This window comes from Saccostrea echinata, unplaced genomic scaffold (assembly GCF_033153115.1).
Source record: "Saccostrea echinata isolate AGI-Se365-2 ecotype Australia unplaced genomic scaffold, CSIRO_AGI_Sech_v1 ptg000054l, whole genome shotgun sequence".
NCBI lineage: Eukaryota > Metazoa > Mollusca > Bivalvia > Ostreida > Ostreidae > Saccostrea > Saccostrea echinata.
In genome coordinates this window covers 19,499,822-19,644,000 of record NW_026889803.1, presented here as the reverse complement: position 1 = coordinate 19,644,000, position 144,179 = coordinate 19,499,822, and the positions used below count along the sequence as shown (strand labels likewise).

Sequence of the window (144,179 nt, the reverse complement as noted above, 5' to 3'; positions counted from 1 at the left end):
TGTTTCAGAACAGTTCATGGGAAAATTACTCTTCAGCACACTTGAGAACTGGTCTGCAGTCATCTTGGTGCAGAAATCAGGTGTGACAGATACTTTGGTCCAGTTGGAACACATGAACTTAAGTACATTGGATTTCAGTTTTCTAATACACAACAAATTTGTTAACCTGAGCATGTCAATACAATTCTCAATGCTGAGGTGTTGTTTGAGGAAGTCTGAGCAGGCTTGAAGGACTGGCAACATCTGGACATGATTGGCTGACAAAAGAATGTCCTCTACATTGTCTACAAAACATTAAACAGAATAGTACATTTATTGCAACAACCTTTTAAAATGTTGGGAAAAAAATTTCATTTTCAAAATATAAATTTTCATAAATATTCATTTGATAAAAGAGCAAAACCTTATCTGTAAGAAAAAAAAAAAATACACGTAATGCACATAATATGCGTAATGTACCTACCAAAGTCCAATAATAATTTGGATGAATATGCAAAATCAATGAGATTTTTCATTCCATTTGCTGTGACTCCATTCAATGGTATGGTCTCTCTTTGACACTCAACTAGCCCATCAGTAAACATTGCCCTGTGAATGAATTAAAATATATGCAAAGGGAAATAACTCTCAGAAGATTGCCTGAGACCCAGTCTCTAAATGGCTCTCATTTTGTGCTTGTCAAATAATTTTATGGACAGAAAAAAATTCCTTATAAATGTAAATCAATTATTATTTATGACAACCTTCATTTGCAATTCAAATCCATCTACTTTTTTTGCAACTGAGGAAACATTATACAAATTGGGGCAAGAAATATTTGTGAGTAAAAGGTCATAAAGCTGGTTGCAGGAGAGAAAAATTGTTTTACTAACAGTACACTGATCTTTTCCTTTCCACATGTATAACCATATCCTACCTGAAGTAGTCACTACAAGAAGCCAGCACCACTCTGTGTGCCTGGAATGTCTGACCCTCCACAAGAAAAGTGACATCAAACAATTGTTGTTTTTCTCTGAGATGCTTCAGACCGGCCAGGACGCTGTCTCCATGGTCAGCGGCCTCGAAGCTGACCTGCTGGTCATCAGAGGAAGCTTGATTCGCTCGTCCCATGGTTGCTGCACTTGTACGTAGCACCACAGCCCTGAAAGTGTTAAAACAAAAAGATTAATAAAAAAATTATTTTGATAATGAGGTAAAAATATAAAATGATATCTTCTATTTCATTAAATCAAATGTCCTGTTCAGATGTCAAATTGCTCCAAAGAAATTTATTAAAAACAGCAACTCTAAGCCCTGCAGAAACAAATCCCAAACATGTTTCATGTCACCATGCAGTATGCAGTCATTCAATGACAAAAAAATCAGATAATAATCACAAAAAGGGAAGGGGGGCAGTGTTTTCCCTAAGAAATAGCTACCGGCCGAATTGAACCCTTTAGTTCATAAAAAATGCTGCTTTGAAATTTAAAAAAAAGAATCAAAATTTATTTGTAGTAAGGTTCACAGAGATTTGTCATAAACTTCAACCCAAAGTCTGTTACAATTAATCTTCAACCCTTAAAGGCTTTATGCCTTTACTTTGAAATAAAGGAAAAACATGGGGGGGGGGATGAATCTTGAAACTATTTCACTAAATCTTTAACCCAGTGAAAGTTGTCTCTCTTATCATAGTATCAATGATACAGTGTATGTATTGATCTCTCCCTTTTTAAAAAGAAAAACTAAGCAAAATTATAATCATGAAAATGGTCTTCTTTCAATTTTATTAATTTTAAAGAATCCAAGAAAAATACCTGAGATATCAGTGACAATAATATATAGTAAGTTATGGAATGGGTATGAAGAAAATAGCAAATTTATGGTCTCCCAAGGGAGAAAACTATTTCTAAACACACACGCACACATGATCCTTATATATAACTTAATCTGAATACTATCTAGAAAAAAAAAAATTGTCCAATTTATCAAAAGTTAAAATTGAAAATTTAAAAAGATTTGAAATACAGATTTAAAAAAAAAATTCTACATACATTCTCAGTTCTTTTGCAGACACAATACTAATCCTTCCTGCATAACATTACAGAACAGTTAAAGCATCAAGCATTAGACCTAACCAAAATGTTTCCTGGCCATGTTTTAATACAGATAAACAAAAAAGTGTGAAAAACCTTCCCTGCTGTATACCATGTATACATGTACCTGTATTTACTACAACACTTTTATTGCCCCTGGACAAAGAACTGTATGAGAATAGGAAAGGAAGGATTATACTGGTAAACCTGATAACATCAATACTTGGATATATGTACTTAACCAGATGGATTCATAATGATTACTTTATGTGTCTACTAAATAGCCTCAGGTTATATAACCTGACAGATAACAATAGCCAGACTGTTTTCACACTTCTATTTCCTTATCAGCCAGTGACTAATGGTTTAACAAAAACTTGTGGTATACCTGAACTATACCTGTACCCTTATCATTTTCTCTTTAGCCTTTTCTGTTTTGTTTTGAAATTAGCAGTGTTTTAGCATTTTGACCAAGAGTGTTTATCAAATACACATATATTATATATAGCAGACCCATAGGAAGGATTTTTCAATTTCAGTTTGGAGGGGGGAGGGAGGGGCACAACCTAATATCTCCAGTTTACCAATTAAAACCAAAAAAAAAAAAATTCAACAGACGTAATTATTGAAGGGGGTACATCTAAAAAGTAGCTTTATTTTCTATAGTATACCATGGCCATAATATTGGCAAAATTATTGAGGGGGCACCCCCCCCTCCCCTGTGCCTCCCTGGTTCCTATGGCCATGCACAGTAATTAAATCAGAAGAATTGGGGGATATATACATTTGAGCTGAGCACATAGTATCGTATAAATCAGAGATGTATAATAGTGTCTCTTATACGTCTCTGTATAAATTTAGTATGAAATGATGCGCAGCACTTTTTTTATGCATGCAGTATAATATTTATTACCATGGTGTCATATCATACCTTATACATATAACATATAATATCTCTAATGGGATATAGATTTACAGGATAAAAATATGAAATGTATTTAGCTTGAAATAATTGTAAATCCTCGTAAAAAAGCAATTTAACATTTGGTAAACAAGTATTTCTGTTTCCCTCCTGTTTGGGGCAATAATCCAAAAGAAGAACCAAAACGTTTGAGGATTAATCTCACATATGTAAAATCCTTGGGTAAAAAAAACACTTTCTATTAGCGTATAAAGGGCCCTTAAGTCATAAAATAATTTTATACAGTATACATTATCATGAATATGTCCATTGGGTCCAAAAAATATTTTTTTTTCAGCCATCAAATTCAAAAATCTACTTACCTGGTTTACCTTTCAAGTTTATTTCAATAACAGGACAATGGTCCCTTTGTGGCTCATTTCTCCTGTTGTTATTTACATCAAGCAAGTGCAAGGCTTACTCATTCTCCAAAAATAATCCATAGTTTGCACGACATAACAAAGACATTGTTTACTTCCGGTTTTTCATCTGAAAGGAGAGTCTAAAATACGAAAAGTATGCTGGATAAGTCTGATAAATATGGAAAGTCAATAAAATCAATTAGTACCCGCCTTTTCATAGTAAAATTTGAAATAACATCACAATTTTACAAATTATAATGTTGAAAAAAGTTACAAACATGACAAAAGTTGGTTAACTATTTTATTTTTCTGTTGTTGTTGTAAAATGGTAATATGGGGATTTTTTTTTGTCTGTAGGTATTTAATAAATCCGCATAAAGTTAACCAAAAGCTAACTTAATTATTGAATATTTTGATACGGATTAATAGTTTTCATAGTTTTATAGCTAAGTGAAAAATCTTAATTTTTTGCACTGTAAAAAAGATGGGCGAACAAGGCGAGCAAAATGCCTTTTAAGTGTGACAAAATTAAATTTCAGTTATGTCAGACAAAATTTTTCTTTGATATTTTATTTAACATTAACGTATGCTTTATGTAAAATCTCCATAATTTGCAGGAATCTCACAAAAATTGATGAAATCCTTCGTCTATGAATTAGTATATACACACCAAAGAGTGCAAAAATGATCAATTTTTCATACTGTATATCTCAATTTTCCCATAATAGTGGGTGTTCGCTACATTTTTTTTTTTGACAAGATAATATTCAAAGTATGCTTAAAACCATTTAGATTACGGTTACCCAAAACATGGAGCAAAGACCCACTATACCTAAAAATATAAAGTTTTATGACACAACATTCATAATTTTCCGAGAAATATTTGAAGTCATTTAGTCAAGGCTCATTTCATGCTCAAATGCGATTTAAATGCCGGTTATTGTCACGAGCTGTGTAGCGGAGTGGTTAGTGTCTTAGTCTCAACAAAAAAGTGATACTCAGGATTCTTATTGCTCAGGTTCGAACCCCAAGAATACACATAATTTTCACATCATGTGATGATTTTTGCTGAAAGAATTTTCCGCAGTTTTTGTTTGCCAAAATCTCATATCTTTGATAATAAAAACTTTACTCTAAATGCTAAATTCACAAATTGAATATGACTTTTATACATATGAAGCTATTGACATTTGCACACCTTGTTCGCCCATCTCCTAAAAATCCCATTTGGGATATCATATCCAAAACGGGCTATCATATCCCATGTGGATGATTGGTCCTAAGTGCAACTTGTTAGGGGACGACCATTTGAATTTAGGAGGGGAGAGGGGTTGGGAACATTTTTCGAGATAGTTTATTAGTCCCCTACCGGTGAATGAAACCGGAGGGGACTATAGGTTTCCTCTGAGTCTGTCCGTCCGTCCGTCTGTCTGTCTGTCTAGCTGTCCCTCTGTCTGTCTGTCAGTCAGTCTGTCCCACTTGTTTTTCCACACTTTTTTCCTAAACGCTTGCAGATATTGAGCTGATTTTTGGTATGTGAGTGTATCTTGAAGAGTTACAGATCAAGTTTGCATTTCGTTCCGCTTCATTGATTTTTGACGGAATTACGGCCTTTTCAATTTTTAAGGGTTTTCCGCAATTTTCTTCTGAATGCTTTCAGATATTGAGCTGATTTTTGGTATGTGACTTAGCCTTGAATAGTTATAGATCAGGTTTGCATTTCGTCCCGCTTCATTGATTTTGACGGAATTATGGCAGGTATTTAATGCACTCTGAATCAAACTGAACCCAAACCACCCCACAGGCAATTTCCTATACGCATATTTACAATCGCGGAAATACCTCCTTACCATTTAAAGACGGGTCATTATTTCGGGGGGGGGGGGGGGGGAGTCAATTTTTCGTTATTTTTAAACAGAATTTAATAACTCTGAAAATTCCAAAAGGGGAAGGGGATGGTGTCTGAAACCCCCACCCCACCCCCTGTAGATCCGCCCTTGAATATGCTTATTGTGTCTTGATGGAAGTAATTTTCTCCTGACCTTCAATAAGAATAGAACAGCTAAAAAATTCAATCACAGAAATTCAACAGCAATTAGCCAACCACAACATATTTCTATGGAACGAAATCATAAACGATTATTACTATCCGTTTTCTCTTTAAAACTGCTTTAATGAACCTGTATTGATTTAAACCCGTATACAGCTATTTCAATAATGTTCAAAAGAGTTAGTGACCATTCAAGCTAAATGGGAATCATTTCAAAAGATTTCAATTAAGTTTTCACTAGGATGGCAAATGGAAGGCAAATCTCACTCGAGTTTTCCATTTAGATATGTAGATCGGTACTCAGTATTTGATAGTGTATATGCAATCAATTCTATATAAATCTGGACAGAATTCCGTATACATGGACAGATTTTTACTGAAAGGCATCTTATTATCACAAAAAGTCTATGTTAAAAGGATAAATATTCCTTTAACATTTATTTCAATAGCTTTTCTGATTTGAAAAATAAAATGAAATCGGGACCAATACGTAGTTATGAATGCCTATGCATTGTGTACCAATCAAAGTTTAAAAACCAGTCGTATATATCATAGTTGAATTTCGTTCTGGTCCTCAAAGTGCAAGTGGTCGGTATAAAAACATGGATCATGAATTCTTTTGAAATAATATATTAACGAGCATGTGACAATGTTAGCTGGTGTACAATCGTTCAGTTTGCTACGCTGCTAAGAGACTTTCATTTTACTATCATGCTTCGTCACGCTTTCCTTTAGTTAAGAAAAAAAAATGTAATCAGTCTTTGTTTGGATAGTGATCACAATATATATTGATTACAGTTTTTACAAAAAATTAAAACTTTATCAGAATGGATTTAAGACTTTTCAGCTGGGATATATTTTTCATCTCTTTTGGGAATTTATTTTTGTTATCGGGTAAGTACGATTTAAGCTTATGTTTGTATAAAGCAGTTTTTTTTTTATTAGGCTCAATTCACTTGATTAAATAAAAAAAATTAAGATTATTTAAAATAAACGAATTTCTCAGACGGTATTAAAAAGGGATTTTTTTTTTTAAATCCAGAGGTCTTCTTGTAACGAAAATAAAAAGTGTTGTGATTTCTTTATTTTTTTTTAAATTCTTAAATTGTGGTTAATCAAGATTTTAAAATTTTGTATTAAATTCATTGAAAGTATGTCTTGGGGATAGACTCGGGGCATATGTGTCCATATAAAGCCCCTGTCACACTGTCACGATTTAGAGCTACGATTCATTACGGATTCAAAATCGCAGCAAATCGGGGATCATCGTGGGTGTAGTCGTAGGATATCTTCCTTATTCGTGTTTAATCGCAGCAAATCGCAAAACTCGTCGTTTGTTTTGAGCATGTTCAAAACAATCGTTGACACAGCGCAATTTTCAATCGCACAACATTCGCACTGCACTTATACACAAATTCGTAGCAAATCTTCGACATTCGTGTGACTTTCGCGGAACTTCGTATAGTACTCGCGACACTGCGAGTGTCCTGCGAGTTAATGCGTGTGTCCTTCGAGTTACTGCGAGTATCCTACGAATCACTCAGAATCGATAGGAATATATTACGACTTTCCCGCGAATATGATACGAAAAAGGGCGATTGAAGGCAAGTGAAGTACGAGTTCTGTGTTTGTTTGTGTGTTGTTTAACGTCCCTCTCGAGAATTTTTCACTCATATGGAGGCATCACCACTTGCCGGTGGAGAGCTGCAAATTTTGACCTTTGCTTGGCACTTAGGGCGATGGAGCAGTGAGGGATCTTTTTCGTGCCAGCACGTACTGCGACAAGGGACCTCGGTTTATACGGTCTTATCAGAAGAACCGGTCTCCACGTCCCACAGTGGGATTCGAACCCGCGACGAGTACTGTGTGATTGAACTACGAGTTAATACGATGTAGGCAGATGTTGCCTGATATTAACCCTGTCGAAATTAAAATAACACCAAAAAAATAAAAGGAAAGAAGAAAAGTGAAATAAACTGAAAATCCATGTGTCACAGAACCTGTATAGACCGTGTTCAATAAATTCATGAAGAGATTGAACATTATAAATCAAAAGCTCCACATCGTGCCCTGATCGAGCAACATTAATATGATGTTTGATAATTTCAAACAACTCCCTCTATAGTCTTTATGCATTTCATAACACATATATTCGTATGAAATCGTCATTCGTCGTAGGAATATCGTGTATGTATCGTGCCATATCGCAGTTATTCGTTCGAGTATCGTATGTAACGCGTTTAATCATTCATAATCGTAGAAATATCGTAACCAGTCCATAATGCAGTCGCCTCAGTTCGTACTTAAATCATACAAACGTCGTACTTCGTCGAACAGACATCAAGACATACTGTTCCAGCAGCAAAAAATACCACTCGCTATGAAAAAATTGCAAGACTGAGCTAGCGAATGACAGCGATTTTTTAATACTAATTTATTAATTTTAATTGATAATTAATCTAAACTTTTAATAATTCGTGGGTAGTCATAGCATAAATCCTGACAGTGTGACAGGGCCTAAGTTACGACGTTCAAGTTTAATAAATGGTGCAATATATTGACTTCAAATTAAAAAAATTCAACGGAATTTATTTTAAAAAAAAACAAATCCATTGAATAAAATACTTTATGCATATTGATTGAAGTCGTGGATCCTGATAATTTATTTACATAGCCATAATGTGCTACATTGCAAATTATCAGATATTCGTCAATGAATCATTTCTTCGCTGTTTGAAAATGAAAATCGATATTGGTTGGGTGACACCAATTAAACAGATTGAATAGAGCTTGCAGTATTCATTTCTTTTATTAATTTTTTCCCTTATAATCTTTTAATCGAATGCATTGTATTTCTGAAGTGATTAATTACACTAGTTAACACTTGGCTTTCACTATCAGTTTAGCTTAATCATAGATATATGGGTACGTACCAGTTAATCATACCGTTTTTTAGTCTTTGTAAAAAAGCATTGGGCGTGCGTCATCATTTCTAAAGAGTTGTCGATTTCCACATTCATATCTTCTTTTTTTTTTTATATAAAGCACATATTAGATGTTACGCAAAATAACGACCTTTGAACCTTTACCATAAAAGCAGTCTTTATATTCATGACTAGGGACAAGGTTCTACGAAAATTCGTGACCTTTGAAACTTGGTCCCTTTTCAAGAAAATAACTGAACTGAATTTAATTAGAGTTGACGTGCGAACGTCATAAAGTCAGACACAAATACTTTCATGATGTAAAAAATATAATAAAAGAGCTACAAAATGCACTAAACATGTAATTATAAATAACAGAAAAATGAATAAAAACAGGCGCCATCACAGCAGATATGACCTTGTCAGTCATTACTTTACTTAAAAGAAAAAGGTCATGTTGAGGTCACAATAATGATCTATAATGAATGAAAACCATGTTGAAGGAAAAGTAAGAAAACCTTTTTGAAATGCATGTAATGAAACACTAAAATGTTTAAATAAAACTAAGAATATCGTATATGTGTAACAGAATGCACCAAAATGGTACCCATTTATAAAAAGAAATCCGACATATGGTAATGGTGCCCTCACAGACTTTCCTCTGCACTCCCTTTCAGAAACCGCTGAGGATAGTAAGGGGGGGGGGGGGGGACGTGAGCTAATCATTTGTCCACTATATATATTTCTATGTAGAAAAAAGTAGAGAAAAACGTGATATGAATGTTGATTGATATTCACATTTTTTTTAAAAATCATATATTTTTCTTTTATCATGATAAAAATAATACTAGTTGAAGGATTACGGGACTGACAATAGTTCCAAGTATTTCTAGACCTTTTGGACTGTGCTTATAGATGTCTTAGCACTATACAGTCTTTAACAAAGAATCATTAATCATATCGGTGTGTATATATATCTTTCAATTAAATTTGGCTTGTAAACAGACAACCACATAGAGTCACATCCATTTTAAATCTATCATATACCCTGTTTTGTTTGTTTTTGCTATATAGCAATTTTATTATGATGACGGGGGTTGGCTGTTTAATATAATCATTTTCCCCACTTTTTCTTGAATTACACAATTGTTGTCCATGGGTTTCGCAACAATATAGAAATTACGTAGAAACAGGTGGCAAAATTCGTTCCCTTTAGTTTAGAGAAAGCCTTTTCATGATTCTTTTTCATTAAATACACAAATAGACGAATACAATAAAGTGCATGTGATTTATTATTTCATTTCTAAAGCAGACTAATAATGTGCATATTATTTGCTTAATCTAAAGTTCTTTTTATTTGATTAAGTAGTAAGACAAAATGCAAACAGATTCCGGAGAAAATTACAGCATTTGTTCTTTAAACTAAGCAATAATCTCAGATCAAACTAGGGGAATATTGCTTTTCTTTTATCTAAATAATGAAACCATTGTATCCATGCAAAAGAATGACAAGTCCGTTTAAATCATGAAGAATGAAATACAAACAGTTTAACATGCATAGACGATTTCTAATACATTTGAACTTCGGTATCTCGAAAATCTATATCTCGAGTGCCATGGCTACTAGAATATCAAAGTGAGATGGAATGCCCAACTAATTTTTATGCCCCCGTAATCGAAGATTCAGGGGCATCTGTTTTTGCCCTGTCTGTCCGTCCGTCCGTCTGTCTGTCTGCAAAAACTTTAACCTTGCCCATAACTTTTGATTGTTTGGAGCTATGGCTTTCATATTTCACATGTGTATTCCTTGTGACAAGACCATTGTTTGGGTACCATCATCTTTGACCTTTTAATCTTGACCTTGGAGTTTGACCCAGTCTTGCAACATTTTACCCAACTTTAACCTTGGCCATAACTTTTGAACGTTGTTGCTAGGGCTTTCATACTTCACATGTGTAATTCTTGTGACAAGACCTTCCTTTTGATACCAACAACTTTGACCCTTTGACCTTGACCTAGGAAGTTGACTATTTTTGAACAACTTTAACCTTGGCCATAACTTTTGAACGGTTGGTGCTAATACCAACATTTTTTACCCTTTAACCTTGACCTTGGAGTTTGGCCTACTTTTTGAAAACTTTAACCTTGGCCATTACTTTTGAACAGTTGGTGCTAGGGCTTTCATACTTCACATGTGTATTTCTTGTAACAGGACCTTTCTTTGGCCCATTGACCTTGACCTTGGAGTTTGACCTACTTTTGGAAAATTTTAACCTTTGCCATTACTTTTGAACAGTTGTTGCTAGGGCTTTCATACTTCACATACGTAATCCTTGTTACAAGACCTTACTTTGGATACCAACAACTTTGACCCTTTGACTTTGGAGTTTGACCTACATTTGAAAAACTTTAACCTTGGCCATTACTTTTGAACGGTTGGTGCTAGGGCTTTCATATTTCCCATGGGTATTCTTGAGAGAAGGCCTTTCCTTGGGATATTAATTTTGACCTTGACCTTGATGTTTGACTTAATTTTGAAAAACTTTAACCTTTTCCATATCTTTTCAATGGTTGCTGCTAGAGCTTTCATATTTCTCAGGTATATTCCTCGAGACAAAATCTTACTTTGGGTACCAACATATTTGATTTGCATTTGAGAAAGTTTAACCTTTTACTATAAGTTGCCATACGGGGGCATCAGTGTTTTACAAACACATCTTGTTCTTCATGTATTTTATCCTTTATATCTCGAATCCTTTGATATCTAGTTTTTTCTCGACCCCATAAAGCTTGAGATAGCAAGATTTGACTGTATTTCAATGTATTTTCTACGAGACAATGCTTAATGAAAACAATTAAATCAAACACGATGACAACTAAGACTTGACCTGTATGCCAAGATATTTTTGCAAACTCTGATACTTTAAAGAAATAATAGTTAACACATTAAACGTGATGAATATTATACTATAATGCACATCTTATCCACTTATATTGCGGCAAACATTATCAAATACAGGAATGCTTTTAGGTATTTTAGAATTTAATGATTTATTTTTTACTATCAGTAAATCTTTAGGTAGCTCCAATTCTATACAAATTGATATACTTTGTACTTTTAAGGACCCTCTATACACTAAAGCTAAAATTTAATGTTTTTTGGACTTTGATGAAATTATATTCTATAAAAATGTAATTTTTGAGCTTATTTATTTCGTTTTCAAAATAGGGTACCTAGCATTTATCTCCAGGAAAAATGTTCAAAGACAACGAAGTATGGATAAACAGCAATTACTGCTGTTTACTTAAGTGGGAAAAATACAATGTACTTGCAAACAAAGTGTTCAGACCATTTATCTTGGTTAATTTAAATGCTTGGATTGATTACAAATTGAGTAATATATTGTAGATTTTTGATTTATTTGATATTAGATCTAAGTGCAGATTACACTAATTGCAACATATTACCATCAATTCAGAACTCTTTTGTGTGAAGTGTAGAGATTTTGAAAGTTTGATTTTTTTAGTCATATTTAAAATAAATCAATCTGTACAAATAAAGCCTCGTTGTTGATGATTCTTTAAGCATTTGAACATGAGGTGATCATAGGAGTCTTTCTGTACAATTTATTGAATATCTGATTTTGAAGTATAAATTTCGACTGCACTTTACATTTTTAAGGACGAGGAAGTTTAGTTCTGTCTTTAGATTTCAGTCATGAATGCATGATGTAACTTTACAGATTTCTGGTTATGAAGAATTAATTTTAATAAGCCCCACCCAGAGTTCTCCATGACTCTTTTTACGTTGTACAATACACCACCGTAATTATTTTCCGCTCTTCAGTAAAATAGCGGGACTGTAAAATTTAAAATTTTGGAAACAGTTAAGTACATGTATCTTGTCAATATCAGTGAAATAGTCCTGAAGATGTGTTATAAGTTGATACGAGTACATGCATTACCCAGGCTCTAATATTCTTAAACATTAAATTGTAAAAAGGAATTAACCTCAGTTAACAATATTTTTTTTGCTACGCCAAAGTTTTTACATGATGAATTATTTTTCCATTAGAATATAATGCTTTATACGACTTTTTGTATGTCCCCAACCCCTGCCTTTCACAGAGGTTCAAATGTTTAATTTCTTTCTGTTTCTTATGAACAAGGAGCCATCTACTGTCAATGATTGGCTTTAGTTCATGCTATAAAATATTAAATCAATATTGTAGGAATGTAGAAGTAATTTGTATATATTGTAAGTTTTAAATAAACGTATTCAAAATTTCAAATAGTCACATAAACATATACAAATCAATTAGGGGTCCCAGTGTGGCGTATACCCCGGAAGGTAAATAAATGATAAACGACTCTTTTCATTGCCAAAAGTGGTGACATTTGTTGGAACTCTGGTCTGTTTGGAAGACAGGGGTAATTATTCATGAAAAAATATAAAGGACTTGTGAATTGTATACAATTCGAACTTAGTTTTAAATTTTGCAGTAATTAACATTCAGTTTTTGACCTGATAAATTGACCAAAACCGTTCACATAATTACACTTCTACATGTAAAAACTAAAAACGCTGCATGCTGCTGACAGTCATTTAAGAAATAAACAACGTTAAAAAGTTCACTGGGAAATGAACTTGGTTGGTCACGTGATCAAATCCTGTGAAGCCCGAAGGTCATATACAATATTATCGGAACTAAACGGAAAAGCTATATAAACTTAAGTTAAGAATTGTAAATAAAAAAAGGTTCCGTTACCATCAGTTGCATCAAAATACAAAAAAAAAAATATTATTGTTATTATTTTTGTTTAGAAAATCTCAAAGCATGTATTTCATTTTTAAACTCCAGGGCATATTTTCTTGATATTAAGTGATTTCTACATAATAGCAATGATTAAGATACAATCCACATTTGGAGAAAACAAAAGCAGCAATTTGGCTAAATAGCCAAGCAACCATTTCCATTGTCATGTTCCCAGCCAAGGGGAGATAATAAAAATATGATGGAGTCAATCGCAAGGGACACTGAGACAGAAAAGTTGAAACTTAGGAACAAAAGATTTCCGACATAGTTAATTCAAATTTATTTGTTTTAAGCATATTGTCCTAGGAATAGGATGAGGCAAAAATAGGGAACATCTTTGAAAGAAATCTTTAAAAATCTTTTTCTCAAGAACACAAGGGTCATGATTGTTCAGATTCTCACGTTACGTCGTAGTGCTTCAAAAACATAAGTAAATGGTTATTATTTTATAAAATATAACAAGGATGCATATAAAAGCATGGCAACAAAAAATGTTTAAGTAATTTACACAAGTTATATTGCTTAACATTGCTTTTATTTTGGGCTTTAAACAATCAATGCTTAACAAACAAAATGCTTTTATTTCTCACAAGGTGGTAGAATAATTAAGCATATGATTATCAATTTTCGATTTTTCAGATTGTACATGTAACTACCCCACGGACCTCCAGAACGGAGTCTGGTATGACAGCAATAAAGGTCAGCTGACTTATACAACTAATCAAATGACAGGTTACACTTACTCATCTTACAATTCCGGAAGTTCAATATGGACCTGCTTTCTGATAGACGGCGACTACGTCGTGTCAAAGTATGCAAATTATAATCTGTCTAACTCGTTTATCCATGATTTTGAAATATTTTCATTTTCATTGCCATCTGATTTTAATGACAAATGATTATGTCCTAGATTGTTTGAAGTAAATTTTCCGGGATGTAAAAATATATAATAATAAATAGATGAATATGGCGTTTACGAATCGAGAATGTTTTATGAAACCAAGGTCTTTCCTTATTTTTGTAGCAATGTACCATTATCACCTTCTAATTGGATTTATGCCTCTCACTATTCTATGGAAGAACAATTTCTAAAACTATTCAGGGATACTGACAATAAATTGATGATACAAAGATAAAACATCGTCCCGGGGATAGATTGAGGCCTGAATTCATATTCCAATATGGTTTATATACCTAATACATAAGATTTGTGTCATAAAAACCTATGCGTGGCCATTTTTGGTGACCTTATATTTTGAAGTCGTTGCGCATATGATGTCAGCGTAAGAAATGAAGATTAAATTAATTAACTTTAAACATGTCGATTGCTAGCTAAATTTAAGCATAAAACTTTTTTACCTTTACTCTGCTAACGAGGCAAGTTATTGATAAACAAGTTAATGAAACAAGGATATCAACATTCTCGTTTGAAGTCATCATTTGGCAAATTTTATGGTCGATACAATGACCTTGTCAGCACATACAACCTACCATTGAGTCAAATTCTGACTGACGTTTTTCATACTAATTGTTAGGTTATCATTTAAACACTGAACTGTCTACGGATTTTTCCGTTTTTCTTCCCGACCATGACAAGGAGCACACGGCGGGTGTGACCGGTAGACAGGGGATGCTCACTCCTCCATGGCACCTGATCCCAACTCTAAATTTTGAGGTCCGTGTTTGCTCTGCTCCAAATTTGTATCGTTTCTTTCGAGTTCGTTATCTTCATATATACGTACAATGTGAAGACAAATAATTGGTGTTTACGAATTTTTTAGTAAGTTCTTATGTGTTAATGTGTCATTTTTGTCATGAACTAATTATAGTATTTCTGTTTTTAATATTTGTAATTTCAGAGCCAGCAGTCCAATAGATGTATTTGGTGCTAACTTTGATGCTTACATATGTCAGTTAATGACAAAAATAACAAGTTATTCCTATTCCTATTACATAGAGGGAGGTAATATTCTTTTCTTTCTCCTAGTCAAGAATACAAGATTATAAATAAATGATAATGTATTTTGAAATTATGATTTCGATTGCTTTTACAAGAATATATTGCTTTTGTGCTTAATGTTCCTAGATAACCAAGCGAATGCAAATGGTGAAAGAATGAACATTTTCATCACTGGAGCAGCTGTGACATTAGCTGAAGCATGTACGAAGTCGGCTTCTATTCCAACAGAAGAGTTTCATGTTCTTGTTAAGTCAAGTATGTATTGATCGAGCATGACAACATTGTTTTGAGAGGTACACTGAGATTAATCTGTTGTAAATGTGTTTTTACTAATTTTTAATTGTCACTTAGTGCATATGATTTATGCGCTCTTTCAATTTCTTTCTCAATCATTAGTTACCAAAAATAGCAATTGATCTTTATTGCATGGACCCTGAAGGTCCACGCAGAAAATATATAAGCGAGGTTAAACCGGATGCTATGGGGGAAGTGAGATTGCGCATGCCTCAGAATAATAAACAGTTCGCCCCTAGGACAGTTTTGCCCTCGTGGAATAAGAACTCGCCCATAATTGAAAACTCGCTTGTTTTGTGTACATTGTATTTATTTATTTTCAGCGTATTCAAAATCAGAATACTCTTATATACATATATCCTAATTTGTAAATAAGAAATATTCTTCTACTGATAATTATGGTAAAAATAATATTTACCAGCTAAGATCGGGGTTTCTACGGTACAAGCATTTCAAAAATTTAGAGATGTCCTCTTTCTTCAACAGAAATGTCTTCCCTATCAAAGTTGTATTTTGTGTGGATTTGTCTTGATGCTGTAGACATTATGTTATAATTCAGCTTTCTGTTGCCAGTCATTGTATTGTTTTCTTGACTATATGCCAACATGATGATCAATAAATTGAATTGAATTGAAAAATGATAAAGATTTCATATGGCTTAACGGCTTGAATTAAAAACTTAATTCGACAATTTAACTGGAAAAGATAGGACATACCTCCAGTTTGTGAATCCAGGCCGCCCGTATTAAGCAATTTCAGTGGGGAGGGGGGGGGGGGCAAAATAACAGAAATTCTTAACAAGCGAAAAACATAAGGTCATCAGACATTTCTTGAGGGGACACGACCGTAAGTTTCTATTGTATAGTTTTTACTGGCAAAATTATTAAGAGGGCACAACTGTTAATAAGAGTTCTTGTCTATAGTAAAATATATACTGGCAAAATGATGACCCTCTCCTGGTCCATATTGCAGTCCTTTTTGAAGGACAGTAACTTGTACATATTTATAATTCACAGATTAAAGGTTGAGGCCAAACCAATAAGAACTTTACTTGAACTAATATTCCCTTTATGATTAGGCCTGACGTCCTTCTTGAATCTACTATTCTCTCACTCACTGAATTCATGTCGGAAAAAGATTCTTATTTACATTTTATTCAAATTTATATAAGGTATTTGTATCCCTCTGCCTTTAAGATACACTGTTGTGCAACTGTTTTTATTTTCTTCCAGCAAATATGGCAGACGTCAAACAATGGCTGCCAACACCGTTGCTAGGCACATTTGAGTACACAAAAGTAACTTCTGCTGGTGTCTCCTCCTGTGGTACAGGATCTGTCTGGGACGTCTGCAATAACCGTACCACTATGACTTTCAACATGACACAGTGCAATTCAGTGGTTGCCTATTCTCGTGAGTTTTCCATATACATATATACATATTCATGTATATATTAACGTTGGGCTCGTATTTTGATGTATTTCAAAATCAAAGAAATCCCTCAGTAATGAATTATTTTCCCAGATCTAGAGTCCGTATGGACAGGGCAGTTTGGGCTCATGACAATAATGCTGTAGACTCAACACTTATCTATCTGTGTAAAACTGTACTCTTTTGGAAATCTCTTTTGAAAAAAATCATGCTATTTCTCTAGAGTATTTGAAATATGCGAAAATCTTAGGCATGTATATGTCTTTAAGTCTTGGAACAAAGACCTTGACTTTAGGTGAATGTAAGCTAAAGAAAGAGTCAAAATTTAAGCCAGAATTCGAACAAAATGTTAAAAAGAAATAAAGAAAGCCAAATCTATTTCACAACATTTGATCTGAAAGCTAATATGCACAGCTAAGTAATGGCAGTTCCAATTCAACTGCAACAATTTAATTATATTCTCAGAGGGAGAAGTTTATGGAGTGACATCTGTGACAAAAGGATCTACGTACTACGCCCTAGTAGTGAATCCAGGCACTGCCGATGACTCTACATATTTCCGTTTCACGTGTATGGTAACTATCAGTTTCCCAAGCTTATGTAAAAGGTGACAAAGGTCAGTTTTGATTATCATGTTTATGTAAAATATTAAACAATATTGCATTTTCTACTTAACTAAGATAAACGAATATGTTGAGCGATGGAGGGAAGTGCGAAACTTATAGTTTGATATGAGAGGCATCAATAAACAAGAAAAAGGTCTTATATTTTTTAAAAAAAAAATATCTTTAAAATCCGTCACAATTAATTCAAGGCTGTTACACAATCTGGAACCACTGTGACAGTGGTAGAAAAGAGCGGAAGTTGTGGGCCTGGACAAAATACCACATTGGCTGGAACCGGGGGCTCTAAATACACGATGACGCCATATGGTAAGGATAAATACTAATTTTGCTAATATTTATATAATGTAAATAATTTTTAACGGTGAAAACTGTAATTTATTTATTGAACAAAAATGATATTTTGCCAGTGTGAAAGAATATCAGAAATGCTGCAAAAAAGCTCGATTTTCCTTCCCTTCAATAAAATACTCCCTGGCCTGTTATAAGATAGGGAGGGTAAATAAACCATCCTGACAAAGACTTAAAACTGACCAAATTTCTCCAAATATGTTGTTGAAATCAATGTTTACAATATTTTCAATTTCACAATCGCTAAGCTGTGACGTCTCAACCGCTCAACTATGACCTCACAGTCTATGAAACGGGAAAATCAAAGAAAGGTGATAAACAGAAAATTCAATATTTTGTAATTGAATATGGAATCCATTTCACTTGTGAGTCAGGATTTTTTATATTTTCATTCATGCTTAGCACTTAATTGTGGAAATATCAAAAAATCCTGGCCCACTCGTGAAATATATTCCATACCGAACTACAGTGTACCAAACATTAGATATTCTCTACATGTGTAATATTTCCATCAAATATTAAGTTTCAGAAAGAATGTGGAGTTGTTTTAGAAGAAAAAATTGGAGAATGCAAAATTAATAAATGGTTACATGAAGAATAGATAACGTGTTTTGTTGGAGTTAAATTCAGTCTTTTAAGGTCAATTTAAACTTACTAGTAATTTGGTATATTTGTGTTATCGATTCATTAAAAAAAAGATTCCTGCAAGTAACGTATAATGGCGTATTTATAATTTAAAATGATTTATAAAATTAAATAATTATTCGTTTATCTGGCTAATACCATCACCAACATATGTGAAAAAAATCTAAAGGTATAGCGCATTTTAACTGCGTGCTGCATTAAATTTTATGATAATAGACACAAGAGGCTATAATTAACCTGAGAACACGAGAATGAGGTCACTCAGAATTTATTTCCCACGATTTCAAATAAAAGACAAAATTTGATTTAATTTGAAGCCCTGATTACCCAAAATTACTTGCATTGCTTAATGTAAGAATGCATTATTACTCATGTTAATCTAAGGATTCTGTATAATTATATGTGTCTCGGGAAATTCTTAATTATGTTTTTTTTTTCGTTGTAGTAACCTGTCGTAAGTATGATTACGATATTTGAAATTCTTAAATGTGAACACAGACATACTCGTATATCTGTTCTTTAATTATCGAAAATATATTTTATAGAGAGTATTACGTACTAAAATCCATATCATATGTCATATGAGCCAAAGTGGGCCCTTATCAGCACGAGGGCCGAAGAAAATTATCTCAATCAAATAAAAAAAAATAATAAATATCAAATTTTCTGACAAACATACCAATGAAAATTAAATAATGCAAATAAAGATAATTTAAAACATGGTCAAGTAAATAGTGCAAGCTTTAAGAGGGCTTGGGGAGTTGTGTCCATTTTCAGACTATATTGATTTCCTTTAGAAGAAGAGCTCCATATAAGGATATTCAAAAATGATCATATTTTAAAACTAAAATGTATGAAATTTTTCTTTACCAAATGATAGTTGACAGCTTAAGATATCATATCTAAAAAAAATTAAGTTATATTTGATGGTTAATTTGTTGACCCTCCAGCCTCCTTAAGTTGTATTCACAATAAAAATTTATCTTTCATAGCATTTACCACTGACAGCCCAGCAGAGTCCAGCAGCAACATTGGTATAATCGTTGGAATCGTAATAGTTTTACTTATTGTCATAGCGGCTGCTGTAGCAGGATTTATAATTTATAAGAAGAAGAAAAAGCAGATCCATACATATGACAAACAGATGGAGGAGAACGCTAATGACCGTAAGATCTGACTTCGGTTTTTTCCCCAAATGATCTTCAGCCGCTATTTTTTGTTTGTTTTGAAATATTTTTTTTAGGGATGTCAACGAATAGTCGACTATTCGACCATCAGTCGAATGGACCGACGATCGAATAACGAAACGACATTCGAATAAATAAATTCAATAAAAGAGTGATAAAGAGTTGGAATTCTCATCCTAAAATTGAGAAACCGTCTTCCCTCAGACACAGTCAATAAAATTATTTTCCTCATTAAAAACTGCTGACTTTACATGTAGAAAGTACAGTGATTAGAAACGCTTCACTTCCGCGTGAATTATTGTCAATTAATGTTTTGTTTTCATAATAAAATTATCTCGCCATACTGCGCTTTCTTTGTAAAACTATTAATTGGACTTGATCTCATACCATGTACCCATAAAAGCCGTGACATGTTTGGACACTACGATAATTATTATAAAATTAATATTCTTTTACATATTTTAAAGACATTTTGATAATTGGTACAAAAAGTATATTCAAATATTTAACATTATCAAGGTCACCGTATGTGCCCCCCCCCCCCATCATTTTAATAAGCTTTAAAAAAATATATCACACAGTCATTATTTATGCTTCCTAAAAAACCGACTTTACAGACCAATTTATGAACATGATTGACGGTGAAATCCTACATTTTGGAGAAATTAACGGTCTATATTAAGTAAATATAAACACGCTATCCACATTTTAAGTCCATGTGAACATCTGTGTGTAACATTTTATGTAACTTTTTAATCAATTTAAAAAAAAGGGGGGATTTGGGATTTGATATGTGATGTACCATTGAAGTTTGAAATAAAATTTTAGTTTCCGAAAAAGTTTCGAATATATTCGACTGTCGTTCGAAAAATGCAATCGAATATTCGACTAAAGAAAATAAATATTTTGACATCCCTAATTTTTTTTTTTATTTCTTGGATAATTGATTGTATTTAAAAACGAAAAGCGATTAGTGCATATTGTGTTAACATCAATGGAAGTTTGAAAACTTATCGTCACGCGTGTTCTATGTTGTTATATCGTGCTGCATTGCTAGTTTGAAAGTTCTGTAAAGGAACTTTTCTATCTCATAACTATTTTTTTTTTTTGTGTGTCTGAATTCCAAGTGTCATACATTTCTTTTCTTAATAGAGCAATCTTTCCTTGAAATATACTCTGTCATTTTGATTACTTATTTTTTTGTTGTCCAAAATATGATTATTGTGTTCCTTTCTCAGTCAAGGACAAAAGTTGATGCAGGTGCGTTGTAAATGGTATGGTGTTTGAACTTCTTTTTTTAATAACTGAGAGTAGAAAACGTAACCCCGCTATTTTCTATACACCAATATTTAACAACATTACAATTTTGTTTCGATCTAAAGGGTAAAGGGATTAATTTACAATACACTATTGATTATTTGACTTCCATGCATTTTTTTCAGCCATTACAAAGAGACGTCAAAACTGTTAACATACGGGGGCTGTCTGTTAAAATTGAGGACAACGCGTTTCAATGAAAATATAAAGCTTCCAATAAGCTGGCATTTCCAGTAATTTAATCCTTTATTTTATTATTTTCTTTTTAAAATAAAAATTCAATGAAAGGACTGTATAGCCAGAATGGGTTAAACTTTCTCTTTTCAGTTTTTCTTAATTTTTTCTAATAAGGTTTACAAATTAATTTTGAACGTTTAGAATCAAATTTTATGCATAATAACAAGCAGAGAATTTTCCGTAAGTAACTTATCAAATATTGATTTCACAGACGTATCCTAGTTTTCAATCCTACATGTAATTACATGTCCGAGTTTCTAAAAGAAACTGACCAGCATGAAAATTTACATGTATGTAATTTGTGTAAGATATGCAGAAGCTTTTTTCCATTATGTTACGTTACTTTGCTATAATTTATAGTTTCAGTATCCAAGCCACCATTGTATAGGTTTGAATCAAAACTAGTTTCACTTGTGTCCGTCTCTGAACTTTCAAGTGCATGCTTTATTGACTGAGATCAAAATATTTATAAAGTACAGCATATATGCATTGTATAAATGCTGTATATCAAGGCATTTGATGACATAATTTTGTTCTTTTTATCAAACAGTCAATTAGTATCTTACAGTAAGTAGCACATTTTACAAGGTCTTTCAAAGAATTTTGAAATGAGATGAAATTTCTCAATGCTTACAGCCTCTTGCATATGAGATTAAAAATGTGTCCTCGTCTTTTTTCTAGTATTATATATTCAGAAATAAAGCTTGTAGACGTCATTTGAGTAGGATTAGAGTAAATGTGAAGTGAAATTGGATTGAAAACCTCCCATATTTTCAAAAAAGTTTTTTTCTCAACGTAACCTAATCAACACTTTAACGGTTTCAACTCTTTATTGTGTTTTTGTTACGTTCTTGTATGAAAATGTTTTTTGAAATCAGTAGATATTTTGATCTCTTCCTTTTTAACAGCACCTGCAAAATGATTGCCACAATTCAAAAGCTTAGAGGCGATAAGCTTATTTCTGGCCTTGTGACACAACTAAAAGTGTAGAGTAAAGAATGTGTCATGTTGAGTTAGCTTAATAGCCCTTTAATCATTTAATTCAATGCATGCATAAACCTTATTCATTCTGTATTCAAGAAATACGTGTGAAGTAGTTTTCTTTCCATGTATAAGATTGTGGGTGTTTTCTGGATCCGAAACTTTAAGTAGTATAATTGTTCTCCACTTCAAATGCAATTGAAAATTTGAATATATCCTTCTTTAAATTGCAATTATTGAAATACTTAAAGCTGCAAAACTGATTTATTAGACTTTACAAAGCAAACATAAGCTTTCGACATATCAATATCTGGCTATATATGTGTATTTGTTCCTATTGTTATGTTTGTTGGAATGTCCGATTTCTTTTCTTTTTAATATTTGTTTAACCATTATTCGATTTAAAGATACCAGATCTTTAACAAAATACCTTATTTATCGTTTCCACAAAAGACAAAATATTGACCTTCTTTTCTTAAGTAGTATTTTTATGAGATATGTCAAGCAGAAATTCTTTTTTCTTTTTCTTTTGTTCTTCACGTTTCGTTTAATGATGTAATAACTAAATATGAGAATGAAACATGATTCTTTAATTCATTTAAACGCTTCAAAGGGTGCATTTACAGATTTATTTAGATATCATTCGACGATTTAATTTGAGAGGAGATAAATCAGTTGATAATAACAGTTGAATGAGTACAATCTTATTAATGGAACATTAGAAAAAAAAAAAACAAAACAAAAAAAAAACAACAAACAAACAAACAAAAAACAACAACAACAACAAACTTTGGTATAACAGTTTTACAAAAGTATTATAAAATTGTATGTTGATATTTCAGCGGGATACCTGCATAGAGGTTATACAAACCTACCAGACAGTACAACAGGTTTAACAACTAATTCAGGTGTAAATCAACCAGACTCCAATGGAAAACCAGCGATTTCCAATTGATAGGATGGAAAACGACGTTCTCCACAGTCATTGGATGATGACTCTTGTCGGAAAGATTCTCTTCCATAAAAAAAATCATCTCTTGCGAACAGTTGAATTTTTAGGATTTGTTCAATGTCATGATTTAAAATAAATAAAATAAGTACCCTGTTATATCTTAGATGAGAATAAACAATGTATGGTGTGTGTTCAGTATTTGCATTTTAGCTTCTAAAAGTGACTAGATTTATTCGCAGAAACCAAATATTTGTAAAGCCCTCTGGCCTCAGAGGGGTTTTTTTTTGGGGGGGGGGGGGCACACGTGTTTTCTTCAATGAAATCTTACGTTGATCCTGTGTTGAATTCTGCTCTTTAAAAAGGTACAGAAATATATATATATTCCCATTATGCAGTATTACATTTAACTTATTATGTCTTTCACGATTAAAATGAACATTCTGGTTATTTCCAGAATTTATAAAGAGTTCTTTATTATTTCATTTTTTTTAAATTGTGTGTATTTTATACATTTTTAAATTTTAATTTATCAATGATTGTTTGTATTGATATACTTGAGTGAACGTTTTTTTTTTTATTTATTTACAGTGTTGCAATGTTTTTATTCATGTGTGCCAATCACTTGTACTTATCCCTATATTCGGAAATACACGTGTTAGAATATTCATGAAAGAATCCTTAAATGCATATACCATTACATGTGATAAATCTTCAAACGATCATAACGCGAAGGAACGAAGTATAGAGGGCTAGTAGTTTTACCAATCCATCGAAATTGGTACGTTTCATTACCGTATACGTTCGAAAAACTAGTAAAAAAAGACGGTGATTGGTTTTACAGTGATGAGACTATTAAGTATGACTGTTGATTTGCTCATTTTTTTTTTATCATTTTAATACTTGTAGGACTTCTTCTGCGCACTTGAACTGATATGTGATGTGTTTCAATTGACACTTATATTAAGACAGTGATAAAACCTTTAGGTGGCAGAGGATCATTTCGGATAAAGTACCGCTCAAAAATTAGGAAAAAATAGAGAAACCTAAGCTTTGAATGCATATTTTAGGCGATGTTATTGCTAGAATATATTATGTGTACATTTGGATGGATGTTGTGGCATTATGTATTTTATTGATATATGACACTTTAGTGTTGCATCGGGATTTCCTCAGAAAAGCGGGGTGGGTTCATAGGATGAAGAGGTTCAGTGGTATGTGCAGGCGTTGGTCTGCATTTTGTGGGGTAGCACAGGCCTGGAAGCTGTTGCGGATCTGGCGAAATAGTGAAAATAGGCTAAATTTTCATGAGATTTTGAGACTGTCCCTGTGCCATTATTTGGGCTCAATGTGCATGTTGTACATGTTTTTTTTTATTCCTAAAAGCTTCAAATTCCTCAAGGGACAAGAACATGCTATTGTTACATGTAGACAGAATTTACAATTTTCCAATACACATTTTACAAGCAGCTCAAGATTAAGGAAAATGTCAGCCAAACGTTTTGATTGCCAAAAAAACCCTGTCCTCTGCCACCTTAGAACTGAAAATGTAAGCCCAGTAAGCTATTTGATGTCGATTATTAGAGCTTGTTTAAGTCGAAATTTACAGGAAAAATATTTCTGATAGTTTAAAATGATGGACTGTTATTTCTAAAAATGATGGCGAGATCAAGTGTGAATTCTTCCTTTGTTTGCAGATATTTCCCATATCTCTTTATTGCCAAGAGTAACTTTGGGCAAGAAATATTTTTAATTCCGTTGAGAGCTGGGGAATCTTGTATTACCAACACTTATTCAGCTGTTGTATGTTATTAATAATAAACAAAGATAAAGTTTTACTGTCTGTAAAGGAGACTTACTTTTACAACAGCTTTTCTTTAATTAATGAACATATAACACTAGTACATGTGTGAAGATATTTCATTTTGCAAAAGCTGGTAATCTTTAGTATGCACAGATTATGTATCAACTACAGGTTTGAATTTTTACATGTAGTTTTAAAGATGTAGATACAATCAAATTGCAACATACGGGTTAAGCAGAATTTACCATTTGATGTAATGTAAATCTGAGCATGCTTTGATATGTTTCATCTAAAACAAATGAAAGTGTAGTCTATTGGGACTGAAAAAACTTGAAATTATTTCTTCTGATTTTTAAGACTTTTCCCCTCAGTTTAATCTGTTTGTAGAATTCACTTCATATATTGAACGCACAACTGCAATCACTCCAGAAATTATTCTGTTAAAATATACCTTTTGTTAACAACCCCAGTAGTGTTTAACTGAGATGAAATAGTCTAATACAATGTATATACTGTGTTGTGTTACTGTGTGATGTGGACTGCATTTGCCTTTGTTGTTTAACAAAGAAATTGTGTTACTCTGGTCCATAATAAAGCAACTCATGGTCGACATGGCATTATTATTAGAAAGTAAAATATACTGCATTAAATTTGTTTGATATATTTCTTTGTTTTCTTTGGAAACAATTGGACAAAAATAGATGTATGAAATATGAATAGTGAAATATTTTATTACTGTAAAATCACTTATTTTTGTCGGTCAAATTTTCGTGGATTGAGAAAAAATATTGGTTCGAGAGGATATATACAATTTTACCATTCATAGGGGACCTGAATTTGTGGGTCCCTTCATACCACGAAAAAAAACTTAAAAATTAGTGATTTCACCATATCTTGGGGGTAACGGTATTCAGAAATGCAAAATTACTAAATAATTTACAAATCTGACATTATATTTAATGTGTTTTTTGCCTTTTCCTAAAGTGATTTTGAAATAGTTTCGTATAACGTAAACATATATCCAGAACTTTATAATCTGAATCTCAGTTTTCGAAATGCATCATTAATTAATGTTTGTTAAATAATAATCAAAATGCTGAATATTCAAGAGAATACTATTGTGACTTTAAACCATCTAATATTTATGTATCGGAAGCATAATTTCAATAGTATTCAAATATACTTTGTTACAAAATCCAAGGGTAAATCAAAGAAAGTGACAAGGAATACTGATAAAATGAGTTCTGAATTTGATAAATGAAATGTATGCATGTAAAGGAGGAACCGTCCTGCTCATTTCATTAGATAAATGATTTTTCACATTGTTTTGAAAGTGGCATTGCTTACTTGGAAATATCTCTAATATAAAAATAAAGCAACAAGGTGGTACAATGAATTCGTTGTGATAAATGCTGACCTTTCTTGCTGTTGATATTTGTATACTTGTTATTTTAAAAATAATAATTCTTGAATAATGTTTTAATAAGGGTACTAAGAATTTTTTTCTACAATTACACCTGCAGTCTTCAGGTAATGGCCTGTCGTTCATTGAGGCCCTCTTTTTGAGAGGCGCAATATTCTAAGACACTGTCATGATGATAGAACGCCTGGACATCTAGGAGTTCACAAAACGTTGGCTCGAGTTCGACAAAGATATTATTGGCCAGGCTTACAACAGGATGTAAGGCAATGTGTTACAGGATGTGATACTTGCACTATGCGCAAAAATCCTAATAAGGAGAAGGTGTCACCCATGGAAATCGTACTCTCGCCAATGGACCGCATAGCAATTTATATCTTTGGTGAGTTGCCCATAACAGAGGATGGGAACAGATACATTTTGGTAATCTCTGACTATTTCACAAAATGAACAGAGGCATTCCCAGTGCCAAACATGGAGACTAAAACTATAGCAAAATTGATATAGTAGAAGATGTACATAGTTGCAAGGTTCGGGACACCCAGAATAATCCATTCAGACCAGGATAGACAATATGAAAGTGAGCTCTTTACAGAGATGTGTAGGCTTCTGAATATACAAAAGACAGGAACCACACCTTACAACTCACAGTCTGATGTGATGGTAGAGAGGTTCAACAGAACCTTAAAAGCAATGCTAAGTGCCTACGTGCAAGAAAATCAAAGAGATTGGGATAGACATATTCCGTATATCATGATGGCATACAGATCGGTGGAACATAATTCCACGGGGTTCACACCCAACATGCTTATGGTTGGCAGGGAAACATCGCTTCCCGTAGACCTGGTGTATGAGTTGCCTAAGACTATGAAAGAGGAAAGTCCTTACCTTTTGGCTTGGACGCTTCGTGAGAAATTAGAAAGAGCACACAGTTTCGTGCGACTGTAATGAACAAACAGAAGAGGTACCATGATAGAAATTGTCATGGGAAAGGTTTAAGCCTGGAGATAAAGTTTTTATCTACTTTCCACAGAAAAAGATCGGCTGTTCTCCAAATCTTACCTCGTTTTGGCGCGGACCATATGAAGTGCTGGAACAATGGTCTGATGTGCTATGTGCAGTTTCGTATGGCAGAAAAGGGGAAAAACAAATTATCCACTGCATGCGACAGAATGTGTAAAAAGAGCTGTGACTTTTTTTTTTTTATTATATTATCCATAGGTTTTGAAAATATTCACAAATAATGTGTTTTATTTTCGTAAATAATTTTTTAGTAAAAAAAAATTAAAATGCCCAGCTTGCTCTTGTTTTCATATTTTATTAGATATTTATTTTATGCATGTATCAATAGGAAATTTTTAACTCTAAAACGTCTTATTTATGGAATTCCATATACGACAGCCAACTGCTTACTGCCAACTGCTCACTGCTTACTGCCAACTGCGCACTGCTTACTGCCAACTGCTCACTGCCAATTGCCACTGTATATACATGATATTGCCTATTTTTTATCTTAATATCTTGGGGGGGGGGCATATGTTTACAGACTAAAAATAGAAAATAGTCATTTTATTACCAATTTCAATTGAGGAAACAAATTTAAAAAATGCAATTTATCAATCTGATATGTTGAATTTTACATAAGTTAAACATACGGAGATACAAAGTATTTATAAGAGTCACAAATCCATTTCCATGTGTATTTGAAAATCTGGTGATGTTTTAATGCCCGATTTCAATTGATAAAATTTTCTACCCCCTTATGAAAGGAGTTGTAAATAAGAACAATTAATTTTTTGACATTGGTTTTTAAAATCATTAATCAATTACTTATGAATATTTCTTTGCAATGAAACAAGTTTTAATGGCCAAATTGCCATTTATATTGAATTAAATGGATGTCAAATGTAATCGAGAATCGAGAGTTAGCGTGCGTAAATATTACAATAACAACAATTGGCGGATTTTGGAATTTTTAAACTGTGAAGGCGAGGAAGGATTAAATCTGAGAAAGGGGTATTTCCTCTGAAAAACAATACATTTAATTTCCACATTTCCTTGCAGGCAAAGAATTAGATAGATGATAACTTAACATTTGCCTAGGGTTAATCTTTTAGTGTTTCTTTTCACCCTATGAATGGTACCCGTAATTGCAAATTTTTATATGTGTCTTATTTAAATAGTTTAAATGTCTAATGTTTGAGTCAAAACACTGGTAATGGTGGTTGTGGTGGGGGGGGGGGGAGGCAAAAAAATTGCCAACATATTTACTATACAGTTGTTCTCCCTCAATAATGACGCCTAGTGATCTTTTTTAGTTACTTGCCAAGCGATTTCTGTTAGGTCCCCCCCCCCCCCCCCGAAAGCACGGAAACTGCTTCCTTGTCTAAGATCAACTGTTTTACATAAAGTAAAATTAATCCTTGTATTAGGATTTTTCATAAGTATTTCTGGTATAAATGCATATACTAACAAATGTTACCTAGGATCATACTAAAAGTTTGCCCTCCCCTTATCTGACGTTATATAAGCCTTTAATCTTTCCCCAGTCAAAAAAAAAATAAACATTGAATCATTTGTCTGCAGGGAAATGTGGGAGTTAGATGTTTTGATTTAAGAAGAAATGCTTCATTTTTACCCTATTTATTTCTTCCTCGCCCTCGCCGTTTAAGAATTCCTGAATCCGCCAATTTTTGTTATTATTTTAATATTCTTGCATAGGGGTTTATTCAAGCATGCGTATTAAGAACCCTCTGTACACTGCACACTAAAGAGTTCTGATTCTGTGGTATTTTTCTGCAGATAGAGTGATCTGTCCTTAGATCTGAATTCAAATAAATTGAAATCTTTAGTGTATTACTCAATCTGTGATCAATTCAAGCATTCTGAACATTTTAAAAGGCTAAGATAAAGTAACTGAACACTTCATTTGCATATATTTTATCCACTGAAGTAAACAACAGTGATTTCTGTTCATTGAAACTTTGCTGTCTTTGAACATTTTTCCTGGGGGTAAATGCCACGTACCACATATTGAAAATTCAATAGATAAGCTTAAATTAATTTTTACACATGTAAACAGTATATTTTTCTCAGTGTTCAAAAAACATTTTGCACTGGTGTAGAGAAGGTCCTTAAAGATAGTAAAGGTAACAATACAGGCAATATCGTCTTTGAGCAGTGGCAGTTGGCAGTAAGCAGTTGGCAGTAAGCAGTTGGCAGTAAGCAGTTGGCTGTCGTATATGGAATTCCATACTTATTTGCAATTTTTTTTTCATTTTCTATGAAAAATTGGAAAAAAATTCTTATAAAATAATTTAGAGCTTATATCGGCCTTTTAATGCTGAAACCATAGTTTAAAGGGGATGTGTTAAAAACAAGTATGAAATAAAATTTTGATGTGTCATTCCTTCTTAAATTCTTCCCTCAGACTTAGAATTGAATGCTTAATTCAAGTGTTTAACGATTCATAAACTTTATCTCTATAATGTTATGTACATGTAGATTGAGGAGGGTTCCTATGCGCAACAGAGGAAACTTTGTAACATTTTTTTAAGCCCACAATTTGCTTGACTCTTTTTTTGTTGAATAGCTCTATTACTAAAGTGAATGATTTTAATTTTCCCAGAATCATTGCTAGGACCTGTAATAAGGTGAACATTTACTCAGATTACGTTGATAGCCCAAAGGTTAATCATTTAACAATGTCCATTCAAAACAGTTAAGTGGAAATCTATGGTTAGCAGAGTAGAACCATGTAACAAGTAAATATTAACTGGGTAATGCGTAGAACGACGAGTGAGTCATGATGCATGTATATTTTGGTTAACATTGAACGCAAAGACATGATATCTGAACGAGACAAAAATTATGAAAATATAGTAAACTGAAAGCATACAAGTGAAAAGGATAGTGAATGTCAAACCCTTATTACATACTAGATAAAATAAAGGATATTTATAGACCTCCTCTCTGAAAGTGGATAATTTAGGGCATTAGCCGCAGATCTATTTTTCATAACGGTACAACAAATAATATCCAGTTTAGATTTCAAGCTGACATATGTTCCTTGCATGTAAGTAAGTATATAAATATTGTTTTCCAAGCATATCAAATCAAATGCGCAAACATATAAAGCAATGATCAAATTGTGAATTGGGAAGCAGTATTTTCTGTTATTTGAAATTATCGCCCTTATAATTTTAAATTACATTCATTTTTTTGCAAATCTAAACAATGCTGCCAAATCCATTTTAAAGTAAAAAGATCAAGAATAAACATTTTATAATTTCTTTTATAATAACGGTCAGAATTTTGTCTTTATTCTCGAATAAGTATTTTTTCCATTATTTTTATTGTAAATAACTTTGAAACATCTATGTATTATGCATATATATTAGTTTTTTTCACAAGGCTAGAGAATAATTGAGTCAGACGGTCAAAAAGTAATAAAAAAAAGAGAGAGAGAGAGAGATATTGTGGAGAGAGAGAGGGGGGAAAGGTGATGGGGAGGGACAGAGAGGGGAGTGGGGAGAGAACGAAAGAGGGAGAGTGGGGAGGGATAGGGGGAGTAGAGAGAGACAGAAAAAGTGGGGAGGATAAGAGAGGGGTGTGGGGAGAGAAAGGTGGGGAGGGAGAGAGTGGAAAGAAAGAGGGGGAGAAAGAGTGAGGAGGGAGAGTGAGTTGGGAAACGGATTGGGAGAGAGAGTTGAGAGGAAGTGGGGAGAGAGAGAGTTTGGAGGGGGAGGTGGGAGTGGGGAGAGCAAGCGAGTGGGGAGAGGGTAGGATTGGGGAGAGAAAGAAGACGATACTACCGTGTATAGACTTTTGTTAAATACCTCTGTTTATCAATTTTATTTTATGTAAAAAGTCTCATTTTGTGAAGACTTTGTTGACACTAGCAAACAAGACACTGGTAAAGATTTTGAGCTAATTACGTTTTGTTCCCTGATATCGAAGGTCAGAGACATATTGATTCAGCCCTGTGTGATATTTTTTTCACATATTTAATCTTCCCTATATTTTTATGAGAAGTTCGAGACTTCATATTCATAGAAATTCAAAGATAATTATGAGATCAAATTTTCTGAAACAATCGCCTTTTTCAAAGCAAATTGGGAAGAGTTTAAAACCGTTAACCTTACTTATTCCTTATGAAGAAGAAAGAAGAATTTATTTTGATTTTTTGCACATTTAGATAATTAAAAACTGTGGAAACTGACAATTTATATTATTAAGGTATTCCATCTCTAATAGCAACAGATTCAATGAAAGTGAATACATATCAGATGTGTAGGTGTTGATAACTCAGTAAATTTAGACATAATTCCCATTTACTACTATAAGTATAGAAGGGTGGGATGTGTCCCAATTTATGATCTTGTATTTGGTAAGAGTTATCTCCTTCTTTTTTTAATTAATAAAAAAATCAATCTTAAAAAAACTTATCTGGTAAAAAATAAAACGTTTTCAATTGTCATTCTATTTCTAATGTTTAATGCATCTTTCCACCACAATATTTATTGATATTATTATTTGAATTTTTGTTTTTAAAAAAATTGCTTGTCCCCATAGACTTCATAGCAATCTTTGTTAATTAATTACTGCTCAGCAAATTACATTTTTGAAACTTTCTCTTGGTAAATTCTTTTGTACTATAAATTACTTTAAATTAATATCAGAGTATTATGTACATGATGGACATTTAAGGATAGAGAATTTGGTTCTATTAGGGATGGAAAACCTTAAGTATGATAAAACAAATTAAAGAAAGGGAGTATTCTTGTTCTAATAGTCAAAGAACATTATATCCTTGTAATATTTTCCTTAAATGGGATAAACCACCTTGTATTATTTATGTAAAGTATAGTAATACATTTTAATTTTGTTATTTAAAATTTAAAGCTTTCAGAAATGAACACTTCATACCATAAGACTGTGTAATTTTAATGTATTTGCCTAACAAAAATTTCCTAAGAAAACCACGTTTTATAAAAAAAAATGACACAGGGTCATTATTCTACGGTGACACTTTTCTGCAATCCACACGGAGAAAAATGACCCAAAGGCCATAATTTCTACGAAAACGTGGGTCATTTTTCTACGTAGAATATTAACAAGGGCGTCAAATTTCTACGTAGAAAATTATCCCTGGTTAATATTCTACGGGGGTCACTTTGACGTTACACCGGCATATATTGTCGTCGATATATTGTTTTGACGAATATTTACTTGAGAAAGAAAGAGAGATAGACAAATACACACACACACACACACACACGGAGGGGGACAGACAGTATTCTTCGCAATACTATAGGGAGAAAACTTTGTTGGCCAGACAATTGTGTCAAGGATTGATGTACATCACTATATGTCAAGATACCAAAATTCTTGAGATATCTAATAGATCAGCCTCTTCTTTTTTCTTGTAATATATATGGAGATTGAATACATGTACTAGTTGTTGTTGTTTTTTTTGTTCAGTAGTAATGATTACTTGGAAAATACATTTTTGCGCTATTCTTATACAATCAATGCCGGTATAATTGGTGTTGGGAATGACATTTTAGATCACCTGAACTGGAAGTTCAAGTGAGCTTTTCTGATCACATTTTGTCTGACCGTCAAACCACAATTTCGGCTTCTCAAGAACTACTGGGTCAATTTCAAGCAAACTTGCCACAAAGCATCGGTGGATAAAGGGGATTCCAGTTTGTTCCAATGAAAGGCCATGAGTAGTATAAGGAGCCTAGCTGGCCGGGTCAACTGAGTGCACTTTTGGGCCCCTGGGGGGATGGCCGGGTCAACTGAGTGCACTTTTGGGCCCCTGGGGGATGGCTGGGTCAACTGAGTGCACTTTTGGGGCCCCTGGGGGGATGGCTGGGTCAACGGAGTGCACTTTTAGGCCCTTAAAGTGCCTGAAAAACAAAAAAAAAATCCATGTGAGATCCTACCTAGCCCTAAACTTGGCAGCGATTCAAATCTTGATTATGACGTCATTTTAGTCCTTCATCGCCTCTCTGGCTGCTTAATTTTGACACTTTAAAAACACAGCTGATCTCCAGCTGTTATTCTAAAAAAAAAAAAAAAAAAAAAAAAAAAAAAAAAAAAGTCAATGTTAAAGTTTAAAAACTCTTTTTATTCAAGTATGATACAAAGTCAATTCTTCTTTTGAAGTTTCAGGGACTTCTTGACCTCTTCCTTGTGTTTTCTTTTCTTAGGCTGGTCCAGTGGAATCAGATTTTCTTTGTTCTCCTGATGTACAATAGCTTCTACAGGAATGTTTAATAAATTACCCTGTTTGTCCCCGAGACTCATGTTTTCCTGCGTCTTTTTTTTTTCCTTGGGCTTGGGTGGTCTCTTCTTCTCAGACAGTTTGTTTTGGTCACACTTATCGGCCCAATGTCCAAATTTTCCACATTTGTAGCATAGGTCTTTCTTGGGACATTCAGGGGCCCAGTGTCCTAACTGTTTGCAGATGAAACAGGGGTTGGTCTCTCTGGTTTTCTTTGGAGCTTCTGTGTCTGTGGGTTCTCTACCTTTTTCTTCTATTTTCCACACTTTATCCTCCAGTTGGGCCATTTTGTCTCTCAGGTCAACGAATTCACTCATGACTTTCTCTTCAAACTTATTTGCATTCACTTGCATCTGGTTTAGCATGTTGACGATCCCCTCTAACGTGTTGGTTAAAATACCAAAGTCCTCTTTGGTCATGGGCTCTGGGAAATTATACAATCCCAAGTCCAGCCCTATAGGATCCTGAGTCTCTGGCATGGGGGCTATGACATAGCCTTCAGGTGTCGCATAATTAGGGTTGTCTTTGGTATTCATCATTGCTTGTGCCATGGTATACACCTCTGACTTCTGAAAAAAGTTCTGACTGAAAATGATGACCCATACACTCTCTGCGCTGGTTTTTATACCTTTTTAAAGGAAGGGGTCCTGGAAAAACCCGCACGCGCTCAGCACGTTCTGAGATCTGGAAATTCCTGAGATGTGAGATGTGAGATCTGGGAAAAACCCACACGTGCTTCACACGTTCTTACTCTATTTAAGTCTATTGGTTTATCCAAAGTCTAAAAATAGATTTTAAAAAAAATTTAAGTCTATTGGTTTTTCCAAAGTCTAAAAATAATTTAAAAAAAAAAAAAAAAAAAAAAATTAAGTCTATTGGTTTTTCCAAAGTCTAAAAATAAATTTAAAAAACAGGGGTATAAATAAGATAAAATATCTTGTCTTCTGTTCATAATCAATTGTCATGTCGAAGAAATACCACTCTTTGATTTTAGAAGGCTATGATTTGTTAATGCAATGGATAAAACAACACGAACAACCTCTTCCTCCCGAGGCAGAACAAGTCTTTCAGAGAGCCACTACCATCATAGAAACCATTCAGGACTTATGGTTACAATGCCTGGCCCTGTTACATCATCCAAACCTGGGGAGACTAGCTACACTGCATTTTCTATGTCAACGCATGAAAGAAACTCTGCCCCAGAAATGGTATGGGTTAAGCCTGACCCACTATCTCGGAAAGCCTTACACTTTTTTATGCCATCCCCAAGCAAGGAAAGTGATTTTACTCTACCAGGAAATAGAATCGATGGAGAAAATATGCATTCAATACGGGATGAAATATCTGGAAATTTCAGAGAGACTAAGAAATGTGTGACTTTTAATACAGACTTGAATGAAATTCATTATTTACCACCCGAAGATCGGAAAAGTGAATGGATGGCTCTAGTAGCCGATCGAATGAGGTTTCAACGCAGAATTCAACATTTGGAACAATTGTTAAACCAAAAAAAATAAAAGGATGAAAAGACACTAAGCTTTTTGTTATTGTTGTTGTTTAGTAATGACGTCATCATGTATCCGTTAGACTCTGAGTCTATAAAATCCTGGTTTATTTAAAAATCTAAACTTTCCCACTGCAAATAAAGTGTATACAATTTGTTTTTAAACCAATCTGATTCTCTTCATCTCAAAATTTTTATCTGAAAAGGTCAGGATCGAAAAGATTCTTATATTCCCTATACAAGTCTATACATTTAGACGCTGGGATGTTTTGTTCTTATTTAAAAATCTAAACTTTCCCATTGCAAATAAAGTGTATACAATTTGTTTTTTAACCAATCTGATTCTCTTCATCTCAAAATTTTTATCTGAAAAGGTCAGGATCGAAAAGATTCTTATATTCCCTATACAAGTCTTATACATTGATTTTCTGAAAATGGCTGACCTTTGACCTCCCTTGTGTTTATCCCGAAACCGACGCTAAGTTTATTTTTACACTTGTAACGATTCTTTTGATCTGAAAACTATACCGACACTCTTCCCTAAGTTCAATCTTATTGTGTGCAATAAGTTTTCTTTGTGTTACACTCTAAAAAGTCTAAAACGACTTATTTTATGTATTCAGGTCAGTCAAGGTTGACCCTTCGCTTCGGGATGAATGAGCCTGTTCTAAACAAGGGAACAATGTCATGTATGAAAAATACTGTGAAATCATTCTCAAAACTTACCTTCATTCTTTTACTAGAAGGTTTGAATGTATATATAATTCCATAATATGTTATTTACTCCAATAGAGGTATTCACAAACACAAATAACACAATTTTGATTTTTCCATGATTTTCTGAGCTCTTCTTCATCCGGGCTTTTAGGGTGCTCTCTTTTCGGCTCGCGCTGTGTGTATAAATACCGACGCTGATCAGCTGTTAACTGTCATTCGTTACCTAGCTGATTTCGGCCAAACAACGAAAGCATCATGTCTCTCTTTACAGAGAACATTGCGATACAACCTGGAGTGGAGGTGATTTTGCAGATGATTGTCAGGAGCCAGTACACCGGGGAGGAGTATGCCATCTTTAATATGGGGCGCATTCGCGTGGGAGATCTGAACACCTTCATCTCCACCAACAACACCCGGAGAGCCAGACCCACTCCTTATGCCAGGTCTTCGCCAGCAGCAGCAGCAGCAGGGCGCAGAGGGGAGCCACGGCCCATCTATCATCCGAGGCCAGAGGAGGAGGGCAGGAATTTCGACCTGCCAGACAGTCCGGAGTCCTCCCCTTCATCGCCGGCCAGAGCACTCCACCGTCTACTCAACGGGGCTTCATCACCATCACCGCCCCAAGACCGAGCGGTCTTCCAGGGATGTATCCCCTTGTGGGGGATCGAGGCTGCTGTGGCGGAGGGACACTGTGTTCTCTGTCTGTGCGACGAGGAGCTCTCGAACTTTGTATGTGGTCGATGCCGCCAGAGGCCAGCCTGTTTCCTCTGTGCGGCCCGCCTCATCGACCGAGGAGAGGGCTGCCCCCTCTGTCGATATGGGTGCCCGGAGCCCGTTGTTCCTGGCCCCCCTCCCCCTCCAACACCCAGGAGAGAGCTTGGAGTCAGAGGTGAAAGAAGAAGAACAGACAATGGGATTGCGACAGGCCGTGGCCGAGGGCGACGTCCCAGGGAGTAAACCCTGAAGAAAAAAAAAACAACAACGGTCCTTTTAAGGACCAAGTCCCAGGGAGTAAACCCTGAAGAAAAAAAACAACAACAACGGTCCTTTTAAGGACCAACCCAAATTTTACGAAAAGATACCTTTTTGATACACGGTTATAAAAGAAACGTATAATAACACCAGAGGTCACTGTTTGTTTGTTTTTTTTTTTTTTTTTTGCTAAACTCATAAACACTTAAAATAAAATTATTATTATTTTTTTCTTGTCAACTCATATCATTTATTTATTATTCGATTGTAACAACAAACAAACAAAAAAAAATCTATAGACTTTCCCATGTCCAATAAAAAAAAAGTAAAAATACACATGAAAGACAGTGATTTTCTCAAATCATTAGGGAATGTGTTTAAGTACGACTTAATTTTCTGTGTTTATGCCGCCATGATACTCTCGCGGCAAGGTTTTTTTTTATTCCTCCTGTTCAAGGCGTGAAATCCACGCTGTAAGTCGTTCAAAGTTTTTTACACATTGTTTATTGTTGTGATTATGTTATCCCTCACCTATATGTTTTAATGTCAGCTATGCTAATGAACCCAGTTCTGCATGATTTTGAGATAATGGTTTGTCATGTGCTTAAAGTATGGCCTGCTATTCATGTCATCATTTATGGTCCATAGTAAATAAAGTCTGTATTTATCTTTTTAAAAAAATATATTTTTATGAATGAAATTTCATTGATTCCAGTATAAGTTAGGTCGTGATATATATATTACTCTTTTTTATTCCATTACATTTAAACATGCATTGTTTCATGTAGTATTTTGTCATCATAACAAAAATGGATTTATTTCTACAGTCCTCAACATGGAATATATGCTTTTTTTTTTTTAGGTTCCTAACCATCTATAATCAAGTCTCTATGAAGTGAAGCCTGGGCTGTACTCTTCCTTTTGGAAAAACACACACAGTCAATCATCCAACATATAGAAACAAACAAAACTTTGAAGTTTTCAATGAGATACAAATTTTAATTCTGTTTTTACTATACATGTTTATATATATATATATATATATTTTTTTTTAAAAAATGGATAAAAAAATGGATAAGTCAAAGATAATTGATAATGTAAATTATAATACCATAGTTGGTAAAGATAGCAAGGTTTTTTATATCTCCAAGTGCTGAATTTTTCCATTTTTAATATTGACAATATATTACAGGGGGAAAAGAAAAAAAACTGTACTGTGAGCCAAACTGGATGATTGCATGGAATTATAAAAAATTCCTAGTGTTTCTACTGGGCCCCCCCCCCCAACCACAAGGATCTGCTTATGAGTGCATCAGACTGCTGTGGACCTTCTCACCTGTTTTTAAAATATATCTACTTTTGTGGAGGCTGGAGCATGGCACTTCATTCCTAAAAAGGTACTTTCAATAGCATCACGCCTACCCATATATTTCAAAAAGATTTATTTTATATCACATAAAAAACACACACACACAGTTAATGTTTATGAAGAATGTACACATGTTTGTCATAAGTGTGTACAAATTGTTCAATATAATGTCTATAATGAGTCCAATTTCCTCCAGCGAAGCCACATCCAATCTTGTAAGGAAAAGCAAAAGTTTTATAAGGTAAATTTCCCAATTCTTGTAAACAGGCTTGAAACCATTGCTCTCTATTTTGTGGGGTGTCCTGATAAGTGGAGATTCTTTTAGGTCTGTGACTTGCTCTGCCATAATCCCATTGAGCTAATAAACAAATGACCACAGGTGTTTGTGAGGAAAACACCCTAATGGTTCCTGGCTTATCCCTGTCCTCTTCTAAGGCTAAATTTCTAGACCCTAAAGGTCTGCGGGTGGCATACAAATTCGCTTGAGGATATTTATCTGCTATACTTTGACTCAATCCATGAGCTCTGACTGTTAAACAGTTACATTGATGTACGATAGCTTCTACAGGAATGTTTAATAAATCACCCTGTATCTCCTGGAGACTCATGATCAAATGAGGCTATTTTTTTCTTTTTCTTTTTTTTATATACCTTTTTTTTCTATCTATATTTAGTATCATGGGGAAAACCCCCCCTTTTTTTAAAAAAAAAAAAACAACAACAAGAACACATTTTTTTTTTTCAATTCTTTTTATTGATAACAACAATTAATTACATGACATTTTGATAGAAACATTGACAAGTTTGTCCATGACCCGTAGGTCTTTTATGATAAGTGTCTTTAAACCATTGAGCTACATAATGATCTCTTTGTAAAGCTGTAATATGGTCAAAGGGGAATAACCACTCGTCTGCTTTCTTTCTCAACTTGTGTCTTTGATGTAAATAATACACACAATATTGTCCACACACATCGGTCTTCCAATCTTGATATCGATACGGATTATAAATCCATTGGTGAGCATGACGCTGGATAAAGTCTTGAATTTCTTTCTGTAAGGGAGGAAATCCATAAGAGTCAAAATATTCCACCACTGGACTGCTCACGTACAGACACACCCAGTGTTCTCCAGGTTGATCTTGAGGATCCGTATTCACCACGATGGCTTTTTCTCCAAGTCTTAATTGATCCGGTAATATATCCAAAGGGTACACTCCACCAAAAGAGCTCTTTAATTCTCTGGATAAGACTTCTCTCAACTGTCCCGTATCCATTAGTAATCAATACTGACTTCTCTCTGTTTGTTTATTTCTAACAGGTTATCGAATTCTGCATACACCACACAATTTAAGGTGTTCACCGTATTGTTCGTAAATTGGACTTCTATTCTCAGATTTCCGGTTTCTATGATGTGGAATTTGTCCGATTGCGCTTCTTGATCTTTCGTGAAATCCCAGCCCCACAGAGTGTATCCGTTTTTATACTCTTCTAGGGTGATGTCCGGAGCCCAATCTTCTCCTAATTTTCCCAAGGCTTGATATAGACTCAGATAAGATCTCAGATATAAATCTTCATTGAAATTGGGCTCAAAACAACGAGTACTCATGGTCTCTCCGTTGATACTGACATCTAATTTCTTAATTCCAAAGCTTTGAAAATGAAACGGATTTTTAGTTTTATCTCCGTTAAAAGCCGCATTTTCCACAAAGCCTAAAATGAGACGTTTAGGCATCTGGCCTTGAAACAGATGATCCGTAATCTTAGATTGAGTTCCTGTCAGTATGGTAAAGGTTTTCACTTCGACTCTTCTCAAAGGATATTTGGCTCTATGAGTGTTCAAACTTTGATTAATGCCATTCATCATGACGGCCGTGGGTTTGACTTTTCTCACCCACAAGACCATGTTCAATATTTTCACTTTTCCCGTACTTAGTGCTTTGATCATCATATAGAACTGAGGTCTAGCTCGATTAAATCTCAAACGGACGTCTACTCCATTGGGTAGAAATCGGTCTTGTTGAAATAGATCCAGATGTAAACGATCAAACAAGGCTATTTTCTTACTATCTTTGATGGCCTGGTGACGTTTTCTAAATCCTTCGTTTCTAGAATTGGCCGGTAACTCTGGGACGATGGGTTCGTCAATGGTCACAGTATCGGCACCACCCCCTGAACCTGGGGTTACATCAAATGTCTTATTTTGAGCCACTCCAAGGTCTGCTACCCCCACTTCGTCCATGTGTCCTGCCGTATCTTTTTCCCACAGACTACAGGCTCTCATCTAGGTCATTAAAGTTCTGGGTTTGTAAGAAAGTAATTTCTCCAGATAAGCTTTGTAAGGATAAGTATCGGTTCCTGGAGACACTATTTTTCCATTGACACTGAGATCGATTTCCGTAAACAAGGAATGAAGGATATTATTCACCGGGGCGCAAGTGGTGTTAGCTCCAGTCAGATCACCACCATCCTCTTTGGTGAATTTACACACCATTTGAACATACGTTTGAGATAAATCCAGATATTGATCTCCTTGTCCTTTAATTTCAAATTCAATGGGAGCCGTATCCGAATTTAAAGTACTAGAAATGGGGTAATATTCTTCCCATTTGGAGTCTTCTAAAGCAATATTAGTCGGGCGGACTTGGAACAATTGGAAATTGTTCATCCCACACGCACAGGAATCTGGTTGCAACATGATGTCTGTCTACTAAGATGGATTTTTCACAAATGAAGGTCAATCTCACTCGACTCCCCTATTTATAGTGTCTCTCAATCAAAGATATCTAAACCCCTTTTTCTCTTCTTAGGACCTCCTCGGGCTAACACAGGTGCTTTTTTTCTTCTTCTTCTTTTCTTACCGAGATTCAATCTTTGTTTCAGGGCTTGTACTCCGTGAGTTTTGACAGCGTCTTTTAAAGATCTCTTATTTTCTAACACATCTAACCCCGTTCTAGCGGCAGCAGTCAAGGCATGTTTGGCTCCCGTTTTCAGTAAATTTCTCACAACTCCTCTCCCTCTCTGCCCTCTTCTTGTTTTTCTTCTCCCTTTACCTTTTTGACCTTTCTTATTCATCTTTTTAAAAGCTAAACTTCCTCCTCTATTGAGAGCAAATAAGCCCGTATTTTTAACGGCATTGAGTCCATGAGTTAAAAGAGCATTTTTGATATTTTTCCTTTTTTTAATCACATCCGCTCCTATTTTAGCTCCGGCAATCAAGGCTTGATTACGACCCATTTTGACTAGATCTTTAAGAAATCCTCGACCTCTTTGTCGCCGCCGGCCTGAGCCTAATTGGACAGCTTCTTTTAAAGTCATCCCTATAGGTAGGTTCGGTACCATTCCCGACAAGAAGTCTATAAAATTTCCTCCTCTTTGAGATTTCAAATACTGGCGAATTCCCTTTAAATGGGGTGGAAGAAATATGGATGGTATTGGTAATCCAGTAGGATTAGGGGTAAGGACTCCAGCCAATCCAGAGATAATTCCACCTACAACACCGTGTCCTTTTTGACGTAATAAACCTCTATGATAGACAAACTGTCCGTGTCCTCTTTGTCTCAATAATCCTGGATGATACTGCATGTTTTCATGACTCGTGTCAGACTGACCTAAATGCACTCCAGGGACTCCTTTTTATACCCCTCCTGTCTTAAGGTTGAATACAATACAGACAGCATATCAGACAAGTCATCACTCCCAATAGGATGTAACAAAAAAGATGTACACTCATCTCAGTACACTTTTCTGAAATGAAGTTTCACGACCGATTTTCCATTTAAAAAAGGCATGGGAGTCCCTAAAGGAGTCATGATATGAATCTCAATGCTATCGAAATGTTTTTTACTCAGTTTCAAATATTCCGCTCGAACAGGTTCCCATTTAGCTTGTTTTTTATCTTCCAGATTGAGTGTACAAGGAACCACTCTTAATAATTTCAAGGCATTGGATCCTACCGTCTGGGGTTCAATCAAGTCACAATACACGTACATGGAATTCAGATTTCCATATAAATCGACGTTATGGTTGCCCATGTAACTCACGTTGATCCATTTGGTTTCTGTATGGTTCTGAAGCATCACCTTCTTACTTTCTATTCCTAACTTATAAGCTAAGGCTGTGGGAAAACGAATGCATAAGGGATTTTTTCTAAGTTCTCTCCCCGTAAACTGATACATCACTTTATCATATTTGTCATGATAGACTAATTTCATGACATTCTCTTGTCTAGGATCACCCAAAAACTTCCATAATTTATTCAAAGTTCTTTCCAGTCCAAGACTGATTTCATTTGTTAAAGCCATGGGATGAATGAAGGGCCCCGGTCTAAAGTGAATTCGTTTAATTTCCATCTTCTGGTCTTCCGTTATGAGATTAGCAAATTCAGTATGGTCCCAATCTAACAGTACAGGACATTGCCTTAATGGCAGCGCCTCTATGCTTTTCATTTTAAATCTGCCCCATTTAAAGGCACTAGGTTCTTGGAGTTTTGGAACATAAAGCTGAGGAAGCAGGATGTCAAAATAAGCTTCCTCTTCTGTGATGTTTTTCAATGAAATGGGATACATCAATTCTGTTAAAGCCACTTCCCATTGTCTATCTGTTAAATCTACTGTTTGTGGTAATAAGGTTTTAAATTGAGCAGTCGTATTACGGCCATGTTCAGTGAGATACTGAGACAAAATAACTTAGGACCCTTCTATTTATAACAACACTTTTTTTTTTGTTTTTTAAAAAATTTATTGAGTTTTTTTTTTTTTTTTTTTACACTTTTTCTTCTTCTTCTTCTTCTTCTGATCTGTAATCAATCACTCTGTCTAAAACACCAAGTCCTTCCTTCTCCATATTGTCTTTGATCTGGGAAAGGGGGATGCGACAATACACATACTGTTTAACGTCGTGATAATCTGAAAATTTCAGTTCTCTTTTCTTCATCTTGAAAAAATGTCTCACACACTCTGCTATGTCGGAGTACCAGAGACTTTCGTTCAGAACCAGAGTCATCGGTGTCGAACGATTCATAGGATGAGTACAGCTGACCCATTTATATTGCTCGTAATGCTGGTTGAATTTCACCCTCACTCTAGTTCCTTTAGGATGCGGGATTTTGACTCTTTTTTCCAGCCACACGTTTTCCAGGGAATGTCCTGGATGATTTTCAAAGAAATCCAGGATCGCTCCTTCCATGTAAATAAACCGAGTGACGGGGCTCTCACAATACCAACGATACTGCATCTTTTTAAAACACGTCTGACTTGGACAATGAACTTTTTCAGAATGAATGATTTTTTTTGGGTCATACCTCTTTATATAACCTTATCCAATCTATTTTTAGCATCTCAGGAAAAACCAAACAACAGTTTTTTTTTGATTTTATGATTTATTTCCTTCATATCTACATAATGGACAAAGTCTGTAGCAAATCTTGACGAAGTTCTCGACACATTTCACACAGCATGGATACTGTCGGCATTGTTGGCACTTCCATCTCCCCTCCGTATTTTCCTCCCAGCAGGTCAGGCATTTCTTTAAGGCTCTCTTCCTGGTGACTTTGACCCATAGGGGCACCATATTCTCTGCCCTGTACTTCCATGTGAAATATTTCACGCACCAACTACATCCACAGGTCTCCATGGAAGGGGGATCATCCACAAACCAGTGAGGAAAAGCCATTTCACAATGCTCGCAAAATTGATAAGTTCTGTGATGCCATCCGGGATGGTCATACACCGTAAATGTACGCTCATGGATCATCTCCCTATCACAGTAATGACAGTAATACTTTTCTACCTCAAAGAAATACTTCAGTCTCCACATAAAAATCATGATGAAATGTGGTGGTAGTGGTGAATTTTTTTTTTTTCCAAAAAAGCTCAGCTTTAAATACCTTTGGATCTGACTATTTATAGTCGCTTTGAAAAAACCCACACGTGCTTCACACGTTCTTACTCTATTTAAGTCTATTGGTTTTTCCAAAGTCAAAAAATAAATTTTTTAAGTCTATTGGTTTTTCCAAAGTCTAAAAATAAATTTAAAAAAACAAAAAAACAAAAAAAAAAAACAGGTTTTTACCTAGGGCATAAACTTGGCACCGATTCAAGTCATCAAGCTGCCTATTGTGACGTCATCACATGTATTCAGCTGAGAAAAATAAGACCTGGTTTGTTTATAGTTTTTTTTATTATTATTATTATTGTTCAAATCGACACAAGGGACGATTTCTGTAAGAAAGCCGTATAATGGACTTGTAACACTTTTCACAGCAGGGATATTTCATACACTGTTGACATTTCCATTTTCCTTGGGTGTTTTCTTCCCAGCAGGAGGGGCATCTCTCGATCTTGGTATTTCTTCTCATGCGCTTAGCCCAACGTGGCATCATAAAATCAACCCCATATTTCCACAGGTAATATTTCAGGCACCAATCACAGCGACAATACCACAAACTAGGGGGATCGTCTACTTCCCAGTGAGGTATACGTTCTCCACATTCATTACATCCCCAATACCAACCAATAAGGTCGTCGTCGTCACTGTCATACTCAGGTAATCTGCTGATCTCTCTCAACTGCCTATGGCAATGAGGACAGGCACTATTTTCTTGGTGAAGAAAATACGACATTCTCCACACAGAAGGCATGATTGAAAAAAATGAGCACAGTGAACTCAAAGCTAAGATTTATATATACCTTGGGATATCTATTTTTAGTCGAAGCGGAAAAACCAACAACACCAGAATTTTTTTTTTCTTAGGTTTAATTCACAACAACAACAACAACATTAAATTAACAAACATGGAATACTTTTGCATAGTTCTTTTTGAATAGGAAAAGTTCTCCTCATGTACAAATATTCTGTTTCACAAGCACAGTCCATGATGTCGTATCCTTCTCTGAGCACTTTATTTACATAATCTTTGATACAATCTCGGACTTCTTCCATCCATTTCCCTTGAATCCAGGTCCTTGCTGGTGCCTCTGTTTTGTGAGCCAAGACGTATTTGACTTTCCATTTGAATTCCTGATACTGGGGTCGCCATGACCCTAATAATACTATTATGAGTGGTGCACATTCATGGTCCGGTAATTTGAATCTCTTATACAGGTACACATCATTGAGTCCTGTTTCTCCCGGATTCTTATCCATGAAATCTTGGATGCATTCCTCTTTGTTTTTCATCCATTCTCCTTTTTTAGTGGAACCTGTATGCTCTTGCATTTTCCAACGATACTCGGAGCTTAAAAATTCCATGTTGTGCTCTGTCCTCAGTCAGATCAGAAATGAAAAAAATCTTTGTTGTTTCCCCATTTTATATATACTCTGTGGTGTATCTATTTTTTTTAAAAGACATTAACTCTGTGCATTCGTGGTCTTCTTAGGGGTAGGTGTATGATGCATCATCGTAGGACTAGGCATGATATAACCCACTGAAGAACTCACACATACCATCCAATATTCTCGATTAGGATCGTGTAAAGCTAACATGACCACACTGGTGACGATGAGAGATACACAGATCAATAATTGTGCGAAATAAACGATTTCTTCTCGGGGAACATTCTCTCCACAAAATTTCCAGTGAGGAGTTATTGGATGAGATCCGTTTGGGGAATCCATGAATCGAAACTAGGGGGATATCCTTTCCACCGAACTTTGACTTCTTGAATGATTTTTTTTCCTAGGCGTCGCTTTTTATACCCCAAGATTTCCTCCACTTCGTACAGGTCGTCTTTTTTAATGATCTTTTGTAATTCTTTCTCGTAAAAAGTCCCTTCTAATTCCTCTCCGTTATAATCTTGCACTCTATACATGTAAGGATACCTTCCAGGAACTCTTTTTGAAATGGTAAACAGTTCTGTGGTCCAGTTAGGTAAATATCCTTTTTCAAATGTGCGCTTGGCTTTACTGATGCGTACCCGATCTCCTTCTTTAAACTGAGGTTTAGGAAACTGTTTCCGATTGGATTTCCCATATAAAGTTTTCCAGACTTTTAACACATTAGAAGCATTCACTTGAGCTGGTGTTCTTTGGATACTGCGATGATAAGTGTGATTGTAAGCATACACTAAATCCGGTAAGATCTCTAAATACCGTCTGGTTTTATGACGGGTGAAATAACGCCACATGCGTGCTTTGAGAGTACGCTGAAATCGTTCCACGATACTGGCTTTGGTGTCCGTATTACGAGTGGTAAAAAAATGAATGGATTTAAAAGCTTGTAAGAATTCTCGATTGGTAAATTCTTTTCCTTGATCCGATTGAATGCGGACGGGACGTCGACCGTCTTGTTGAAAAATCTCTCGTAATCCTCGAATCATTTCCTTTCCCGTTTTCTGTTTTAAAGGCACCACCCAGGCATATTTAGATAAGACGTCAATGGCACACAATAAAAACGTATATCCGTCATTGTGTTTCTTTAAACTGGACACATCTGCTAAATCTAATTGCCATTGTTCGTCTATATCCGTCACTCTAGTCTGTTGTCTCCGGAATTTTCTTTGAATGGGTTTATGTAAGGTATACGTATCTTGCTCTTTTAACCATTCTCGAATCTTTTTCAAGGAAATCTTATGTCCCAGACTTCTGACCTGACGATACAAAGCTTGTAGTCCTCCGTACCCTCTTTTAGGATCATAATAAATCTCTTTTAAAATGTCTTCCACTGGTTTCTTTTTCATATCTTAGGTAATGAAAGCCAATTTTCGTCGATCTGTTCTAATCTCTTTTTCGGTAAACTTGGACTGAATTTAGATTTTTTGATGGCCTTCGCTAAATTTAACAGAGGTCTAGGAGTGGATTTTTTTATTCCTCTATCTCCAACAGGTCTACTAATAGGGGTCAAAAATGAAGAAGAAGCATCTTTAAATCCACTATCGCCCTCGTCCTCACTATCACTGAGGATACTTTTAGGAGTACTGATTTTTCCAGGTCTCTGCATGGCTTTTATAAGGTTTCCATTGCTCACGTATTCCAGAGGAGTACGCGTCTCTTTTAAAGCTTGAGCAAATTCATCTAATCCTTTAGGAAGGGGATGGTTTTTACGAGAACGAGATCTCATACTATCAGCCATTAAATCCACAATGTTAGAATCGGGAACTTTTTGACCTCGATAACTAATTTCACCTTCCTTATTCCAACTCAACACCTTGGTTTTCTTTAAATGATTTAATAATAATCCAGCTTTTCTTTTCATGTTTTTATTCACTGTTTCAAGGATTTCATCTTCAATCTCAGCTGGGGCTGCTGGTGATGCTGCTGCTGCTGCTGGGGCTGGAGCTGCTCCTGCTGCTGGAGCTGCTGAAATTTTAGGTTTAGAAATAGGTTCCTGTCTAGCTTGTTGTAAATAATTCCTATATCGATGAAGTTCCTGGCCATATAAAGCGACTTTTTCTTCTGGGGTTAAATCTTCACGTCTTGTAATCTCGTCCAATTCCTGACCTAAACTGATGGTAGATTGAAATTCCGGAGGTTTGGGTAATTTTGCCTTGAGATCATTCAATAAGACTTCGGGAACTAACACCATTTTACGACTCATTTTTTTTCTTCTTCTTCTTCTTGATGACTTTATAGACGGACTGACCGGCACCCAACAGTAAAGGTGCTGCTGAGATTAAAAGGGGTAAAATGTTTCCTCCTTTTTGTTGAAGTAATAAAGCTCGTCGTTTATGGACAGATTGAGGTTTGACCAGTCTCCTGAAGATGTGTTTCTTAGGAGCTAGTTTTCGTTTATGAGCCGAACTGAGAGGTAACACTCCTTTTAATAGGTTGTACACGATCTCGCAGATTTTGAGAATACAATCTCCAGAACAATGTTTTAAAATACCCGTCTTTAATGGAGAGGAATAGTGAGGGTCAGATAACACTCTTAAAAGAGGCCAGTGAGGTTTTAATCGTGTAGAACAGCAAGTCCTTCTTTTCTTCTTCTTAGCCATCCTGGGGTTAAAATGAGGACATGTCCCAGGTTTCTCTCCTTTTTATACTCTCAAGGAGGAGGAGCATACATGTCGTGTTTGTCCTTCTCGTGTTTGTGTCTATTTTTCTGGGTGACGTAGATTTTGGAACAATATCGACATTTATATCTCATTCCTTTAGGAAGTGTAGGTGTAGAGGCGGTCAGAGGTTGAAAGCGTGCTATTTTAGGAGTGTGAATGGGTACTTTAATTCTAGGAATGGGAATTCCCACATTGACTCGAGGAAACACTTCTAAATCGGTAGCTCTTTGACTGCCTATGGGCCCCATAGGACGATCCATTCTCATTTCAGCTTGTTTCTTTAATAACTCCCCAATAGTTTTTTGTCTTTGTTCCTTATAATACTGATTGATTTCGTTTTTCAGACTTTGGGGCATGGCTTTTCGTTGAGCTGGAGTCTTGGGAGTCGTTTTTTCTTTTTTCTTTCTACCACCAGGGGCTTTTCTTTGAGTAGGTTTTCTCTTTTGAGGTTTTCTCTTAGGAGGTTTTCTCTTCTTTCTGGTCTTTTGAGCTGCTCCTCCTACTCGCACCATCCAATCGGGAAACACTCTTTGTTTCTTATTATCGACTCTGACTACCACACTTTTCAAACGACGGACACGTCGTTTCTTAGGTGCATTCCATATAAATAAATGACGAATGATGACTCCGCCTAAAAATCCGGCTCCTCCGCGTTTTAAAATGGCATTTTTTCTGTCTTGATCACTCGCCGACTTATCGGCTATGATGCTTAAATCTTGACGATGATTATTAATAAACTTTTGAGTCTGTTTATTGATGGGTAAGACCCCACGTATCAAATTTCGAGCTCCCATAGCAAACCAATTCAATAAGTCTTTACGCCCTAATTCGATTAAATGAGCTCGCTTGGCAGGATCTCGTTCCCGCTGTAAACGTCGTAACGTTTTCACTAATTTACTCTTGGCCGAGAGAGGTCGACCCATGACGACTGTATAATGATGAATGACAAGTGTAATGTTGGTACATTTTTATTTATACTCTTGTGGCATGTGTACAGTCAACCATTCAAACAATCGACTTCTCAATCTGTATTCGTCTGGGGTCTGTGGATTCAAGTCCACCAGGAGATACCCGTGGGGAACACTGGTGGCTTCTTGATAGGCCGACATCAAATGTGGTAAGGCTAACTGTCGACTCAAGACACTGATTTGAGATTTGTCTCTGGGATTTTTAAACAACACTAAATAATGAGCATTCAAACTAATGGTGCGATGCTGTGGTGCCCGATCAAATAAGTTCTGAGTGATGTAAATCACACTGGTATTCCGATGATGCGCTTTACGGGTAAACCAATCCACGATCGATTCGATGGCTTTTCCTCCCATCATGTCGTCAAAAATGAGTAAGTGAGGAATAGTTAAATTGGCCACTAATTTCTCATCGTCTTCTGGAATATTTCGAATGAAGGAGACCCGATCTGTTAAAGAAGTGTAAGCAGGTTGCCATTCCCGATAACACCAGACAATTTTTTGTGGCATGGGGGTAATCCAATGTAAATTTTCCACCAATTTCTTGACAAATTCCGTTTTTCCCGATTTAGAAGGTCCTGCTACCACCATGGTAAATTCGTGTTTCAATTGAAAAGACGGGAGTGTCTCCTCAGGTTGCATGATGACAAATGAAGAGAAAAATAGGGTTTCAATCCTTTTTATTCATAGTCAACACAGAAATATACGCTGGGTTCTCTTCACATCGGCTCGACAGATGGGGCAATACCGGAAGGTGGGAGCACATAATGAACAGCAACATACGTGTCCGCAAGGGAGTAAAGCTATTTGTAATTCTCTCTCTAAACAAATGTGACATTTTCCTGTGGCCTGGATCTCTGTAGAGGTTTGGTCTAGTAGAGGTTTGATTTCAGGTGAAGGTTTGTATCCCGCCCGGAGTAAATGGTTAATGAATACATTCATCACCCACTCACGTCCTTCATAGGTATTGATGTAGGGACAATTAGGGTTCCAATAAGCATGTTCTGCATAAGGATCGTCTGTAGGTTCCCAGAGGTTTAAAGTCATACCACAATGAAAACAGATGGTCTTATCACTCACTCCTCTGTAATAAAATCCGGCTTTGGCTAGGTCGGGTATTAATCCTTTTAAAGAATCGGGCCATCGATCATCAAAGGTAGCTTCTCTCTTTAAGAGCAGAGCATATTTAGGGTAAACAGGAAGGTAGTCTGGCTCCTTATCAACACCAGCCATGACTGAAGTGTTATATTATTTCCCCCCCCTTTTTATAACCCCTCATTTTTGGGGGTTTTCCCCATAAAATAACAACACATTTAAAATACAGTTTGTTTTTTTTTTTAATAACCATAAGGTAAAGTGTTATAATCTTCCATAAATTGTCTCTTATCATAGACAATTCTATATTGTTTTTCTAAAGGTATTGTCTTGACTTCATGTTGACGAGTCCTCTGTATTTTGTAGGGATACGAGACTTGGATTTCATCAATTTCTTTCTGGAGCATTTTTTCTAAAGTCTCTGGTGACACGATCTGAGAGGCCCGATAATTGAGAGTCAATCCTTTGACTTTACACATGGATTTTCCCTTGGCGGTGAGGTAAGCATAATTTTTGGGGCCTCCTGACATGAATTTGATAATGTGGTCCCCGTCTAATTCGTCTGTCCATTCTCCTAAACTGTTGCCAAGGGTAGGATTAAATTGTCCCTCCTCATGTTGGTATATGATACTGTCCGTGTCGAAATAAAGGACCCGATCTCCCAAAGGTTGTAAAGTCTCGTAGAGGTGTAATCGGGCATGGGCGGTAGTGAAACAGGCCAGTACCACGTTTCCGAAGGGACACTCTTCCACGAATTCCTGTTTCTCTTGATAATTGACCAGCATCATGTCCGATTCGGCCTGCTCTTTATTTTCTAAGAGTTCTATCCCTTTGATGTCAATGGTCGAATCTTGTAAGAGTTGTTGTAATTCCTCTTCTTCGGTCAAGTATCGAGTTTTAGGTAATAACAGGCGTTGAGCGAATTTTCCCCACAAGCAATTTAAAAAGAGTTTGGCTATCGTTCTTAGCACCGGATTTTTTTCTATACTTAACAGGTCCATCCTGATCCCTTCTCTGTCTAAGACTTTACGAATGTAATCTAGTTTCTGTTCCTCCGTCTGACAATCAGGTGGGAATCCAGAAGCTTCCTGTTTGATCTTTAAGAAGGTATCGATGTAAGATCTGAATAAATCTCGACTGCTTTCTGAAAAATGCCAAACTTCGTAAATCCGCTCTAAGGTATATCCCATGTCCAGGGCTTTATGTAATTCTGTAGTCACCCAGGTACCCGTAAGACTGCGTTCCTGGTCTGCGTGTTGACATCGATGTTTAGAGGTAGAGTCCTGTCGTTCCGCACACGTTCGACATAAGGGAAACAATAACTTGCCTCCCGTGCGATAAGGTAAAACGGGGTGATAGAGGCCTCGGGGTGGTAGGACCCGACAGTGAATGAGGCCGAAATAAGTTCTCACGTCCTGGAATTGGTCTGTTATGATCTGAGGATGGCCTAGGGGGAAAGGTCTGTGTTTTAATACGTAAGGGTATAAGGAACAGACGTCCACGTATCTCATGTCCCCCTCCTCACAATATAATTTAGTGGCATTAGTCCGACCTCCGTACAGGGCGTCTCGGGGGTTCAAAGGATCTGGAATGTCCAGGTCTCGTACATAATTCTGTAGAGTTACCTCTCTTTGTACCTGTTGATCGAATTCGTGCTCCCAGATGCTACGGAGGGAGTACCCCATTTCCTCTAAAACAGAACTCCGTCTTAAAGTTTCCTCGTGTAATTGTTCATAGGTAAATTGGGTCCGGTGAGGATGACTTTCGGTCTGTAAATTCGGATAGCAGGTGGGGCATCCGTGCCAATAGCATCCGTAAAATTCGTAGACGGTGCGAGTGGCTTCCTGGTATCCGTCGACGGTATAACTTCCGATCTTGACTTCTCCCCCGTTTCTAGCATGTTGGATGTGAGATCCGGTCTGGTGACTCATCCAGCTTAACCACCGACAGGCTTTGGCGGAATATCGACGCGCAGGCTGATACTCCAGGTTGGGAATGATGGCAATGGTCTCTTTGGGCATGAATCCTCGACGGTAAGCTAAATTGGCCGCACTGGCAAAAGTGATGGATTCCTGGAAGGGGTCTACATGGACCAAGCTCTTGAGGGTGGCTCTAAACTGAGCACAGCATCGTCGTAAAATATCGACGTCTGAAATACAATAGTCTAAAAATTCCTTCTGGAAGTCAAACACTTTTCCGGCTTGTTGTTCGTACCATTGATAAAAAGCCTGTCGTCCACTAATAGACATGTCGTCCGGATTGTAGTAAGCTGCCGGTGGATAAGGCCCCACGTAATTCTGGTTGTGTTCCGTATTAAAAAAGTGTGGAAAATATCCTTTCTTCAGTTCGGTGAATCCGAAAGCAGAGGGCATCTTGGACAGGGCAAAAGGTAAAAAATTATAGGAATCGATGAATTTCAGTCCGCAGATTTGCATGGATAAGATTTTACTGCCGTTCATGATGACGGTAGGTTTCAGGCAGGCGGTATGAACCAGGTAATTTAAAATGAACTGTCCGTCGTATCCTTTGAAATTGTGGGCGATGATGATGGCCTCGTCGTGTAATAAAGCGGAATTCTTATTTCCTGTAGTGGGTTGTAATAACCAGTCCATGAACTGCCTTAAGGTCTCTGGCCCTCGGAACACGTGTTGACGGGGTCCCATGTGTCGACAGTGAGGACAGGGATCTTCTATGGGTAAGTGACCGCAATGTTGACATACGCGGTGTGCCACACACAGGTTAGGGACGTGGATGCCGGTTTCCTGCGTGCATTCGAAATCGAAATAGATGTAGAACTGTAAGGTCTCTTTGCCTTTCTTTTTCTTTTTCTCGGGCTTGAGTTGAACGTAGCACTGATGATCCGTGTCTACGGTTTTCTTACAGATCTTACACTGTTTCTGTCCTCCGCAATGATGATGAGGGAGTAAATTTTTAGACATCCATTTGTGACAGTGCTCACATCGTCCCATTAAACTGCATACCGTGGTGGCTGTATTCTTACTGTGAGGTTGTAAATGGTTTTCGTAGCAAGTTCTGCTCTGAAAAATCTCTGGCACTGGCTACATTGAATGTGGCTCCCGTCTGGAGGGCAGGGCGTGTCTGTTAAACAAAAGGAACATCGGTGAGGACACTGGGTACGATGGTCTGTGATTTTCCTGTAGCCCACGTCGCAATGATCACAATAGTATTGATTGCCCGTCACACCAGGCATAGATATGATGGCATCGTAATGCTGGTCGTCTAACAGAACATTCAAATAAGTTCCCTCTCCGTAGCCTTTGTAAATGGGTTCTAAGGTGAGTTTAGAGGAGGTGGACTTGAACTGGAATATTTTCAGTCGATAGCATGGGGCTAACACTTGTTGTAATTTCCCCCATTCTTCGGGTCCACAAGGCCGATGGATATCACACCCGGCTTGTTCCATGAGAGCTAGGGCTTCGTTTTTCTGGTCATTAGCTCTTACATCTCCTAACCTCATGCGTTTCCATCGTTTTTCCCATTCGGGGTCTGGATGTTCAGGTTTTTGACTGTGTAAACGGGTGACTACGATGGCTCGAGCTAAACAAAACTTATCCCAGGGATTGTCGATCTGAACGATGGATTGTTTCCTCTTCTTAAAACTCCCCTTATTCACCATCAGATGTTTGGTTTTGTCTCCACCACTCCCTTCCGGATACTTGACCCGAAACATGTCGAATTCCATGGCCCCGTCTCCCAGTTTAAAATCCTTCTTGGATTGTTGCACGGCTTCTATTTTGTCTAAAATGACGTCCTCGTTTAAATGTTTACATTGCGTAAACTCGTACCAAATGTCGGAATCCAGAGAAGGATGGCGTATGTTCAGGCGTAGGTAATCGTTAGGATTACACTGCATTTGATATTTGACATTTTGCAGCATGTCTCTAAATAATCGCCGAACAAAGCCTCTGTTTTCCTCCTCTGGAAATTCCTTAAAATTCACACTGTAGACATCTTCATGCGCTTTAAATTTTCTGGAATGCTTGGCTTGTTTCGATCTCACTTGATAATATTGGGAAATGGCCTTTGGCTTCTGGGGTGGTGAATGGGCTGATGAGTGTGGTTCTTCATCCGACACAGTCCTTTGTTGTTCTTGTTGGACTTGGGCTCTCTGCATTCTCTCTAATATTCTGGCATTTCTTTTTCTGAGCGCTAATTCTCTGTGTTTATTGTTGTAAATAATTCTTTCTAACTCTTTCGCCCGTCTTCTCCATCTCATCAGTTGCTGGGCATATAACAGTTTTTTCATAGCAGAATCCATGTCGACAGCTGATGGAACTGACAAGAGAATGAGCTTCAAGTCAGACACATGCAATACTTATACAGTGTATGACGTCATAATGGGTAGGTTTTTTTAGGTGAGTGCTGAGCGCGTGCAGGTTTTTCCAGGTGAGTGCTGAGCGCGTGCAGGTTTTTCCAGATCTCTGACCTTGACCCCGGGGTTGCACTCAGTTGACCCGGCCATCCCCCCAGGGGCCCAAAAGTGCACTCAGTTGACCCGGCCAGCTAGGCTCCTTATACTACTGCCATGTCTTCTTTTAAGGGAAGTAAAAAAATCTTCTCAAGAACCACTGTGTCAGAAAAGCTGAAACTTATGTGAATGCTTCTTTATAAAGTGTAGATTCAGTTTTATCCAGATCATGTCCCTCGGGGGAAGGGTCTGGCTACAATAGGTGATCAAAGTTTTTCATAGAATATTTAGAAAAAAATCTTTCATTTTTTTCAGGAAGTACTGGGTCAGAAGAGATGATACTTATGTGAAAGCTTCTTTACATAGCGTAAGTTCAATTTTGAGGTGCTGGCGGGAAAAAGATTCCTCTCTGCTCAATGACCCTGAGTGACAAGTATAGGTTTAAATTTGCATCCCTCCACCGGCATGTGGTGACGTCTACATGCGAATGAAAAATTCAAAAACAAAAACAAAATCAATTTTGTTCAAATCATGGCTCCAGAGGTAGGGTTGGGCCACAATGGGTGATCAAAGTTTTATATACAGGAATACATAGAGAAAATCTTTAAAAATCTTTTAAAAAAACAGACATATGTAGCACCAGCGCACCCCCCCCCCCCCCCGCCCTCTGGTTTGGTTTTTTTCTGCTTTGGTAAATTCTATGGGTTTAATTTGTATATATTCTCAATTTTGTCAAGAGGTAAAATTCCATAATGAAATCATTTACTTAACATATACAGTAACACACCTTTACATACAAATGACTGTTTAAATTTTTTTTTTTTGCTTGAATAAAAAATTCTGAGCCGCCCAACCCCCCCCCCCTCTCCGTTCTGAAATTTCTTGATCCACCACTGAGAACAGCAGTAGGTCCGTGATTAATGTTGTTTATATGGAAGCATCATCAGGTAGTGCAGATTCAAGTATCTTCAAATCAAACCGGACCTTGGGTGGAGCCACAATGGGCGATCAAAGTTTCACAGGGGAATATATGGGAAAATTCTTTAAAAATTATCTTCTCAAAAACAACAAAGCAATGATAAGTCATATATATATATGGATTGATTGATTGATTATTATTGTTTAACGCCGAGTCGGCAATATTTTAGCCATATTTCGGCGATCAAATTAGGTGTATATGACCATTTTTAAAGTTTTTGGTTTCTCTGGCCATATTTATATGGAGCATTGCCGTGCAGCGCCATGCGACATGTTCTGATGAACGACATTAGCGCAGTGAGGGTAGGTACACATTGTCGCCGGCGACAATATGAACAGAACGACGAAATGTATCGTCACAATTACGCTGCATAAAATAGCATACGAGATACGTCAGTGTGATTCACACACCAATTACATTCACAAAACAATCAAAAAACAACAAAAGAAATCTTTAAGCAACATTATCTGTGGGGCGACAATATGTACAGTTACGGTGAGGCACATAATGTCGCCAGAGACAATTTGTACATGTGTTACTTTTCTAACGGCGACAATATGCACTGATGGACGACATGTGCAGTGAGGGTAGGTACATATTGTCGCCGACGACAATATGTACAAAACGACAATATGTACCGTCACAAGCAGCCTCTCTGAAATTTCTTAATTACAGTTACTAGTACATGCATACAATTTCTCTGGAATAAATCTGAAATTAAGATAATATTAATTGAGACAGGCAGATACGCATCGATAAGTCATAGCTCATGGAACTGACTTAAATTTTGCTTGATGCAAGATGAAGTTAGTTTTTAGATTTTAGTGAGAACTTAGATGGAGGAAAGTCTGTTAAAAGAAACAGAGTCAATACCTATTTTTTTTATATATATAATATTTAATATGAATGACGGTGTTCCAAATCTGCTTTTCACAGTCAACTTTGCACAATTCTAAATGATCAACGATATAAAAATGATGATTATTTCAGAAGGAGAAGTTTATGGTGTGTTCTATTTGACAAAAGGGTCTACATCTTACGTGATAGTAGTGAATCCAGATACTGTTGATGACATTACGTATTTCCGCTTTACCTGTATGGTAAGTATTTTTCTTCCTAACCAGAAAGATACATTCTGAAATATTATTTTTATTTGAAAATATTTTTAGTTTTACACGTTTAACCAAAAAAATTACCATAGACATAAGAGCTCAACCATTCAAACAGACAAATTTATGCAAGAAAAATATTTTTTTTTCTATTTGTGTCAACGTCGGAAAAAATTCAGTAATTGGTCATTGAAATCAGTCATCTATTAAATTAAAGGCGGTTACACAATCTGGGACCACTGTAACGGTGGTAGAGAAGAGCGGAAGTTGTCTATCTGGACAAAACCCTACGGTGCTTTCACCTGGGAGCTCTATATACACTTTGACACCATATGGTACGGGATACTATTATTTTTCTGAAGATTTATAATAACTTACCAATTATTTAAAATACTTTCATTAAACACAGTGTAGTTAACTCAGAAAAAGTATTATTGCGAGGAAATATTGGCGACTGGGATTTGAAAAAAAATCATCGACGGGAGAAAGATAATATATCAAATATTGTGAAAAAGAAAAAGGAATTCGCAGATCACATGCTTACATAGTTAAAAAAGCTTGAATATTGTATACAATAGTCATATTATTTCTTATTTATAGATATTATCAATTATATACATGACACAGGAAGTTATTAATTTAATACTCACTAATAAAATTTGTTTTCTACGATATCAGATATGTATGACTGCAATGAAATTTCTAGCTTACATCAGCTGAAATCTCAAGTGATCTTTTCGGTCACAAGTTGTCTGGCGTCCGTCCATCCGTCTGTAATCTTTTCTCATTTTCAACTTCTCAAGAACCATCAGGCCAATTTTAACCAAAGTTGGTACAAAGCATTCCTGGGTGAAAGGGACTCCAAATGGTTAAAATGATAGCCCATACGCCCTCCCATGGGGAAATAATCAAGAAAAGACAAAAAATAGGGAGGGATCAGTAAAAAGAACCACTGGGCCAAAAAGGTGAAATATATGGGAAGCTTCCTAAGGTAGCGTAGGTTCTAAATTGTTCAAAGCATGTCCCCTGCGGATAGGGTGGGTACACAATGGTTTATCAAAGTTTTACATTGAAATATAAAGAAAAAAACCTTTTAAAAATTCTTCTCAAGAACCAGAAATGGAAGCTTTTTAAAGTAATATAGATTATTAATGTTCAGCTTATGGTCCCCGGCGTGCATTTAGGTTGGAGCCACAACAGGGATTATATTTGGAGAAATCTTTAAAAATCTTCATCTCAAGAACAACAAAGTCATTATTAATCAGTTTAATCTGGAAGCATTCTCTTGTAAGGTAGATGATTCATTTTTGTTCAACTTACTGCCTCTGTGTAAAGAAAGGAGCCACAAAAGACAATCAAAATTTTTACACAGGAATACATGTACATGTAGATTGGGAAAACAATCTTATGCATAACAATAGGACCAAAATGACGCAGGTGAGCCTTGTGGCCCATGGACCTCTGGCTTAAATTGATGCTTTGTTGTTCTGAGCTGCGTATAATTTATGAATGCGTTTTTTGTACATCACTGTTTAATAATCTGTGCCTATTTGAAAATAGTTTCGGAAATTTTTCACATCATTTCTTTTATTGTTGTAGTAACTTGTCGTAAGTATTAGATGCGAACTAAGGTAGCGGTTAGTTCCTTTCTGGGTGATCATGTGCATTAAAGCATTAACATTTCATATTGTAGCGGACTCTATGTAAATTTCACTGCTTTGCTAATGAGATAGCTTTTCTATTAATGCGGTAAGGTTTCCTTTGATTACAGGCAGGTTAAGCTCCTGCAAGCCTGAAGAGTGTTTGGTCGGGTGACTGTTATGAACACCATTCTTCCTTGATTCCTATGGCATGTCAAATGTTGCAATATTCGATCTTTTCCATTTGTATTGTATAATTTTCTATTTGTATTGTATAATTTTCCATTTGTATTGTAAAAGTTTCCATTTGTATTCTATAATTTTTCATTTGTATTCTATAATTTTTCATTTGCATTGTAAAATTTTTATTTGTATTCTATATTTTTCATTTGTATTCAATAATTCTTCATTTGTATTGTATAATTTTTTATTTGTATTGTATATTTTTTATTTGTATTGTATAATTTTTATTTGTATTGTATAATTTTCAATTTGTATTCTTTAATTTTTCATTTGTATTGTATAATTTTTATTTGTATTGTATAATTCTCCATTTGTATTGTATAATTCTCCATTTGTATTGTATAATTTCTCATTTGTATTGTAAAATTATAGAATACAAATGGAAATTTATACAATACAAATGGAAAATTATACAATACAAATGGAAAATTATAGAATACAAATAAAAATTATACAATACAAATGAAAAATTATACAACATAAATGAAAAATTATTGAATACAAATGGAAAGTTATACAATGCAAATAAAAATTATACAATACAAATGAAAAAATATACAATACAAATGAAATATTATAGAATACAAATAAAAATTTTACAATACAAATGAAAAATTATAGAATACAAATGGAAAATTATAGAATACAAATAAACATTATACAATACAAATGGAAAATTATAGAATATAAATGGAGAATTATAGAATATAAATGGAAAATTATACAATACAAATGGAAAAGATCGAATATTGCAACGTTTGACATGCCGTAGATTCCAGTCATTTTCTGAATAATAATTGTAGGGCTTTATATCAAATTCTATTCGTTATTTTAAACTTCATGATTTTAATTAATGTGAAGAAGTTTTATGATATATTTTCTACAGGATAATACATTTTAAGAGGCATCTATTGGGATTTGCTCTTTTGTTTAAGATATATGGCAAATATGATCACAGATCTGATTTTTTTTTTACAAACTTTATTTTATGTAAAATCTTTCTTCAATAAATGATATTAGATAATTTTGGATGTTAGGAATGAATGACTACAATGTCAGTAGTCTGAAATATGAAATATTATCTAAGAATAAAGTCTTGCTGCTTATAAATACAATTAGGAATAATAATTTGTAAATTCAGACTTCATATTTCATATATACCAAAGACTACAGATAAAACAGCCAATTTGCAGTGTTACAAAAGTGAAACAAAAAGTGAAAGTTCACATGCAGTTTTATATTATTGTTTTTATTTTTTTCTGACATTTATGTATGATAGTGCCTTCATGTGATAGGAAAACCGTGCTTTTTAATAAAAGTCATTTAATGAATGTTAAAACTATGGAAGCCGGTACGTGCCAAGTAGAAAAAAATGCTTAATCTGGCGGTTGCCATATAATTATCTGGAGGCCGCCAGAATTTTATGTGGCGGTCGTTAGAAAATTATATTGCGGTTGCCAAATAGTTATCTGGCGGTCGCCACAAAAATATATTTGCGGCCGGCAGAAAATTATTTGGCGTAAGCCAGACAGTTATATGGCGGCCGGCAGAAAATTATTTGGCAGCCGCCAGATGAAATATTTTTCTTACCTAGCACTCGCCACTATGCGGCGCCAAGTCAAAAGTACCGGTATATCGTGAAATATGAAGATAACGAACAGTATTCAATCTCGAAAGTCCAGTGAAACGATACAAATTTGGAGCAGAACAGACACGGACCTCAAAATATAATTAGAGGTGGAATCAGGTGCCATCGTCGTGCACCTCTAGCATGCTAGAGTATCCCAAGTGTTACGGGTATACGGAGGAACACCCCAAATACAATACACCTTAAAGCGGAGGGTATAGTAAAACCATTAAAAGTTTATATTTCGTCTTATTATTGGCTAGCATCTAGAAACGAATCGTGATTCATTTGTTATAATTTAATAACTTATTCCTACTTTTTAATGCAACAATAATCCTGTCATCAAGGATCTTTGATGTGTTTTTTTTATTACTGTGTACCCTTTTATACAAAGGATTGAGGCCAAAAATAATAAAATCAGAGTTATTGTTTATTTCAATATTTTCTTCAATACTTGTATACAACCATTGTAAAGATCTAAATCTCTCTGATGTCCTTTTTAACTCACCTTAGCTTAAACCTCAAGTGAGCTTTTCTGATCACAGTTGGTCTGTAGTCTGTCTGTAATTTTTTACAGAACCACCGGGCCAATATCAACCAAACTTGCAAAAAAGCATCCTTGGGTGAAGGGAATTCCAGTTTGTTCAAATGAATGGCCAAACCCTCTTTCATGGGAAGATAAATCAGAAATAGTGAAAATTTTTTGGCATATTTTAAAAATCTTCTTCTCAAGAACCACTGGGCCAACAAAGTTGAAACTTACAGGAAACCTTCTTTACATAGCGTAGATTCATAGATTCAAGTTTGTTCAATTGATGACCTATGGGGATAGGGGGGACCACAATGGGGGAGCAAAGTTTTACACAGGAATATACATGTACATGTGTATAGGAAAAAAATCTTTTAGAAATATTCTGAAGAACAGCAAATCCATGATTATAGTCATATTGATACGGAAGCACCCTCAGATAGTGTAGATTCAGATTTTTTCAAATCATAATCCCATAACACATATTGGGATCAAATTTTAACATAGGAATATTTAGGAAAAAAATCTTCTTCTCAAGAGCAGCAGAAAAGCCATGTTTAGTCGTATTGATATGGAAGCATCTTTAGGTAGTGTAGATTCAAGTTTGTTCAAATCATGACCCCCCGGGGGTAGGGAAGGGGCAGAATGGGGTATCTTTTTTTTTCAAAGGAATATAGAGGAAAAAAAATCTTTTAAAATTTTCTTCCCAAGGACAGCGAAGCCAATTGTTATATTGATATAGACGCATCCTCAGGTAGTGTAATATTCAAGCCCCCCCCCCCCAACAACAACGTAAACTTTTCAATGCTGAACTGATTTATGAATTTTCCTAGCCTAGCCAATGTGCTCAGGTGAGCTCATGATCCTCTTGTTTCATTTGTATTGTCTTAAAATGAGATATTGTAATTTTGAATTAAATTAATGAAATTTTCATAGATTCAATAATACATTAAGTGATAATGTTTCAATGTATATTGCTAATTCTTTTTACGCGTCATGCATGCATATTTATACTTGTCTTCTTGATATATGCTTGGTGAAGAGTTCGTATAGAAATTCAAAATGATAGAAAAGCAAACATACTCACTCAAAAATAAGAGAGAAAGAAAGATCTTCACTGATTTTTCAATGAAACCTGCTCTTACTGAAGCCAACAAATTGTAGTTTGATTCGAAAATAAGACTTCAAATATTTATTTCATTTGTTTTTTATTCCTATTTATGAATTACATTTAGTTTTTTTTTTTTAATGCTACAAGACTTTTTTTTAATCATTTCTGTGCCAAGATGTTTACTTTAAAGGAGAAAAGAAAATATAATCTTTAAGTTGCCTAACATTTTGATATTTAGAAAAGTTATGCAAACAAATATTTAAATTGGTCAGAAATCTAGGGACAAGATTCCATCCCCACTTTAAAGGACGTCATTCCTTCTTATATGGTCATTTACATTTTTTGTCCTTGTACTAAGCCATTCTGCAGAATTATAAATAACTTTTTTTTTTTTTTTACAACTTTTGACAACGTTAAAGCCTGTTGCCATGGCAGAAGAAATCCAAATTTACAAAACAGATATTTGATGAAAACGTACCTAGGTATGAGGTTTCAAGTTCTTTGATTAAGGCGTGCCAAAAAAAAATCTGCTTAAAAAGAATGGTTAAAAATGATAAAGAAAACTAAATTACTCAAATTCAAAAAGCAAGAAGACATGTTAAAAAAAAAGAAATACAGAGAATAGTAAAAAGCATAGTGACGTCAACATATGCTATCTCTATCTAAATTTTCTAACTTTCACATTTTTACTTTTTGCAACATTTACCACTGACAGCAGCCCTGCAAAGTCCAACAGCAACATTGGTATTATCATTGGAATCGTAATAGCTTTACTTATTCTTATAGCGGCTGTGGTAGCAGGTGATATAATTTGTAAGAAGATGAAAAGGAAGATCCATGCGTAAAAAAAGAGGAGAAAGCTAATGAACGTAAAATTGAATATTAGTTTGATTTACATTGTCAAATCTAATAGATCTTCAGCTGCTCAATACTTTAACAGGGTTTAATTAGCTAAGATTGTCAAGCTGCATATATTATGTTGTACTAATAATTTGAAAGTTATTGCCCTGAATTTCAACTTATTTTTCAACTTTATTTTCTATCTACAGAGATCGTATTGTGGTGATAGGATTCTTATTATTATTAAATTCATTTTATGTTAGACCTATTCGTTTTCTTCATATGTATAATTTGTCATTATTATTTTTGATGTTCAAATTATAAAAATATTGTGTTTTCTATAATCAAGATGTTTTTGTTGTTGTTCTTTTTTCAAATTCAATAATAAGTAGAAGATAAGGTGAATGTTCTCTCTATTTACTTAAGTACATGTATTTAGCAATGTTTGATTAAGTTATATTATTTTATGTTTAAATGGGGCAATAACTCAATTATATTCCTGTTTTAGGTACATTTTTAAATATTCTCCATTTAAAAAATTACTTCAGTTAAAGGAATTGATCTTACATGATGAAAATTCTTAATATTTTATGAAAATGGCATTCATCAACAATTTCAACAAATACATGTATTTGTAAACATGGGTATGAGACTGTTATTGCTTACATTTGGGTTTTACTGGGTGTGTTTGATTTGCAAACAATCCACACAGCACTGACCATAAGTCCAGTATTAAAAAAGAAGCACTAACTTTTGTCATATCTTTTATAGTTTAGACCATATTTGATTCATTGTTTCTCCAAGGCATTCCACAAATGGAATTCAGCTTATTTTGTATTGAAAAGCATTTGGTTTGTTAGGGACGTATTCAAGACAAGAGTTCTTAAATTGTATGATAAAATGCCCAAATATATGCTTTTTTAGATAGAAATAAATCATCTGTGAAAGTAATGGATTTATTTTCTTTCCAATGCAATAAACAAATTATTTATTATCTTTATTTCAAATTTTCTACATGTATAATTCATCCACATTATTGAAATCATTCTGGAGCATCCACCATCCGATACCTTCTGCTCGTATATGACGAGTGGTAACCATAGCAATGTCCAGTGGTGTAACCATAGTTACACATAACATCCGGTGTAATATTTCCTCTTTCAGTTGGCTGATTAAACGTTCCTCGTCCGTTTTGATCATTTTTGAAGAAACGTTGGAATGAAAACTCGTCGTTACTGAAATTTAAATTGCAGTGCATTATGAAAGTTAAGACTGAATTTTCTATGATACGATGATATTTCAACACGTTGTTTAACATGTATTTATTTAAAAATTGCATTTTTAAAAAATAACTTCAAGAAATGCATTTAGATCTTTATATTTTCTTGAAAATTAAATGTCAATTTAGAACTTTGGTGACATTTTAAATTTGTTAATTGCATGAAATAATGGATTTTAAAAGTCTTCTAAAAGGACTATAAAAAATACAAACTGTGTTGTGTAACCATTGTGTTCGGAGATACTGTTGCCTGGTAATTCCATGAAAAAAGAATTGTGATTGTTCATTTCATAAGTCTGGTCTTGATTGAAGCAATTCACTTCGGTAGACATAGCGTTGTTGTTAGAATGTGTACCAGATATCTATTGAACAGAATAAAAACTTACACATCTCAGTCGCAATGTACGTATTTGAACAATTGAATACCTTAAGGAAATAAGATACTCAAAATATATGTTATAGAAATTTGTAAAATATAGTTTGTACGAGCTTATTTAATGCTAAAATGCATATTTATCATAAAATTTTCCCATCAAACCAGCCTTATTTCTTTTCATTCTCCCTTATTATATACGTTTATATCTACACTGAAATTTAATGAAAAAAACTAAACAAAAATGAAATTCCACAAATATAACATAAATTTAGAGTAATTTTCCATGCTTTACCATATAAAATATTATTTGAATCTAAAATTAAAGAAATACAGATGCTTTGCTAAACACACCACTTTTTCCCTGATTTTGGGTATCCTATGATTTTAAAGAGAAATACTTTTTCATTCTAAAATTGCTTATATGATAATTTTTTTTCAGAAAGTCAAAAATGAATTTCCATGATCTTTGACCAAATTAGAAGTATGACTTTCCTAAATAATATTACCAGTGTGAATTTACTCCCAAGCAAGGGATATAAGATATATAATGTTTTAATTGGATGGTGATTTTTTACAGATAGTTTCTTACCTGTTGATCATTGGAGTGGTTACACGGTTTTCCATAATATATACCAGACTCCATAAAATTCCGCGAATGGTAAACTTGTTTTCTAAAAAATATGCCAAAAAAATGTTAATGTAATATAATATACGTAATCTACGATTAAAAGATTTTCAACTCAACTACTTTTTTTTTAGAATGTATCATTTAAATGATAGGTTTTTGTGGATATCCCTTACCGTCATAAATAGATTTAAAAAAAAGACGTGGATTTTTTTTCAACCACATAATATGTTTCGAAACATAATCGTTCCTCAAATTTGTTTCTTCAACCCCCAACCCCCACACAAATACGATCAAAATAAAAAGAAATCATGATTTATGTAGAATTATGTAGAATGAATCGCATCACAATGATGTCGGTATGTAGATTTAAAATATTCTCAAACATTGTTTAAATATCTGGGGAAAAAAACTTACGAAAGCGATATTCTCTGATTTTCAGAAGTGGAGTGAGTGCATTCATAAGTCGAAGTTTGAAACTGAGTTCTTGGAGAAATTGTTGCTCTTTCATTTCCTTTTAAATATACTTGACAACTGAGTTATTAATTCTAAAATTATCATTAAAAAAATCTGATGACAAGACAAATACCAATACAATTTTAAATTGAACTTCTTGATGAGATTATTTGTTACCAATATTTTTCTTGTAGACACTCCTTTCCATAACTTCCATATTTGTTTCTGTTGGAGATTCTCTCGGTTCAGATGCCATGAAAGCTTCTTTAATTATACTGTAGTCGGGTAATGGCTCATCGTCCGTCAGATCTGCAAGTTTAATTTATTCTTTTAAACCACCTATCGCTACCTGAAGTCCTATGTACAATGCATATACCAACAATATTGCAACGCTGCACAATGTAAAGGAGAAATAACGACCAAAATGACTAAATTCATTTTTGTGTAAAATACTGTTCTTGAAATATTTTTTTTAACAAGTTAGACAAGGTCTGTATAAAAAACAAAACCTGTAATTTCCCCTTTGATGTGTCTCAGAAAATCTTTAGACCTCTCTTCGCTGTACAGATTTTCCACTAGATACAACACGTAGTCATCAAACATTAGATGGAGCAAGTGAAACGAACCTAGTTTCAAAGAAAACTTATTTTAATATAAAAAAAGGATAAGTGAACAAAAATGTGAAATAGATATTATGCGTAGAAATGATAATGCATGATGCAAAAATAGCATACATGTGTAGTAAAGGTTAAAACAGGAATTAAATTAAATAACTCGTGCTTTTATTTTGTTTTTTTGAATGTTGTTTAACGTTCCTCTAGAATTTTTCACTTATATGGAGACTCCACCACTTGCCGGTGGAGGGCTGCAAATTTATACCTATGCTCGGCACTTAGGACCATTGAACAGTGAAGAATCTTTTTTGTGCCAAGACCTACTGCGACACGGAACCTCGGTTTATACGGTCTCATCCGAAGGACCGGTCTCCACGTCCTGCAGTGGATTCGAACCGCGACGTAAGGATCAGCTCCAGCTCCTTACTTCGCGACTCTACAGCAAACTCTCTAAACCACTGCGCCACGCGGGCGACACTCGTTCTTTTAAAAGATATAAGTTGATGATCCTAATACTATGGTGAATGATGTGGAGATAACGAACAGTATTCGAGCTCAAGAGTCCAGTAAACATTACAAAATAGGTGCAGAGCAAACACGGACCTCCAAAACATTAGAGGTGGTATCAGGTGCCATGGAGGAGTGAGCATCCCCTGCCGACCGGTCACACCCGCCGTGTGCTCCTTGTCATGATCGGGAAATAACGGAAAAATCCGTCGGCAATTCAGTGTGTAAATAATGGCCTAACATTTAGTATGAAAAACGTCAGTCAGCATTTGACGCAATGATAAATTGTATTTGCTGACAAGGTCATTGTATCGACCATAGAACTTACAAAATGATGACTTTAAACGAGACTGTTGATATTCTTGTTTCATCAATTTGTTTATCAATAATTTACCTCGTTTTAGAAATTGTTCATACGTAGAGCATGCTCTTGCGTATCGAATCAACTGACAGATATAAACCCCGTATGCAGGTGATAAGGGTATATTGATGCATAAATAAGGGAAGTTGACGATTGAAAAGTTAAAGTCATCACGTTTATCATAAAGCTTTGTTGTTAGATTACCATTAACATCTTTTTCTAATAAAATATCCAAATATGAAACAGATGTGTGCTAATATTTATCAAAAATATGGTGAAAATTGGTAATTGATTCATTTTAGTCATTAAAATTAAGTTTAAGAATTAAACTTACCGAAGCTTGGAGCGCTGTGCAACGTCATGTCTCGAATGATTCTGGTTCCAAAACAAGACCACATCAGCAAGAACTGTCGAGCCGTTCTTCGCAGAGAACCGGGTCTTTTCTTGGCATACTAAAATGACATACAGTGAAAAATGTAAATAATGGTCTAAGGAAATCAACAGAATACGAGTATGTGATCAGTGAAGTATATACTAACCTGGACCACACATTTATCGACCATGTTATCCAGCCATTCTACATAGGACTGCAAAGGTGCTTGGTCTTCCAAGAGTTGTTCAAATTCACAGCAAACTTTTTTAAAAATAAAATTTAAGTAATTATATAAATAAACAACATTACGTCACTGTTGGATGTATACAGGGATAATTTTTTTAAAGAAAATACTAGTATCATGCTAAGACGTTAAGAAAGCACGCATCCCCAATTAATCATCACGAACGAAATTAAGGATTGTTGATGAAATAAAACATCGGCGTTCCAAAAATCATCATTAAACCTTTACTACACTTCATATATGTATATAAACAACTTTTTTTCTTAAAAAAAAATAAAGGTTGAAAGGAAGTAAGAATTTCACAGACTGATTACCCGACCTCAATTATGTAATGATAAACAAAGTCTTACGATTGGCAATAGTTTCTGTAACCTTCTCGTTATAACTCTCCATGGTGTACATAGTCTGTTTGATGATACTGTTGAGGTCAACGCTGATCCAATCCTCCAACATCTGGGAGGAGATGTCGGGGCTGTGGACCACGGTCCGCGCCGCCTGGCAGAGGTGATTCAGGGAGGTTTGACGTCGAAGAACTTGAGCAAATCGACGGGCTACTGGATAAGAAAACATGGTCATTGTTTGAATAACTATATGACTGTTTCTTTCCATCGTGTCCATAATTTGTGTTTTATCATTTTTCTGTGTCTTTTTAATGCACCCAAATGAGGATTGTCTCGCGATGATTTAAAGAAATTATTAATTTAATTTTAATAAGATATCAAAGTTATGAAAAATAAAGAATATAAGGTTTATACGGGTATTAATTAAAGTAAATATTCATTGAATTTGTTCGATTCTTATAATCCTTTTTAACAATATATATATATATATCGAAAAAATAAAAATGTACGAAGTTTTCGAATACTAACGGTCAAATTTCATTTTCCTGACTCCATTTGGTAAGGACTCTAGCGCAATCTTTAACCATTCGTCCAGTTGTTTTGAAAATTTCTTGATAACTTGTATCAGACTGAAATATAAAGCTGGGTTTTTTTGAGTCCACATGAAAACCTTCAGAGACAATATATCAATGAAAGATCAGACGAGAAATGACAAGTTAAAAATTCCCACAAACGATAAAGATAAATGTTGTGGAATATGAAGGTTTGTAAATCCTGGAAGGTGAGCAGTGAAAGAAATGATGACATTCCAATATATAAAGTTTAGTGATATTTCTAAATCAAATATAACAAATAATAGAAATAGCGAAGAACAGTTCTAAGAAAAACAGCTTTAAACAGACAAAGAAATGAAAATGCAAAAGAACAGAAGAGTTTGGCGTCCCTGAGGAACTAAAAGATGGAAATAAAATAAAAACCTTCACATTTACCTCTCTGGTAGGGCTTGGAGGACAGTCGGCATGAGGACATTAGCGATGGCTTTGTACAACATGGTGTCACAGACTCCCACCAACAGAACTATCGTCTGCGAATCCAGGACTGCCATCATATGTCCCGGCATGCCTTGCCAAAAGTGAAGGAGGAAACTCTGAACCTGAATAAAAAATAATTATGCATTCTTATATACTTAGTATAGTATTATTTGATAGATAGTAAGCAAAAAGATTTTTCTCTCTTGCAACTTGAGGTGTAGTGTTGCCATGAAAATCACATTGCATTATACATATTGCAATATTCCCTATTTTTCTATAATATAATACACATTGTATTGTATTGATTTATGAAGCACTTTACCCATTATAAGATGAACAAAGATTGAATAAATTCCTATCATTGTTTTCTTGAACCAAGATACATTTGCTTAATAAACTTGGCTTCAAGCAGACTGATACTTAAGTCAAATTTTCAATTACCTGTAAAATGTACATGTTTAACAATTGTTGAAAAAAAATCTAAATTTGCAGATAACAATCACTTTTTATAAGCAATATTGAAAAATATTTTAATTTTGGTCTGTTTGTCTTCTTAAACATTTTAGTAAAACCTAAAGATTTTGACTTAACTTTAAGAGGTTTCAAGGTCCTGGGCGTATTGTTTTTATATACCGGTATTGGATTATGTTTTTTTTAAAAAAAAAGAAAATTATATTCTACTCCTGGAACCGTTTCATTGAATGGGTTAACCGTGATAAAAATTAAAATTTCGGGTCGTTTAATTCATAACAACTTGCAAATGTTTAAAATTAAATATAATCGTGACGTTTAATTGATACTCATCATGGATCTTTTGTCATAAACTTTCAGAAAATATCTAATTGCACTACGATAAAAAATACATGTATTGCAATATAGTTGTAAAATTGCATTGTAGTGTCCTCTTTTGCAGTATCTAGATATCATTACACCCCTCATCTAGCAGCTCTTACTGTGTTGGTTTTATCATTACTTCTACAAAAGAAGATTTGAGGAGTGTGTGAGGTGATATACTGAGGTGAGCAAGTCGGTTTACCTCGTCAAAATTAGCTCTAATGACAGTATCGAGTATTCTCTGGCAATGTGTTCTATACATCATCATAAAGGTCACAACCTAAAATACATGAATTATTAAAAATAAAGTGATTTTCTATTTCACCATGATGTACAAATGTCTTATTTCAAGTAACAGCATATGAAAATATAATGTTTTATAATAAACCTTAAATCTTTAAAATGGACCCATATCTTTATTTTGTTCCAAACCTTGTCTTCGGCTACAGTGTCTGGTAGTTTGATGTCTTTGATATCTGGAAAATCTGGTAGCAAGGTACCGAGTTTGGACCGAGGTGAGTAGGCAACAATCTGATTTAAATATATAAATTGATTCATGCAAAAAAAAAATCGGAAAGGAATATTTTGTTTACTTTGAAATTGAGACAAATAACTGTACGATGATATACATTATGTTTATTTTCAAAATAAAAAACAAATGAGCACCATGACCACAAAAGTGTGGTTACTGTGCATCTGACTGAAGGATATTGGTACTTTTTCTGGACCATGAATATTCAATAGAAAAAACAGAATTAAGGAGCTTTTGTATGGGGAGTTTGTGCAATGCTGGCCTCTTCTCTCATTTGGGTGCGTATCATTACCGCTACATTTTCAAAATTGTCATTACCGCTACAAAAAGGATATATTACCGCTACATTGTCTCTTTCGTTAGCCAGCGTCTTATGCGTGTATAGTACAACATATATATACATGCATAAGACCTTTGCCCTTGCTCACCACGGGGAGGTGAAAGTAGGACTGAGCAGGATGGGTTTTATTTTAATTTTTTATTTGTCCCAAATTTCTCAATAGTAGCCATGACATTCATCTGACGCTAACTCGACTACAGACTTAAATATACTCATTTTGATAAGAATTCAGATCCAAATTGTACTTCACTACATGGTGAGTGAATTCTATTGAATGGAACTCATACCCGTCCCATTGTTGGCCGATTCGGTATGTAGCGGTAAGGAGTTGTTGTCGGCATTAATCCCTTTGATAAAATGTAGCGGTAATGATCGCCCGAAAATTTGAGAAAATGTAGCGGTAATGAGTTGAAATTTTTCGCAATGTAGCGGTAATGTTGATATCCCAAAATTTCAACTCATTATCGCTACATTTCTTCGAAATGTCGGGTGATCATTACGGATGCGTATCATTAAAGCTACATTTTCAAAATTGTCAATTGAAAATTGTGTGAATCGACGTGATTTCTAACTTAACATGTATGTCAATTTCAAATATTTTTTTAAGCAGCTTCAAACCGTGTTATGTAGCTATCTAATAAGGGTCTGTCATCTTTATCATAATAATAAGGAAACGGATTAGTATAAGTTTTCAAACTAGTTTCCGAATCCTTTTAGATTTTTTTCGTACTACGTATCTGTATCTTCTGCTTGTCATTTTCAAATAAAATATGGCTTAAACTAAAATTGTCATTACTGCTACATACTCATTACCGCTACAAAAAAGGTTACATTACCGCTACATTTAAAAGTATACATTACCGCTACATCGCCTCGATCTACTTGCCAGCGGCTTGTGGATGTACAGGTTGATTAAAAGTATGGAACAATACATGCATAAGACATGTTTCCCCTGCTCAACACGGGGAGTAAAAGTATGACTTTGAGCAGGATGGTTTTTTTTCTTCATTTTTTAAATTTAAAATCTATTTTATTTAATAAAACATTTTAGAAAGTTTTCAAACCGAGCATTGTTCATGGATAAAACATACAGTTTTTACATAATTGGTAGAGCTTTGTAGGTCATTTGCTTGACGTACTGCTATCTGGAAATCTCTAATGAATCATAATAAATATAACTTATATTCCGCGGCATTGCTGGCTAATTCGATATGTAGCGGTAATGACTTGCAATCGGCAATAGTCTTATTGATAAAATGTAGCGATAATGATCACCCGAAATTTCGGAGAAATGTAGCGGTAATGAGTTGAAATTTTTCGCAATGTAGCGGTAATGTTGACCTCCCACCATTACCGCTACATTTTATCAATAAGACTATTGTCGATTAGTAGTCATTACCGCTACATATCGAATCAGCCAGCAATGCCATTGAATATAAAGTTTATTCATTATGATCCATTACAAGAGATTTCCAGAAAGCAGTATACGTCAAGCAAATGGCCATAAAAACTCTACCAATTATGAAAAGACTGTGTGTTTTATCCATGAACAAAGCTCGGTCATAAAACTTTCTAAAATGTTTTATTAAATAAAATAGATTTTAAATAAAAAATTGAGGGAAAAAAACATCCTGCTCAAAGTCTTACTTTCACTTCCCCGTGGTGAACAGGGGAAACAGGCCTAGAATGCATGTATTATTTTGTTCTTTTTTTGTTAACCTGTACATGCATAAGCCGCTGGCTAACGAAAGAGGCAATGTAGCGGAAATGTATACTTTTAAATGTAGCGGTGATGTTTCCTTTCTTGTAGCGGTAACGTGCATGTAGCGGTAATGAAAATTTTGAAAATGTAGCGGTAATGATACGCACCCGAAATTTTTCGCAATGTAGCGGTAATGTTGACCTCTTATTTTTATGATTTATATCTAATAAAATAAAATAGAATTAAAATCACTGACCTGTTTTACGTTTTCCTTTTTTCCCTCGCCTGAACTGAAAAAAATTCATTCAATATACCTTTTCCCACTTGTTTTTCTGGAAAGACTTAAAAATCAGAAATTAAACAAGATAATTTACTTGTATTCTTCTGTACCTCTGTGCTCCTTTAGAGGAAAATATAACCTCAAAATACTTTGACGTTTCCCGCACACCAATGCCATAGTAGTGATACCTGAAATGCAAAACGGTTCTGAATCAGGCCTACCTTGTTCATAGAGCTTAATCTACACTGCGGGGAATCAAAAAATTAGCATACTTTGATTGTCCTCTTGTTCCAAGCCGCCGCGTTGTGATTTGAGGAAACTGTTGCCGAATTATCTACAAATATATAATATGAATCTCAAAAAATTGGAAACAGTGGGAAAAGAAAAAGACAACGCAGTTGGTTATTGCAGGAAATTTAATGCAAAAGCTGGACAAACCTTTCCAAAGCTGGCAGCATTGACTGGTTGTGTGTCGTTAGTCTCGCAGTAATCCAGGTAGTGGCAGTACAGGGTGCATCTGGGGATGCAGACTGCCTCTGCTATCTCGTAATTTTCATCCAGCCTGAATCAGAAATAGGAATTGTTTTCTCTGTGAGCTCTTTGGATTTAAATAATTAGGGAAAGCAAATTAATTGCAATTGAAATTCTATAGATGCGTACCACTTCAGCGCAGCAGGAGTGGAATGGGATTTTGAACAGTTGCGAAGCCGGTGGAAGTTCCCTAAAAGATAAAAAAAATTTAAGGAGAAAACTCCAGGAAAAAAGTTACAGCTATTTAATTCAAACATTCATTATCTTTCAATAATTTTGTGTACAAACCCAAATTCGTTTCTTCATCATGTCCGCGTTTTGAGGATAGTCCGCTATTGAACTCTCCGATGTTGGGGTCTTTTAAGGATGGTCTTTCATTTTCCAGAAAGTCGCCATGAAATCTTCCCGGAGGTGGCGTAATATGGGATCCTGGGTTTGTAAAGACGTACAGATTAAGAAATACACAATTGTTAAATTTGATTAGACTTTCTTGTCGTTTGAAATAGACTTTCATGAACACATCCTTAGGGAACTGCACTGAATGGTTTACAGATGACTAATATGGAATAACATCATATTGACAATTCTTTACATTCAAGAAGTCATTTTTGAAACATTTATAAAATAAAAAAATATTGATTTTTTATGTCAAATAATACTTTTTTTTCGAAATAATTTCCATGTATTAAGAAATCCTCATCGTATGTACATGTATTTGCTGAGGTGAAGATAAGGTATAATTTTCTCAAAATGGCAAAGTACTTGTACTGCAAAATTCATATATTTGTTTAGATATATACATCTCCCATTTTCTAAGCCATCAGTTAGTGAATATCAATACATGTACTAGATATTGTGAAAATTCCTGATATATTGAAAGAGCGGAGGAATAGCTTACATTTATTTAATTTAATTAAGAAGTGAGGTCTTTTTTTTTAAGATTCACCTTTTCTTATATTAGGTAAACAACATTTACTGTTTGAGGTATAGATTTAAACTTTAAAACCAAGATAAAAGAATAATCAGAAAAATTAAAAGGAGAAAAAGATTAATTTTGTTAAAAACTTTAGCAGCGTTGAAAAAAAAAATATTCACATTCTTGCTTTTAGCTCGCAGAATAAACTCGTAGAATAAAAACTCTGAGAACCCCACTCATTTATTCATGAGTAAACATAAAAAATTCACCAAACCCAGGTATTAAAACTGATTTGCGTTTTAGGGTATTGTTCACGTGGCATTCCTCTCAACCCCCTTTTGGTAACTTAGTGACGATCCCCTTTTCATGAGCCATTCCGTGCAGTATTTCATTTTTAATGTAGAGGAAAGCCGTTGAAAAGTTTTTATTATCTCTTTAGTTCTAGAATATACAAATTAGTTTTACAGTAAAAGGAGAATTTTTCATTTTATTTAACACTTTTTTATTGATATAAACTCTGACATTAATATTTGTCCCATAAATGATTTTTCTTACGTTTTTTCCCCAATGTTTTATTAAAAAAAAGTATAACGATCTTACAACTTACTGTCGGTAGTTTCGGTAGTTTTACGAAAATCTACAGAATTCTAAAATATTTTTAGAACATTTTCTTATGAAAAGTTGTTTCTATTTTCTTCTCTACTTCATTAGGAATTTGAAAATGTTACAAGTACGGACTATATCATTCCAAATAATGAATTTAAAAACAAACTTCGATCTTTTCAGTTCATTGTACAGTTAAGACATTTCCTCAGATCTTTTCTCATAAAAAGTAAATGGATATAACTAATAAAATTAATCAACAATGATTATTTACGAATTACAGTATTTGTAAGGTACTGGTAGTCATTAATTATAGATGGTAACCATTATAGATACGAGTCCTTGTTCGGTGACAAATATGAAAAGCCTTATGATTAAATAAATCAAATGTTATTTTCTCTGAATGTGATAATCAATACCAATTTCCTATTATGAAAAATGCTATCCAAAATACAAAAGTCCCAAATTTTAAAAGCAACATATCCGAAATAATAATACGGTTTCCATGTACTTCCTTAAATACGCTGAAAAAAAATCTGATTATTTGGTATCTAGGAAACAATCAACAATGGTGCATAGCAAACAACATCCAAAAGTATGCAAAGAGTACTCCTAGGTAACGGAGAAAATGCGAAATTAACACATGAAATTGATTTGCCCACACTTACCAGAAGCAGGGGTGCTCATCTCGGCAAATTGATCCATGTCCCCGCACGGTAGGAATTTTTTGTAAAATTAATTCTTCAAATTTAATTGAATTTGTGCAGGTGTCGAAACAGAAAATTTGTCATCTATTCACTTCTAAGGCATGGGTCGCCTCTTCTTCAAAGGATGCTCGCGAGTGCTAGAGCTCCGCTGAAGAAATTGAAGGCCGTTCGAGAGAGGGAAATAAATATTGGGGGATTAACTTTTTATTGCCAATAGGGGATGCGATGATTTATTCTTAAATAATTATTTATTTTCGCTTCATTGTATTAATTGCAAATTTGGAGATTTCATTGGTAGATTTATAAAATCAAATTATTTGACAGACTCGTAAAGAAAGTTAAGAGTAAGTTAAGAAAAGATGCGTAATATGGCTTTTCGACCCCTTTTCTTCCTGTTCTTGTTAAAATTTTAATTCCCGTTTAATCCTTTCAATTGTATAGTTTACGCTTGTCAGAAAGATAGCTGTAGAAAAATTAAAAGTGATAATTAATTTGTCATATTTAAGAGTATTGGATCTTTATTCGCATAAAACGCGTGATGTTTGGAAACAACTGTTGCGGTACATTGTTATAGTCTCGTTTGTACAAATTGGTGCAAACCACCTCTTGTCAAAACTAATTTATACAATATATAAAGCCTGTTCATCAATAATTTTAGTGTAAATTGAACTAAGGAAAGGCAACGTGACGTGTAACATCATATACACAGAGAGAGAGAGAGAGAGGTCATTGCGACCCTTATCCACTTCAGAGACAACCGATTAAGATTTCCACTTCTGCGCATTTTAAATAAATCCTGCCATTTATCAAGGTTCTTTCACCCACCATGAAATGCGATTGCGACCAGCATAGCCTAAAACTGCATTCAATTTTCCTCTTGATTTCATTGCCTTTCTCCATATTGTGGATGACAATTTATAAAACTGCCTAGCTCATTATAGTATCCTGGCTTTCTTTCAGTTCTAGTGAATTCCTCTTACTTTTCGACATTTCATTGAATATTAAATTTATTTGCGAGTCTGCATAACTTTATTGAAAACCAACAGTGATGAAACTGAAACTGCTGGTTTGTACTTATAATTGAGAAAGAGAAAAAGTAGCACCTGACGAGACTTAAGTTTAAAAATAAATCACGTACGGAATCGTACATATTCTGGTGTTTTCTAAAACGTTGTACCGAGAATTGTCGAAATCAAATCAAAACTGTGGTGTAGGTCGATTAAGATGTTGAAAGATTTCCGCATTTTGTTGTTTTTAATAGTTATGGCAACACTGATAAGTATAGAGTCTTAGTTCAGTACACTTGTCTACCATGTTTATTGAAATTAGACCAATGCTGAAGGTAGCTTTACGAAATGACGTCACGTCTTATTTTTGTTTAAAATAAGGATTCCATACTTTATTCTATTTTTATTAACCATTAAACCACCGGAATTTTAAAAATCCATTAAAGGACATCGTGCACGTAGGTTTTATATACATATGTTACAAGTTTTTCAGAACAAATTGGTAGAAAACAAGGAGCGTTTTGAAAGAATATTTCGCTAAAATTCCTATATTATGACGAACATACATGTAATCTTTGTTAAGTTTACTTGTCATGTGTGGATCTAAAGGGGGGGGGGGTGTTCGGACCCCCCACCCCTGGAATCTGCAGACTTACTAAATGTATATTCTGAAACAATTAAATAATGACTTTGGACCCCCCCCCTGAGAAAACGTGAACCCCACCAACATCAGCACGTTTTTCTTTTTTTGCTTGTCAAGAATTTTTTCACCCCCCCCCCCCTTTGCAAAAATCTGGATCCGCGCCTGCTTGTGTACCAATTTTTATTGAAATCAGACCAAAATGTAGGATGATTTTTTGAGGAAATATTTTTTTTAGTACATGTAACCGATCCAAGATCATTTGTCGAAATTCAAAATTAGGAATTCTTGTGCAGTCAACTTGTAGGAGGAATTTCACATAATTTTCTATTACTAGTGACCATGGTGACTTCCTTTGTCAAAATCCAAAACCGTTATATAAAATTATGAATCTCAGTACAGTCTACTTGTGTACCATTTTTGAAAAATTGTTTACAGACAGACAGACAGACACCAGAGGCCTGTTCAACAGAGCGAACGTTCGAGCGCTCGCAAACGTTCGCTGTGTTGAACAGGCCTCAGTATAGCTAATGACTCAGAAGAAACTTCTATTTTTAACAAAATAACAGATTTCAATCTCCCGTATTTTCGTATATGAAAAATTATATACAACATTCACCGAAATTCGTGAAAATTTTCTCTAGCTGATAAATATCAAATCACTGAGTATCAGCGAGTCGGTGACGTTAAGGTTTAAACCATACATCCAAAACAGATTTTCATTCACATTAAGTAGAAATAAGATAAAGTGCACATGCAGTATAATATAGCATCTTGTCTAACAGGACTTCTGGACCGTCAATTTGATTGCAAGAGTACGCAGATAAAGTGAAAGGAAGATAATTTTGTATGATTTTTTAATCATAAAACAGTTTATTCTTATTTAAACAAGCTTAAAACTGCATTCAATAAATTAAATACATTAAAGGTATACATGAAAACCCCTTATATAATTTCCATAAAATAAACCCAACATGCAGGTATTTATACAGAAATTTTCAAGTGTGTCTTGGTCATATCAAATGCTAGAATACTAGAAATACTTACAACCATTTTCTTGAAAAAAATGAAATTCATTTTAGAAGTCTGATTAAAGCAGAAATAACAATGCATAACAGAAAAAAAAAACTAAACAAACAAACGAAAAAATTCTGCTTATATGGATTGTTTTCATTCAATGACATAAAATTCCAGGTTGTCTATGGAAAAAGAGGTATAGTCCATGAGGCTTCATCATGGTGAGGGAAAATTACAAGTTTTTCGGTATCATTTAATAAACATTGTTAAATGTGGATTCTTACTTATGGGTAAATACTCACATAACTTAAAATTTTTCTTCAGCCGCAACAAGGAATGTTATTACAGTGTAAACAGTATGATGACTTTCGTTCATAAACAAGGTTTTTATCATAACCTTCCATGGCTAGTAAAATTTGAATATTACCAGTAATAATACATTGAAAGTTTATAATTATTTTCTTTCTAATGTCTGTTTTAATTTATAAAAGTAAACTAAGAGAAGACTTGGTTTATAGCACAATAAAATAACAAATGCATATACAGGCCATAAATGATATAAATATTTTTCAGCATAATTTTTTTCATTATAAGTTTATATGTTGATATGTAAGAATTAAAAAATATGTTCCCAAAACATTGTAACAAGTAATAAATGTTACATATTTTTAAATGCATACATTCTAGTGATCATTAAACTTGAGATTTCTCAACACAATGCTTTCATACCTCCATACAATGCTGATATGAAAAACCCTGCTTAAAATCTGTGTTGAATTTACTAAATCTGATTGTACAATTCAATTAAGACAACAATAATCAATAATTTACACTCCTTGCATTCACACAAGTTATTAACAAAATCGCTGCATTCCTACATTCAAAAACAGGTACACAGACTCACACAAACACACACACACTCAGACTATTTTGTTTTTCCCTCTGAATATACTACATGGAATTCATCACATTTCAGAAGTTGAACACAGACTTTGTATCACAGCTGTCAAGGTTTATAATTTGAGTTTCTTGATTTCTTCAGATCTGAAATCCACCCTAGGAGATAAAAGATCTTCATTATTCAAAATTTATTTATAAATGCAAATATCTAAGCCACAGTCCAATGGACAGATTGAACTTGAACAGCATATCATGAACATATTTTTCTTTGCATCATCCATTTAAAAATTTAATATAAGTACAATTTACCCTTTTTCTTGATGATATTTAAGCAAATTTTATTTTCTTTACATATAAAATTTCAACTGCATTTCAAATCATTTTTCTTTTTTTCTTCAAAAATTGTCCAGTTTTTGCTAGTTGCATTACTAACAAATCTTAAAAATCAGCAGAACTTACCTCAATGAGAGAATATTTCGGACCTCAGTTGGAGTCAACCTCCAGGTCAAAGGTCCAGAATTTGGCCCCCAGTAATCTAAAATCTCATTCACCTTTAAAAAAGATAAAGTACATAAATTATAAATATAAATTAATATAATACTGGTAGTGTTGATACATGTACATGTGTATGCCGAAATTCACATCACCATCGCATGAAACAATCCAAAAAGTACAAAGTCTAAAATGGTACTACATGTATTTCAAGAAATATTGTCTTAAAAACATGCAATTTTTCTTGGTAGATAACACAGTGTGATATCTGTGTGCATCAGCTTACTCTCTCTAAGTTGAGTATGGTTGCCATTTGTGTCAGTCTTGCAAATTTATCCCTGATTGTCCATGTGGTTACCGAAGACAGGTACCCGACAAGGGCACGTAACTCTTTGTCAAACTGTAAACCACCCAGCTGAAATAAGAAAATGTAAATTCAGGTTTTGTCTACTTTTTTAAACTATACTTTTCAGTCTTTTCAGACTCTATATGCCAATCTGAGGTCCCTAAATGACGGTAACATATAATTTGCTTTATCCAAGTTCAAATTCTAAAGGAGAGGCTTTCATATACAATTGAAAATTTACTTGAAACATAAGCTTAATACAGAAATCAAAATTTTCTATTTTAAACAGCCAGTCTCTAAATTTAACTTTTGGTTGCTGCACAATATTCTATGTGCATGTATACATTAACAATAAGTGAAGTAAAGAAGGCAAAAATAATAATCCTTGCTTTAAAAAGTTAATGAATCTTTTCTTACTCTGTTAAAACTTGTTTTAAGGACAGCCTTCTCTAGCTGTGATGTCACTTCTGCTGTCACATGACCAACAAATGTGTCATAGTTCTCCGCGGAAAGAGCACTCTGTTAAAAGAAAGCAGAATATTTGACCAAAAATTCACCAAATAAAAGCACTTGTTATTTATTAATCAATATTGTGTGCAGAATTCTTGACACTCACTTTAAAGGTGGCTAACATGCCATCTATTTGCAGGATATAGTTTTGGACCCATGGATCATTTGCTTCATAATTGGAGAAATCATCCTACAGTGCAAAGAAAAATCTAAGAAAATTATTTCTTACATTTTATTGCATTAATAGAGTATATATACATAGCAGGGATGGGGTAATTGAAAAAGTAATTGTATTTGACCGTAATTAATTACATTTTTTGAAGAAATTGGAAGTAATTTGTAATAGAACATTTTTTCAATTACTTGTAATTGTAATTTAATTAATTACACTGAAAATACACCACGTAATTTCAATTACTTTTTCAATTACATTCAATTACTTTATAATTTATATAATACACATTCATGATACATTGTCACCACTACCTCCCCATTTTACTGTCTTTTATTTCATTGTAAAACATATCCTCAATCCTTCAATTATACAAAATCTTAAGTTAATGTTTACAAGCTAATAAATGATTGGCTTGATAATAATAATCTAGTTTCTTTCTAATCATTATGTAAAATTTGATTTTTTTTATTTTATGTCTATCAAAATTTTGTACCCCCCTTCTTAGGTCAGCTATTCAACTATGAAACACACATTTATTATATTTCAATCTTTGTTGTGGGTCAATAATAAAGAAAAAGAATGTGTGTCATTAATTAAGTTCTCTCTTGTTGGAAAGAGATAATTGCCCTCCAAATAACAGCTGTTAATTGCAATCAAAACAAATCAACTCCTCTAAAGGGATATTCGTCCCATGCTTTAGAAGACAAAGCCAATGAGATAATTATTTCAATTAAAAATGCTCTGCTAGCTTTAGAAAAGAAAATCTTTCAATCTGATAATTATTTTAACATCTAAACAGATTTTTAGTGAATAAATTTTGTATCTGAAAAAGTTATGTTCTGTACAAGTATTATTTATGAAGTAAAAATGTTCACCATAAATAGCAATTTAGGATGTTCAGGTTACTTTCAAAGGAAATATTTAATTAGAGGGGTTACAGTTGTGACTCATTTTACATTATTAAAATACCCACTTTTAATCAAATATCATAAGCTTTGCAATTTATGTACATGTAGGTTTTGTGTGGAGGAAACTGCATCAAACTGATCTCGGATAGTTCTTTAATGTTTTGTAAATAAATATTATAAATTAAACCACAAAGATACACAATGCCTAAATAGCATATTATTTCTTGTATTGTTTGTGCTTAGGCTGAGCTTATATACAAATGAATGATGTTCTGTATATTCATTGACAAGGATTATAAAAATTTTCAAAAAAATTAAAAACGTAATTTGTAATTTAATTTATTACTTTTGCAAAGTAATTGTAATTTAATTAATTACACATCTTAGAAAACCTGTAATTTAATGGTAATTTAATTGAAAAAAAAATCAAAGCAATTGTAATTTAATTAATTACTTTTTAAAGTAATTGACCCCATCCCTGGTACATAGAAAGGATGATGTTCAATCACATTTATTTTAAAACCTCTAAAATTTGATTTCATTATAGAATAAGCTTCTTGCATAACAACTGTGTTATTTTCCCCACAATTTCAGAATATCAGTTATTTTCCTCATGATTAAGATAAACTCTATTTAAGTGAAGTTATAGTCCATCAAATCATACTTCCGAGATATTGTGACTAGTAGACAGGAAGGCATCTGTGAGGGGTTTTAACCGAGGTTTAATGGCACTACTGCTGAGTTGAGAAAACCCGAAGTTGACCACTTCTTTTAACCGGACTGCCACATTACCAAGATCTGATACACAAGTCTACAGTGAAAGAAATGGAACCAATATTTATAATCACTATTCTAACGGTGAACACAAATATCACATGCATAAATTTTATGTGTTTGTTCAAATATTATGATATTAACATATTTGGGTACTTTTTATTTATCAAAACTCAACAATTGAAAGAGATAACAATTCATTTTGCTCATTGCTTAAAATCTGCCTCAACCAAAACAGCCTTTGGTCTTATGACTCAAATTCATCCACTCCTAATTCAAATGATTTTCTCTTAATCATATAGCTGAATCTGACTTAATATGCATGGGTTTATATTGAATATTAAAAAAAGTATAATTTTTGACAAAATTACCTGTAGTTTTGCTTTACTCTGCTCAGAACTTTTACTAAACAGCCTGTGAACTTCTTCCTGGAATCAGATAACACATACTCTAGAGAGGTTTTAAAAATCTCAAAATACATTCTCATTACATTTCCCATCTCTGTAAATCCATCATTAAGTTTTTTTTATCCACATTCAAGCATGTCTTCCAAAAATTGAAGAGGTACAGTGTATATGTATTCTCACCTCAATATTGGATTTCAATGATTTACAATATTCACAACTGACTTCTGCATTATTCATTGCAACCTACAAATGGAAGAAAAAAATAGAAATCAAACTTCCTCCTCAAGAAAATAGCTTCTTTAAATGCATAAGAAAAAGACATTTAAGAATATTTATTGAGGGAAAAAAATGATACACTGTACCAGAAATTGTGTCTTGGCCTTTTCCTGATCAGAACTCTGCAGCTTCCCTTGTTGTATACTGGACTGCACCATATTGTACGCCTGAGTGAGATCAAAGCCCGAAGGAAATCCTGCCCGGACTCGGCTGAATAAAACCTCTCGGAAATCCTGCTCTAACACTGTACTAGCGTGGTTTAACATTGCACAAATCCCATCCACACTGGAACTGGACACAGCTCTCCTGTAAAAGGAGGGGGGAAAAAATTTACAAACTTTTGATTGGGGAACTCTTAATAAAATGTACAGGTTATATGAATTCTCTAATGCATAAATTTTGAAGACACTATACATACAAGATGAGGAAAGGGTTTTGCAAGTTTTTTTTTTTTTTGTAAACTGCAGTGGTATAAAAAGCGGAGTTTCAATGACAACATACCTAACACACTTTTTAACAATAAAAAAGGAATCATCTACCATACTAGATGTATGTGTTGACTCATCTTCTGTATCCATAGAAACAGCCTAAAACAAGTAAATATTTACCCATCAATCTATATTGTATATATAACACAAATCTCTCTATTTCATAAATGCTTCTGGATTTATTTAATATTCTTCACATATATATTTAGGTAAAATAAATCAATAGATAATTGACATTTTTACCATAAAATTTTTCTGCTCAAATACCTTGATCATCTTTACTTGAAAAATCAAATTGCTTAAAAATAAGTAAGTTGTAACTCACATATATATATGTTTTAAATCTTTGAAATGCTACACACCTTTAAGACCATTTCTCTCATAAAATATTCTTCCATCATGATATAATTTCCTATTAACTCCTGCATAAGACGATTTAAATCACAGTTGGATATAAAACTATCTATCTCTTTAACTTTTTCTGAAATGCAAATTAAAGAGTTTAAGTACCAAAAAAAACCATAACAGATATTTTATTGAAAAAATATTTTGTGTTTCCATAAACTGAACATAGAACATATAATTAATGAAATAATGCTGCATTGATTAGTTGGAACAAAATGTTTTGAGGTTTAGAATTAATTTATGCAATGTTACATGTACTTACCCTTAAGAGTTTCATCACTATATGCTAATTCCATATCTCCCTGAAAAAAAAAAATTAACCTCATTCACTCAATTTCAGAAAATTCATCTTTTAATCATTTAAGGTATGTCACTCGTGAAATTTGTTATATCAAGGATTTTTTGAGAAGTATATTTTGGATAAGTACTCATATAGTATGACTCAAAATCGCAGAGAAAACAGGGGGTCAGTGTGCATCTGACTGAGCTACGGTACAATTAAGTTGACCTTTTTGCACTTAAATTTTAACTCTTTGGTTAATCACTTTAACCCTTATCATATTTTATCAGATGTAACCATGGCAATAAATATAATCTTATTTTACGTAAAATAGTTTGAATAATATTTATCATTGAACAAATCTTGCAAATTAATGCGCGTAAATTATTGTGTGACCTTTTTGCACTAAAAAAGTAACATATTTGGGGTATTAAAAATCTAAATGGGCAATAAAATATTTTCTTGTATCAAACTTTTTACGACTTGAGTGCTGATCAGTCACAAGTATCGAGTAGTTTTAAATAATGAAAGAAAAAGCTGGGGTCAGTGATGTAAATTTTGAAATATTGGTCAAAATACGCGATTTTCAGGTCAAAAACTGTGTAAATTTTATCTTGACTTCTTTAATATATCTTCATTTCTCGGCAAAGTTTGTTGAGGGAAGGTGTAAAATTTGCTATAAAAATATAAATTAAGACCTATATTTAATATTCCTAGCATATCATAACGGAAAATATTCTCTGAGTAAAAGTATGTGAGGCTAAAAATCCAAGATATTAAATTTAATAAATGTGCTGGTTTGCAGAATTTTCTGCTAAATATCCTTCCACCACAAGAAATAGTCCCTCATAAATTTTGCTTCTTCATGAATTTTTTAGCAGTTTTTTTATTGAATGTTGAACAATTTACATTGTTTCATTTAAATATGTTATGAAAATGGAATTTTAATAAATAGTTTTGAAGTAAGAGGTTCTGCCTGAACTTTTCTAAAAAGCTGACGAGTGACATACCTTAATTCACTATTCCAGTATTTTACAGTAAATATACAATTTTGATAGCTTCAGAGTTGAAAAATAAATAAGAGAGCATGGTTTGTGAATCGTGTTGCCTTGCATGGAAATACTGATCAACAAATTACCATAAAGAAACTACAGTAGCAATATACACATGTCAAGTTCCATGCATGTACTTTTCTAAAATTGTCTTCTGGTATGATGAAACCAGTAAAAATATTTATTTTAAAAAAAAATACTTACCACAGCTCTCCTCCTGAAAAATCGTAGGTAGAGTTCTGTTCTGGTATTTAGTAGCACCATTTCGGATAATAATACATCTAATACTTTAGGATCAAATCTGAAAATGATAAAGTGCAATTATATTTAACAGGGTAACAGATGCACTTAATAATTACAGAATCATTGCTAATAAAAACATCTGTACATGTAAGTGTATATTGGAAGAATTCTTGAGTATAACGTAACTTGTTGCAATAACAGACAATTACTTTATCATAGGTAAATTTTACTGTGTATATTTCTTGCAATGTTTATCAACCTTTACATGTGTAAAATTGCCAACACTAATCAAATGTTTTATTTTTCTGTTTGGATCCTGGTATTTTTATCTCCAAAATAGCTCATATTCTATCAAGATTTCCCCCTTTAACAACAATCAAAGTGACTTACTTTTCTGTTGCATTAGGTCGATGAAAAACAGCATTCTGTTGCACATGTTGAACCTATAAAAAATGCACTTAGTCACAGTATTTCTCACTAAACTACTGCATATAAAACTGAAAAAAAAATTATTTTCATACTTACTACTGAATCAAAATCTCTTTTCAATTTGAATTTTTCTAATATCTGTCTAGCTTGTCTGTCACATTCTTTCTGGAGAATTTTCATAAGGTAAAATAGTTTTCCAGAGCCTGTAAAAGAAAAAAGCAAATGCACTCTGCGAGGTATTAACTAATAATTTACTGTACATCTTCCTGCACAACATAAAGGTGGCCTATAAAAACTGTTTTACACAAAATTCTAAGAGCTTTATTTAAGCTGTAGTTTATAAAATTCAAAATGTAGTCAAAACTCTTTATCTTGAACTAGATTTGGCAATCCAAATATCTGAGGATTGAAAATAAAGAAGTAAAAATACAAAGAAAGAGTGGTTGGGATTTCAAACTCACTTCAAAATGTCAATGGTGTTCAAGATATTGTTGATGTTGAGATACCTAAATTCAACTGTATCACTCAGTCTTTACATTACCAAGTTCTTATGTGAGTCTACTAAACTTTTATGTCTATACTTCTAAAGTGAATCTGTCAATCCATAATTATCAATAACCAAGTCAGCATAAGAATGTTTATATTTAATTAATCAAGCACTGCTCTCTGATGTTATTAGTCCTCATGAAAAAGTTCCTCTCCCTAAACCAGTTGTTGCCAATCATAATTATATGCATAGGAATACCGTATAAGTGGAAATTTTAGTGAGACACAAATTTAGCAATTTCTCCTTAAAAATCAGTATTTCATTTCAGTGAGAAGTAATTTTAGTGCTTTTAAGGTGTATAGAAAGATAACGGTAACCTCTGATGAGGAATAAATTTTTAGCAATATTTAAATTTAGTGATCTCAACACCCTCGCTAAAAATGCCAAAATTGAATCCTCGCTAAAATTTCTACTTATACAGTATGTTCAGTCTGATAGTAAAGTAGACAGACATGTCTTTCTATCTTTCTCTCTACACTACAAGAACTTACCAAAATAAGTTTCCACCAGTGGTTGTCTAACTTCTATAATACTGGCGATTCCCTCAAAAAGCTGTGTGGCAGTCTCCGCATAAACCACATTGGCATTCTTATCTCGACTGGTCATCGATTCAGCAATTTTCAAATTACCACGGCTTTTCTCAGATATCTGAAAATTAAAAACACAGTATAAAAATTTAAAGCTTAAAAAAAAAATATTAGTCTCAAATTGAAATTCTGAAAGATTATTTAACGTATGACATTTTATGCACCAGAGATGTGAAGTTAGTAAATTTTTAACCCACAAGATGAATCGGTGAGAAAAAAAAATTACTGTCTTCATGAATGCTCATCTTCTGATAAGAGTACTTTTAATAGGAATAAAAATAAAATAGCAGCAATTAAATATTTCAGTTTTACCTGTGCAGATAAGAACTTCCCAAATTTTGTCAATCCCTCCTCATGAAGACCAATCAGAGGAAAGATCTTGAAGAATCTTTCTATGGAGGCAAAATCCCCCGTATGGACGGCTGCATCAAACTTGGTGTTCACGATGGATTTCAGCTTCTCCTCCGCTTCCTGTAGAAGTTTGAAGGACATGTCCAGGGTGTTCCCTGTTGACCAATTTAATACATCAATATTGCCAGAGAACTACATGGTTCATTCATATGCAGCTTTGATTTTACTGATGGTCATATTCTTGCATTTATAAGCATTATCTATTGTTAATCTGTCAACTTATCTACATTCTGTACAAGAGTTATTCAGCTGGAAAAATGACACTATAGCAAAGTATGAATGCATAAAATATTTGCTGTATTTTCCCTCTTGAAAGCTGTTTGAAATCCTCTACACCATGGAAAGTCTTTTGTAAAATTGATAATAAATATATAATCATAGTTCATAAATAATTTTATCTGCCTGCATATGAATAGCATCAGGTGTGTGCAGTTTTAATTCGGCACATATTTCTTGTTAAAAGTGATGCAAAGAAAATATGAGATCAAACAACATCTCCATTCCATAACACAATATTTTTTCGCTCAGTGGAAACCTACCTTCGCCAGATTCTTCAGACATTCTTAGAATGTTTTCATCCAAGCTTCTAAACCTGTGAACGTGACCTGCTGCCTGATGTGAACACAAAAAAGTATCTTATAAAATTGCAAACAAAATATAAATTGTAATTTTTATCTAAGGATCAAGATTGCCCTTTTTCAAAAAAAAAAAATATATATACTCATAAGAACACCCATATGACAACACATATGGTTATTTGGCTAAGACACGAAGATACTATAATATTCCAACTTTCATTCTTGTGCTATAAAACTCCACACACTACGTAATTCTAATAAAGTGCCATTCTAACCAACCTACAAATCACTCATTCAAACATAGACTCGATAAGGTAAGGTTTTGCATGGACAATTCCCTCAAAATAATTATTATATGTATAGCTTTTGGTGTACCTTTTCATAGTCCTCATTTTGAAGGGCAGTCTGTACCCCATCTGTACAAAACTTCAGATCCAAAATATCCTCGACTCGAGTTATGCAAGCTGTAACTTGGCTCTATAAGTAAACCAATACAATACTTGATGTCTCCTATCGACTTCATATCTCAAAAAAATTATTGGAGACTTGAAACGTTCTACAGTAAAACAGTGAAGTCACTTCAAGTCAGGTTACAGTGAAGTCATGGGAACCTGTGAATTTACTTCGCTATATCCGTAATTTGTTTTACCCTTATAATGAATTCATAAAAATACATACAGAGGATATTCAATATTTTGTAGTTGGATGTGGAATTTATTTCACAAGTGGGACAGAATTTTTTTGATATTTTCATAAGTGCGAAGCACAAGTAAAAATATTAAAAAAATTCCTGTCTCACAAGCGAAATAAATTCCATATTCCACTGCAAAATATTGAATTATCTGTTCATTACATTTTCTTTGATTTTCCCTTTGCCTCGGTCTTTTCAGGAAACATTGTCACAGGCTGTGATGTCATAGTTGAGCTGAAGAGCATGAAATGATTGACAAGACCAAAAACAGGATATGGCCACATTTTTGATGGGGGTGGGAGTGAGTTTTTTTTGACAAAAAAAAACAAAAAAACAAAAAACAAAAAAAACATAGAAGACTGTCCTCACTTAACTGACATAAGAAGTTGGGTACTTACTTTAGCTACATCCAGCTGTCTCACTTTGCTGCTGACATTTTCAGCCAGGGTGGAAGTAAAGGAAACCATACTTGAGAGTTGTTTGGAATCTGTCTCAAGAATCTGAAGATTAGGTCTGAAAACCCCCCAAAAATGACAAATAATGAATCAGGAAATCTTTCTGCTTTCATAAAAATAATTCAATTCTTAGTTATGTTTTAGAAGGATAAAAGATATGAGTTACTAACAGTCATTTTGAGTTACTAACAGTCATATTAAGTTCAATTTTTTTTATAGATGGAAATGCAGTTAAAAAAAGAGTCTTTCTATGAAAAATGCAGCTGAAATACCTTTAAATAATTTTCTTCTTAAATTGATAAATTCATTACTTACAAGATCTTATGAAGACCACTCATCCTATTTTCAAGAGTTGATTGATGTTCTAAAAGATTGTCCAACTCTGTGTTCATTTCCTCCTGCAAAATCAGTAAATTCCAAATAAAAATAAGTCTGAGGCTTTTTACACTCACAGCATAAGTAGTTCACTGGTTGTTTCATTCAAATAATTTACAACCAGGTGCACATGCAAATACATGTACAGGGTTGTCCCTAAGAATTGAAAAAGCAGGGGAAATTTAAAAAGTAGAAGGATGTTTGGGGGTCCTCCCCTAACAGAGGGTTTAGGGGGAATGCCAGAGTAACAGGGGGATTATGTCATTACAGGCCAGAAAATTCCCCAGCTCCTGGGTCTTAGGGTCACAACCCTGCATGTAATACCTTTCTTCAATAGAGACTTCAATAAGAAACTTTTTATTAAGCATTAAATACACTTATCTTGACTTTCAAAACATCATTTAATGTATAAAAGTTATTAGATCTATTTCTTAATTTAATTTTTATATATAATTGCATGAAGTCAATTAAAATAGTGACTTTTATTATAAATTTAAGGTGATAAGCTTACAAAAAAAAATACGAAATTACCCAAAGATAAAAACTTGCATCTAAAGCATTTACAGTTAAAATGATAAATGTCCTACAGACCCATTTACTATGAAAAATCCTGAAAGTTCCGAATGTCAACATGGTGTGTAAACTTGAAACGAGTAAAAGACGTTGGTGAAAAAGTGTTGAATTCTTCCATTATATGGATTAAATTTTTAGATGAAAGGTATTTACAGTCTTAAAAAGGTTTGTTATGATTAATTTGACTGTTATTTTCAATGCAAATTCATTAATTTTCTCCAAAATCGTTTCGGAGCGATTCTGCAATTATCTGCAACATTACGGGTATATATTCTAACTGTGGTGAGGGCCTGTTCCGAGACACAGTTAGATTATTCTAACTACCTAATATCATGTGCAGTTTGAAGAGTCAGATCTAAATTAAAACTGAATATGTATCTGCGCTTGCCCTTACGGTCGCACCGTCAACATATTATTTTGAGAAACATTTTATCCACTTGGGCTGAAACCTAAATTACACTTCCTATGTAAAAAAGGAATTGGGCTACTGCTTAAACATATAGAAGCCATGATGATAAATTGTATCGGACTGAAAGATAGATGAACGGGGATAAGAACTATCCAAGCTTCCTTAAGAACTACCCAAGCTTTCTTAAGAAAGTGTTTACAAGCATAATTAAAACTGGTAAATATTTGGGAAGTGTCATGATTCTGAGAACTATGCCGGGTCAGATAGAAGACTAGCGTTTTTGACACATTAATAGAATATCAGCTTTTTCTGTAAACTACCTCTTCTTTGCATAATTCGTCAAAAGCATTTTGAATATCAACCATGTTCACAAGGTTTTCGACCCCATCGAAGGTTGGGAGGGACGTGGCATCACTCCTGGACGCCGCCATCTTTGAAAAGCTAATGCATGATGGTCTAGCATAACTTCCGGAAACACCGTCGATAACCCATGGTTCGATGGTAAATCGTAATGTAAAATCGACGATCATCCTTGATATGGCAGTGTAATCGCAATTAATGCAATTGGTATGTGAAATTGCATGTTCTAGTGATTAGGTTTTCGAATTGCACTAGGCTACAAATACCTTCTTTACATACAAAATAATACTGTAAACAAAGGTGCTGGCCACGCTTTCTTTTTCATTGCCCTGAATGGTATGTAATATTTCGCCTTTTAAACTTTTGAGTGAGAAGAAAGTTTTGCACCTTACATATGATTAAAGAATATATTGAGAACTCTGTATGTTATTAGGCAGAAGAGTCATTTCTTTTTGGGTTGGATGTAGTCCGAGTTTTCTCGTATACAGTTATTATTATCAATAATAAAATTGACATTTCAGCGATTTTTTTCTACCTATTGGGAAAGGGTCCGGTACCGGTTCAATTGGGAAAATAGCATTGAAGTAAACGAAGGAGAATTTTCTGTCATTTAAACAAATGGCACGTATTTTGCGTTTATTCCAACCTCATTACCTATTACTCTGTGTTTTAATGAATAAATAACAAGTATTTATTGTTTTCATATCAATGTCCATTGTTTTTTGCATTTTTATGCTTTCAATTTGTCAAAATGTATGACGCTACGCTGTCTGCACCATAGATAGAACGTTCTATCGTTAAAATGATATTGTCCTACGGACCCGGTTTAACAATAGAATTCGTTCCGTGTATTAGCAATGTAGCAAAATAAACACGGGTGATAACTCGAACTCTGTGCATTTTCTATGAACAATCCAGAGAGTTCTGAATGTCAACATGGCATTAAATTTGAAGCGAGGGAAAAACGTTGAGAAAATGAGTTGAATTTTCGTATTTATATGGATTATTTTTTAGGTTAAAAGGCATATACAATCTCAAAAAGGTTTGTTATGATTAATTCGGTAGTTGTTTTCAGTGCAACCCCTTTTGTATTCTTCAAAATCATTTCGGAGTGGATCCACTCAGATTTGCTACATTGCAAGTATAATATGGGAGGTATTCTAACTGGTGAGGGCTTGTCCCGAGACACAGTTAGATTATTCTAACTATCTACACCACAGGTCCCACCATATTACGACTAATCTCTACTTTCGATTTAAGCGGAAGTGAAACAGTCAACTTGTACAATGTTTCATATAAAAAAGAAATACGATGTCATTGTAGTCTGTTGCTGGGCAGTTGAAATGGGAATTTTTGGTCGAAAAATTAACGTTTTTTGGCATTGGGAATGGTACCGTTTATCGGTACCAGTTATATAAGGATAAAAAACGCTTTATTCCTGAATGTTAGCTAGATAGTATTAGGAGATGCAACAGTGACTGAAGTGTTTGCATGCTTTCTCATCATTCCTTTTCTTTTGCAGAATTAACTAGCCATGTTTCTGTACAACTTAACCTTGCAGAGGGCCACAGGGATAAACTGTGCCGTGCATGGCAATTTTTCTGGATCAAAGCTTCAGGAAATCATTGTTTCCAGAGGCAAAATTCTAGAGCTTCTGAGACATGACCCCAACACAGGCAAAATTTACCCTGTTTTATCAGTGGAAGTGTTTGGAATGATCCGCTCACTAATGCCATTCAGACTGACAGGTGGATCCAAAGGTAACATCACATATACACAGAATTAATGTGATTTTATACTTTGTTTATGACTTTACAGGGCTCTCGCACTACCTTTTTGGTATAGAGACTGATGCTATTCAGGGATTTATCAAGGCTGTTTTTACTACCGGTAAACGGTTCCTTTCCCCTCCTAAGAAAGGTGCAAAAATTCCCCCTTTTTCAGATAGAAAATTCCCCAATTAAACAGAGAATATTACAAACATTGTTTGTAAATCTCCATTTATTTAAAAAATTTTCCAGGGGGGGGGGGGCATGCCCCCGGACTCCCCTAGCATATTCGCGCCTCTGGCACTCAGCTCGAGCCTGCGGCTCTCATTTTTCCCCTTAATATATCAAAACGTTAGTAAAACAAAATAGCTAGATAAATCCCTGTTATTAAAATTGGTAAAATTAGAAACTTGTGTTTATGGGAAATCAAAATATAACAAAAAATTTAAGAAAGAAGTCATCACATTTTGGTTTCCTGCAGTTTTGTTAAGGGCTTAGTCACACTTACTGAATAGCACTAAAGGACATAAAATTTGTTCAATCCGTTTGTCTGATTACAAATCAAATTTTACTGTGAAAGTGTATTTCTTTGTCTCCTGAGCTATCTGCTGTTTTACCATGTTTACAGATTTTGCAGATTTTCTCTTGCCGTATATGTTTCAAACATATAAGGTTGGATGTCCAACCTCATATCAACAAAATCAGTGATTTGGTCATCCATAATGCAAAAAATCCAGATTGTATCACATGTATTTTAGGAAGATTGACATGAACAGCTGATCAGCCATTGTCACCTTTGACATCACACTGTCATGTGATCTCCATATAATTAACTTTAGATTTTCAATTCAGGGATTTTCAATTGAATCAATAAGTGTTTAATTACCTCGTTATATCTGCAGTAAAAACACAAAAAAATATCAATTGTGATCTTAAGGAATGTAATACGAACGTCCTGACTCAACAGTTGGTAATTTTTTCCCTACAATTTTCCTACAGAATCTTGACTTTTTAACAGATGATGATTTGAAATTCACAATGTTTTGCAGATTATGTTGTGGTTGGATCTGATTCTGGCAGAATTGTTATTCTGGAGTACATCCCACAGAAGAATACATTTGAAAAGGTAAAATATTCATGTTAAATAGGGGCTCAAAAAAGAAGAAGGAAATCTGCTGACGATGATTTGAAATTCATTTACAATTCTGTATTTTATTCTCTTTCTTTCTCTGTTCAGGTTCATCAAGAAACCTTTGGAAAGAGTGGATGCAGAAGAATTGTGCCAGGACAGTATTTAGCTGTTGATCCTAAAGGCAGAGCTGTCATGATAGGTTGTTTTAAACAGAAAATTTTTTGCTATAAATGAACATAGAGTAAAAAATTGATCCCCAAAGACTTTGAACCAAATGTCTTCATTTATTAGGGAAGGGAATTGAATTAACATTGAAAATTGTAATAACTAAAAAAAAAATGATTAGATGATATAAATGAAATAACAATCCTTCTCTTCATTTTAGGTGCTGTGGAGAAACAAAAACTGGTGTACATTTTGAACAGAGATGCCTCTGCTAGACTGACAATCTCCTCTCCATTGGAGGCACACAAAGCAAACACATTGGTGTACCACATGGTCGGTGTGGATGTTGGATTTGAAAATCCCACTTTTGCCTGTTTGGAAATTGATTATGAGGTATATGCAAAATGATAATTACCTATACTGGGTAGTGATAAGTTTTCGGGCATTTTTCCCTCTTTGATTATGTACTCCAGAGTCAAATCAAAATTTTGTAAAGTCTACATACGTGCATATATTCTGCAAAATGTTTTATGAATATTTAGTACATGACATATTGACTTTGCACATAAGACAAACACAGGGTTATTTCCACACTTATAACAGGACCAATTCATAGACACATTTGTATAAGTGGAATTTCTTTTTGAGTAGATGGTCAGTATATACTTGAATTTCTTATTTGAATGGAAAAGAAACTAACAAAAAGAAAGAAATTGGTTATGGCAATTCCTTAAAATAATGTCCTTTATCTGTTTAGTTTTTCTGCAGAAAAAATATTTAAAAAAAAAAAAAACTATTTATGCTATCTCTTATTTTGTACAGACCATGAATTGGTACTGTCTGAGAATTGGTCTTGACCAGTGATAGTAAAGAAAAGTATTGGATAAACAACTAAGGTTTTCTGGAGATGACAAAGAAAATTATAGAATTTTGCATTCATTTCAATATGTTGAAGAAGATCATTTTTTTCTATTATTTAGGAGGCAGATATGGACCACACTGGAGAGAGTGCCAAGAATACACAACAGCTGTTGACATACTATGAGCTGGATTTGGGTCTAAATCATGTTGTTAGAAAATACTCAGAGGCTCTGGAGGAGCATGCCAACTTCCTCATCTCTGGTAAAAATGATAACTAAATAAAAGGCCAGATAAGACAATAAAGTCAAAGTGATAGACAGGAATGTGTACATCAAGGCTCTCACACCACTTTTAGACAGGGACAATTGATATTGGGAAAATGGCAACATTTTGAGGGAAATTGAGAACAATCAGTATGTTAAAATTAAATAAATAAATAAAATAAAATTCATCATATTTTGATTTTCTGGTGTTATTAACTTTATCTATAGTAATGAAAATGGGGAAAATAGCACTATTCAGTTGGGGGAAAAGGTACCTACTTTGCGTAGGGATTATAGAGGGTCAGGAGCCCTGTACATTGATTCTTATGTACAAAATTTTGAGTTGGAGAAGATATTGAGTGTGTGACAGTTGCATACAGTTTGGTTACTTTGAGGTCATTTGCATTATTCTTTGATAGTGCCTGGAGGCAGTGATGGTCCCAGTGGAGTCTTGATCTGTTCAGAGAACTACATCACATACAAGAATCTGGGAGATCAGCCTGACATCAGATGTCCTATCCCCAGAAGGAGGGTGAGCTGATTATACTGTATATATGACATACTGTACTTGTGTAGTAATGCCAGTATGGAAATCCATCTATTTACATGAAGAATTGAGAATTGTAAAAGATTTTTGCAATGTTTTAATGCCTCTTGTTGATTTCAGAATGATCTTGATGATCCAGAAAGGGGTATGATATTTGTCTGCAGTGCTACTCATAAAACAAAAGTAAGTTGAATGTTGTGATATCTAGAAAGAAAACAATTTTATATGTTGATGAGGGTGTCCTTTTATACATTGTAAGTTGAGTTTGATTAAAACATTTCATTTTTCAGAGCATGTTCTTCTTTCTGGCACAAACTGAACAAGGAGATATCTTCAAAATCACACTGGAAACAGATGAAGATATGGTATGTTGATTAATGCGTAAGTGTAGAACTATATCTGTGAAGTAGTGTGAATTTAAAAGTGTTGGCTTAACAATTTTGGATTCCCTTTTAGGTCACAGAAATCATATTAAAGTATTTTGATACGGTCCCAGTTGCATCCAGTATGTGTGTGCTGAAGTCTGGCTTTCTCTTCATAGCATCAGAGTTTGGAAATCAGTAAGTTACTAGAGATCTACTGCACATGTATGAGGGGAGAGAGTGAAAGTTAGTACTTGGTTTTCCAAGTAATGGAAAGTAGGGTCTGTGTAGATGTATATCTAGAAAACAGGAAGTCATGGCTATGTTTCATTTTCTTGCTACATATTTAAATACATTGTGTTTACATACATTTACATGTATGTTATGTTGATCTTGATTAGATTTCAGAATAATTGTTGTGTACATTTTTTCAGCTACTTGTACCAGATTGCCCAGCTTGGAGATGATGATGATGAGCCTAGATTTAGCAGTGCATCTCAACTTGAAGAAGGTGAACCTCATTTCTTTTCACCAAGACCACTCAAAAATCTTGTACAAGTGGATGAAATGGATAGTTTGTCACCTATCACACATTGCCAGGTAAGCTGCTGGGAGAATAAAAGTCAATTTGAACAATAAATTGTATCTAAAAGTAAGTAGTTGCTGAGCAGCTCTGTGAAACGTATCATTTTTTTCCAGATTGCTGATCTTGCAAATGAAGACACACCACAGCTGTATACTCTGTGCGGGAGGGGCCCAAGGTCTACATTGAGGGTCCTTAGACATGGTCTGGAGGTAAGGAAACATCAGTGTTCTGACTTCAAAGGAACATGAAATATTTACTTGAATTGAATAGTAGTTTGCATACTAAAACTTGAGTGTTAATATTGCATCTGTATGCTGTGTAATTTATAGGTGTCTGAAATGGCTGTATCAGAACTGCCTGGTAACCCCAATGCTGTCTGGACAGTGAAAAAGAACATTGAGGGTAATGTTTACTTCATTCACAGAGAGAAAAGTGGGTCCTTGCACTAAACACCATGGTGCCAATTTGGGGACAGTGAAACTTTTATGAGTGACAAATATTTGAATTGAGGAGAATTTTGAATTCAAAGTTCCACCAATAGAAAGTCAAATATTTGTCCTCATATCCAGTTGAAAAACTGAGAACAGATACATCTTGTTTGTAGGTACACTGGATTGGATTTTGAGATGGCAAACTTAACTTGAATTATAAGATAGAAATAGAAAAATGAGGAAAAATGTATATGTTGACTACACTTACAATAGCAGGGACCCACAGAACAGAACAATTCTAATAAAGGCTGGTGTTTGGAAACTTTCCTTCACCACGCCTACTTTCTCATTTCAGATGCTGTCCTAGAATAAGGCTGATACCAATATCAGGTGGGTATTTCAAGTTCGGTTATTATGATGGAAGAATATGAAGAAATCTTTAAAAAGGAGATGACTGTTCAACATGCTTACTTATTTTAGAAGGTGTTGCATACATTTGTATATGCACTTGTTTGATATATACATGTATATATGTAGGTTTAAGATTTCGAATGAAGTCCTATAATTCAACTCTCACACCACCACTTACCAAATCCAAGTGGTCCCTTGAATATGTCTAACGTCTATTCACGTTTTTCTTTTTGTGGCACATACTGTGGTAGAGACAAATGACATCTTTGTTACCTTTCCTAGCATTTTGTACTTGCAGATGAATTTGATGCCTACATTATTGTGTCCTTCGTGAACGCTACTCTTGTATTGTCCATTGGAGAGACTGTAGAGGAAGTGACAGACTCAGGGTTCTTGGGAACCACACCAACACTTTCTTGTTCACAGCTTGGAGATGATGCTCTAGTACAGGTACATTCATGTGTATCATCTGTTTAAGTAATTTATTCTTAACTGCTAGATTACTTGTCTGCCACGTGTGTATACATCTGTGATGATAAAGTAACTTTCTCCACTTCATATGAGAAGTTTATGATTATTTTTGGTATCTGAGGTGTATGCTATGTAATTTACAAATGTAATTTGATCAGACAAGGTATTGTGAACCACATAAAAAACTGTTTTACTGTTTTCAAGATTTATCCTGATGGAATCCGTCACATCCGATCTGACAAAAGAGTCAACGAATGGAAGACACCTGGGAAAAAGAGCATTGTCAAATGTGCTGTCAATCAGAGACAAGTAGTGATAGCTTTGACGGGGGGAGAACTTGTCTACTTTGAAATGGACCCAGTAAGTAATCCACAAATTACTGTATATACATGTATAAAGTTTAGATGAGTATCATTTGCATGTAAATTTTTGCTTTGAATTATTTTCACCCAGTTTAAAAAATTGCACAGTGTGTACAATGGTAAAGTGGATGAAAGTAATAGATAAAATTTCAAAGTACAAATACTTTAGACCAAGTAAAAAAAAAAAAAAGCTGTGTAATGAAATACATGTACAATGAAATTAGCTTTTATAACTGATCTTCTGGTATTGTCAAAATGACAAGCCGTTCCTACTCCAAAATGTTCACAACATTTACATGCATGTACTCAGACTGAAATGCATGTTGAAAAAAAAGCAACTATTGGTAGCTTGTTGAACAGTTTATGCTCTAATTATTTTAATACTTTTATGATCTATAGACAGGCCAGTTAAATGAGTACACAGAGAGAAAAGAGATGTCATCAGAGGTGGTCTGTATGGCCCTGGGGAGAGTCCCTGTGGGGGAGCAGAGGTGTCGCTTTCTGGGTGTGGGTCTTTCCGATAACACAGTCAGGATTGTTTCACTGGATCCAACAGTAAGTTTAAAGTGTCAAGGTTTCCAGTGGTAAAAAATTGCAGTTGACTGTCCCTCATAGATTTTAACTAGATTAGATTAGAAGGATGATATTTTCAGAAAAGAACACACATTAGAACACCTATTTTATGTAATTTAGTCATTTGTCAATTTCTTTCAAGAAGATAGATGTACATAATGCAAACATGTATCTTGTTATTTGCAGGATTGTTTGTCCCCACTGAGTATGCAGGCCTTGCCAGAGCCCCCAGAGTCTCTGTGTATAGTGGAGATGGGGGGTACTGAAGCTAAGGAGGAAACGGGGGAGACAGGCACAGTGGGGGGCTTGTTTCTCAACATTGGTCTACAGGTAAGGAGAGCTGTAATAGAGGATCTTATGAAAGTTTATAATGTAAGGGATGTTAATATGTACACGTATGTAATTATAAATCTGTGTCTAATAACAGATATATTGTGTTTTAAAAAAAAAAAAGTAACATGATATTATACTTCCATATTTCAGCTGAAAAAGCATCGATTTAATTTGTCTTTTCTGAATACCAACAGTTTGAGGTTAATAATACCTAGTACTTGTTAATTGGTGGACATGGAAACATTGATCATGTCTGTATGTGCTGTATGTTACAGAATGGTGTGTTACTGAGAACAGTGTTAGACACAGTTACTGGAGACCTCTCAGACACCAGGACAAGGTACCTGGGATTGAGGCCTGTCAAACTCTTCAGAATATCTATGCAAGGATCTGAAGCAGTAAGTTGAATTACAGAGCACTGATGCTAAAATAGAAAAAAAAAACAATTTACAGCAAAACAAACCAAAAACTTCATTTTGAAAAAGCCAGTGATATGATGTTATACATCCGTGTTTCAACTGAAAAACATTGATTAAAATTTGTCTATTCTGATTACTGGCAGTTTGAAATTTGATATTTTAATTCTGGCTTTTTAAGAGTTGAATAAATCGAGTATGTTTTGGTGTTATAGGTTTTAGCCATGTCCAGCAGATCTTGGCTCAGCTACACATACCAGAACAGATTCCATCTGACACCCTTGTCTTATGAGACTTTGGAGTATGCATCAGGTTTTGCCTCAGAACAGTGTCCAGAGGGCATTGTAGCCATCTCCACCAACACCCTCAGGTAAGAAAAACGTGTGCAGAAAGGCACTGTTATATAGCAAAGTAATCATTTACAAGCTGTAAGTCATTTGTTCAACAATGTGCTACCTCCTGTTTTCAGTAGTTCTGTCACAAGAATGAAGTCTTGAAATCAGTTTCTGGTGAGCATTAATGAAAAAAATTGTCTCCTTTTTCAGAATTTTGGCTTTAGAAAAGTTAGGTGCTGTGTTCAATCAGGTGTCTCACCCCCTGCAATACACTCCAAGAAAATTTGTGATCCATCCCGAGACCAACAACTTGATAGTAATAGAGACTGATTATAATGCTTATACAGAAGCCACAAAGATGGAGAGGAAACAGCAAATGGCAGAGGTAGGCAAGAGTCATAAAGCATTTAATTGATTTTCTATGATTCCTAAAATGTCAAATGCTAATGTTCATGCACAGTGAACATTTTCTATACAGTTGTTCAACTCGGAAAAGAAGTGAGTTGTGATAACATTCATAATTATTCTGCCTTGTATTGACCATTTAAATATTTGTTTTAAGTAAATGTGAAATGAAATATTTCAGGAAATGGTAGAGATGGTTAGTGCTGAGGAGAGAGAAATGGCGGCAGAAATGGCTGCTAACTTCCTGAATGAGGAACGATCTGAAGCAACGTTTGGTGCCCCTAAGGCTGGTCCTGGAATGTGGGCCTCCAGCATCAGAATTATCAATCCAATCTCTGGCAATACACTAGAGAAAATACAGCTGGAACAGAATGAATCTGTACACAGGTATGTACTGTGTGGTGGTCAACATCTTAAGGGGATCTAACTGGGGCTAAGCTGTCATGAAAATGATGCTCTTTCCGTGTTTCAACTGATTTGTGATTACAATTTTTGACCTTCTGATTCATGACAAAGCATGGCTGACTGTTATTGTGTCCAAAGTGGAAAGAAAGATATTTTCAGATATTGATAAAGATATTGTGAATTTCATATTTTGTGAGCAATCTAGTTTTGATCATGTACTTTGTTAAAACACTTTCTTATCCTATTCATAGATGGGTAATATATGTTTCATTTCATGGGTATGTTTGTTAAATTTATGTGCTTTCCTTTAAATTAAGATAAAATTTATTGCAGCATTGCCCTAGTGAAATTTGCCAGTCGAGGAGATGACCAGTTTGTGTTAGTTGGTGTGGCTAGAGACCTTGTATTGAATCCCCGATCTCTTACTGGAGGATTTATCTATCTTTATCAAGTGGAGGATGGAGGGGAGTCCCTGAATTTACTACACAAAACGCCTGTAGAAGATGTCCCTGGAGCAATTGCATCATTTCAAGGACGAGTTCTTATTGGTGTGGGAAGGTATCTAAGGATTTACGACATTGGCAAGAAGAAAATGCTGAGAAAATGTGAAAATAAGGTATGTGGTTGAATGGAAGAACTCTGTCGGATTCATCTGTTCATGTTTGAACAGTGCTAAAAACTGGTATATCTGATTTTCATGGGGGAAAACTTTAAAATTTTAAACCAATAGTCCTTGCAAACAACATTCATCATAATCGTTAAATATTAGACAATTTAAAAATTGGATTGTTTTTTTTTTTTCCTCCCCATGATATGTATTGAGTAATTTTCCTTTTTAGAGCATACCAAACTTTGTGTCTATGATTCATACCATTGGAAATCGCATCGTGGCAGCTGACATTCAAGACAGTTTCCATTTTCTGCGATACAAGAGACAAGAGAACCAGCTGATTGTGTTTGCCGATGACACAAACCCGAGGTGGATTACGGCTTCCTGTTTACTGGATTATAATACTGTGGCAGGGGCAGACAAATTTGGCAATATCACCATTGTAAGTGATGCATATTTTTAGATGTTATTTTGTTCATAAACCTAGGATGTAAATGTACATCTTTATAACAGATGAATTTAGTCAACATTCAGTATGTTTTGTGAAGACATTCTATATGATGAAGGCATATATTTTGATAGATCCGACTTCCATCAGATGTAAGTGATGATGTTGATGAAGATCCAACAGGAAACAAAGCATTGTGGGATAGAGGCCTTCTGAACGGAGCTTCACAGAAGGTATTTTTCATTTCCTTTCATTTATCCACTATCCAAACTTACTGTAAACCAACTTTTATTCGCGTGCGAGAAATATTCGCGAGTTTCGCGACCTACTTTAACTCGCGAATATTAATCGCCGCCAACCATTTATTTTGCTTTGTTTTTGTAGAGAATATTTCCTCAGTCGCAAAAATTAATCGTCGCGGATTGATTTCAAACTGACGAATCGTGAATAAAAGTTGACGCGAATAATAGTTGGTTTACAGTACTTGTACTTTATGAATCTTGAAAGTTCTAATTGGTGTGATCATGATTGATTACAACTTCCAGGCAGATGTGGTGATGAATTTCCACCTAGGGGAGATGGTGACCTCTTTACAGAAGGCTACCCTGATACCTGGGGGGTCAGAATCTCTGGTGTACACCACACTGTCAGGAGGAATAGGAATGCTGGTGTCCTTCACATCACACGAGGTATGAGACAAATCTTACACAGATTAAGTATAATTCAATTCAAGGTCTGTATTTAAACAGTTTCAAGAATTCTAATCAACAATGTTTATAAGCATCAGATGTAAAGAGTTTTCAGATGAAGAATAATGAGTTTTGTGCAATATTGTAGGATCATGACTTCTTCCAACATTTGGAGATGTATATGAGAACAGAGCACCCCCCTCTGTGTGGCCGAGATCACCTATCCTTCAGGTCCTACTATTTCCCCGTCAAAGTATGTATATCAACAATGCTCTTCTATATTAATATAATGTATTATGTACGCATGACTCATTAAAGTATATGTATAACACAGCTTAAATATTTTATCTTATTTTACTATGGATTCTACAAACTAGCAGTGTTATGGAAATCTGTGTAATTTTTTGAAGCACAACATATTTTTTTTGATCATTGTAGAATGTGATAGATGGAGACCTGTGTGAGATGTTTAACTCTATAGATCCTGCCAAACAGAAGAGTGTGTCTGAAGAGTTAGACAGGACACCCAGCGAAGTAAGTGTACAAAAAATACCATTCATCAGAATAACTTCATTGTTAGTATTAGAAGTGTTGAGAGGTGTAAGGTGTTTAGACATAAATTCATTATTTATGAATTTACAAGTTTTGAATTTCTATGGTCATTTATTAAAGAGGATTGAAGTGATTCATAAAATATTATAAGTTTATCAAGTGTTGTGCATTAGACAACTTTTCACATTTTGAAAGATTTATTGAAGAGGATTGAAGTAATTCATAAATAAGTTTATCGAGTGTTATGCAATAGACATTTTTTTTACATTTTGATAGGATCTATAAAAAAAAAATGTAAACGATAATGTGCCAGACAATTGTAGTTTACATCTTATCATTGTCCTGGCTTGTGCATCTTTTTCGTGTATCATCTGCCATCATCTTTGGCTGGTGTATGTATTATATGGTTATTGATTTATATTTACAGGTTTCCAAAAAGCTTGAAGACATCAGAACAAGATATGCTTTCTAAGTGGATATTTATTTGTTTCTGTCAAACAGTAGTGAATATACAAAACACTCTGGACTTCCATCAAGCAGTGCCAGGCCAAATAAACCACACAAATACAGAACTGATGTAATTAGTGTATTTCAGGATTTTCATTTCTTTTTATTGAATAGCCAGATCAAATACATGCTTGGCATAAAGTATTAATTCTTTATGGTGAAGTCTTTACAAAGTGTGAAATAGAGATAACTAGTGTGTGGAAATATTCCTGTATCATTTACCATTGAAGAAAAAAGCATTGTAGCATTTTAACCATGCATTTCGTTATGGGTCATCATTGGTCATGTTTGGAATTGTACTGTTCATTGTTATCATTCATCTATCATAAGATCTTGACATGCATACATGTTAAATAAATGTACATAAACATTTTAAAATGTAAAATTACATGCTGATTTTTTCTGAATTAGTGTTTTATGAATGTTATGAATAAATAGCATACAACTATTTGAGAGATTGACAAAATAAACCAAAAAACAAAAAAAAAATGTGGGTTATTGTCAACTGCACAACTCAGGATACAAATCAATGAAAAGATTTTCTGTGCGAGAGGTTTCAAGGTGTGTTTTCTCATGAGGAAAATGAAAGTTTGTAACCCTTTCAGGCTGTGTTTGTATAATCAAGTTTACATGTACATTGTGTATTGATGGTTCTTTGTACCAAATATAGGGACACTACTTGTATTAGGCTGTAGATTTTTGAAAATGCTCAAAATGGAAGGGTTATTAGATTTATAGACACAGGGACTGCTAATCATCAGATTTTGTAAATTATACAGCAAGTACGTGACTGCATTGCCTTTCTAGAAAGCTGTTGCAAACACTGCTCTCAACTCCTCCACAATCGTCTGTGTCCTGGTTATAGGACATTTTACAGTAATGATGTATGATAAAATATACATATGGTATTGATTTTTGAAATACGGATGTACATGGTAAGTTCATTGTTCAGCAAGGTGCAAGAGCCTTAAATGGTGGGCATGTTAGATTTGGTGAAGTCACATTCCTCAATACCATCGTTTGTCAGTTATTGTCTAGAAGAAATTGACACCAAAGATGAGCAGCAAAAATTATCACATATATTGCTGTGTAGGTTTGATACCCACACTGCAGATGACTTGACATTTTAATGTTGCTAATGATGGATTTATAGCGACCATTAAAATGTGGCGGCATTGAAGAAATATGAATGTGTGTGTTGAATCATTTTATTAAAAAAAATCAATACATGTACATTGAAATATACAAAAATTCTACGGATTTACATGTAAATAAAAAATCATTCAAATGGTACACAAAGAAAAATCAATATTTATACCAGTTTTGGATTTTTCATAGACATGTCAAAATGCTACTTGGCTTTGACATATGATCTGATATGAGAAGAATCATGAAAAGGTAGATTTCTTGATTATTTACAAGTGTCTGATGTTTCTTACATATAAAATATGGGATTACTGTTTTTAATCTAATAAAACAAAGGAATTAACTAAAATGAAAAAATTAATAAAATGACTTCATTCTGTGAACTGTAGTGTTTCCTGACCAAGAATAGGATTGTTCACACTTGTATTTTTTTTTTTCAATCAATTGAAAGCATGCAAAAGAAGGCAGTAATTTGGCATGATTTATTTATTTATTTTATTTTATTTTTTATGGAAGGGGGGGGGGGGTTCAGATGAATTAGTTGAATTTGATTCGTCTCAAAACATTTGTTAAAAAACACGGTTGCCCCCTGAATGATGAAACCACGTCTTCACAGCTCGATAGAACTTACCAACCGTCAACATTGCTCAGAAACGGGTGATACCCTCCACCCCCACCCCAAAAATGACTGTGCATAGTCTATACGCGCGCTTCACCTTTATTTGTATTTGTTAAAATATTTAGTATGATATAATAACTATTGCATGTAGCTGAGGGTAACATTGAACACCCCCCCCCCCCCCATCGAAACCCATTGTCAGCCTCGGCTTCGCCTCGGTTGACAGTGGTTTTCTTGGTGTGAAATTTATCAGTGTTACCCTCCAGGGCATAGTCTTAGTAGGGAGTTCAAAGGGGGGGGGGGCGAGAGATCCCTCGTTGAAAAATTTTGGGCATATAAAATACAAAATTCTGGGTCTCTTTAAAATGAAATTTCTTTCAGTGTAATTAAATTTAGAACACGAAGAAGAGATTTATCTTAAAAGTACATGTATCCAAAAATTAATAATTTAATAATTTCTTTATTGCATAATACACTCATATAGGTCAAGCAATACAATACAAAAAAATTAAAATTAATAATCAGACACATTAAATCAAAGTTTTACAACAAATAATGAAGAAATTTACATTGTTCTGAAAAAAAAGCTAGTATACCTACAAAGAATTTAGATGAAGTTCAAGTAAATACGAGTGGACAGCCATAAAACTTCATTTCTTTTCATGCTGCATGTAATTCTTTTAAAAGATACTGATATTGAATGATGTTTCATATCTATATTTAATTAATTACATTTAGAAATTTTAAAGAAAGTTTATAAGGAGTCCTGCAATGGAACAGCCGAATGTGCTATTCTAGCTATTGCAGGTTATAACTTTGCCCAGGTTGGTGGTAATTTATATATGTATATATATACATTATGATCTCTATCAGTGGCGAAAATTATAAATTTAGTCTTTTACTTTCTGTCCGACTTTTTTATATTTCTGTTTTTATAATTGACATTTATTTATTAATCTGAAAAGAAATTTCAAAGGTGTGTGTGTGTGTGCATAGAAATACATATGTATTTATATAGTTTAGTTTAGCTCTCAATATTCCACAATCAGTACTGACCAAACCCCGGCTACTTTGATAAATCGTACTTGTAAGTTTATTCTATTAGACTAATATCTTGTAGACCTGTGTATCATATTTTATCTATCTATTTATTTTCAAACTGTTCTGCGTTTCATAACAACCAGAGTTTCCGTGCATAATACTTTACCAAGATCGAGATATTGTTTTTTAAAACACATTCTTTAGTTTTCAAGCATCAAATTTCCCGGGAATTCGTTAGTCAATATCATTCGTGGTTTTATGATTTCCGCAATACCCTAATGACGTAGTGCGCAGTTGTATATGCGCACAAGGACCTACCGAAAATGGAGTATGTATTGACATGTACGATGTTGGTAACGTAAAACTTAGTAATTTTAGCTATTTTTACAATGCAGATGTAGGGATTTTTAAGTGCTGTATCGCAAATGAGTTTCAAGATGTCCAGTTCAAACAGATTCCCAAGAAGATCGCGTGGGGATTTTGAGATAGCAGGTTTATACGACCTCGAAGAGACGATTGGCAAGGGCCACTTTGCAGTTGTGAAGTTAGCCCGACATGTGTTTACAAATGAGAAGGTTGCTGTTAAAGTTATAGACAAAACAAAATTAGATGATATTTCAAAATCACATTTATTTCAAGAAGTACGTTGTATGAAACTAGTCCAGCATCCAAATGTTGTGAGACTATATGAAGTGATAGACACCCAAACAAAACTGTATCTTATTCTTGAGTTGGGTGATGGGGGTGATATGTATGATTACATAATGAAGCATGAAAAGGGTCTACCTGAAGACAAAGCTAGACGCTATTTTAGACAAATTGTAGAGGCAATTTCATACTGTCACAAACTTCATGTGGTTCACCGAGACTTGAAGCCAGAAAATGTAGTGTTCTTTGAAAAACTAGGCATTGTGAAATTGACAGACTTTGGTTTTAGCAACATGTTTAATCCAGGAAAAAAATTAGAAACGTCATGTGGTTCTTTAGCATACTCTGCACCGGAGATTCTTCTTGGTGACTCCTATGATGCTCCTGCTGTTGGTAAGTAAATAAGTGTGAAGTTAGTTTTATTTCACCATTTATGGCATTTATGTGTACTAATCTTCTCTGATTACTAATGAGTGTGCCAAAAAAGATGCTCAAATTGAGTCAATGAAAAATGAAAGCAAAACACAGGATCTTTGGATATGGGAACTATGTTAAATTGTCTCTATTAGATACAGGGCTTATGGCTCAAGAATGATAAAGGTAAACTCCTTTTTATACATGTGGTTTAAAGCTGAAGTTTCTAACTAAATCTTTAGTTATATCAAGACATTGGAAATCTCTATAGATGATATGTAAATATTATGATTTTAACCATGGTATTTTTGCATGCACTTAAAATATATTCTTTGCATAGGATTATGTTGCATTTGGACAGTGCCTTGCCTACTGTTGCTGTCTAAAACATGAATACAGAATTCAGAGTTATAAGAACATTCTAAGTTTTATAGAGTATTAACCTATTTCAGATTAGGAAATCCCATTTACATGGATTAAATTTACATGTTAGATTGAAACAGATGCACCAGCTATATATAGCTTTTAAAAACTTATTTAAAAGTCCAAGTGTATTTGCTTCATTTCCCTAAAATATTCTTTAATTTACATGTAATTAACAGAGAAAAAGAAAACTCATTGGTGTAAAGAGTAATGTCTTTTCAAAATGTCACACCAACAGCCTGAGGAAATTAAAGAAAGAAATGTGTAAAACTGTCGACACTTCAGATGTTGACATATTTTGACACATTATCTTGATATCATATCATTAGTATTTAATAATAAATTTAAATCGTACATTGATTCAGATTGAAAATATGAATGGTACTGTTCTGTTTATTTTATTAAAACAAAAGCTATCATCATTGATCATGATGAAACATTTTTGGATATTGAAAATAATGCTCTATCCCCTGATACATGAATATTTTGGGTAGTACATGTATAACTAAAATAAGATTAAAACAATCACTAGCTATCATCTTTTCATTATTAGTAAGTGATCAAATTAAAGCTTTCGAAATGCTGGTGGGTATCATATGAATTTTTTTTATAGTACTCTGTGTAGGCAAAGATGTACATGTATGGATGTGACGTACGTGTTAAGACCACTTGTAATAGTGATCATTGCAGTATGGAGGAGAAAGATTAAGGTGTCATTTGCCGAAGCAGTTAAAACCACATGGCATAAATGTCAAAGTCAGACATATCATACAACCATCGCAATCCAGTATACACAGTGCAAGAAATTGTTCTTGCCTCTAGTACCTGTTGCATTCTCAAGAGATAATTGGTCTCTCTTTTGACAGAAAGATATGATGCTAAGTATTTGAATGTAAACAAGAAGGAGAGCATTATTTTTAGACTGCAGATAAAATATGCCAAGTTAAAGAGATAACACTGAAATCTCATCTACACATCAAAGTTTCATCACACAGGAAATTCTTTATCAAAGAGTTCGACACTGCTTTATTTTCAAGGCTTTTACCAAATCCTGCATGCGGAACATTGTAATCGTTTAGACAAGTACATGCTTCTACAAAATACGTAATTATAAAGTGCATGTTTCCCTGTCTCAGAACATGCATTCTTGTAAATGTTTTGACACTATTTTGCTCACCTTTTTATATTTTAACCCAGAATCTATACACTTTGGCAGTCTGTCAAGATCTGTAATTGAGATAGTGAATGAACTAGGCAGTTTATGAATGAGTGGCTTTAGCCCAAAGGTTTTAAGGAGCTAGGATATCAGTTGGACCCTACACAACTGGTTGAGACATATGTTTTCCTTGGTAAATCCTGGCTTTATCTGGGTACAACACTTGTCTAAATAAGAGATCAGTAACTGTGTATTTTGATTATTGTCGTGTTATTCTATCATTCATTACTGAATACTTGTAAATAAAACATTAGCTCGAAACAGTGAGTAGAGGAAACATATGTATTTGAGTATGAAAAATTAGGAGGTAATAGGTCTTAATACCCCTTTTATATTGCAGAAATCATACACGATAGCAGGGATTTTTATTTAAGTAATATTTGGTAATTTATTTTTTAATGGTATTAAAACCTAACAGATAGAATATTTTTCCAGTCAGTTCAGGTGTTAAGTGGTTGATCACTACTTTGACTCGTGTATATGTCCTTTAGCTAGCAGCTATGGATTCTGAATCGATGGACCTGAACTAACATCATAATCGGGAAGGAAAACATGGAAAAAGGGAAAAATTTTACTTGTTACAAGTAGCTGTTTTGTGGAAATGCTATGTTAATTCCTATCATTCACAAAAGAGTTGGTTAAAAAAAATGATAAGTACCATACACTCATTCATTTTCATATTTTATATATGTGTGTATAGAGTGTATTGGTTCAGAGTACACAAATGGCATAATATTTTTTTGGGAAAAAAAATATTTATCATCTGAGAAATCTTTAATTTACAGCAAAACATTTTAAATGCTTAAGAATTATTTTAAGTTGAACACCAGACAAGAATGATTAGATAAGGTGCATCATGGTTTTAATTTTGAATACAATTAGTGGATGTTTAAATTTAAGTACTTATAGAAGAGAACATTGGAATTTGGTCAGAATTTATCCATCTTAGTGGAAGCATCAATGTAGATCAGTGTAAACATGATAAAAGAAGTTGTCAGATCTAATCTAAAATTATAATTAACACACAAAAAGGAAATTTTGCTAAAATCATTAATTAACCACAGAAGGCAATTTAATGTGCATTTGGTAAACATATTTATTAATAAGTGCATGTTTGGTATTTTCATTTAATCATGTTAATAAGGCTTTGGGTCAGGAGGTCTTTATATACACAGATAAATGAGGTGACTTGTCAAAAAAGACATGATTTTTTCCACTTCCTGCTTTTGATAGGTTGTTTGTGTATTCATGCTCATGAAAGGCAAATTTAGGTTTTGATTATTGATCAAAAAAGGACTATTGAAACAGAACTTCAAATTGAACGAGGTCTAATTAACCTAGTTACATGAAAGGTGACAAGAAAATTTGATTTTCTTCATGGTGTTCTAATCAATAAGGCCATGGGAGTGGGGAGGGAGAAAAAAACTGTTATTGAACTGTGGAATTGATAAATTATTAATAAAACTAGTTCTGAGGTTAGTGAGGTATTAAGTAGCTTTTTTATTTCAAAGGAATTTTGAAGCTTGGATGGTTGTGGAGTTCTAAAATTATTTAATAATGTGTCAACACAGCATCACTTTATAAAACTGAGCTTAACAAAAACTATGTGCACATGTTTTCAGGGATGGTATTTTTTAAAGAAATGTTTAATTATAGTTATTAGTTAAACTTTATAAATTATGCATATTTTGAATGAAAATGGCTGTTACATTTAACCATTGGGCACATGCAGTTAAGCATGTTTAAGCTACTTCTTGATTATCATTAAGTAATTAGCATAAATTGGGAATGTAAGCTAATTTTACTGCATTAAAAAAACAAAAAACTTTGAATATAGCCTTGCATGTGTACATTTATGTAGATGTGGTTTAACTTATAGTTTATGGGAGGGTTGTTTGATAAAATGTTTAAATATAGATAATACTAGTATTCATTCTCTGTATCATTTATATAGACTTGTTTACATGTAGGACTCTATTTAACTATTTAGTGTAAAGGGGTTCAACTTTCAAGGAAGGTCATCAATTCATTATGATTTTTTTCAGGAAGTTTTGTAATTGAGATCATCATTTTTATAAAATACTTGATCTATAGTGAGAATTTGTAAACACTTGACAGTGAGGCAGATGGTTAAATATAGAATTTCACTAGATAAACTGTAAAATTTTATAGAATGTGGTTTGTAAACACAATCTGGTGCGGAAGTTTTACAACTGTCATCTGTTTGGCTGGCGTAAACCTATGTTATCTGTATTTGAGAGGATTGACGCAAGTTTGAATTAAAACACTGGCTAGATATGTATGATAAAATTGTAATTTTAAGCTCCAAGTCTGCTAAAGTCTGAGTAAGGTGTTGATACCACATATTGGAAGGAAGTGAAATGAAAAAATACAGCTGTTTTTTTTTTTTTAATAACACACAAAAGGATTCTCATTTATTTGCTTTTCCTTGACCTTAGTCACTTTATAGTGCAGTTTATATTTACTTGCTGAGTGATTTATTTAGATTATAAATTTAAGGTATAATATAGTACATTCTACATACATCCAAAAGTGCAGAGTTTTAAAAGGACCAATGCATACATGTAGTGTACAATGCACTTAGTACATAACGTAATACTGATGAAAGGTCAAGTTGAACATGCTTCTCAGTTTTCAAACAAACTGCATATTAATTTATATCAAATAATATTTTGTGGACAGGGAAGATATCATTTTCAGACTCTCAGAGTACAGTTTTTAGTTTGCCATGACAAAGGTCCAAGAACTTTCCTGATATTTTTGGCATAGTGTCACTAAAGGTCTTTATTGGAAAATATGTAGTTTTTTAGACAGTCATCGAAATCAGAAATATGTGACCTGTCACTAGAAAACACATCATCCTAAGTATATACATGTATATACACATAGTAAATTTGCATACGTAGTCATTCAGGTCATCTGCAAACTTATTTTGTTAAAAATCAGTCTGATTCCCACACAAGTACTCTGAAGCTTATATTAAAAGATGCTAAGGTTCCTCATTGACAATACCTTTGCAGTATTTGGAGACCATGTTTGTTGGAACTGCAGTAAGTAATTGATTGTAGCAGACCTGTTTTTGTACTTTGTATGAAGCAGAATTTATTCAAAAAAAATATTCAATTTTATTCATACATTGATTTGATTTATATAACCTACTGAACTCAAAATGAAAGACACCACAGTGTCTGGTACATCTATTTCATATTTGGACATTTTACTATAGAAAAAGACATTGGTGGCAAACTGACAACTAAACTTTATGAGGACTTCAACTTTTCTATCGTCAACTTCCCTTATTATGTAGTAATGTACCATCAACACCTGCATATTGAGTTCATGTCTCCCAGTTGATTTGATACACAAGAGTATGTTCTCTATACAAACAATTTCTAAAGCAAGGCAGACTATTGACAAGTAAGTTGATGATACAAGGGTATCATCAATCTCATTTAAAGTCAATATTTTGCATATATTCTATGGTTGATACGATGACCTTGCTTGCAAATACAATCTATTGTTAATTTGAATGTTGACTGACATCTCTCATACAAATTGTTAGGTCATTATTTTCACATTGAATTGTCTATGGGTTTTCGGGTTTACCCAATCATGATATGGAGCACACTGCAGGTATGAATTGTTGACAGGAGATACCTGCTCCTCCATGGCACCTAATCCATTATCTGTTTCCAGTGGTCTGTATTGGCTCTGCTCATAATTTGTCCTGTTTTAATTGACTTTAGAGAATGAACACTGTTTGTGATTTTCACATTTCAAATATCAAATACTGCAGCAATGCAAGTTTAGGAAGAATTTAGGGTAAAATGTCTGGCATTGAGTTTTCAAATGGACTTGCGGTTTGTACCATAAAATTCATCATCATTCATGTCCAAACATTTATTTTGCTGTAATTTTCAATATGAATATCAAGTCTAAATGATTTAAACCTAACAGGACTAAAAAAGCAGTGACCGAATAAAAGTATCTTCAGTATATTCTTCTCTCTGTCTTCGACAGGCAGCTTCCGTTATTGCTGCTATGTGTCCAATCCCATTATTATACAATCTTTTCGTTGATCCTATCAGAAATCTCGAGATTTTTTTTTTGCAGAGTCAGCCTGTTATATCTAGGCATCCACTCAGCCTCTTTATTGATTGCTTTTCAGCAAAGCAGGTCAAACTAGTGAACCGAATGGGGAGTTTTTTCATTAAGTGTTATACTCATTTATATGCTTTCATATGGTTTATACTGAACTCATCAGATTTGTTAAGAAGTGCTCACACAATTGATTTTTTTCCCTAGCCAAACAATTACTCTTTACAAAAGACCAAAGGCCTGTCATTTCCAATTGACTGTGCACAGCAGGTTGTCATTGGAACAGTTATTAAAATAGGTTTTTCATTTTAAAATCTTTGCAACCTGTCACTAAGATGTTTACAGTATTAGGGCTTTAAAGGAGGGCTGTTATCTTGGATAATATATTAACAGTAAGGTAGTTGGTAATTTAGGTAAAATTGACAAGATAAATAAGTGAAATGTCAGCTTGTCGCACATATGGAAAATGATCTCATGAGTAATGTTGCATGAAACCCTTCTTGAGCCATGAAACATTTTTAACATTTTTGATTACAGAATCAATATTTAGGAAAATGTCATTTCAGCATGCAGAGTATTTAATTAGAACAAGCCTGATCTTTATTTCATTTCATAGATTTATGCCAGCAAGCTCCTTGCAAAGTTGATGCTCTTAAGTTGCATTTGAGGATCCACCTTAAATCAGAGCAATTATGCTATATATATATTTGAACGTTTATGCCAGTAGTTAAAATATGAAATGTTGAGATTCTAATTAGGGCTGGGACGATACAACTTTTTCTATATCGATACGTATCCCGATATTTGAGCCACGATACGATATGTATCACGATATGTTTAATTGGTTATAAATTCTTTTTTTATATTGAAATGAACAAAACATTTCTTCACAAATAAGAATAATTTATTCAAAGAAGTTGCATATCTGTTGTAAAACTTAATTATTTTGCACAAGTGGTCTTAATTATTATGTATTTCATATTTATATTTATAATTAAGCATATTTATTTTATATATTAAACCCAAAATGTTAAGTAAACAAAGAAAAACATAAGTCAGAATTTTTTGGGCGATATGTCGATATTTCTTCATACGTATCGATATGCGTATCATCCTCACATTGAATCGATATTATCGATATCTCGATATATCGTCCCAGCCCTAATTCTAATCATGTTTTTCTTGTGGTGTTTCAGATGTGTGGAGTTTAGGAGTGATACTGTACATGTTGGTCTGTGGAGAACCCCCCTTCCAGGAAGCCAATGACAGTGAGACACTGACGATGATCATGGACTGCAAATACCTGATTCCTGATCATATATCCAGTGCATGCAAAGAGTGGGTATTTATATTCTGCTAATTGATATTAATGCCACAAGGAATTTACACTGCATGTTTTTGTAAGGTTGTTTCTAAGAAGTGGGTGGAATAGCTAACTATGTATACTATTTTTGTTTCATTTCCTGTTCTTGGAAGAAGATTAAACAAATAAATTTGTATATCAGAAATTAGTTTTCTATAAATCGCTAAAATGTTTAAAATATTTATTTCCTGTTTTTGCAAAAATTGCATATCGGTGTAGGATATTACATGTTTATTATCAGAAGATTTCAAAATCAACTTTTTTAATGGGAAATTTTACTCCATAAAATTCCATTGTCATCAAAAGCTGTTTCATGTGTTTACATTAAATCTGGGACAGGGGGATTTTTCCTGCTACGCTCAGTCCTTAAAACTGATCCCTCACAATTCAAATATATAAGGGTGCTAAGAAGCTAAGACAAGAAGATTTTAGACATAAATGATGCTCAAAGAGAGCATTAAATTGTTTTGCATTATTAATATCTTTTAATGAAGGGCTTTTGCATCAGACTCGAGTTCAAAGACCTCTCACCATCTCCTTTAACTGATAGGACAGTCACAAGCACTATACGTAAAGGTTAATGGTCAGAGCTGTAGAGTCTGTGTCAGAATATCATTTTAGTACTCAGTGGTGGAAAACAGAATGAGATTTAATCTTTGATTTAAAATTTGATATAATTTGTTTTTAAACCCTTCTCAATTTTATGTCTTTTTATTTGAAGTATCTTTTTGAAGATACAGCTTCTGAGTTTACTACATGTACTTGAGACACACTTTTCAACACATTAGTTTTCCTGCAATCATGTTCAATATTTGTAAGGAAATCAAGTTACGAATATTAAAAATTTATCCAAAAGTAGTCATGTCAGTGAGTGTGCATGTACATAATTATTGAAAAGAACACTCACCTTTTTGTGTATCATATATAAATTTGTGTTAACACAACAGTACAATTAGTACATACAGATATGAAAATAAAAAAAATTCTCTAGAGGGATGTTAATCAACAAACGAGCAGACAAACAATTGTTCAAAATTTGAGCGTGAAAAGTTTTGCTCAGAATATGCTGTGATGTTTTATGCAGTGAAACTTGCCTAATCCAGACACCACTGGTTCTATAGGAATCAGGTGGATTAGACAACATTTCAAATTAGACAACATTCCAGATTAGACAGCACTTTTAACAATTGAATTTACTGAAAGGGACTTAACCCATATCAAAAAATAATACATAAAAGTATATTTTTAATATATTTTTAATACAATCATTTTCGTATTGTTTAAAATTAATACAGAAAAAATATATTTTTTTTGTATCACCAAAAAATAGGTAGATTATTTTTGTATTAAAATCTGACTTTGATTTTTTACAGGGTATTATTTTTGTATTTTTTGGGACTTAGATTATTTTCAGTATATCATTTTTGTATTTTTGTGGACTTAGTTTTTTTCAAGTGTATTTTTTCTGTATTAAAATTGAACTTAGTAATTTTACAGAAAATTACATACAGTTAATCTGTATTATTTTTGTATTAAAATTGAACTTAGTAATTTTACAGAAAATTACATACAGTTAGTCTGTATTATTTTTGTATTAAATTTGGACTTAATAATTTTTCAAAAAATACTATACAGTCAGTATGTATTTTTTTTTATATTTATTTTGGACTTAGTGTTTTCTTTTACTGAAATTTGTATTTCTTTGAACTTAGTAAAATTTACAGAATGTCCTTGCAATAAGTCTGTTGGAATTAATATTTTTTTTTCTCAGATTTTATTAATTAAGACCACTGCTGTAAAAGGTTGCTTTTATACTATTCACATTAAATTTAATGGCTATTTAGAACAGAAAACTTCAGTAGTTTAAATTTGTTAACTAAACAATTTCATTTTTAAAACATGTCTTTACTAGGTGTGAAATTGTCATTTGGAAAGGGATAGATACGTCTAAGGGGACACCTGTGCTGTACATGATACTTGTAAACACGCGGTAAATTTTGAAGCTTCAGAGTTTCAGACTTTCTTTTGTGTTGAAAATTTTACAGCGTGTTTACAACCAAGTGTTTACAACTATCGCCAACAGCACAGGTGGCCATCTGCAGGCTAACAATAGACGAGTACATGTTATACTACTCAAAGAAATAATATGATTTACCTGTGAAAACACATCCCAACAAAAAAAAAACAACAACAACATGGGGAGTTCCACTAATTACAGTACCTACGATGTTTTCTTGACTATACAACTCAATTTAGTATACGTTATATTTAATTCAGTACGTATTACAATTACATGGAATAGAACTATTTAATTATCCGCCTTTAAAAAAAAATTAAATAAGAAATTATTACGAAAGAATTTCATGAAATAATATAGAAAATGTTGTGAAATTGGTGTAAAGGATAGTTGTTCAACATTATTTCAATCTCTGGTACCGTACGTATGAGTTAAGTTGTCCGTCAAAAAGGCTATATCTTATGTATCTCCCGCTCGTTTTGATCATTATATTTGAACTTTATGGTCTACTTCACAGGTCAACTTGAATATAAAAATGGCTGCTCTCAGCGGAAATGATGACCGGAAATAACAATGTTTCGTAATCGGTAAATTCCGTAAGGAATAAAAGAATGATTCTGATGATTAAATTGAACATCGTTTTTTTTTCTAACATAATTTTAGGTTTGTTCACTTGATTCAAGATATTTAAAACCATGTAAATATGTTTTCTCTAACTGTTCCGATCTCGACATCGGTAATTTTCGTATATATGACACAATATGATTGGTCAGATTTTAAAACTCTTCCGTACTGTTCTCTGATTGGTCAACAATATTTCACCCACGCCATTTTGAAAATTCTTCCCGGGACGTGTTGAGAAAGCTGGAGGTGATTTTGAATAAACTAGCATTTGCTCGCGAGTAAAATGGATCGAAAAACAGAAGTTCAGCATAATCATGGTAAACAGGATCATATATATGAACCAAGGAAAGCGAATACATAAGGAGACTGACGTTTTTTAGGCATCGTATCAGGACTTTTCTGGTGTAAACAACGACAGTTGCGGTAAGATTATGTATATTTTAACACATTAAAGTTTCAGTTTTTTAAATAATATCTTAGTACAAAGATAGAGGATCAAAGAATGCCCTTTTTTACCCATTTTGTAGTATTGTAGAAAGATAAAATAGTACGGTTATTGGCCATGTGGGGAACAAGGGTTTTTGTGATAAATTCTGATTGGGGAGGTAGGGGTGGAAGATAGGGGTAATTTTCAAGCTTTCGGCTTCCTAGTTCTAATTCATTCCAATTTTTTCAAGTTTACCAGAGACGAATTATTTATTTTCCCTTCAAAAACAATTCTGTAATTTGTATAAACTCAAATTTTTTTCGGGGGGGGGGGGGGTAGGTTGGGTTCGGGGAGGGGGCAGTTTATTTAAATAACATTGGGGCACACAATTTGTTTACTTTTTCAACATTGACAAGGACAGATTGTTTATTACAAATATTTTTTTAAAAATATTTTATAAATCAGTCCCCCCCCCCTTTTCTTATCCAGATTGTCAAATCAAATGGTTGTCCCCTAAGAAACCCCAGATTAAAGAAAAGTAATTTCAATGGTACAATTGTATGGAATTTGGTGAACTCTGCTGGATCTTTTAGAATTTCAATTTATAATTATTGTTAATTTTAGTCAGCAGAACATTGAAGAAAAGCTGATTAGTCATGGAGGAAGAAGATCCCTCTCAAGAAAGTATTGCAGGTGTGTGAGCTAAACAAATTCTATAGAGAATTATTTTGGATGTGAAAATGTGTGTTTTGTTGAGGTAATGGTTCATTAAATTTTATTATTGATTTTATTATTATATCATTCTGTTCTATATTTCACAGTGATGAAGTCAGATGAGATGACAGGTTGTGTGATTTGAAGATGGACTTCTGCAACAAAGTAAACACTCCTCTACCTTTTTCCATACAAAAGCAGAGAGAAGATTGAAACATTTGGTAAAAGTACAAAGAAAACAGGATTAGTTTAACTTGTGAAAAAGATCAAGACTATTGAAGAGCAGATTATATGTAAAAAGAAAGACTACAATTGGTAGCTGAATCAGTAGCCTGGCCACATTTATTACTTTTTAATTAGCTATTTGTACATTAAAAGTAATTTGACTGAGTTACTCAAATTATTATTTAAAAAATATTTCAAATAAATAGAAGATTTTTGAATAACAATCAATAGATGCTGTTAAGAACCTCGATCTCCAACCCCTTTTCTTCAAATAACAATTTTTTGCCCATGATAATTTTTGTAGTTTTTAAAACTGTTTTGTATTATTTTAAGCATTTAAATGTATTTTTTGTCTATCATTCTTGTACTTTTTTGATATTTTTGAAATACAATCCTTCATGCTGAGAAAAATACAAAAACAATACATATTAATACAAAATTAATACATTCTATATTTGTTTCATACTTTTTTGTGTACTGTATTATTTTCATATTTTAAATCTTTTTTGTATTTTTAATTGTTCCAGATGAAAAAATACAAAAATAATATATGTGATACAAAATTAATATATTTTATATTTTTTTTGTATTTTAATTCTTAAAGGTGAAAAAATACAAAAATAATATATGCTAATACAAAATTAATACATTCTGTATTTTTTCTATACTTTTCTATGGACTGTATTATTTTTATACTTTGGAGAGGAAAATAGAGAAATAATACAAAAGTACAAAAACAATACATTTTTACAGGTCATGTGTATCATTTCTGTATTATTTCGAAAAAATAAAGTATATTAAAAATATATTTTTCTGTGTTTGGCTTTTAGAAAGTCTATTATTTTTGACCTAAATTGGAACCAAGATTTAGAGGGTTCCAAATTTGGTCATTAAAAATATACTTTTTTTGTATTATTGTAGTATTTTTTTCTTGTATTATTTTTGTATTCATTTTCGATATGGGAAAGTTTACACCATATTAGGCAAGATTCAGAATACACAATATCCGGATTAGACAGTTTGTTTGATCGTATAAAGAAGTAGGAATCCAACGCAAACTGTTATCAAAACATGCTTAGATGGTTTTTGTCATGTAGACCTATTCAGATTTGTTTTGAAGCATCTTAAAGATTCAAGCTCTTGTTTTTCATACCACTTAATCAGATAATTACAAGGAATGAGGTCGATACTGACACTTCAAAGATTCAAGCTCTTGTTTTTCAGACCACTTATTAATAATCAGATAATTACATAGAGGTTGGTAAAATTTGAGCACGTACATGTACATATTATTGTCAAATGATTATACATGTATTAACAACTCATGTTCTAGGCATGAGTATAACAAAATATTTTGATTATAACTACAGCATTGTGCAGAGTAAACAGTAATAGATTAGGAACAGAATACATTGCAAAATGATAACATTCATTCTTAAAATTTCATATTTTATTCTGGTCTGTAGGAAATTAATTTTAATCAATGAATTTAAAGAATTTCACATTCATTTGATGTGAATATATACAACCGGGTGTTATGTCAGAATTATACACAGTTTATTTTATAATATTAATTCCGAAACATTCAAGGGGGGGGGGAGTGCATATTGTTAGTTTTCTTGACACAATGCATCAGTTTTCTTCATAAGAATTCAAATTTTATAGAAGGACTTGATTATCAGAAAAATACACATTAATTTTGTGGTCATTGTTTTGTCACTGTTTTGTATGATTGTATATATGTCCATCCTTTAAATACTGGTACTAGTAATGCTTACACAGACAGTCAAACCTCGTTATCTTGAATTTGATGAGATGGAGAAAACACTTTGAGATATCTGAGGGTTCCGAGGGTTCGAGATATTAAGAAGGTACAAGACATAAAGAAAAGGTGCTTGGGACTCCAGATCACTTCGACATATCCATGGTATTTTAGATATCTGTGTTTGAGATACCAAAGCTCAGCTGTGTATGAGTGATTTTTGCTAAGCATAATTACTGTATAATTTTCACCCTATCATATTTGCAAAGGATTTCATCCCGTTTTAAGACTAGGTCGAACAGTTGTGTTCACAGAGGGATAACTTTTTCTCTTGTCAGATGTCACAAGTTTAGTCTTGAATTCTCCCACTGACAATGAGGGCGAAAGGGGAGAAAATAAAATGAGGATGGGGAATTTCCCTGTATTACTGAAGAAAAATGTATAAATTCCAAATGAAAATGCATTTTTTGTCAATTTATTGTATTGTACCTGTTGTAGTCTAGTTGTACTTAGTTCTGTCTCTCTCTCTCTCTCTCTCTCTCTCTCTCTCTCTCTCTGGTTCCTAATCACTGCAAGCCATACATAAGTGGCCATTTTTTAAAGATTTGGCATTTCAGAATTTGTTGGGAAAGAGGTGATCTTGCTTGCTTCTGCAAATCTACCATAAAATGAGCACTGTTACTGTCTGTTAAAGAGAAGTTACAATTAGAACTGTCAAATACAGAAATGATTGCTAGCAACTGGTAGTCTTAATTTAGACAAGGAATGAACCGTGTTGAACTGTGGAGTATTGAAGATTGGATCACCTTGATCTTTTACTAGGTTGGACAAAACATTTTCACTTTGAATTTTTATACACTTTATTTCAAATATTATTATACAAGTTTGATGTGTATTGAGTCTACAAGAATTTTTTTGTTTCCAAGTAATTCATTAGTATTTCAAGTAATTCATAAGTAGACCCTTAGGTTTTTCTTTTCAATTACTTATTTTCAGCATATATTTTTTTTCATTTTTAATATATGCTGGAGTAAGCAATTTTGAAACCCAGACAGTTAAAAAATTCATCTTGGGAGTTCACTAGGTGCCATGTGTAATTAAAACCTTCTATGCTGGCTAATAAAAGGAGTTCTACAGCTTCTGATGGTGTTTAATTATTGAATTAAATATCAGTATGCTAATCCAGAGATACAGCAGAATTTTTTTTTTGTTCATACCCAGAAAATCATGAATCAGATTTATTACAGTCATGTTTGCCTTTGTGGAATTAATTGCAATTAATAACAGGTGACAGTTTTCATTCTAAGATTATATGCCACAATCAATACATCCACTGGCAAATGGTCTTCTCATATATTTGAGACCATCAAAATGATTGCCTCTAATCTTCCAATCAATAAACAGGGAAAGTTTCTCGGTATTATACATTAATACATTGATCTGTATGAGAAAGGTGTTAGAAATTTAGGAAATTATTTGGGATATAATTCATTAAGACTAGGGAAAAACTTACGGGAGTGCTAGCTTATATTCCCTGAAAACCAGTAGTTTCCGATACGGATAAAGTTGCAATACATCATATGAATTTTTCAAGTCCTTGTACAGTTGTAATGGGTTGTAATTGTTCTCTTGCATGCAATCTGAAATTCAGTATCCTGTGATCCAATGGATCTGTCATGAATTGGATTCAAGATTGTCGCTGACCAATGTATTCCCTTGTCTATGCAGAATTAGAATAATTCATGATTAATGTTATTCACATTTACATTATTTATTACTTCACTCCAATTTCTAACAGAATAATTGACCAGTATGCAGTATTTTGATAAAAAAAAAACTCCCCCAAAATGTGGTTCACCAGTGGTTAACCTTTTTTTCATCGATGATTTAGTTTATTTTTCTACTTAATTTAAATTTTGAACTTCATAAGTGATGATTGCATACAGTATATGTTTTATAAAAGGTTACTGCTAAGGTAAGCCATTTGTTAGACTTAAGGTCTAAAGGTCTTGATAGGTAATAAAAATTTTTCCTTGCACATGGTAGGTTTTTTGGGAGCCTGCTTTTTGGTCCAAGCCCAGAAGTGGGGAATCTCCTACAATTGAGGCTAGTTTTTACATGAGATCTAGTGTTGGTATGATTTCTCTTTATTTATTAGGAAATTTTGGGTCCGGAAATTTTTGGTCTAGTGACATATGTATACATGCAATGGGGGATTTATTTAACATCTAACATTTAATAATGCTTGATTCTATATGGGGAATGTTTTTTTTTTTTTTTTTTTTTTTTTTTTTTAAATAAAGGCAACATTTGTTTTTCTGAGCACACAATAGAAAACAAATTATTAAATTATTCACATTTAGTACATATATGAATAATGTTGTGACACAATATATTGCTGCTTTTAGTGAAAGCACACCCAACTATTCAAAATGTGTTTTCAGCAATAGAAAGTTAAATACCAACTAGTATATTTACCATTGATTCCTGAGCCATATGCTCCCAGACTCTACCCCTACCCCCCCCCCCCCCCCCCCATGGTTCAAATAACATTTATAGTTCCCTTTGAATAGAATTAGAAACATTATTTGTCTATTCCAGTAGCTTATTCTTGAGGGGTTTTTTTCATAAAAAAAAATTATTTAAGACATTGTTTTTGTAAAATCACAAGAAGATCATTTAATTATTTAATTTTTTTCCATTTGCAGTCTGATTCACAAAATGTTACAAAGAGATCCTGCCCATCGTGCCAGATTAAATGACATTCTTAACCACCAGTGGTTGTGTACTGGGGATTACATGGCCCCAACAGTCCCCCTCATCTCAAGGGAACACCTGTCTGAAGAGGATCACAATTATTTGATTGAGAAAATGGTGGAAGGCAGCATAGCCACCAAGGATGAAATTCTTGGGTAAGAGAAGAGAAAATGGGTGGGGCCACAGTTTTACATGTCAATAAGACATACTAAGTGTTGTCTGTTTTAAACCATTGTCCATTTTCCCAGATGTCAAGATGTTCAATAAGTATATGTTAATTCACTTACTGATCCGATGTGCTTGATATTGTAGATCATTAGACAAAGACTTGTATGATCACATCACAGCTACCTATTACCTGTTAGCAGAGCGCAAACTGAAGCGACACCATCAGGAAATGGCCCTAGCTCATATTCGGAAGCATTCGGCCAAACCTGAAAACAGCCCTGTTCACAGTATCAAGCCCTCCCTGGAGCTCTCCCTTTCTCCACGGTATGGTATAGGAACATGGCAAAGGAATAGAGTAGTGTCCATTTTGGACAAATTTTACACAGCTTAAATATTTGTACGCTTAGATACAGGTAAAAGTTATATTGTGCAACTTTAAATTACTGAAAATTTGCACAATGATTTTGAAGAAAAAAATATGTGGATGAATAAAAAAAGATTTTCAAAAAACATTTTATATTACTGTCAGAAGTGAAAATTTTTTATGACTGTGTCAAGAGATGCTAGACATTGGTGAGGAGAATGTGTTTACCTGGTGAGATTAAGAATTCTGTTAAAGGACACTAAATTCATGATGTGTACTTTGAGAAAAGATTCAAATCTTCCACAAGGGATGGTTAAATTACTTATTGGCATATTGATCTGACAATCCTATTTGTATGAATCTGTCATACTTATAAGACTGTTGAGGTCATTTGTATGTAATGTTAAGCTGTTTTGGACTTAACGTTAAAAGGACTCTGACTACTTAGCATAAGGAAGGAAAAAAAATCACAAGCTGTTGTAGAAAAACAGCATAAGCACAGCTATTTAGTGTGTTTGTTTATATAACTTCTTCCTGAAGTAAGTGTTTTATTCAGATAAAGAACAAATGATGAAAGAACATAAGGTGTAATTATTTGTATTAATTATTTTTACTGATGAAATCGGCAATAAAACATTTTTTTATCTGTTTTTTTTTTTTTTACAACCCCAGTATGTTACTTTATGCAACTTTTAAAAATTTCTTCCATTGTTTTATCAGAGTCACAGCCCCATATAGGTAAGGAAGTGTTCTAATTTTATCAGTAAATTTTCTTCACTAAACCAATGCTACCTCAGGAACAAAACTTCCTTTTTCGCTTTGTGTATTTAGTGCTCTCTCAACTCGATGCTTTCTCGATTCTGTATTTATACACTGAATATATCCTGCCTCTGCATAACCTGGCTGAGTGGCTTGGTGCTTTTACGGAAGATTATTATTTTCAGCGACATTTGAAAAAAAAATCTCTCATGAGCTTTGGCCACAGGACTTGCTTTAACATTTATCGAGCACCCTTATATTATGAGAAACTTGTTGAATTAAAAATGCAGAGTTACTTGCAGAAAACACAAGAAAGCCGACAATTCAGGCTTGCTTGCTGTAGAGGAAGAGAAGGTTCATGTACATAGACGAAGCTTCAATACCATTGTAGAAGTGAAAGAAGAATTGGGGGTTCATGATGTCCAATATTGAGAAAAGTCCCCCTACCCCTCGTATGTATGGAATGGTGTGTTTGAATGAACTCATTTAAACATGCTGCAATTTCCTGCATATTACATTTACATCTATCTCTGTATTTGTAAATCATCATTATATTTGTTCCATTGAAATCATTATTGTGGCAAAGAAAATAATTTGCAAATGGTCTGATATCCTCTTTAGGTATGAAGAATTTCAGAACCTCTTCCTCTTTTGATGAATCAGCAATAATTTCGGAAAATTACCTGATGGGCATTTGATTGAACATAACAGTTTAGGCCTGTAATATTCTCTGATAATTTGCATCTTCTCTCTATTGAAACCCATCATTCAAAGAATTGGATTTTCAAGGATGCTTACACTGTGTAAAATGAAACGGCACAAAAATGTCTTGCAGACAAAATGAGCATTCAATCTGGGATTTGTCTCTTTTAGTGGTATTAAGTTCAGCAGACTAGCTTAGGCATTGGTAGATTTGTATTTACTTGGGATATAGTCCTAAAGCTAGGTAATTGCCTGGCCTTATTTAAAGGTATTGATTTGAGTATGTCTTTGCCAGTGAAAATGTTCGTTAAATCCCAGTCAACTTCTTTTGGGCACATCGATTAGGTCTCTAGTCTGCTTTCCCAAAGATAAGATAACAAATTGGATAAAAGATACAATAGGTGGTTCCATTTGTGTATTTCAAAGTTTGCTTTTACTTTTTTTATTTTTCAGAAAATAATTTCTGAACTTTTTAATGAAACTTGTTGAAGCATTCTTAATTGAAGTAAACCCCTTTAATGATTTAGTAGATTAGTTATATTTTCTGAAATGGTGTTGGAAAAGATCAAAGTTCTTTTATATCTATTTTCGGGATTCAGTGCAGGATAATGAAAAAGAAGGAAACAAAAACAGACTTGATAGCAATTATATTATAGGAAGTTAACAAAATTTTGAAAATATCTCAGTGTCAGGCCTCAGTCATTCATGGAAAAGCTTTTAATAACTTCAAAATATATTTTTATCAGTATTTAAAAGGGAATAGTTTTACATGAATTAATGATATTAATGGTAACATAAAAATGTGCAAAACTGGTTCTCAATATATGATTGACACAAAAACTGGTTCTCTTCATTTTATATCCATAATTAAGCATATCTTGTTCCATTTAAACAGTTTTTCTTAATTTCATTTGTGCATTGTCTGGAACATCTTTTGAATGCATAATATGTATCTCTTTTTAAAATCTGTACTAGAGCATGAAAAATTTAACTGAAAAAAAATGGTCTTGTTCTTGACTCTGGAATAATGTAGTATGCAGATTTTAAGTGTTCTGCAAGTAATAAAGAAAGAAAACAAAACAGTCAGTATTGAATAATTAACACACCAAACAAGGTTATGTTAAAGTTTGGAAGCAACATGGATAGACAATTCATTTTGGTTTTGAAAATGCCATTATTAAAATGAATGAACAAATTTTTAGGAAGCAGATGCATGTTAATCACAAAAATTACAATTTAGAGAAAGGCTGGTGTAAAAGTTGGTTTGAGATACAGTCAAACCTCATTATCTCAGGTTGGGACTGGCAACTCCCAACATACCCTTGGTATTCGAGATATTGGTGTTCAAGATAATGAAGTTCAACTGTATATTTTCCCCTTTTTGGACGATTTCTTTACAATCATGATTTAAAAGAATTAAAAAGCCTGTACAGCATCTCTTTTCTTTTCAGTGCATCATTCAGTAACTTACCATCATCAGTTTGTCTTGGCAAAGAGCATGGACCACTCTAAAATAGTGGTAACAATGTTGCTTTACACTTCTCGCTCTCTCACACAAAAGAAATTAAAAGACTTTCTTACTAAAAGGGTTGCACATTGATCGTTAGCAGAATTATAAATCACAAGATAAACATCGTTGTCTGCCTTTGCAGATGGATTTTCTACTCATCTAAACTGGTTGTATGTCTTATGTTCTATAATTGGGTTCTTCAACTACCAAAAAAAAAATGGTTCAGGTGATTATTTTTTCTCCTTATAATCACGCAAGCAAGGCTTCAGAGCATAGATTGCTTAGACCATCACTTCATCAATTTCTATTGATATTTCAATCACAACTTTTGTGGCTTTTGGCTTCGTTGACTCTGAAAACTGAATTTTGTACTGTACATAAAAGAGCTTCCTTGCAGTCCTATGTTGATAATCAATTCCACTGAGGTTTCATGCTTTGATAATATCCATATTTAACCTATTGATTTTTTTTTTTCATTTTTTGTGTTAAGTACTTGTTGTTTTATGACTTTTGCAGCACTGATTTGAATTTATTTAATAAGTATTATAGTACATGTTTAATGTATTATTTGGAGTTCAGTTGTAGAATACTATTTTTTAAAGTAAACAGTTTTTCATGGGTTTAGACTTTATATTTGTGTTTGTTTTGAATTTTAAGTTTGTTTTTTTTCTTCAAGCAATACCGAAGCAAAGAAGACCAGAACTGCTCCCTTGTTTAATCAAACTGCACTTGATATTCCCGTTAGTCCTCCTCCAGGGGAATCCAGAAATGACTTTATGAAAAGTCTGACCACCAGTATGACTCTAGATCGTAAAGCTGTTAACAAATCCAATCTTAAAACAGACAGATCTGGAAGTCTGACTGGAGCTGAACCCAATCCAGTTCTCCAGCTCAGTGCCCAGAGATCTGGTAGTGTTAGTCCACAGACTGGAATTCGGCGGTTCTTACCATCCTTGGGAACTATTCCAGATACAGTACTCACTGGTTCCAGGAGCTCAACTGACTTAGATAAGATTAGCCAGAGTAATGGCAAGAAAAAGGGATTTGCCCCCATTTCCAAAATTCAGATTCTCAAGTCTTTCTTTGAGAGAAAAGTTGCTCAACTGTCTGGTAAACCAACCACTCCAGATAGGTTAACTGGATTATTCAAACCCCCCAAATCTTCCAAGGAGAAACTGTAATTATCTTTTTATTATCTTTCTTTGCCTGCTGTTTGCTTAGATTTGTTATTTGGAATGCCCCCTAATTCTCCTAGCTTGTTTTAGTTCTCATAATTTCTTCAACAGATTTTTACAGGTGGCATGTGCTAATCAGCTAAACTAATATATTTCTATGGGGACTGAGATGGGTGACAAAGTTTGATAACTGCATGCTTTAGCATGTTTCACAAATTTATCAATTAAATACTTTTTATCTAAATTTCAAGTATTGTACCTGATTAGGTAAAGAGATGAAATCGGATTCATCTCAAGTTTATGCAATGATAATCATGTACAGTAACCAAGTATTTGTTCATTCAACTCCCATTAAACTCAAAGATGAAGTGATAAAAATAGCATTCGGTGATGAATTAAATTGTGCATGCAGATGTATAGTTTGCTGAGTCATATTACATGATATGTCTTTAATCTTTGATGATATTCAAAGTTGGATGGAAAAAAATTGAATAAACACATTGTCTTCAAGGAGGAAGGCAGGTATATATTGCATGTAAAATTCTATCAATTGAGATTTATTAATGAGAAATGCTTGCTGTAGAGCTCTTAATGCATGATATATGAGGTTAATTTGCAATAGCAGAAAAATGCCTGTTTACCATGGAATGTGAATTAAGAAAAGCATACTGTTATGGCATGTAGAGATGCTAATATGCTGGAACTGAACAATTGTTTGAAGGGTTTGCTTGGCACTATTGAATTTATTTTGTGGAAACTTCTCCAAAATATATATTTTGAAATCAGTAGACTTCAGACTCGTCTAATTTTAGGAAAAGTCAAATAGAGAAGAGGCAAGTCTAGTAGGTCAATGAGAAAGGATGTAATTTGTGAATAGACAATCTTTATCTGGTGTCAAGCATGCTGAGTTTGAATGTTTTGGAGTGATACGAGTTTCATAAATCTCTGCATTGATTTCTTCCTCAAGTGCCAGACCAAGAGTTGTCCCAACCATAAATATCCTCGATACCGATGCACCTGACTCAAATGTAAGACCGGGGAAAAGCAAGCTCGGAAAGTCAAAAAAATCTAAGACAAAGACTGATGGGTAAAAACACAATATTCCTGTCGCATGTTGATGATTCATTTTCCCGTATATTGTGGGTGATGTTTGTCAGTTAGATTTGAAGGAACTATGTAGTATATCTTGTCCTGTTCTTGAGTAATCCTCAGCATCATTTGAATAAACTATGTCTTATTTAATCCCTTGTTTTATTTTTAAACTCTATGTGAAACATAATTTGCTGTTCTTGTATAACTGTAACATGGGTAGTATTGTGATGTAATGTTCTAATATTAATACCAAATAATGGAGATGTACTACAAAGTATTATATCATTTGTATCAGATGTTTTAATAAGAGTTGTTTTATTATCTATATATATTTTATACCAAATGAGTACTACTTTGTTCATGTTGGTGGACAAAGTACATCCAGTAACTGTCTTTCTTCTTTCTCTTGCAAATGACATTTTATTTTATACATCAAGGTCATTTTTGCTGATTTAGATGTACATTGTAAAAAAAGTTTTTCCAATTGAATCCAGTGTTCTTGGCTGTCCATTGAGTCAGCCACATTGGTGCTTGCCTTTTGGAAGCTATAAGTGAACGTTTATCAGATCCTTTCAATACATGTAATATTTTGCTATTCAGTTGCATTAGACCTGGGCTGTGGCTAGATCATAATGGATACATAGCTGTACATAGCTGCTACGATCTTGAATGATAAGCTAGCCTAGCCATAACAAGCATTAATTCATATAGCACGTTCAATATGACATAGATATCTTAACTTAGCAGCTAGCCTAGCTGCTATGATCTGGAAGGCAGCCCTGAGGTTCAACTGAACAGCAATCCATATTGTCTATTACATAAAGTTGATACTAGACCTAAAATTTTAACGGCTAACAAATGCTTGCTATAATAACATTTAATACATTTAAATTAACCATATTCTTTAATTTCAGTATGGGAAATGCATGTTTCACTTATGGGCATCTTAACTAAGTTGAAAAAAATTCTGGTTTATTTGAATACAAACATAAAAATTGATAACTTGATTAATGTAATTAATAATAGTTAACAAAGATTTAAAGTTTAGAAGCCATTGTGCTTTAAGACTGTACCCACAAGAAAGATTTATGGACATGTAATTAACAAGTTGTGTGTTTTTTTATTCTTAAAAGGATAATTTAGTTATGTAAGCTCCACTGGTCATTGATTTTTGCATTTCAATGTATTTTCAGTGTCCAGTCTAAAGAAACAAAAGAGGAACAACTTCGTCGTCCAAAGACCAGCATTGTCCAGTCTCTTGTCTCTCCTCCCGGAACACACCCCACATCCTCAGCCACCCCTGACTCCAGAGGAATGAGGAAGTACAGTCTCATCCAGGAGGAGTCGTTGGATGATGAAGATGACGAGGAACTCATGGAAGTGGATCCTGCTGATATCCGTCCAGCAAAATCAGTGGAAAGTTTGGATGATGGAATCACTTGGAAAGGTCCAGGGCAGAGCCTGCCATCGTTCGAGCCACTGCAGATGAAAAGACCTCTGGTGTCTGTGGCAAGTTCTCCTCAACTGTTGAATCAGATTTGTGAGGAGAATGAGACAGATGTAGAAGAGGAGGATGATTTTGTGCCAAATAAACTGCACTCGCCACGAATGAGGATCAGTCGAGGGAGTTGTGCTTCTCCAGAGGTGTTGAGAAAGTATGAACAAAGAAAGAAACGCTCGGGTTCAAAGGTCACAAGCTGTAGTAGTTCTGATGCTAGTGATACCGATGATACAGAGAAACGCTCACGGAAGGACAAATTAAAGCCAAAATTTATGCACAGAAGGGACAGTAGTGATCATTCAAGTGATACAGACGGGGGTCCATCAGGGCCTTCAACTGGGGGTTTAGGTGGGGGAAGAGCAAGTGCAGGAGGAGGGGGAAAAGAAAGGGGAAATAAGGATAGAAAGGGGGGTGGGGGCAGTAAAGGTCACAAGGAAGGCAAGTCAGGGGGAGGGGGAGGAAAACAGCATACTCATTCATGTAGGTCAAGAAGTGGAGAAAGTAGCATATCTTCTGCCATATCTAACTTAAGCATGTCAAGCATCAATAGCAAAAACAGTCTCAAGTACATAGTGGAAGGTGATGAGAGCAATGACAGTGATGTAGAGGACAATGACATGAAGACTGATGATAAGGAAGAAGTGAGAGAAAGAAATTACATTGACAAAGTGTGTGACAAAGAGAATAAAATTTGTGAGGAGGTGATCTCGCTGTGCTCTTCAGACTGCAGTGGTCATCATCATGATAAGAAGGTATATGGAAACAGACTGAAAATCAAAGTGGACATCAACAGAAATAGCTTCTGCAAAGTTCAGGAGTCAAGTCTTCATCCAATCAAAATTCAGACAAAGTGTTGCTCTCTTGTATAATTAGAGAAGGGGGTTTAATTTTGATTTAATTAAGTTTTCTTTTACCTGTGTCTTTTTTTTTTGGTTCAAACTGTCAATGTTAGTTTTCAAATACATGTATAATATATTTTTAACTGAGTTGCTTGTGACTAATTCAAAAAAATCTTAATCTTTGTTCAGAATGGTATTTTTTTTTAAATATGCTTGTTAAAATTTTTAAATCTCTGATGTAGGAAAGATGCGGGTAATTTTTTAAAAACATAACTTTGATCATCAGTACATGATTATTTTTTTTTTTTCAAAAAGTGTTTCAGTTTAATGGCTTGATGTGAAAATGTTTATTTCACTTGTACAAGAATATTGCAACATTGTATCACTGATAATTATAATGTAGTTTTGTGCAAAGCCATATCTTAACCAACATTTGAAAATACATAACTTTTTTTGAATTTGATTTCAAAATTTCATATAACAAAGGACAGAACAAGTTAATGAATGGTTGTATTGGGTATTTCAATATCTGCATGCTTGTTTTAGCTGTTTGTATAAAATATCTTGTTACTCCTTTGTAAAATCTCTCTTTAAAATATCTAAATTAACATGAAATGTAAAAGGTTTGAATGTCATCAAAGTCTTGTTTTGTAACAAGAATAATTCATCATCAATTATTAAATTAAAAAAAAAAAAAGAAAAAATTGTGAGGTATTGTAGAAATGTTTTATTTGTCAGAGAGATAAATATATCACTTTAGAGAAAAGTAATGGTTATAATTAATTGTACATACTGTATAAACACATAGATACTTGAGAGTTGTAGAAGTGTTGTCTGGGAGCTGGCCTCCTTGATATATACTAGGAGAAGTTTTCTTGTGCCTGAGGACTTGTAGAAAAGTAGATATATATATATAAATGTTTAATTAGTGTGAAAGATGATTTCACTAGTTTTATTGCATGTTTATCTGCCATATATTTATATCCAAGTGTGCAATTCTGATAAAAAGATGCACACAAGAAAATTTCAATTTCTATTATGTTATAGAATGTTGTCATAAAACTCTGTCAAAATGCATATTTTTGATTATAATAGAGTCAATTGCCAGTGAATTTTTAAATGTGTATAAGATATTTTTAGCTACCATGACTATTTATTACTCTTTATGACTACTTGCTATTTCCTGGTAACTTATTAGATGAGATTAGAGTTATCTCTCTTTTTTAAAGATTGACAAGCTGTATTTGTGCTGTAAAATGCATGAATAAGACAATCAATTTAAATATAACACTAACTCAATTGTGATACATGTTCTGATGTTCATATCCTTTTCAGAAATCATCAGGACAAATTATCACATGATGTTAATGTTTTTTGGCGTTTTGTGCAGCATGAAAGCCATATTTGAATACATTTTTAAAAAAGAAAAGGTTGTATTGTGAAGTTTGATTTTTCATGCATAAGCAGAATTAAATCCTAGAGAACAATCATATACTTTTGACTTTTATAATATTTGGCTTTGTAAAATGTTTTAAACTATTCATCTTCAATAATTAAATTTATCGTGTGATTAGTTTAATTGTTAAAAAGGTCAAACTTAACTCTGATGAGATCAGATTATTTAAATTGTTTGTTACGAATTCTTTTTTAGTCTTTAACTGAATTTGAAAAAAAAGTTTGTTTTCATTATATTTGATATTCATTTCCACTATCAACATGTTCACACTGTATCAGCCTTGTTGTGATTATAGGTAGTTTGATGTTCGTCCACGTCAACAAAGTTGTTCTGTTTGTTATTTATAGCAGCTGTTAAATGTGTGAGAGCGCCTTGTGTGTTGAAAAAGAAGTGCTTTGTTGAATTTGTGAGATATGTGGAAAATAGAAACATAAAACTTACTACAAAGTTCTTGTCTTTTATTGAGAGTTGAGGACATCCCTCATTAAGGGACATATCTTTTCCCTCCTACCTTTTCAATATACCGGTGTATGGTTAAATAATATTTTTAAGGAAAAGGGTCGGAAATGGAGAGTTAGACCCTCGTTTCACTTGGCCCAACGGTCATCCTCGGGTATATGCCTGTGTAGAGTGTAAAACGTAAAGTAATTCAGATGAACATCTGCTTAGCAGAAGACTTAGGGTCGATAATAGTTTTCGTATTCTGAAATAAGTAGCCTTAGAATGTCAGAGGAACATTTTTTGAGACGCTTAGGCCATTCCAAGTTTTTTCTCTGTTTAGCGTCCATCCATCTTTCAAAAACCTACCTACCTATTCGCAAAAAATAAACAAGCCAAAAAATAAAACACAGACTTTATAGTCTTTAAAATGAGATCATACAAAGCATTTCATTTCATTAATCTATTTTTCTCGTACAAAAATCTATTCTTAGCAAAATCCAGGTATTAAATGCTTAAAATATACATAATATGGCATATTGTAAACAAATACTTAGAGATATTGACAGAATTGAAAGATTTTGACCAGAATAATCAATTTTAGGACTCCTGATTTTGTTTGTTTTTTCTCATATGGGGTGCCAAAAACCAAGGCGCACGTGGACGCTAAACATAGAAAAAACTTGGAATGGCCTTATTATAAGATACAGTACTTCGCATAGAAAAAATCCCATGGGCCACAAAAATCAACCCAGTCATTTTGTTTTAACTTGTAGTCCCTTATTGTAACTTTTTTCCTCCAAAACAAGGCCATATAAGTCGTACTGATATTGAAGCACTGTTGATTCAAGTTTGGTTATGTCATAGCCCTTTTCTGCTAGGGCGAGGCCACAATGTTAGGTCAAAACTTTCATGTGAATAAGGGGGGGGGGTGAAAAATAGGACCGATAACTTAGGTGAGCGTTGTGGCCCATGTTTACCAATACCAAATTAACGTGACAAGCACTACTGAAATTAAGGTACAATATATTAAAGCAAATATATACAGATATCAGTATTGCAACATTAGTCATGCTATTATTTTAATATACTAGTATTTGTGTAATAGTATTTCTCTGGTCCTCTTAAAAGCTCTATCCTTGAAGGCATGGGAAAACAAGATGTGTTGGTAAAACACTGATGTCACCGTATGGCAGCCTATGGCAAAGGTTAGAGTTTCTCAGATGCAACTCTAACTCCAAAGTCAAGAGATGAGAAAGGTCGTTACCAAAGAAAGCACTTGTTTCATGGAATATAACTCTGAAACATGAAAGCCCTAGCACCAACCGTTGAAAAGTTATATGGCGAAGGATAAAGTTTTTTGAGAAGTATGTTAAACGTCAAGATCAAGTTTAAAACTGTTGGTACTCAACGGAAAGTCTTGTCACAAGAAATACACTGTGAAATATGAAAGCCCTAGCACCAACTATTCAGAAGTTATGAACAAGGTTAAAGTTTTTCAGAAGGAGGTCAAACTCCAAGGTCAAAGGGTCAAAATTGTTGGTATCCAATGGAAGGTCTTGTCACAAGGAAAACACCTGACCGTGAAATATGAAAGCGCTAATACTAACTGTTCAAGAGTTTTTGTCAAGGTTAAAGTTTTTTTTAAAAGTGGATCGATTTCCAAGGTCAAAATGTCAAAATAAAAAATATACCCATAGAAAAGGTCTTGCCACACGGAATACAGATGTGAAGTATGAAAGCTCTAGCACGGACTTTTCATGGCTGAGGTTAAAGTTTGGTAAAATGTTGCAATGGGTCAAACGTCAAGTTGAATGTCAGATATGTTAATACCCAAAGTAAGGTCTTGTCACAAGAAATACACATGTCATGTGAAATATGAAAGCCGTATAGCTGCAACCAATCAGAAGTTATTGACATAGTTAAAGTTTTTTGTGGACAAACAGCTAGAAAGACAGACAGACGGACAGGGCAAAAACTGTATGCCCCTGAATCTCCGATTACGGGGGCCATAAAAAAATAAACTGACTCAGCAGAATTTGCCACTCCTCCCCTCTTCAGAATCAAATGGCCGTCCCTTTTGTATTCACAAAAAAACTTTATGAAGTTAGAGTCAGATTTATTCCCTCAGACTGTCGGGCAGTATTTGGAAAATCTTACAAAGTGACATCCAGGTGCCTCTTGGCCTCTTTAAGATTTTCCCCCTACAAATTTCCATGGAAATTTCGATCTCCTGTGATTCCTTTCTAGCTAGGCCCTTGGACATGCCTCAAATATGATTTGAGGAAGCTTACTGGTCAAAAATGGTAAAAAATATCATGTACATGATTCCAAACCCTAGGGTCACGATTAACAAACTTGAATCTATATGGAGATTCTTGCGTCAGATTCTGACTCGCTGTAGGCCTTTTACTTTTTAAGAATTTTTGCATTTGCATTTATTTTTAAGATATAAATTGCCATCCAATGCAAACCACGGGTGCACATTATTTGAAGAAAACTGAAACTACACAGGTCCAAACACGTACAAAAGGAAGCTTTTAAACTGGGTGCAGACTTTTCTGGATCAGTGGTACTATTTTTAGCTAACCTCAACGAAGCTGGGGGAAGCTTGTATGATACCCTCGGCGTCATGCAGTGTCGGCGTCCCAGTTTTTAAGTTTTTGAATCAGATTTGTTTCAAGTACTTCTATGGCCTACATTAATCAGAGATGGATGGAATATACTTCTTGTATGTTTCATTGTACCAGTCAAGGTTTCAGATGCTGCAATTTCAGCTAAAGAATGACCAGGTTAACGATTTTGGAGTAGGTTAAAGTTTTTGGAGCAGATCTCATTTCCAAGTAACTATAAACCCTGTATTGACCAAATCTGCATGGATGATACTACTAGGCTTGCCTCGGATGCTTGATCTGACACACATTTTCTGGATGAGTGACCAGTTTAAGTTTTTGGAGCAGGTCTCATTTCCAAGTAACTATAAGCCCTATATCGACAAAATTTGCATGGATGGATGATGCATCTAAGGATGCACACTACCAGGCTTGCTTCGGATGCTGAATTTGATCTACATTTTCCGTACGAGTGACCAGGTTAAAGTTTTTGGAGAAGATTTTTCTAAAGTAACTATTTGCCCTACCTGGACCAAACTTGCATGGCTGAATTTGACCCATATTTTTCAGATGAGTGACCAAGTTAAAGTTTTTGGAGCAGTTTCTCTTTCAAGTGAATATAAACCCTATGCCTACCAACTTTTCACTGGTGATATATATTTATTGATGTACACTAGCTACAAGAGGTGCTTCACATGCTGGATTTGACCTACATTTTTTCTAGAAAAGTGACCATGCAGGTTAAAGTTTTGGAGCAGGTCCATTCCCAAGCAACTATAAGATCTACCTGAATGAATCTTGCATTGATGATGCGTCTAGGGATCAACACTACCAGACTTGCTTTAGATGCTGGATCTAACCTACATTTTCCTTATGAATGACCAGAATTATTTTTTTTAGAGCAGGTCCTATCCAAGTAACTGTAAGACCTACCTGAACAAAACTTGCATGGATTATGCATCTAGAAATGCACACAACTAGATTATTAGTTTAGTGTGGGACTTTGCCTTAAAGACAACATTCGTTAAGGTGAGCTCTATAAACTCTGATTACCTATGTTTACTATATCGTATTTCATATTTTTCTTGGAAAAAAAAGGGATTGCTTATCAAACTATGAAAAATGAATTTATTTTAGCCAAGAATGCTCTTTGGTGAGTTTGGTAGAAATTGACCCATCGGTTCTGAAGAGGACGAATTAGAAAAGCTCCATTGATATGATTTCAGCCTTTGGTTCAGATGAGCTATTTAAAATGTCATGGTATTAACGAATTTCATAATGAAAAATTTTGTTATAACTTAAAAAAATTGGTTCCTATATAAATCTTTCCTTAAAAAGTCTAACATTTCCAATATTATACGGAGCGATCATAAAAAAAAATTCGATGTTTGACGCAGGGTGAAATATTGGACATGTCGATAAGATATTGGACCGCTTAAGTCACAAGTGTGGGCGGGATCAGCTAAATCTTATTTGCATTCGACAGTAACATATTTACCGAGATTAACCGCAGTGCTGGTAAAGCAAATTGACATCATGGAAGCCAGCACAAGATACATTTATACCAAAAAAGTATAACAAAACATTTATTGACGGCGTTCTCTGGCGACATGCGTTTTGTCAACCCCTCGAACTAAACTCAGGCCTCAGGCAAACAGTTTGGTTCTTGGGTCTGACAAAACGCATGTTGCCATCGAACCCAGTCATTAAATGTTGATTTAACAAAGCAATGTTCTTAAGAGCACGAGAAAAAAATATTATTTGATAGGATTATTTATAGGAGACCCATTTCCTGCCCAGGAGCTACGATTTGAACAAACTCGAATCTCCAGTAATTGTTGCTAGCACATATTAATGTGAAAAAAAATTGTAATTTTGTTCTTGAGAAAATTCCCTTCCCACCCCATCCTTCACTTTTGTAAAATTTTGAGTCAACGCGAGACGAGAATACTTATATATTGATTAAGATCACAGCCAGGAAGACCTGAGATATTCGAGGTAACCCTCGATCCCCAACCCAGGGAATTCTATTTATTGATTTTAAAAAGTTTAAACTTCCTAGTTTGGTTTCATCTTGATTTGGGGGGATAAAGTTTGGACATTCTTGAATCTTCACAGCAATAGTTGTTCTCAAGCTCTTAATATTATACATTTTTTGGACTAGGTTCGAGGGCAACATGCGTTTTGTTGAACTTAAGAACCAAACTGTTTGTTTGCCTGAGGCCGTTAGTTTGGTTCGAGGGGTTGCCCGAGAACACAGTCAATACGTGTTTTGTTATGCCTTTTATTTTTTGACACTAGATGAAATCCCGCGCAAGCGCAGGGAATTGAATCTATACCACTACCGACAGAAAAAAATCCAGTAATATATATATTGTAGTTTCTACTGACAGCCTACAGGCTTGTAGCAGAAAGAAATATACTTTGTTAAAAATCCCGCGTGAAGTAGAAGTACGTCTCCAAACCCCACCCCACCCCCTTTGTAAAACTTAAATAACAATTTCATTAATTGACGTTTATTGTGAAACCTGTTATATACTATGTTATGGATATTGTATATACTGTGTTTTGGATATTGTACTTCAATTACTCTTATTTCATTTCCGTCAAGAAATGCACATTTTACTGAGAAATTGATTTTTTTTCGTAAAAATTCACAGGTACTTGGGTCCTGGTTTATAGATATGTATGTACCTTATTGATATGTAAAAAGTGTACCTCACCTCTTTTTTTTAACATATCAATAAGGTACATAGTTACATATCTATAATCCAAGACCCAAGTACCTGTGTAAAATAACGCCCTATGAATACACTGGCGGATTTAGAGGGGGCAGCCCCCTACCGTTTTGTTTCCAATATATACATAAAGTTTAATAAATCAATTTTTTTGTGTGTCCGTGGGCCCTTACCCCGACCCCAAACTGGTCCCCCCCCCCTTCAAAATTCCTGGGTCCGCCACTGGAATAGGCCGACTATTTGATACAAAAGACTGTATTCAGAAAAAAAAACTGAAATGTATTGATTAAAGCACAAAATTGTACAGCATAATTGTATTTGAACAATGCCTTATTCATTAATTTTCTCTTCATGTAAGCAGGTTTATTACAAAGTCCAAATTGAACTTCGAGTTCGTTGTCACGATGCTCTCAGTGAGGAATATAAATTTTACCGATAAATTTATTATAGGAAAACCTACTAAATATATGTAATTATTGTCTTTCGATATATAAATATATTCACAATTTACAGTGTTATCAATGATTTACCATTATTTCAATGACCATTCACACAATTTAAGCTTTTTTATGTTAAAGCAGGGACCTATATACTAACAGGTCCCTGGTTAAAGCAGCTATTTTCTTTTTAACATGATGTTCTAGAAGCTTCCGTCAATGTTACGATCGGTGAATGACGAAAATAATTTGCACATTTTCCTTTTTAATCGATTATCACAACTTATTTCTTTTATATCATTGAAATCAAGTTTTGATTGAATAATTCAGTAATGACGTTTAATGAAATAAATAAACGATTGCTTGTTGCCAGTTTCATTAAAAATTGTCAGTAACTTAGATCCGCCAACCGGAAACGCCACCGTACTCACGTTTTTGTTATTTCATGGCTGTTTATAGAAAATAAAAGTAGACTTTTAATTTAATGTACGATACTTGCAATGCAAGTGAAGTCTAAATATAGTTTACGGACATCATCTTGTATCGTGTGTATTCTTAGAGGAGTAAGTAAAAACTCTGATACACCCGAATCGGAGTTTATTTGCAAAATTTATTAATTTATAAGTATAGATGTACATGACCATGTTTCTTGTGCTGGCTTCCATGATGTAAATTTCCTTTATCTGCACTAAAACTCGTCCAATTCTGTCACTGTCGAACACCAACGAATGCAAATAAGATTTAACTGATCCCGCCCACAGCGTGACGTAAGCGGTCCAGTATCTCATCGACAGGTCCAATATCTCACTTTGCGGTCTAACATTGATTTTTTTTATGACTGCTTAGTAAAACATTGAAAATCTTAAACTTTTTTTAGTATAGATTTACATAGGAACCAATTTCTAAAAATATAACAAAATATTTTGATTTTGGCCGCCTGTTGTTGCCCCATCCAAACCTTTAGGAGCTATGATTTAAATAAAACGTAAAACTACATAATTACTTGTGTTATCCTTGTCTGTACCCTGTTGATCATAAAAATTCAGCTTAAAGTAGTCAGTTGTTATTTTTCTAAAAATAGTAGTAGGACAGACTTCTGTGAATTGTGCAACCTGGTGTTTTTTGTTGATAAGATCTATGCTGTTCCCAGTTCATCATGGATTGCATTTCATATGTCGTTTCGATTATGTGCCTGTTTTATATGGAAAAATCTTTAGGAATGTCAACAGAAGAGAATCTGGGCAATGTGTTAAAAGAAGTGGACATGTTACGATCTTCGGTGATGGACTTAAAGGACACAGTCATTCGACATCAAAGACTTAATGAAGTCAAGAAATGAAGACCGCGTCAAATTAAGAAAACTTGAAATTGATTACAGGGATTTAAAAACGAACATATCTGTGTTCCATGATAACCAGGGAGAAGAAATTCAGAGCAATATAGTGACGGAGAGTTCGCACTCCAACGCCTCTACCGTATCTAGTGTCAGAGAGACATCCAAAGAAAGGAAGAACAGGAAATTGTCGACAAGTAATCATCTCTCTCTCTCTCTCTCTCTCTCTCTCTCTCTCTCTCAAACAAACAGTTCTGCAGTGTAATATAATACAAAATAAAAATTTTATCACCCCCTCCCCCCCCCCCCCCCAAAAAAAAAGAAATCCAAACAGAGAAATATATATATATATATATATATATATATATATATATATATATATATATATATATATATATATATATATATATATGACGAACTGTTACCATTTAAGCGAAATACTGTAGTTAAATGCATTTGATAAACTTTGTTCACCAACTGTAACCGGTAGAAAACAATTTGTTTACATTATATTATTCAATGACAGCAAATACAGCTTTTTGATTGTTTGTTTTTTATTGTTTAACGTCCCTCTCGAGAATGTTTCACTCATATGGAGACGTCACCACTTGCCGGTGGAGAGCTGCAAATTTTGACCTATACTCGGCACTCAAGGCCATTGAGCTGTGAGGGATCTTTTTCGTGCCAGCACCTACTGCGACACGGGACCTCGGTTTATACGGTCTCATCCGAATATCCGGTCTCTACGTCCAACAGTGGGATTCGAACCCGCGACGTAAGGATTAACTCCTTACTCCCCGACTCTAGAGCGAACGCTCTAACCACTGCGCCACGCGGGCGACACAGCTTTTTTGTAAATACAATTAAGCATAGATTTTTAAATTTATTTTAAAAAAAATATCGCGTTTGCCAACTACAAACATGTCTCTCGTAAATATTTTGAATTCAGCTTACCACATAAGCTGTAGTTTGCACGAAGAGGGCAGTGAACTAGATGTGCATGTAACTCTGTAAACTATTTTCAGAATAAAATGAGGTATGTTTGCTGGATTTAAAGCTACATTTATAAAAATTATTTTCAGTTCATACGAGGAGGCAAATTGAGGAAATCGTTGCATTTTATGCTTACTTGTCATCTGATCTTCAACCCGGAATACACCATACCATTCCATTTGATGTGGCGATAACTAATGCTGGAAACGGTTACCACCACAGTACCGGTGTGTTCGTTGCCCCCGAAAGTGGACTTTATGTATTTACGTGGACCATTCGAATGACTCACGAGTCAGCGCACTCAATGGAACTTGTAGTTAATAATATGGTATATGGTGCTACATTTATGCGCACCCACACCCCGGAAGACCAAAATGTTAGCGGAACGGTCGTCGTGCATGTCAACCGAAATGATGACGTATACGTTCGAACTCACCAAACGTATGCTTATAATGCAGGAAATATCCGCAGTGATGAATTTAGCAGATCCACATTTGCAGGCTGGAAGCTGAACTAAATTTTTATTAAGAATGTCATGTAAATTAAATCTAATGAATAATAAATACATATAGTAATTGTTTTGGTTACGATCCATAGGCGTCGGAACCGGGGGGGGGGGGGGCTACGGGGGCTTAGCCCCCCCCACTTTTTTTGCAAAGATGTACATAATATAGACATTGAAAATTGGGGGCTTACCTTTTTTCGTTGGTTTAGCCCCCTCCCCCCCTTTCAATTAGCCACCCCACTTGTAATTTGCTTCCGACGCCTATGCGATCCATGTCAGTTTTGTTTAGACTTGATGCCATTGTATAGGTGTCTTTTTAATGCCACATAGAAGAAATTCTGAAAAAAAAGAAAAGGTTTCTTTCGATACAACCGGAAAAATAATATCGTATATTTGTATATTTAGAGTTGATCGATAAAACATTCAGATATGCATAGAAGTCCTTTTGCATTCATGCGTGCGTGAAGCATTTACTTTAATTTTGATCCAAACTGGTCACATTTAATCCTGACTTGCATGCGCTATGTCGTTCCAATTTTGTGCACTCTTTACATGGAAATCTTCGGCCATCAACGAATGGAACAATTGGCATAGTATCAAAGAAATCGATAATGAAAGCCTCCTTGCAAAATCTTTTTTTTTATTGTAAAACAAATCAATCCTATTCGATAAAATGTGATTCCCATTCTATAAGTTGTTACTCTTATGCGAAAAAAAGAGATTTCTATTCGATAATTTATCATTCCGATGTTATTCCTACTCCAAAACTTGTGATTCCTATCGATAATTTGTTATTCCTCTTCGAAAACATTTAATTTCAATTCGATAGTATTATCATTCCTATTCGATAATTTTGTCATTCTTATTCGATAATTAAATTTATATTCGATAAACATGTTATTCCTATTTAAAAACATAATTACCCAGAATGCAATTATTGAATAAGAATAATTTAGAAATCATTGCATAGGAACGATAAAATTATCGAAAAAGAATAACAAGATTATCGAATAGGAATCTGTTTTTGAATAGGAATGATATGTTTTCGAATAGAAATAACAAGTTCATTGCATATAAATCACATAATTATCGAATAAGAATGACAAAATTATCGAATAGGAATCACATGTTTTCGAATATGAATGACATATCTATGGAAGGGAATTACCGCCAAAAGTCTATCTTGCTTTTATTCAGACATGTACCCGGTGTCGTTCCTCCTAAAGGCTCTGAATCTGTAACATACATATTTGAAAATTTGGGTTCGATCGATAAAGTATTAAGGCAGAAAATTGAAAAAATCTCGAATAACCTCGGCCCGGGTTTGCGTGCCTAATTTTACCAACACTCGCAGCGAACACCCTGCCACCTAACGTTATATAATGCCGCATTAAATTCACACTACTTGTATTCGTCTTCGTTGAATGCGCTTCATGGTTTGACTGAATTTACATTTGTAATAGAGATGATCATGATTATTATTTATTAAAGAAACTGTATCAATTTAAAAGAAAGAAGAACGAATTTACAAGAATAAAGCAACATAGAAGTAAGGACAAAATGAAGAATGAAAAAAGTTCAAAGTGAAATGTAATAAAGACGAATATGAAAACAATAAAGTGACATATAGTTACAATAATAACAAATAATAAAGAAGTAGGCAGAATAAGAATAAAAGCAAGATAAATAGACTTTTGGCGGTAATTCCCTTCCATACATATCATCGAATAAGAAACACATGAAAGTATAATAATGCACCGTTTTACACGCCATAGATATAACTAGTATCGATATACCTTTTTCTTTCTTTTTGTTTTTTTTTTTTTTTTTTTTTTTTTTTCCTCAAAAGTGGTGTATACATTTTTACAAGGACCATTCCAATACTAATTTGCAGTTGTGGTCAAAATATGGCGCATGGAGCAAAATTCATGTGCACGCGATCATTCCGTAAATGATAACTCATCAAACCCCTTACTTTCGCAGATCCTTGTTTGGTGGTTGGTAGTGGGCTACTAATTTCGTCACTTTCTTCCTCGATAAAAAATTCACTACGATCTTTTGATATCCTGAATGGCCAAAATGATCAAAGGTTAAATTTGATCGATTTTCGTCGACGTAATTACACAAATGGTCCGGTTACCACACAGTCTTCAGATCGAATCCTGGGTAAACATGAATTAATTTCTTTTCAGTGCATGGGAGTCACATTTTAATTTACTATTGACTATAGAATTACCTTTTTATCACTAAAGTTATTTTGGTTTTCTGATCAAAGTAAAAAATCGAACAAACACCTGTACTCGGAGGAATCAATTAGCGGAGGAATTTCAGTTCAACACAAAAGAATTATTTATTAATATGTAAGCAGTCTCCAAGAAAGTTGCTTAATGGTTCAAGTTACCATATCATTTATCAAACATTTACATGTATAAAACATGTATAAAAATATAAGCATGTATAAAACATGTACATTTACATGTATAAAAACGGGGGGAAATGATTTTAGATTCCTTTTAGTTTTTACACAAATAAATGTAAAAGGCGCATCTGTGGATAGAATGAGTTTAAAATAAGACAGTGAAAGAGATACAAATACCTGAAAAACGGAAAAATTGGGTAAAA

At 34.0% G+C, this 144,179-nt stretch overlaps 11 protein-coding genes and 1 long non-coding RNA gene across 14 annotated transcripts in view; 5 read left to right on the top strand and 7 right to left on the bottom strand.

Annotated features, from left to right (window-relative positions):
• Window positions 1–3,462, bottom strand: part of LOC133205432 (kelch-like protein 26) — a 4,909-nt gene extending 1,447 nt beyond the window's left edge. Inside the window, exons 1-4 of the mRNA XM_061341249.1 lie at window positions 3,357–3,462; window positions 917–1,141; window positions 464–588; window positions 1–284 (exon numbers count right to left, since the gene is read on the bottom strand). The exon at window positions 1–284 is cut by the window's left edge and continues 1,447 nt beyond it. Of these exons, the coding sequence (XP_061197233.1) occupies window positions 1–284; window positions 464–588; window positions 917–1,110 (603 nt within the window). The 5' untranslated portion in view covers window positions 1,111–1,141; window positions 3,357–3,462. The remainder of the gene's footprint in view (window positions 285–463; window positions 589–916; window positions 1,142–3,356) is intronic.
• A 5,388-nt stretch (window positions 3,463–8,850) lies between these two features.
• On the top strand, window positions 8,851–23,217 carry LOC133204712 (uncharacterized). Its single transcript, XM_061340452.1, has 11 exons — window positions 8,851–8,877; window positions 8,959–9,061; window positions 13,826–13,997; window positions 15,046–15,149; window positions 15,273–15,401; window positions 16,673–16,852; window positions 17,336–17,445; window positions 17,685–17,802; window positions 18,935–18,943; window positions 19,482–19,655; window positions 23,054–23,217. Exons 1-11 carry the CDS (start codon window positions 8,851–8,853, stop codon window positions 23,164–23,166), a joined length of 1,239 nt encoding a protein of 412 aa, XP_061196436.1. The 3' UTR covers window positions 23,167–23,217.
• Window positions 23,218–39,514: 16,297 nt separating this feature from the next.
• On the bottom strand, window positions 39,515–40,522 carry LOC133204711 (uncharacterized protein F54H12.2-like). Its single transcript, XM_061340451.1, has one exon. The coding sequence runs from the start codon at window positions 40,520–40,522 to the stop codon at window positions 39,515–39,517; it is 1,008 nt and encodes a 335-aa protein (XP_061196435.1).
• LOC133204710 (uncharacterized protein F54H12.2-like) lies at window positions 40,523–40,936 on the bottom strand. Its single transcript, XM_061340450.1, has one exon. It carries the CDS (start codon window positions 40,934–40,936, stop codon window positions 40,523–40,525), a length of 414 nt encoding a protein of 137 aa, XP_061196434.1.
• An 8,262-nt stretch (window positions 40,937–49,198) lies between these two features.
• On the bottom strand, window positions 49,199–50,431 carry LOC133204708 (putative inhibitor of apoptosis). Its single transcript, XM_061340449.1, has 2 exons — window positions 50,035–50,431; window positions 49,199–49,647 (listed from the first exon to the last, which is right to left on the bottom strand). The coding sequence occupies exons 1-2, from the start codon at window positions 50,429–50,431 to the stop codon at window positions 49,199–49,201; spliced, it is 846 nt and encodes a 281-aa protein (XP_061196433.1).
• Window positions 50,432–50,535: 104 nt separating this feature from the next.
• LOC133204707 (uncharacterized) lies at window positions 50,536–53,232 on the bottom strand. Its single transcript, XM_061340448.1, has one exon. It carries the CDS (start codon window positions 53,230–53,232, stop codon window positions 50,536–50,538), a length of 2,697 nt encoding a protein of 898 aa, XP_061196432.1.
• A 29-nt stretch (window positions 53,233–53,261) lies between these two features.
• On the bottom strand, window positions 53,262–75,450 carry LOC133204706 (transcription factor RFX4-like). The gene is made up of 20 exons (XM_061340447.1): window positions 75,414–75,450; window positions 73,515–73,655; window positions 73,356–73,416; window positions 73,134–73,257; window positions 72,968–73,029; window positions 72,806–72,883; window positions 72,672–72,705; window positions 70,274–70,372; window positions 70,044–70,121; window positions 68,966–69,129; window positions 68,505–68,605; window positions 67,986–68,189; window positions 67,558–67,652; window positions 67,353–67,470; window positions 66,046–66,162; window positions 65,714–65,845; window positions 65,498–65,594; window positions 65,045–65,126; window positions 54,315–54,605; window positions 53,262–54,161 (listed from the first exon to the last, which is right to left on the bottom strand). The coding sequence occupies exons 1-20, from the start codon at window positions 75,448–75,450 to the stop codon at window positions 53,262–53,264; spliced, it is 3,015 nt and encodes a 1,004-aa protein (XP_061196431.1).
• Window positions 75,451–77,939: 2,489 nt separating this feature from the next.
• Window positions 77,940–90,864, bottom strand: LOC133206376 (conserved oligomeric Golgi complex subunit 4-like). Its single transcript, XM_061342326.1, has 22 exons — window positions 90,748–90,864; window positions 89,386–89,468; window positions 89,014–89,128; window positions 88,300–88,401; window positions 87,886–87,958; window positions 87,248–87,441; window positions 86,840–86,996; window positions 85,898–86,004; window positions 85,763–85,815; window positions 85,334–85,430; window positions 84,060–84,099; window positions 83,755–83,873; window positions 83,406–83,491; window positions 82,991–83,210; window positions 82,809–82,871; window positions 82,593–82,649; window positions 82,112–82,258; window positions 80,471–80,554; window positions 80,272–80,373; window positions 79,795–79,923; window positions 79,476–79,567; window positions 77,940–79,172 (listed from the first exon to the last, which is right to left on the bottom strand). Exons 1-22 carry the CDS (start codon window positions 90,856–90,858, stop codon window positions 79,130–79,132), a joined length of 2,274 nt encoding a protein of 757 aa, XP_061198310.1. The 5' UTR covers window positions 90,859–90,864; the 3' UTR covers window positions 77,940–79,129.
• A 12-nt stretch (window positions 90,865–90,876) lies between these two features.
• LOC133206375 (splicing factor 3B subunit 3-like) lies at window positions 90,877–103,909 on the top strand. Its single transcript, XM_061342325.1, has 28 exons — window positions 90,877–90,994; window positions 92,310–92,547; window positions 93,606–93,682; window positions 93,794–93,887; window positions 94,074–94,246; window positions 94,834–94,975; window positions 95,397–95,509; window positions 95,645–95,707; window positions 95,815–95,889; window positions 95,981–96,084; window positions 96,321–96,486; window positions 96,586–96,681; window positions 96,802–96,874; window positions 97,613–97,764; window positions 97,990–98,145; window positions 98,547–98,702; window positions 98,907–99,050; window positions 99,329–99,451; window positions 99,685–99,839; window positions 100,015–100,189; window positions 100,391–100,596; window positions 100,948–101,230; window positions 101,454–101,666; window positions 101,807–101,905; window positions 102,218–102,361; window positions 102,510–102,614; window positions 102,800–102,895; window positions 103,341–103,909. Exons 2-28 carry the CDS (start codon window positions 92,322–92,324, stop codon window positions 103,383–103,385), a joined length of 3,654 nt encoding a protein of 1,217 aa, XP_061198309.1. The 5' UTR covers window positions 90,877–90,994; window positions 92,310–92,321; the 3' UTR covers window positions 103,386–103,909.
• A 2,612-nt stretch (window positions 103,910–106,521) lies between these two features.
• Window positions 106,522–132,948, top strand: LOC133171940 (SNF-related serine/threonine-protein kinase-like). 3 transcript variants are annotated; one of them, XM_061306731.1, is made up of 8 exons: window positions 106,522–107,267; window positions 114,243–114,384; window positions 122,887–123,090; window positions 123,248–123,427; window positions 124,188–124,205; window positions 127,115–127,615; window positions 128,581–128,700; window positions 129,899–132,948. In XM_061306731.1, the coding sequence occupies exons 1-8, from the start codon at window positions 106,652–106,654 to the stop codon at window positions 131,073–131,075; spliced, it is 2,958 nt and encodes a 985-aa protein (XP_061162715.1). In that variant the 5' UTR covers window positions 106,522–106,651; the 3' UTR covers window positions 131,076–132,948. The 3 variants fall into 3 exon arrangements, with proteins under 3 accessions (XP_061162715.1, XP_061162717.1, XP_061162718.1); XM_061306733.1 differs by lacking the exon at window positions 124,188–124,205; XM_061306734.1 differs by lacking the exon at window positions 128,581–128,700.
• Window positions 117,426–118,373, top strand: LOC133206307 (uncharacterized). The gene is made up of 3 exons (XR_009723737.1): window positions 117,426–117,473; window positions 118,102–118,170; window positions 118,299–118,373. It is a non-coding gene; the product is annotated as an uncharacterized LOC133206307 (long non-coding RNA).
• A 6,997-nt stretch (window positions 132,949–139,945) lies between the features above and the next one.
• Window positions 139,946–141,569, top strand: LOC133204705 (complement C1q-like protein 3). Its single transcript, XM_061340446.1, has 3 exons — window positions 139,946–140,053; window positions 140,145–140,256; window positions 141,142–141,569. Exons 1-3 carry the CDS (start codon window positions 139,946–139,948, stop codon window positions 141,567–141,569), a joined length of 648 nt encoding a protein of 215 aa, XP_061196430.1.
• The last annotated feature ends 2,610 nt before the right edge of the window (window positions 141,570–144,179 follow it).

Coding starts and splice junctions, on each gene's coding strand:
- LOC133204711 (XM_061340451.1), bottom strand. CDS start 40,522: ATGAGAGCCTGTAGTCTGTGGGAAAAAGATACGGCAGGACACATGGAC.
- LOC133204705 (XM_061340446.1), top strand. CDS start 139,946: ATGTCAACAGAAGAGAATCTGGGCAATGTGTTAAAAGAAGTGGACATG. Junction 140,054..140,144: donor GACATCAAAGACTTAATGAA/GTCAAGAAATGA, acceptor CATGATAACCAG/GGAGAAGAAATTCAGAGCAA. Junction 140,257..141,141: donor GAACAGGAAATTGTCGACAA/GTAATCATCTCT, acceptor AATTATTTTCAG/TTCATACGAGGAGGCAAATT.
- LOC133204710 (XM_061340450.1), bottom strand. CDS start 40,936: ATGTTGCAACCAGATTCCTGTGCGTGTGGGATGAACAATTTCCAATTG.
- LOC133204712 (XM_061340452.1), top strand. CDS start 8,851: ATGAATGAAAACCATGTTGAAGGAAAA. Junction 15,150..15,272: donor TTCCTATTACATAGAGGGAG/GTAATATTCTTT, acceptor TAATGTTCCTAG/ATAACCAAGCGAATGCAAAT. Junction 19,656..23,053: donor GGAGGAGAACGCTAATGACC/GTAAGATCTGAC, acceptor TTGATATTTCAG/CGGGATACCTGCATAGAGGT.
- LOC133204708 (XM_061340449.1), bottom strand. CDS start 50,431: ATGGCTGGTGTTGATAAGGAGCCAGACTACCTTCCTGTTTACCCTAAA. Junction 49,648..50,034: donor GATCCAGGCCACAGGAAAAT/GTCACATTTGTT, acceptor CTTCTTTAACAG/ATCGGGTCTCCTTCATTCGA.
- LOC133206376 (XM_061342326.1), bottom strand. CDS start 90,858: ATGGCGGCGTCCAGGAGTGATGCCACGTCCCTCCCAACCTTCGATGGG. Junction 89,129..89,385: donor AGTGGTCTTCATAAGATCTT/GTAAGTAATGAA, acceptor GGGGGTTTTCAG/ACCTAATCTTCAGATTCTTG. Junction 82,259..82,592: donor AGAGTAAAGCAAAACTACAG/GTAATTTTGTCA, acceptor CTTTCACTGTAG/ACTTGTGTATCAGATCTTGG.
- LOC133204707 (XM_061340448.1), bottom strand. CDS start 53,232: ATGTCTAAAAATTTACTCCCTCATCATCATTGCGGAGGACAGAAACAG.
- LOC133206375 (XM_061342325.1), top strand. CDS start 92,322: ATGTTTCTGTACAACTTAACCTTGCAGAGGGCCACAGGGATAAACTGT. Junction 98,146..98,546: donor TCTACTTTGAAATGGACCCA/GTAAGTAATCCA, acceptor TATGATCTATAG/ACAGGCCAGTTAAATGAGTA. Junction 100,190..100,390: donor GGAAACAGCAAATGGCAGAG/GTAGGCAAGAGT, acceptor GAAATATTTCAG/GAAATGGTAGAGATGGTTAG.
- LOC133204706 (XM_061340447.1), bottom strand. CDS start 75,450: ATGGATCAATTTGCCGAGATGAGCACCCCTGCTTCTG. Junction 72,884..72,967: donor GGAACAAGAGGACAATCAAA/GTATGCTAATTT, acceptor TTTGCATTTCAG/GTATCACTACTATGGCATTG. Junction 66,163..67,352: donor GCACAGCGCTCCAAGCTTCG/GTAAGTTTAATT, acceptor CTTTGAAACTAG/GTTCGTTTCACTTGCTCCAT.
- LOC133171940 (XM_061306731.1), top strand. CDS start 106,652: ATGAGTTTCAAGATGTCCAGTTCAAACAGATTCCCAAGAAGATCGCGT. Junction 114,385..122,886: donor ATATCCAGTGCATGCAAAGA/GTGGGTATTTAT, acceptor TTCCATTTGCAG/TCTGATTCACAAAATGTTAC. Junction 123,091..123,247: donor ACCAAGGATGAAATTCTTGG/GTAAGAGAAGAG, acceptor TTGATATTGTAG/ATCATTAGACAAAGACTTGT.